This window comes from Tasmannia lanceolata, unplaced genomic scaffold (assembly GCF_043159265.1).
Source record: "Tasmannia lanceolata isolate RefF3 unplaced genomic scaffold, GAP_Taslan_0.1 ptg000015l, whole genome shotgun sequence".
NCBI lineage: Eukaryota > Viridiplantae > Streptophyta > Magnoliopsida > Canellales > Winteraceae > Tasmannia > Tasmannia lanceolata.
In genome coordinates, this window is record NW_027518692.1 from 15,016,237 (window position 1) to 15,125,744 (window position 109,508).

Here is a 109,508-nt window from a genome sequence, read left to right on the forward strand (position 1 = left end):
TCCCGAAGTCCCTTCGTCCAAATAGCGTCGGTACTCTGCAAAATTTCGAAGAACGTGAGGCCCTATTTTCTAAATAGCGTCGTTGTTCTACCGAAATCTCAGCAAACCCGAAGCTCCCTCATCCAAGAAGCATCGTTGTTCTGCCGAAATCTCTGCAAACCCAGATTCCTTTTGTCTAATCAGCGTCATTACGCGGCTGGTTTTTCGACAATCTCTCCCTCCACCTGTAAATTTACATTTATTTCCCAACTTTCTACAATTTATATTATAAAACTCGGTGGAGGGTAGTTACGAGATTTAGACCTCTTTGGCCCTAGATTATGTAACGTAAACCCCTCATCTCTCTGTAAATAGGGCTACATTCCCTCTCCTTATCCTACCACTCTGTCTCCGGTCCTACCATAAACAAACGAGACAGTGCACAGTGTTGGACAAACGGAGGGAATCATAAACCTAGAGTTTTTTTTTTGTACTTTCTTTTCTGTTTGATTTAGTTAACCTGATTGTGATCATCTGCGAGATCTTTCGGGACTCATACCACAGCATACGATATCAATCAGGAAAACTACCTCTTATTTTCGTTCTTTTGTAAATTCATTTTATTTATATTCTGGAATTAAGCATAATCCAAATAAAGGATAAGTTATCCTAATTAAATTCTTCAAAAATGCCAAATCAAGTCAAGAGCCCAGGTTCATCCAGAGATGAGAGGTGCCTAAGACCTTCCCTGATTGTAACCATAACCCTTACCCAGATATATGTTAGGACCATGCCTTAACAAAGAGAGCAAAATTAACAGGTTCTAGGCCCAGAGCAAAAGAACCCCTTTGGTTACTGTTCCTCCAATGAAATTCGGATACATATCTCCTTTTCTTCAAAAGAATAGGCACGGGTCCTAGGCCCTAACCTAGGTGGCGACTCTGAGTTTCTCTTTCTTGCGGAGTCTGGATCACGGTCCCGAGTCCGTAAGAAACACAGATCAACAAACCCTCCCTGAGTACCCGATGTGGTGATCCCCAGCCGCCCCGGTGCACACGAAAAAGAACCGGCCCCCACACTACTAATGAAGGAAATTTTACAGTTATCGGGTTTAAAATATCATTGGGGGGCATCTAGATTTTCCCATTTATCTGTACTATAGATAAACATATATAAGGTAAAATGTTGGGCCCCACCCAATGGATGGGTTTGGGTGGATTGGTGGGACCTACCCAATCAAAATATGATGCAAAATGGTGGGCCCGACCCTATACATGGATTTGAGTGGAGGTGATGGGCCCACATCAAAACATGAAGTATAAAATGGTGGGCCCCACCCATGCAATGCATGTATGTAAAATTTGGGGGCCTCACCTTATCAAAACACATTTAGTTTATTACATACTTAAGGGAAACTTATATTAATGTTTTAAATAACCACATATAGTCACTCAAGTTTTCCCCTTAAATGTATAGTATATATACCTATACATACATATATATATATATATATATATATATATATATATATATATATATATATATATATATATATATAAATATATATACTTATATTAATGTTTTAAATAACCACAGATAGTCACTCAAGTTTTCCCCTTAAATGTATAGTGTGTGTGTGTGTGTTTGTGTATGTGTATGTGTGTGTGTGTGTGTGTGTGAGGAAAATGATTGTGAGCTTGAAGCTCATATAGCTTATATGAGCTTAAAGGCCCAAACACATGGGTCCCACATTTTTGTGGTCATCCAAACCATTCATTTGCAAGGCACCATCATAGATAGGGTGTGTACCAAAATCAGCTCCATTGGATCATCTTAACCCCTCCAAAAGCGGAGGGCAAAAATGAGCAGATTTGTGGCAAACAGTGTCTGTCCATTTTGCCCTCCACTTTTGGATGGGTTATGATGATCCTATGGAGCTGATTTTTTGTACACACCCTATCTATGTAAGGGCCTTTCAAAAGAATGCTTTGGATCATCCTAACAATGTGGGCCCACATGTGTTTGGGCCCTCAAGCTCATATAAGCTATATGAGCTTCAAGCTCATATAAGCTATATGAGCTTCAAGCTCATATATATATATGAGGAAAGTGTTTCTAGTCCGGCCGACTAGAGATCATTCTCTAGTCCGCCACCCAAAAACACATGGGTCCCACATATTTGGGTGATGCAAAGCATTCATTTGATGGGGCCTGACATAGAGACGGTGTTCACAAGAAATTAGCTTCATAGGATCATCCCAACCCTATGATTTGTGGAGCTTAAAATGGACGGCTATAAACCACCACAAATCTGTCCATTTTTTAACTCCACAAATCGAAGGGTTAAGAAGATCCTATGAAGCTGAATTTTTGTCGACATCCTATCTATGATGAGGCCTATCAAATGAATGCTTTAGATCACCACCAAATATGTGGGACCCATGTGTTTTTGGGTGGCGGACTAAAGAATGATCTCTAGTCGGCCGGACTAGAAACACTTTCCTCTATATATATATATATATATATATATGGGAAAGGTGTGCATACTCGGTCGAGTAGATAAGCTTATCTACTCGGTCGGGTTAAAAACAGTGGGGGCCCACATTTTTGGGGTGATCCAAACCATTCATTTGAAAGGCCCTTACCTAGATAGGGTGTCCACCAAAAATCAGCCCCATAGGATCATCCTAACCCATGCAACAATGGAGGGGAAAATGGAAAAAAATGGACAAACACAGCTTGTCTACAAATCTGCCAATTTTTCCCTCCACTGTTGGATGGGTTAGGATGATCCTATGGGGCTGATTTTTGGTGGACACCTTATCTAGGTAAGGGCCTTTCAAATGAATGGTTTGGATCACCCCAAAAATGTGGGCCCCCACTGTTTTTAACCCGACCGAGTAGATAAGCTTATCTACTCGACCGAGTACGCACACCTTTCCCTATATATATATATATATATATATATATATATATATATATATATATATATATATATATATATATATATACGTAGCAGCTTAAGAACCGTTGATTTCAAACGATCCAGCAGCGAGAAATCTATTCGACGCTCTCTCCCTCTCTCTTTCTCGACAAAAGCAGAGGGAAAACCAATTCGCTCACAAATTTCTAAGATCCAAGCAAGGATCCAAGCAAGGATTTTTCTACAAATCTATTCGACGCTCTCTCCCTCTCTCTTTCTCGACAGAAGTAGAGAGAAAACCATCGACGCGCCCAAAATCCGCCCTCCCCTTCCTTCTCGACAGTGAAATCTGCCATCTCTGCACGGTGATTTCTCCTCCAACGAACCAGACGTAGTTCTCCTCCCCAGGTAAGTCCTATTTTTTGTCTTTTTTTCCCTTTTCTAGGGTTTCAGTTAGGGTTTTTTGGTTTCTTGGGTTTTAAGGGTGATGTATTTGGGGAAAATCGTGAATCATTGATGGTTTTCACTAGTCTTTCAATGAATCATCGATGGTTTTCACTAGTTTTCAAAGAGAGAAAATAGGCCAATGCATCGAACGGGTTTTTGTTTTGTTTTTGTTTTCTAAAAAGAAAATCATGAATCATGGATGGTTTTCTGGTTTGTAGGGTTTTAACTGTTAGGGTTTTTTTTTAATAATTTTTCCTTTAAAAAATACTGGCTCTACGAGCAGCTTCAATGGCGATGAGGAATTTGTGGGATTTAGTGATTTAGTGATTTTTTTTGTGGGATTTAGGGTTTGTGGGATTTAGTGATTTAGGGATTTCGATGGAGACAGGAAATGACGTTTTTTTCTCCTGAATTTTTTTGATGGAGAAGGAGAGATTTAAGCTTCTGGTTGTCCCAAAATCAATCCTTTGGGAAAATAGGGATCAAGAATCAAAGGCGAAGGAGAGATTTCAGAGAAAAAAATGTCATTTCCTGTCTCCATTGAAAATCATAATTTTGTTTTGGTGAGAATGTAGAGAGATTAAAGCTCTAGACAGAGGGAAAATCATGAATCATTGATGGTTTTCTCTCTTTTAATGCTTTTATCCCTTGTCCCCTTTCATTTTCTAATCCAAAATCATGAATTCTTTATGGGTATCCATTCCTGTTAGCTTGTTGTGTTGAAGTTTTACAAAAAAAATTCATTTCTGTTAGAGTATGAACTGAGAGGATTAATGGAACATGCTCAAGTAGATGCTTACTGATGTGCCAAGAGCAAAATCTGTGACGCGTATTTGGAAAAACGGTTCTGATAGCATTTCGCATCGCCCCATCCATATCTGTGATGATACAACCAGGAGCTCTCCCGAACATGCAGTCCAACCACTGCTCAAATAGCCATGTAAATGTCTCTTCTATTTCATCTGCTATTAGCGCACATCCAAATAAGGTGCTCTGCTTGTGGTGATTTACGCCAATAAATGGTGCAAAAGGCATTCTAAACATGTTCGTCCTATACGTTACATCAAACACAATGACATCACTAAAGGTTAGATATGCATCTCTAGCTCGTGAATCAGCCCAAAACATTGATCGCAAGTTACCATTTATATCCAACTCCATTTTGAAAGAAAAGTTTGGGTCCTCTGATTGTTTCGCTTGGAATTTTTGTGCTACCAAAACGCCTTCTTGCCCCATATTATTCACCCTCTGTTTTCTCAAATGGCAAACCACCTGATTTGTCGTTATAGAACTACCTGATCCTTTATATGAAACATTAATGGCCTTCGCAATATTAGCAGGATGGATTGATGTTGTACTCAGGTCGTCCATCAAATTCTTAACCACCTGAGTCTTGATTAATTTGTTATGCGAATGATGCATTTGTCTTTTGAGTGGAGAAGTAAGCTCATGACAATGTACATCTTCAAAAGCTTTAACTTTCCACTTCTCATCAATTAATGAGATATCCATTTTCGCTTTACAACTCTCCCTGACAGTCCGACGTGGCTTCACAACTCTATCAACCACCACATTTTTAGCTTTACTGCTTTTTAACCCTGCTCTATCACAAACAAATCTCTTAAATATCACTTTCTGTGTTATCTTCGACTTATAAGTTGATGATTTCCGTACTCCAAAACCGGTGGCCAACCCATATATATTATAAAACTCGTATGCATCATTTTCACTATCAAATATCTTATCCAAAAAGGGTTTCTTACCCAGATTCCTCTCACCACCATCATCAATATCAACAAATTCTACACCTCCCTCCTCATTTGGGTCTCCCTCCTCATTTGGGTCTACCTCCTCATCAACAGATATATATCCCACCTCACTTTCATCATTTCCTAACATATCGCCAACCATAATCAGTCTATTAGCGTCAATATCATCAATTGATAAATCAAAATCTATACAGTCTCTATCATCCATTAACTCGAGTACACTTCTTAAATCCCTTCACTTCAAGACAATCAAATAAAACAAAAAACATGTAAGCCAAATCAATGTCAATTACATAATAATAAACCAAAGCATAAACATAAACACAAATCTATAGAAATGCTTGGTCTATCCAAATCACCAAATAACCAACAGGAACAGCAGAAAAACCCATGAACTCCAATTCTTTTTAAATACATAAAATCACCACATCCAAATACATTACTCTATCATAGCATCGACATCCAAGTCACCAACAAAAGCCATTAAAACACAAAAAAACCCTCCAAATAAGTTAAAAACCCCACCAAAAAATCCCACCAAAACTATGTTAAAATCAAACAGATATTTTCCCAGACCATGAAAAACAGATACATCAGTTATTTTTCTAGAGCAATCTACACAAACTTGCAACTAAATTTTATGAAATTGCAACAACAATGACTTAGAGGCAAAAATCACAAAGAAAACAGGGAAATAAAACTACAAATACCCTAGAAAAATCAATGATTCACGATTTTTCCTAGAAAGCCTAGAAACAAATAGAGGAAACCATCAATGATTCACGATTTTCCCCAAATACATCACCCTTAAATCCCAAGAAACCAAAAAAGCCTAACTGAAACCCTAGAAAAGGGGAAAATAGGACAAAAAATGAAATATATAACTTACCTAGGGAGGAGAATGGCATCTGGTTCGTTGGAGGAGAAACCCAGAAAGAGAAACCTAGAAAGAAAACCATCCATGATTCATGATTTTCTTTTTAGAAAACAAAAACAAAACAAAAACCCGTGCGATGCATGGGCCGATTTTCTCTCTTTGAAAACTAGTGAAAACCATCGATGATTCATTGAAAGACTAGTGAAAACCATCAATGATTCATGATTTCCCCAAATACATCACCCTTAAAGCCCAAGAAACCAAAAAACCCTAACTGATACCCTAGAAAAGGGGAAAAAGACAAAAAATGAAAAATGGGACTTACCTAGGGAGGAGAACGACGTCTGGTTCGTTAGAGGAGAAATCATCGTGCGGAGATGGCAGATTTCACCATCGAGAAGGAAGGGGAGGGCGGATTTTGGGCGCATCGATGGTTTTCCCTCTACTTCTGTCGAGAAAGAGAGAGGGAGAGAGCGTCGAATAGATTTGTAGAAAAATCCTTGCTTGGATCCTTGCTTGGATCTTAGATCCTTGCTTGGATCTTAGAAATTTGTGAGCGAATTGGTTTTCCCTCTGCTTCTGTCGAGAAAGAGAGAGCGAGCGTCGAATAGATTTCTCGCTGCTGGATCGTTTGAAATCAACGGTTCTTAAGCTGCTGCGCATATAAGCTTATATGAGCGACCGCTCATAGTCACTTTCCCCATATATATATATATATGTGTGTGTGTGTGTGTGTGTGTGTGTGTGTGTGTGAGAGTTAAGTGAAGCTACACTGACGGCTTAAAATACAGTGGGCCCACATTATTTGGGTGATCCAAACCATTCATTTGATAGGACCTCACATTGATAGGGTGTGCCAAAAAAATCAGCTCCATTGGATGATCTCAACCCTTCATACTGTGGAGGCAAAAATGGACAGATTTGTGAAGGTTTTTACACGTCCATTTTTGCCTCCACAAATCGTAGGGTTGGGATGATCCTATGGAGCTGATTTTTTAGGCACAACCTATCTATGTGAGGGCCCATCAAATGAATGGTTTGCATCACCCAAACAACGTGGGGCCCACTGTATTTTAAGCCGTCAGTGTAGCTAAGTTAGCTACACTTTTCTCTCTCTCTCTCTCTCTCTATATATATATATATATATATATATATATATATATATATATAATAATAATGTTTTAAATAACCACATGTAGACACTAAAGTTTTCCCATTAAATATAGTCTATATGTACACACACATAAAGCAAAATTATATGGTGCAAATGACCCAGAGCATACAGGTGGATGGATGAATCATGGATTTGGACGATCCATCAAGTGGGCCCGTCGTACATTTGGATTCCATTCTTATCTGAATTAAATATTCTTCAATTTCCATTTCCGATACCACTTACATGGAGTCAGGGGTAAAGATTGTGTACGTTGTCCACATAAAGATCATTCTACGAACATTAGAGAGCCACATGAAACATATCCCACTAACACTATGCTACGAGTTTTGTTTAGGAACCTAATTAATGACCTCTGTGTAAACATGAAGATCATTTCACTAATACTATGCTAAACACATTCTAATTAAGCATCTTCCTGTGAAAACTGTCGAGATAAGGATCGATTTGAACACAGCAAACACAGAAAGTAGACATAAAAATACAAATTAATGGGTATTTATGTGCAAGTTAATCTTAATTGAAAATGGGACATCAAGGCCCGTTGAGAAAGCATCAACATAGTTGCCGCCCTTGGCATTTGATGTTTGATCCAATGACAAACTCTTATAAATTAAGTCGGCCGTTGTAATGGCGGTTCCCTGAACACACCATATAAAAACTTATATATATATATATATATATATATATATATATATATATATATATATATATATATATACACACACACATATAGTTATATATGCATACATATATGAGAAAACGGTTCCTACACATATGTGTAGAGAGTTCTCTACACACTAGCTTAAAATACAGTGGGAGCCCACATTGTTTGGGTGATCCAAGCCATCCATTTTAAAGGCCCTCACATAGATAGGGTGTCTACAAAAAATCAGATCCATAGGATCATCCCAACCCTACGATTTGTGGAGGTAAAATGGATGTCTTTAAACTTTCACAAATTAGTCCATTTTTTGCCTCCACAGTTCGAATGGTTAGGATGATCCTATGGATCTGATTTTTTGTGGACACCCTATCTATGTGAGGGGCTTAAATAAGAATGGTTTGGATCACCCAAATAATGTGGCCCCCACTGTATTTTAAACTAGTGTGTAGATAACTTCTCTACACATATGTGTTGGAACCATTTTCTCTACATATATATTATACACACACACACACACACACACACATATATATATATATATATATATATATATATATATATATATATATATATATATATAAGAAAACTGTTGGTGAGCTTAAGCGCACCAAACCTATGGTGCGCTTAAGCTCCCCAATCACATGGGGGCCCACTTTGTTAGGTGATCCAAAGCATTCATTTTAAAGGCCTTATGATAGATAGGGGGTGTACCAAAAATCAGCTCCATAGGATCATTCTAACCCATTCATTTGTGGAGGACAAAAATGGGCATATTTGTGTCTGTCCATTTTTGTCCTCCACAAATGGAGGGGTTAGGATGATCCTATGGAGCTGATTTTTGGTACACCCCCTATCCATGTAAGGGACTTTAAAATGAATGCTTTAGATCACCTAACAAAGTGGGCCCCCATGTGATTGGGGCACTTAAGCTCACCAAAAGTTTGGTCAGCTTAAGCGCACCAACAGTTTCCTCTATATATATATATATATATATATATATATATATATATATGAGGAAAAGGATTGTGAGCTTGAGCGTTGGAACCTTATGGTGAGCTTGAGCTCTCAAACCAATGAGGCCCACATTGTTAGGATGATCCAAAGCATTCACTAGAAAGAGCCTTACATAGATATGGTGTGTACAAAAAATCAGCTCCATAGGATCATCCTAACCCATCCATTTGTGGAGGTCAAAATGGACAGACCACAAATCTGCCCATTTTTGCCCTCCACTTTTGGAGGGGTTAGGATGATTCAATGGAGCTGATTTTTGGTACACACCCTATCTATGATAGGGCCTTGCAAATGAATGGTTTGGATCCTCACAGAAATTGTGGGACCCATGTGAATGGTGCACTCAAGCGCACCATTTGGTTCCAACGCTCAAGCGCACGAACATATTCCTCTATATATATATATATAGGGAAAGGTGTGCGTACTCGGTCGAGTAGATAAGCTTATCTACTCGGTCGGGTTAAAAACAGTGGGGGCCCACATTTTTGGGGTGATCCAAACCATTCATTTGAAAGGCCCTTACCTAGATAAGGTGTCCACAAAAAATCAGCCCCATAGGATCATCCTAACCCATCCAACAGTGGAGGGAAAAATTGGCAGATTTGTGGACAAGCTATGCATATATACACACACACACACATATATATATATATATATATATATATATATATATATATATATGTGTGTGTATATAATATATATGTATGCATATATATACATGCAAGTATAAGGTTTTAGATAACCATGGGTGGCCACTCAGGTTTTTCCATCATAGATGGTATCGGTTTATTTCTCTACTTTCCCAATAAATGAGACCACTGTTTGGTGTTACCCGTTATCCTAATTATAACTAATTTTAGGAATCATATACCCTTTTCCCACCTCTACTCTCCCAAGTTCTCCAAAGCCCTTGTGACTTCTGAATAGGATGTGCACTCTAGCTTGTGCCATGAACAAATTTTATTAAAGCTTTGTGGAAGGATTTGCTGATGCTTTACTTTGATTGGATTATGGATATAATTTAATATTACCTTAATTAACCAACAACATATATCTCAACGAGGAGAGGCGACAAAAGCTTCGATGCTTAATAGGTGTTCATTGCCTCTGTATTTTATGGGTTCCTCGCTCCTTCCGTTTTTGCGGATGAGTCTTTTTATATTGATCTGTCCTTAAAATATCATTATCTTCAATTATTTAGTTTCCATTGACTCTACATGTCTTAATCATTCTATAATATAAGATTAAGTTAAATAAAACTCTTTAATATAAGATTAAGTTAAATAAAAACTCTTAGGGAAACATGTATGGTCTTCCGTATATGAGAAAGACCATCTAAAAGTTCTTTTATATTTAATTCCAGTCATTTTCAATACTCACGTCACAAAACATATAAAAGGAGAAGAAGTCCAAACCCTTTCTCTGACCATTTACCTTCTCCCTTTGTCCACTTTTCTTCTCCCTTTATTTTAAATGGAAGAAAAGGAGAGTCCTTTGAAGAAAGGACATGCGTTGGACTCCATTTTCTAACCCCCTCTCTCTATCTCTAGCTATTGATTGAGAGTACAATTAGGAAAAGAAAACCTTTTTTTAGGGCAAATCTTGTAATATAATGAGCTAGAAGTCAAATTATACAGAAATCCACCTTGTCCATTTCCTAAAAGAAACCCTACCCCACCCTTCGATAAGGCCCCGTTTAGATTGCAGGAATTTTCTGGAAAAAGTTTTAAAAAGGAAAATATTTCTAAATTTTCCTACATTTTTAACACATGAAAAACGATAACCACTCCGGATTGTTGATTCATCGTCAGCTTAGAACTAAAGCATCTTTCAGTTCCAATACTCCATCCGAGAGTTATCAGTATTTATCAGATATGTTCTTATACAAGCTCACGAGATTTCCTTCCTCGTCGAATTTTCCAAGAGAAAATTTTCCCTTCAAAATGGCTTAACTTGCGAGATTCAATCTAGCTACAAAAACTCCCCAAATTTTCTATTCTAAAATCAAAGTCTAATTACAAGTGAGAAAGAAATTAGCTTTTATAGCCCATTACACCCTATAATTTTTTTATAATATCCGTCTAAATTAACCATAATCGTATTGTTTCTCTCTAATCCTCTAATTGTGTAAAGAGAAAATTTTCCTGAAAAAAAAAATTCCATAAAGATTGTTTTTTCTTGCAATCCAGAGAGGGCCAAAAGGGATTTTGATTTTGGAAAATGATAGATGATGGGAGTAGAAAACGCCAAGTGGACCACAGAGAAGGACTTTTAGGTATGGGTGGTGGTCCCGTGCCAAGGCAACATGTCAATATGTCACGGTTCCCAGCATGGGGAGCCGATCAGGAGGGTTTTCCACGTCACACTCGTACAAGATGGGTTCAATGACAATGCAAGGGTGGCCCCGTGTGGACCCTAGGGCCCACATGGCTTGTTTGCTAATCTTTATCCCTTAGCTGATTCAAAGGTAATAGAATGAAAGTGATCAATTCAAAGCCCCTCATGTACCAATCCACATTTAAAGTAACCTTTTCCATTTTTCTCAATCCATGTGATGAGCTTGTTTCACGTCAACATCTTGAAGGCCACAGAGAGAGAGAGAGAGAGAGAGAGAGAGAGAGAGAGAGAGAGAGAGAGAGAGAGAGAGAGAGAGAGAGAGAGAGAGAGACCGGGCCCACCTTTTAAATAGAAGAAACAGAGTACCCATAAACCAAAGGATTGGATGATTGAGAAGATCGAAAGCAAGACCCATCAAATGTACGGTTTAGATCATTCAAGGTGGGACCCACCATGCTCTAGTGAGTGCACCTCACTATGTTACAATGAGGTCTTACCAATATTTGAAAGGGTTGCCCATCAAAAAAATATTTGAAAGGGTTTGGCCCACACTCACTCACTCTCTCTCTCTCTCTCTCTCTCTCTCTCTCTCTCAGGCATTAAAAAAAGATTGCTTTTGAGAAAGGCGGAGAAAATTGCCGAAAACAAAACAAGGAAAAGGTCGGACTAGGGAGGCGCCTTTTATTTTCTGTAATTCTTTCTCTTTCCCCACTTTTTTAAGTTTTTCTTTCTCTCTCCTTTACTTTCTTTGTTTCTTTTTATTTAGGTTTTCTTTCTTTCATTTATTTAGGTGGGCCCGAGAAAAATTAGATTCAAAGAACTCAATCAGCTGTATCTTACATTCACACTGTGGTATCTTCACCATATCAGCTTCTTCTTCAAAATAATACACTTAACTTTAGTGTATAAGCCAGCACTAGGGTTAGCTGGTCGTAGTGGGTCTCAATTGATCTGAACCATCCAATTTGTTAGATGGGCATCACGGATCTCCATTGATCTGAACCATCCAATTCGTCTTACAATTTATCAACGGTTAGATGTGGAGGGGGTGACAATCTTGAAAAGTAGGCTAGTTTTTTATTGACTAGATAGTAAGGTGTAATTCCATCATTTCATTTTGATTTATTCGTTAATTCTCAAGGGAATTATTTCTAGGCTGGGGAACCACCTTTCAATGCCTCAACTAAATTTAGATTTGAGATCTTGACCCTTGATTGTAAGGGAATCTTGACCGTTGAATATTCTATTGGTAGATTAGGTGATTGATTGGCTTAGCTGACATGGTAATTAGGTTATATTAGGATGTTTCCATCTTTGTCTCATTCCAAAATCGTTCTATACTACCATTCTTGGCTCATGCTATGCATTGGTGTAAAATGTTGGGCTTTACCCTATCAAAACATGAGGTACAGAAGAATGGGGACATGAGAGCCCTGTATTAGTCATTTAGTACTTGCCTATTTGCTTCAGTCAGCGGCTGAGGTCTTGTGGATGAGATTTCCTGTATACTGCAACTATTTTAATCTGAAATGATTATTTTTAAACCAGATTATTAAGACTAATGAAAACCGAATTAGTGGCGGTATTTCCCGCAACTATTTTAATTTTAGACTTATCCTAAAACCGGATTAGTAGGGATATGTTAGTGGAAAACCGATTTAGTTAAAGAGAACTGATTGTTAGGGGCAGGGAGAATTGATGTTAGTGGCATAGACATTTGATGTTTCAAGGGGTTTTAATTATTCTAATGATGAATTAAAGGCCCGTTTGGATACCTCATGCATTTGTATTTTGATTTGGATACAAAACACATCAATCATCTTCATGATCATGTTTTAAGAGAGGGAGAGAGAGGAGAGTGAGGGAGGGATATCTCGCTACTGCCAGAGCAATGTCGAGGAGCAGTGATTGTGACGGAAGTTGCCACAAACGTTGATTTCCAAATAATGTCTCGCAGAAAAGATTTGAAAATCGGAATTTTTTGCACTGTTGTAACTGATTTGGAAATTCTAAGGATCTGATCTAGTTCAAAATATCAACTAAATCCAAATCTAAATCTTGCTGGTATCCAAACGTGGCCTAATAGTAGGGCAAAATCAAATTAGTTGTGGGGAATAAAAGATAGCGAAAGAAGGGGAAAATACTTTGGAATATATGGGTGGCCTGGTTCGTGTGGAAGGATCATACATATCTTACCACCATGTTAGAAGGTCGACTAACTAGGATACTGATACTCTTGCTAGGTTAGAGGTTGTCAAGGGGTCCTTTGAGTTGTTTGACTTTCTTCCTCCCTAAGGTGGTGTTCTTATATCTATTTCTCTTTTCTGTTGGTTGTCGCTTTGGTGACCATCTCAGTCTTGGGTTTGGTCCCTTTGTTTCACCTTTTTCTCATTAAAGATATTTTTTAACATTCAAAAAAAAAAAGTTAGCAGAAAGGAAATCTTAATTAAAAATGATAAAACCGAATTAGTAGGAAGCAAAATCAAATTTTACGGCAATTTTGTTGGGGGCAATAAATTGGCATAACCAATTTCGTGTAAAGGGGTAGGGGAGAACCAAATTAGTAGGAGGCCAAGGGTGATTTTGCCAGGGCCAAATTAGTAGGATAAATTTGAAAGAGGGGGAAGGGGGGGTCGGCAAAACAGATTTCGTAAAAGCATAGGGGAGATTTTGTAGGGGCGTGTAAATCAACAAAACCAGTTTTGCAAAGGAGCGACAAAACCCAAGTAATGGAAAACCAATTTTTTAGGAGAAAATTTTTTCCAAATAATATTTTCTAGATAATAGGTGAATGACAATGGAAAGAAACATGTTTAGTAAATATTATAGATAGATTATAGATTATAGATAAACAATCATTAAGCACTAGATTAGATTAGTAGTTATGTTAGAATACATTGTTCTATTCTTATCTCTTTCCATAGTTTTCTTGATTATATTTTATGTTTATCATGTAAGTGCTCTATATAAGCATTGGCCGACTCTTTATAATTTACACAAGATTAATAGAAAATCTCTTAATTTTATCATGGTATTAGAGCAACCAATCCAGCGCTGACCACAACGCTAGCAATGTTGTTTCGCAACAGATGACCGATGTAGCCGTCTTTCTGGCCACCGTTGAGAATATCAATCCTCCCGCGCCATCAACCGTTCTCTCCACACCACTATTCGGGGTAGTTTTGGAGAGATCCACGTCTCTACCCGCATTCTCTCTCACCTCTTTGTTCTCGTCACAGGCACCACCAGCTTTGTCGGCACTCATGTCTCCACAGACTCCACTGCCCTACCACCTTCATTGTGTGTTTCCCATCACGATCGAATCCCCCATGCCTTCTCACATCATACAACCCTCCCCATATTTGACATTTGCACTCTCTTTGTTTCATGTCTTGTCCAAAAGTTTAAAAGATTGGTACTATCGTTGATATTTATCCTCATGGTCCTAGCTGTAGGGTGACGCTTTTTCTCATATTCCTTCATTCTTTTCAAAACATATCCTTCTTCTTTGATATTGTTGAGAAAATCCGCTGGGCAAAACGATTCGATCGTACACAAATTAAACCAAAAAGTAAAATCAACAAAAGCAAGCCACAATATGAACACCAAGATTTTACGTGGTTCGGCCAAGCCTACTCCACGGGCGAGAAAACACGATCTTCCACTATGAGAAAAACAATATACAAGAGAGTGACCCTTTCCTTGCTTCTCAAACCCAAAACCCGCAACCTTTTCCTTGCTTCTCAAACCCAAGACCATACAAGAGAGTGACCTAAGAGAAAATCACAAGAGAACCCAAGAAGAAACCCCGAGGAAGAAACCCACTTCTCTTCTTCTTCTCCCTTTCTCTCTCTCTTACCTTCTCTTTTTTTTTCTCTTTCTCTAGCACGCTTGCCTCCCACACAATTACCGTATAAGTCATCCCACTTTTATATTTAGGTTTTCCCAAACCTAAATTGAAAGCAATTTCTAATTTTTACCTCACCGCCTTCCCACCGAGTGGTGAGAAATAAGGCAACTTTCCCAACAATCTCCACCTTGGCTTATTTCCCAGCCACCTGAAAATTTTCCGTTGATGTCGCCACCAGTCTGCTATTGCTGCAAACCACCATTGGCTTTTCAAAGTACCAGCTACACACCCCTCGAATCATCCTTGGTTCTGATTCCTCCCGATTCGATCAACACAACCAATGCACATGTGTAGCTGCCAACCCGTTGACTCACTCAGTCAATCCTGGAGAGGGATCTCGATCAATCCTCCCCAACGCAGGTACTGCCATCCTCACACCATCGTCTGCAATCTGAAAACTCGTCTCTGCACCAACTGCGAAAGAGACCCTACGCGTGCACATGCCACTCCGTTTCCAACTAACCATCGAGATCTTGGGAACACTAGTCATTGTGTCCCCGACCAGACGATACAACCCACCATATTTCTCTCCTTTCATCAGAACCATGCAGTCTTGTGTGATTTTCATGGCTCCACCTGCAGCTGAAATCCTGCAATCTCCGGAGTCCAACCGGCCAAGAGACACTAGATTCCTTCACATCTTTGGGATATACACCACACCACCCAAAGTACGAACCACTCCATTGAACATCTTAATCTTCACCATTCCAACTCCCGTGACATCACCAGTAGACCTGTCACCTAAGGACACTACACCCGCCCTTGTCTCATGGAACATATCAAAATATTCCCTCTTGGAGCATAAATGAACAAAGCAGCCTGAATATAAAATCCACTCATCATGAGGTGAAGCGTGATTACTTTTGGAGACTGTGAGAACGTCTCCAAACTCTTCGCTATGCTCATCCGTTACCTTCACTGCAGTATTCATAGCACTATTGTCCACCTGGTCAGCTCGCTTTGGACAATTCCGCTTAATGTGGCTATCTTCCTTGCAACGGTAACATTGCACACCCTTTCCGCCGACCCTGGATCTTGACCTGCATTTTCCCGATCCCCTATCAGATGACCTTCCTCTTTGATTCCCATCATGAACAACCATGAGGCGAAGCGTGATTACCAATGGAGACTGTGAGAACGTCTCCAAACTCTTCGCTCAGCTCATCCGTTACCTCCACCACAGTATTCATAGCACTATTGTCCACCTGGTCAGCTCGCTTTGGACAATTCCGCTTAATGTGGCTATATTTCTTGCAACGATAACATTGCACACCCTTTTCGCCGACCTTGGATCTTGACCTGCCTTTTCCTGATCTCCTGTCAGACGACCTTCCTCTTTGATTTCCACCATGAACAACCAACCCATGTTCTTCACTTCCACCAAGAACATATTTCTTTCGTATCTCATTCGATAAGAGCGACGTTGTGACTTTCTCTAACTTTATTGTATCCTTACCATACAATAAAGTTGTCACCAGGCTGTCATACCAATCAGGAACATAAGTAAAAAGCAAAAGGGCCTTGTCTTCTTCCTTCAACTTTTCGTCAACCTTGTGGAGTTGATCTATAAGCCCGTTGAACACGGTGATGTGTTCCAGAAGATCTCCGCCTTCCTGCATCTTCAGCCCATACAATTGTCACTTCAGATACAACCGGTTAGCCAAGTTTTTTGACATATAAAGCTTTTCTAACTTCTTCCAAAATTTAGGAGCATATTCTTCTTCCATAACATTAAACATAACGATGTCTGCCAGACATAGTCGAATCATGCTAACTGCCTTCGACTCAATGTCTTCCCACTTGGCTCCCGTCATCTTCTCTAGCTTCTTCCCATCATTTCACTTCAAAGCCTTAGCCAAGCCCTGTTGAACTAGGATGTCCTTACCCTCATCTGCCATAGGGTGAACTGCCCTTTCTGTCAAATCTATCGATGTTGAAGTGAGTAGAACTTGATTTTACCACCATCTAAGATTACTCCGCACTTCACGGTGTAATGCTCCACCTCGAACGAGAATCTTTCTTGGACAATCTTTCCACTCCCAAAGATCGTTGTAACCACGATCCAACCACAACACCCACGATCACTGCACCCGGCCTCGACGATCGCTCCACCTGAGCTCTAATACCACTTGTTGAGAAAAATGCCGGGTAAAACGATCCGATCATGCACAAATTAAACAGAAAAGTAAAATCAACAAAGCAAGCCACAAGATGAACACCAAGATTTTACGTGGTTCGGCCAAGCCTACTCCACGGGCGAGAAAACACGATGTTCTACTATGAGAAAAACAATATACAACAATGATTACAATTGATTAATCTCAAACCCAAAACGCACAACCCTTTCCTTGCTTCTCAAACCCAAGACCATACAAGAGAGTGACCCAAGAGAGTACCCAAGAAGAAACCCCGAGGAAGGTACCCACTTCTCTTCTTCTTCTCCCTTTCTCTCTCTTACCTTCTCTCTTTTTCTCTCTTTCTTTAGCCGTCACGCTTGCCTCCCACACAATTACTGAATGAGTCATCCCACTTTTATATTTAGGTTTCCCCAAACCTAAATTAAAAGCAATTTCTAATTTTTACCTCACTGCCTTCCCACCGAGTGGTGGGAAATAAGAGAACTTTCCCAACAGATATATTTCACTCGAGGTATCTCATTCCAAGTGCGTGCCCAAAATAGTTACTATATTGAGTTAAGGTGCTTCAATTCTTTGGAGGTACCTACCTGATAGAGTATTTTCATTTTCATGAGGTTCAATATCTAAAATCAACTCATGATGAGCAGGCTTTCTTTTGCCCATTTAGGCATTTGTCCGTATTGACCCACTTTTAGAGACATAGTCTTTAGCAACATGCATCAATTGATATCTTTATCAGAGACATCGGTCATCAATATTCAATCTTGTGCATCAAATAGATGGAATTTTATCATTAATTTTTTGGGATACTACATTATAATCAAACATATGTAGATTTTCAATCGCATACGCTTGAGGGGGCATATTAGAATAATCTAATAGATGAGATTTTGACCCTTGATTTGTAAGGGAATCTTGACCGTTAATTGTTGCGGTAGTAGATTAGGTAATTGGTTGGATTAGGTAACTAAGCCAAACATGGTAATTAGTTTAGATTAGGATATTTCTATCTTTATCTCATTCAAAATTAGTTCTATAAACACTCATTAGGCCATTGGATTAGATTAGAAGTTGTGTTAGAATAAGTCAATAAGATATTCTATTCCTATCTCTTTCCATAATTTTCTCATGTAAGTGCTCCACATAAGCACCGATCATCTCTTTGTAATTTATCCAAGATTAATATAAATTCTCTTAATTTTAGCATGGAGGGCGTTTGTCGTATGCGGTAGCTATCGGAGGTCATTAGGTTTTACTTCGAAATTTAATTCCTAAATAGAGGCATTTTTTGTCATTTTGGTGCAAACTCAAAAATTTTCTACATATTGAGCATTCTTTTTAGAGTTTTCTACACGTTGAGTGCGAGTGAAGTTCGGTGTTTTTCACAAAGTATAGTGGGCCCACTTTGTTGGATGATCCAAATCATTCATTTGTTTGGCCACAACGTAAATAGTTTTACATGATAATCAATATTACAGGATTCACTGTGATTTACAGGAGCAACTTTCGATCTATATTGCTTGAAGTGCATGCTGTAGAGATTTCAAGAATGGTAAGAAAGATTTTTGGGATGACTAATATTCCAATTGTCCAGGCAACAATCCATGTTTGGTTTGACTGATTAAGCTCCAAAGATGGCAGTTAATGAAACTATAATCTGCCAATAAAATTGTTGGAATATCTCGCATGATTTTATGCTTTAACACCCTCAGCCTGATTGTGAGGACCACATTGGGTTTGCCGCGAAACCAAACAAATCGGCGTGTTGAGAGCCCTTTGGTATGGCCATCGGCAAGCTGATCAAGGCTGGGAATAAATTGGATTTCTACGAGTCCGTGAGCAACTCATTCACGAACAAAGTAGTAGTCGACTTCATTGCGCTTAGTATGTGCATGACAGACTAGGTTTGCAACGAGATACATGGCACTAACATTGTCATAGTGAAGTATAGGACAACTATGGCACGAGACCCATAGCTCAGAAAGAATATCCTAGACCCAACAAATGTCGGTTGCTGTAGTGGCTCGGCTTCAGTGCTAGAGTGTGCTACAATGGATTGCTTCTTGAAACACTATAGAATGACTCGGTCCTAGAAAGACGCTCCCACCAGTGGTAGAGCGCCGATCTAGGTCACAACAAATTTACGTTGTGGCCCAACAAATGAACGGTTTGGATCATCCTACGAGGTGGCCCCAGCAAATTTGTTTTTGTTCACTTGTGTACATGATCTACAGAAGAACTTTTTGCATAACCAAAATGGGCCCTTTTTGCTTGCAATTCTCTAGAAATAAGAGAGCTACACGTGAAAATGAATTCTGGTTAAAGAAAAACAAAGGGTTTCTACTTGAGGTTAACAAAAGGGTTCTCTTCCACCCCTTTACGAGGTCGGCAAATGAAGACGCGGATTGTCTAGCTTGCCAAGGAGTGTCCTGAGGTTTTTGATTTCCTCCCTCCTTGACAAGGGTTTATGTCCTTCTACCCATCCCATGGGTGTCTCTGTCGTGGTTTATCCTTATTAATAAATTTGAACCATTTAAAAATAATAATAATAAGGGTTCTTTTTTTCTCGGTTGCCCAAAAATGACCAAAATACCTCTATCCCAAGCCTTAGCTTGAACCCAACCCGCTTCAAAAACTCTAAACCCTATCCGAACCTCTCTCTAACCCAGTTTTCAAAATGAGACAGGATTAGGATGGGTTGCATACCTAAAATCACCATCGCATAAGGCATTTCACGGACGGGCCGTTTGCATGAGCGAGCAGCCACATAGGCTCACTTTATTAGGGGTGCAACCATGATACTTCTTGGGTCGGGTTTTTTCACATTGACACGTTGTAAAAAAAAAAAAAATATCTTCACACCAAAAATCTCTAAATTTATATAATCAAGTGTATAAATTTAAAAATGAAACTATATTTCCACATCACAAACATGATGACCTCAATGAAAACAATTATATCAATATATTGAAAAATAATTTGCAATGTTATTCAAGAGATAATTAAAAATGTCACAGTACACCTACAAAAGTCGGGTCGGATCGGGTTTCGGGTATCCTACCCAAGATTCAGCCGGGTTTTTAATCTAAAACCTGACCCTACCCAAGACCAATGATTTCTAAACCTGACCCATGCTATTTTTGGGTCAGGTCGATGCGGGTTGGGTAAGTTGCACCCCTAGTTTTACATAGGACCGAGACATTTATTGCCATTCTGAAGGGTAATCCAGTAACTCCATGACCTAAATAAACGACAAAGAGATTTAAAAGCGTCGGAAATTTCGAGAACTGAAAGAGAAAAAACATCTGTTTATTTATTTATCTTCTCTTTTAGTCAATGAGGCGGCCATCATTCTTTATTTCTTTTCCAAATTTTCTTGGCTTTTAATATTTTAAGGCTGATGATAAATTCGCACTCCCTGTAGGATAATTCGCACCGTAGAACGTCAAAAAGTAAAGTCTGCCACGTATCCTACTTTACAGTGGTGTGAATTATCCTGCAGAGGGTGCGAATTTATCATCGCCCAATATTTTTAATAAAAAAAATTCGTTGGTGCTCCATGCCTTTTCCCTCGATTTGACTCAACAATTAACCAAATTTGACTCCTGCTTGGAATCCGAACAGAGCCTTATTCGCGGACGCGAGCCCGGATTCCAATCCAACACAATCTCCCTCTAGCCGGTAACCTAAGCTGACTAACCGGTGGAAAACAAGGCCTTTTTCCCTACTCGTCCAGTTTCCTTCCATTTGAATTCCAAACCGCATGTAGAGTGAATTTAGGGTGAATTTCCACAGCATTTCATTACCAGTCTCTCCGACTAAGATAGAAAGGTGAGTTTGATTTCGTTTCATTTCATTTCGTTTTAATTTGGTGTGTGTTTCGTTCTTCGTGTCTCTCTTTGATTTATCGAGTTTTTACAAGCTATATTTTCTGTTTCTCTGTAACGCTAAACAGAGATAGTGAAACCCTAACGATCAGATCTGAAGATGGAGTCTCATCTTGATTTTTAGCTACTTTTTGCCTCGGCTTCTGCAAATCGGTGAGTTTTTCTTGTTCAGTAAACATAGCTATGTTGTTTTCTCCTCAAATCTCTGTATTTGTATGTCTTTTGTACTTTATTTCATGAGAAAATCTAAGATTTGTCTACTTTGTTGTGAGATCTTAAGTAGAAAATTCGTTTTTTGCTCTACTTTTGCTGTTTCAATCCCCTTTTCGATGATTTTGCATGTGCATGTTGCGAATCTGTAGGTAAATCCACTTGCAGTCTTACTTTTGAAGATCTGAAATCAAAAAAATTTATATGTCGGTTCTATTTCTTGAGAGTTAGGGTTTTGACCTAGGAGATTTGTTCCTTTTTCATAAGATTTCTCCTTTTTATTTTTCTTTCATAGATCTACCTTAATAGGTTTTGATATTTGTCTCATTTGTCTATTACTTTGATCGATCTTCCGATTTGTGTACCTATCCAGCCAAAAAACCTAGAAAAAACCTAGATTTTGAGGATGTGTGACCTTTAACAGCTTTTCAATGGACTGTTTATCTTTTCCTGAAGTCAAATTAATCAGGTTTTTATCTTGATTTCTGTCCGAAACCGTTCTTTGTAGATCATTTTGTTCTTTATTTTTCCAGAAAAATTTCTTTTCTATCATCGTTTACTTCACTTCGCAGTGAGATCTGCATGTATTGTTTCTGAATTTTAGTTCCTAATTTTTTCCTTCGAGATGCAGTCATTTTTTTTCTGTTTAAGATTGTTGTTTTCTCTCATCATGTGAAATCCCCTTTCCGGCGAACTTCTCTGTTTAAAAACGACCTCCGTTTCCTTTGTCAACCTTTAATGAAGGTTCATTGTTTTATATTCCATATCTGTTTCTTATTTTCTTAATTTACACCCAGTTGCCTGCAATTTCTCTTCCTTGCGTACTTATTGCTAGGTCATGTTTGTTTTGGATTTTGAGAACAGATTGTTAGTCCAAAGCTGGTTATTGGACTCCTATGTACCTTTACCCCTTATTTGTTTTGGATTTTGAGAACCGATTGTGATTTGTGAGTCCCATATTGATTGCTTAACTCAAAATTAGGTTTTTTTTAAGTCCAATGACCAGTTTTGGACTCACAATCTGTACTCAAAATCCATAACAAACAGGGCATTAATTTAGAGTCCAATTATCAGTTTTGTACTCACAGTCGGTTCTGACAAGCCAAAAGAAACAGGGTCTTTAGAATCTAACACCATTTGTTTGTTTTTTTTCTTTGAATGGCATGCCATTATTTTGTTTTCATCTCTAGGAATTCTTTTTTCCAATTTCTCAGGGAACCGAAGTATGTGTGGTGGGCCGGAGCGCTTAAAACCTTCGTCAGACTCGGCTAATTCTCCTGAAGAAAGCAAACCCTCCACCAAAAGCATGAACCATTTGTCTGTAGAAACTGAAGATTCTTTCTCAAGCTTGCTAGAACTTGCTGCCAACAACGACCTTGATGGGTTCAAGCGCTCAATTGAGCGTGATCCCTCTGCTGTTGATAATGTTGAACTCTGGTATGGTCGCAAGAAGGGCTCTAACCAGATGGTGCTCGAGCATAGGACTCCAATGATGGTGGCAGCAACCTATGGAAGTATTGAAGTCTTGAAGCTAATCCTTTCCCTCTCCTCTACTGATGTAAATCGATCTTGTGGACCTGACAAGAGCACTGCCCTTCACTGCGCTGCATCCGGGGGATCTGTAAATGCGGTTGATGCCGTTAAGCTACTCTTACTTGCAGGTGCAGACCCAAATGTCATTGATGCCAATGAACATCGCCCTTCTGATGTTATCGTGGTCTCCCCTAAGCTCCCCACTGTGAAAATTACACTTGAAGAACTGTTAAGGAGCCCCAATGGTGAACATCATCTTAGGGTTTTGACTGCTACATCAAATTCCAAGTCCCCAAACTCCCCTCCCCTATCTTCTTCACCGGAGAATGGATCTCCTTCATCTGCTTCTGATTCAATGTCTTCTCCGAGAGTGAAGTTGGATGAGCTCCGTGTAGTAACAGAGAAGAAAGAATACCCAATTGACCCATCATTGCCCGACATCAAGAACAGCATCTATTCCACTGATGAGTTTCGTATGTTCTCATTCAAGGTCCGACCATGCTCGAGGGCCTATTCTCACGACTGGACGGAGTGCCCTTTCGTTCACCCTGGTGAGAATGCCCGGAGAAGGGATCCAAAGAAATTTCATTACAGCTGTGTGCCATGCCCCGATTTTCGAAAGGGTGCTTGTCGAAGGGGTGACTTGTGTGAGTATGCCCATGGAGTGTTTGAGTGCTGGCTTCACCCCGCACAATATCGGACGAGGCTCTGCAAGGATGGCACAAGCTGCACGAGACGGGTCTGTTTCTTTGCTCACACTTCTGATGAGCTCCGCCCACTCTATGTTTCCACAGGCTCTGCTGTCCCATCTCCACGTTCTTCTGCACAATCTGCCATGGAGTTGGCAGCAGCCATGAGCCTCTTACCGGGTTCACCTTCTTCAGTCTCAGTCATGTCTCCTTTTACATCTCCCATGTCACCATCTGCTAATGGAATGTCTCATTCTTCTCTGGTTTGGCCTCAGCCAAATGTGCCCACTTTGCACCTTCCTGGTAGCAATCTCCAATCGAGTCGGTTAAGATCATCCCTTAATGCTAGAGATATTCCAGCAGATGATTTCTCAATGCTGTCAGATTTCGAAGCCCATCAGCTCATGAATGATGTCTCATGCTTCTCACAAAACCGCCTTAGCTCTGGGAATCAGCTTGGTCGATCAAAAACCCTAACTCCATCGAACCTCGAGGACCTCTTCTTATCTGAGATCTCCTCATCGCCTAGATATTCTGATCAAGGCGCCGCAGCATCTGTTTTTTCCCCTACTCACAAATCAGCAGTTTTCAGCCAATTCCAGCAACAGCAACAGAGTATGTTATCCCCCATCAATACCAATATGTTTTCTCCCAAAAACATTGACCAGCAGCTCTCAGGGCATCCACTTTTACAACCCTCTTTCGGACTATCTTCTTCTCCGGGGCGAATGTCCCCTCGAGGCATTGAGCAAATCTCTCCAATGACTTCTAGGGTAGCTGCATTCGCTCAACGAGAAAAGCTTCAGCCCCACCAGCTTCGCAGTCTCAGCTCCCGCGATCTCGGTTCTGGAAATGTGGGAATTGTTGGTTCCCCTATAAATTCCATGTCAAAATGGGGCTCACCGAATGGGAAATTAGATTGGGGTGTTCAAGGAGATGAACTGGGTAAGCTACGCAGATCATCGTCTTTTGAGCTTGGGGCCAACAGCGAGGAACCAGACCTTTCATGGGTGCAGTCATTGGTGAAGGAATCCCCGCCCGAACTCAAGGGCAAAACAGCAGCAGTCCCAACAACAGCACCATCTGTGGGCACAGCGTCCTCTGGCGAGGGTTCCAATTCGAATTCTCAGCTGGAGGCCGTTGATCATTCGGTTTTGGGAGCTTGGCTGGAGCAGATGCAACTCGATCAGCTCGTTGCTTAGTAAAAATTTCAAAAAAATTGAAGTTTTTACTAGTTCTATAAGGTAGTAGAAATAATTTTAGTAGACTATATCTTTATTATTATATTTTTTTTTGTTGGGATGGTGGTGAGCAGGGGGAGGAAAAGAGAGGGGGGAAGAAAAAAAAAAAAAAAAACTTTTAACAAAAAGGTGGAGGTACAAATGGGGGGGAAAATTTTTCAGAATTCATTTTCAGAATTTGTTTTTACATCTGGACAAGTGAAGAAGGGGGCAAAATGCCTGACCAACGCATGTCAGGTAAGTCTCCCAATATTTCTCATTAGTTTTGTTTTTGGGTTTTCAAACAGCTATATGTTTCATTGGAATGAGACAGGAGCTGGTTTGCAAGCTTCTCCCGTCTCTACTATCTAATTACTATTTACCCTTATTTTATCATCATGTTAAAAAGAATGTGACTAGTTGAAATAGAAATGGAGAGGTAGAAGAGATAAAATTTTCTCGAAGTTTTTCCTGTGCTTTGATGCTTTCCTGATCAATGAAGAAGAGGACATGAAAAGGTAAACAAATAACACGTTGGGGTGTTTTTTGGTGAAGTGTTACATTCCATCTTGCTGCATTTGTGGTGAGTCTGTAGGTGGAAAAGAACAGTTGGTCCTCTGGATGTAACATCATGTTAGAAGAAAACTTTATTTATTATTCTATTTCAATACCTTTATTTTTTTTTTTCATCTTCTCAAATTTCTTGCCTTTTGTTATGGAGTTTGTCCTGATTCTTGTATTTTAAGAAAGCTTGGGAATCTACGCAATGGTGGTGGATCCCAACGTGTGTATTGTTTGAGTTTTTTATACGATTTATTGTCTCGTCAGTGGGATTTTTTTGGATGTTCCTAGGTGCTGTGAGGATAAGGGGTATCCTTTATGGGGCATGAATCTATAGAGAGATTAGGGTTTTCTAGGGTATCTATCAAAGTGATGTGGTCATGAATTGAAGAATGTGGCCTTTTTAGTGCAAGTAATGGCTTGGTTTGTGTGGTGGAATATAGTGTTTTTTGTATGGTAGGAGCTAAAAAACCTTTATTGGGATTTAAAGATTTAGGTATAGTCAGGGGGGTATCATCTGGGATATCAGTGTTTCTAGGGCAATCCTTGTGGGACTATGAATCTGTAAATTAGCTTTTCTAGGGTATCTAGATGGGGTTCTCTAGGGTGTCAAGGGGTCAATTATTGGGAAATGGCAACCGTGAAAGATTATACTATGGAATACTTGTGGGCCCAATTTTAAAAGGTGGAGCAGGTGGGTGAGGGTGGGAGTTGGGTTGGCAGCAGTGGGGCAGGGGCAGAGCCTAAAACATCCCTAAAAAGTAGTGGGAGAGACGCTCTCATGTCTCTCCCACTCTTCCCACACAACTAACCCATCAAATATTCCATAGAATATTTTTATGGTTGCCGAATTAGGGTAGATTTATGTATTGTTCGGGCATCATCAATGAGGATATTGGCATTATATTCATATTCGAAAGATGATCAAAATTATGCTTGGTTGGGTTTTGTCTCTTCTTTTTTTTCCTCTGGGAGACTCAGTGGGTGGGTGACTTGGAGAATCATGTCTTTTGTTGGGAAGCATCCCATTCCCATTCCCATTCCCATTCCCATTTCCTGTAAACAAAATTTTTAATTTTTAATTCAAATAATTATTTTAAATATTTCGTTCTGACCATGACGGAATCAGACTAACCACCTCTTTGGGCAGTAAACTGATTTCGACATTTTCCCTGTTTTTAATTCTCCCCCTGTGCTAATTCCGCCCTCCTGATTCTGTTTATTCTTTTAACCAAAGGCGGGAATGGGGAATGGGAATGGGAATGGGAATATCAAATCCAGTGCTTGATTCTGGCAATTCAAAACCTTAATATTGCATCAATTATGGTATTGATAGGTTTTAGAAGACCATTAAAGTAACTAAGGTTTGAAATCCAAAATTCATTACTCATAAGCAAAGGATTGAAGCAATGGAGGGATTAATTTGGGGAGGCAAATTGTTGGGTAAAATGGGGAAGAATTAAATTAGGAAAAGATGTATTTTTTCCATTTACTTCACATGTATATAAAATGGGATTTATTAAGGGTTTTGTTGAGGGAGAGTAAGTAGCTTTCATTTGTTGTGATATGAGAATAGATTAATAAGGGAAAAGGACTACGCCCAGGGAAATGATATATTTGCCCATTTTTTCTTCCTTGGACCACCCCTTGTAGTGTAAAAGGGTAGCCATAAATACAGTAGAGGACACTAAAGAGGGGGCTGGCCTAGGGAAGAAAAGGGGGCGAATAGATCACTTCCCCTAAAGTGCTAAAAAAACAGCAAGAGATACAGAGAGAATGCCAATATTAGGGGGATGTGAAAGTAGATGGAATGGAGTTGATGCAAAAATGCATACGTTTGTGAGGTATGATGTGTTGGTTATAAAGGAAAAGTGGTTGCCTTTGGTCTCCTCTTTTGGTTTTGAAGGGGTTGTTGAACAGTGACGAGAGGGAGGATAAGCTAAGATATGCCCTTACTTTTGATCGACCTTTTGAAAGTTTGTTCAACAAAGTATACGAATATGACACCCATATAAATGTGCATTTATTTTAGGCAAGGTAACAATGGCTAAAGCTTGCTATAGTTTCTGTGAATGCATGCATTGGCAGAATCCTTTAGAAGTAAATTGGCAGTGTACATTTATTTTAGCTAGGGGTGCAACTTGGGTCGGAACGGGTCGAGCTTTTGCTAAAAAATGAATAGGAATCAATCCGACCCGATTTTAAGGTAAAAGCTCAACCCGAATTCCCAAAATTCGGCCCGAGATGCATCCCTAGTATACATTGACAGAATCCTTTAGAAGCAAAGGAGGAATGCATACATAGTGGGTCCTACCAATGATTGATCTGATCCATCTATTTGTCAGGCCTTGCCTCGGATCTCCTATGGTTCCAAAATCAGGGAAATCATCCAAATCTAGCTTCTAATAATGGAGATTTTACATGTTGTAAGGCCTTATAGTCCCGTATTTTTCAAAAAGTATTGTACGGACCACATCGGATGATCCAAACCGTCCATGTGATGGAACACAATGTAAATAGGTTGTTCTCTAAAAATCATTTCCATAGGATGATCCTAGCCCTCAGATCTATAGAGGTTTCCATAATATGCAGTTCCTCAATAGATCGGAGGGTTAGGATCATCCTATAGAAATGACTTTTTGGGCACAACCTATTTACATTGTGTTCGATCACATGGACAGTTTGGATCATCCTATGATATGGTCCGTACAGTACTTGATGAAAAATACGGGATTATAAGGGTTTACACCATGTAAAATTATGTTTTCTTTTTCTTTTCTTTTTTATGAGTGAGCTGGGGTTAGGCAGGACCCCGACCAGATTCATTAGAAAAAAAAGATATTACAGCTAGGGGGGCTCAAAAGCCAATTGCTTGGGAATAATAACCCAGCAGCCACAAAGAAGAAGCAAAATACAAAAGTTTCTCATGGGACACGCAATAAGCCGAAACAGTCTATAATCTGGTGTATAAATGGCCAATCTGAGAAGATCTTCATATATGTGAGCGAAAGGGATGTTGTCTCCTTTGATTGGGAATGATCTCTTGGCTCCACGAGTGACTAAGCTTCCAGGATATGAAGCCATCCAAGGCTGCTCTGATAGCTCTGATTCTATTCGTTTACTTCCAGGGATATTTAGTTTCCCCTGCTACTGATAAATTATTATTATTTTTTGTCATTGAACATATTGAACATCGAAAATCATCAAAAAAATTGAACATCGACGGGCCAAAACTACATACAAGCAATGGTTCAACGGTTCACATTCAATGGCAAAAAAGTACTCTCAATAAGAAGATCCAAAGCAAGGACGATTAAATACAGGCTTTCCTCGAATGTGGCCCTCACATGTCACTATAAATATTTGTTACATTGACAAGAAACAAACACAGAAAGTTAGAAAGCCTATCCAGAGTTTTTACTCGAGAAGACCCTATGATGCTTAAGTTAGTGACTAGCAACAGATAATAAAGTTTTTATAGTTGAATAGTAGGTTTTAGGGAATTGCTCCCTTACCTTTGAGACTTCAAAGACTATTTATAGATGGAGGGCCTTGGTGTACATTAGGGCTTCCAGGGATGGAATTACCCTAATGCCCTTATGCGCATGTCAGCCAGCGATTGGGCTATTATTTTTACCACCATCAAGAACATTAAACCGTAAATGAACAACAGCCTACGGCAGAAGTTAATGCTAAGTGAGATAGAAGTTATTGCTACAAGAAAATTTGCCTTCTAAGGAGAAGAATTAGATGTAAACAAAAGTATCTTAATTATATGTTTGATAATTTAAGGCAGGGATTTGCTAGGGTCATTGCAAAAGGCATTTCTCGAAACGTCTGTTGCATGAGAGAGCAGCCACAGTCACTTTTCAAAAGATTTTGTCATTATTCATGACGTGGCTAGTCTCTCATGCAACAGAATAACAGATGTTCCGCGAAATGCCTTACGCAATGGACGCTAGCAAGGTAAATCTGCTGAATTGGACCAATACTGACCCACTTGTGTTAGTGGCAAGTAAGCCACATGATACTACCAATCCTCTTTCTCTACAAGCAGGCATGCATATTGAAGTTCCATAATCGGATTTCCATTAGAAGATATCCACTTTCTTTTGGTAGAAATCTAGTGCATGTTCAAAAGAAGCATGATAATAACGGTTATAATGGAATCCTTCAAAATGATACATTTGCATTGTGGATCAATTTACAAACAAGCCCATTTATGACCCATTTGCAAAGTCGATTTACTTCCCATAGAGATTCACGAGAGCTATGTACTCCCCAATCCCCTTTACATCAGTGGCACTCCTCACAAGTGGTGTGATGAATAAGAACATGCTTGTGCCAACCATAAAGCCCACCGTCAATGGCACACAAACTACAGGATGCAGTTCAAACCTACCCCTGATCGCTTTCTTCACAACTCTTTCAAGAGAAGTGCAAACCCCATGTAACACAAAATAGCATGTAACTTCCCAAGTGGGTTCTTCTCCATCCGTTACATAGTAAATAACAAGCTCGTGCATGAGGCCAGACACTAAGAATGTCACGACCAACGCCGCCTCTTTTGCCACCGATTCTTTTGTATATTGCCCGAATGTCTTTACAAGTGGATTGTATACGGTCAACCGTAGAACATTCGATGAGATTAGATTCCATCTTCTTCCCCAAAAATCCTGTAGAGATGTAGATATGTAGGGCTTCTTGAATTGGTGCTCAAGGTCTAACCCGATCACGGTCCGAACCAGCGCTGCATTGCTCGCCATAGTGACATCTAGTAGTAAGAAGAAGTGCATGAGGTAGAAAAATAAGAAGAGGGTGTGATGGTACTTTTCCTTGTTTGAGCAAAGGATGGCTAGAATGGCTGAGAGTAGTCCTTTAAGTGCTATATTGAGCGGCATTTCAAGCTTTTCAAATGAGTTTGAATGTGAATTTGGGTGTTTGGTAGATGGGTCTTCTTTAATTAGGATGGGGAATGCAGCTGCAGAGATAAAAACGATGAGGGAAGTTTGGTGAGTTGAAAGAGGACCTCTGTTGAAACAGAAAAAGATGAGCTTGAAGTTTGAGAGCCATGTGAAATTGTAGCCAGAGTATGCTCTTAGATTGACAGATGAAAAAATCCAAGGTAGGGTGTAGAAGAGATAGAATATGGGGAGGAGAGAGAACAACCTAGCTTTTCCTATGGGAACTTTGATGACTAGGTAGTAGCAATAGCTCAAAGATATCCCCACTAAAAACCATACCTTCAAAAGGCTCTTAATTTCTTCCTGCATTTTTTTTTTCCTTTTGGTTTCCCTCTCTATCTGCTGGGAATAAATAGATGAAGAGGCCTGGTCCTTCAGAACTACGGATAGCCAAAGATTTGCAAAAGGGAAATGTTATCGGCACTATTGTATTTTGATGAGGGCACTCCTCACTTTATTAAAATTAAGGTATGGCCCACACCATAGGATGATCCAAACCGTCCATTAGATGGGCCACAGCCTAAATAGGTTGTGCCCCAAAAATTATTTCCATAGGTTGATCCTAACCCTCTAACCCTCTAACATTCAAATCGGAGGGTTAGGATCAACCTATGGAAATAATTTTTGGGGCACAACCTATTTAGGCTGTGGCCTATCTAATGGACGGTTTAGATCAATCTTATGGTGCGGGCTGTGGCCCATTGTTAACTTTAAAACATATACTCTCCCATAGAATTTTAAAAAATCTCAATTTTATCGGTAATTTATTGCTATAAAATAGGAATTTAATTAAAGGAAAGTGATACGAATAAAATCCCATTCCCCCTAACGTTTCTGTGAGAACCCTTGATGTAAAATGGGATTTATTAAGGTTTGGAACAATTACCAATGGGGGACAAACAATAGGCGAAATTATCAACAGGACCCATGCTTTTTAGAAATTATCAACGAGGGACAAAAGAGGTCTTGTCAGTAAAAGCTGGACGAAAATACCCTTTGGCATTTACAACACGTTTTGACCTTGTTTTTTCCTTCTTCCCTCTTCTTTTACTTTTCCATTATCACATTTTTTTATTTTTTACCCTACAAGTCATCTTCCTCCTTGTTCAACCACCATTGTTGCTGGCAAATCTTGAAACTTGAATGTTGAGTTCTTACCATCTATCTTTTTTTTTGGTAGGTTTCTTACCATCTATCTCTCTGTTTCTAGGTTTTGTTTTTCTTTTTTTTTAGGGTTTTGCACTATTTTTCATTCCTGATTTATCTTGTTTAGGGTTTAAGCAGTTTGTATTTTAGGGTGTGTTCTGGAGATAATGCATGGATGGCTTCACTCACTTTTTGGAAGACATGTGGTTGTATAAGAAAAGGTTGATGTAATACATGAATGGATGGCTATACATTTTTTGATTTACTTAAATTTTTTTTTTAATACATGAAGCACATTTAATGAAAACAACATCCATTTCTTTTGTTATTTCTATCATGAGCAGAATTGTAATGCCATTAGAAGAGTTGCTATAGGCAGGGGGTTTTGTAGTAGAAGGGGTTTATCAACTCTCTGGAAGGGTTTATCAACTCTTAAAAGTAGGGTTACCGATTTTCGAATGGGCTTATCAAGTACCTAAAAAATGGCCGAGGGTACTATAGTTTTGGAAGGGGGTTTTCAAGTCGCTAGGATTGAGGTTATCTAGTATAAAAATGGGGTTACCAATTTCCGAATGGGGTTATCAAGTCCTTGAAAATTGGCCAAGGGTACTAGAGTTTTGGAAGAGGGTTTTCAAGTCTCTAGGATTGGGGTTATCTATTATAAAAAATGGGGTTACCAATTTCCAAATGGGCTTATCAAGTCCTTGAAAATTGGCCAAGGGAACTGGAGTTTTGGAAGGGGGTTTTCAAGTCTCTGGGATTGGGGTTATTTAATATATATCAAAATGGGGTTACCAATTTCCGAATGGGCTTATCAAGTCCCTGAAAATTGGCCTAGGGTACTAGAGTTTTGGAAGGGGGTTTTCAAGTATTTGGGATTGGGGTTATCTAGCATGAAAATGGGGTTACCAATTTACGAATGGGCTTATCAAGTCCCTTAAAATTGGTCGAGGGTACTAGAGTTTTGGAAGGGGGTTTTCAAGTCTCTGGGGTTGGGGTTATCCAGTATCAAAATGGGGTTACCAAATTCCAAATGGGCTTATCAAGTCCCCTTGTAAACACGTTTTTACTTCCTGTTTTTTTCACTCGTTCATTGTCACCGTTTTTTTTTCTTTCTACCCTACCATTCATCTTCCTCATCCTCTATTGAAAGGGACAAGGAGAAATGCAAAACCCTAAAACAAATGAAAATCAAAACCTAGATATAGAGAGATAGATGGGAATGAACTCACGTTTCAAGTTTTCGAGCTTTTCCGCCTCCAATGGTGGCTAAATGATGAAGAAGATAACTGGTAGGGCAAAAAAATCAAAGTTGAAAATGGAAAAGTAAAAGAAAAGAGGGAAAGAAGAGAGAAGAGGGAAAAGTGGAAAAGCAAAACGTGTTGCTTAAGAAAATGGCATTTTCGTCCAGCTTTTACTAACAAGACATTTTTTGTCCCTCGTTGATAATTTCTGAAAAGCATGGGTCCTGTTGATAATTCTGCCTAATTTTTGTCCCCCATAGGTAATTGTTCCTTAAGGTTTTTAGTGAGGGAGGGTAAGTAGCTTTCATATGTTCTGATGTGTGGTTAGAATTTTTTTGATGATGAGAATATATTTAAAAAGGAAAAGGACTACGCCCGGGGAAATAATATATTCGCCCCTTTTTTCTTCCTTGGGCCACCCCTTGTAGTGTAAAAGAGTAGTCATGAATACACTAGAGGGGGGCTGGCCCAGGGAATAAAAGGGGGCGAGTAGATCACTTTCCCCAAAGTGCTAAAAAAACAGCAAAAAAATACAAAGAGAATGCCAATATTAGGGGGATGTGAAGGTGGATAGAATGGATTTGATGCAACATTACGTTTGTGAGGTATGATGTGTTGGTTATAAAGGAAAAGAGGTTGCCTGTGGTCTCCTCTTTTGATTCTGAAGGGGTTGTTGAACAGTGACGAGAGGGAGGATAAGTAAAGATATGCCCTCACTCTTTGGTCTGACCTTTTGAAAGTTTGCTCAACAAAGTACACGTATATGACACCCATATAAATGTGCATTTATTTTAGGCAACGTAACAATAGCTAAAGCTTGGTATGGTTTCGGTAAATGCATGGAGTGTACATTGGCAGAATCCTATAGAAGTAAATAGACAGTGTACACTAATTTTAGCCATGTAAATTGGCAGTTTCCGTGAATGCATGATGCCAAGTAAATACATTGGCAGAATCCTTTAGAAGTAAAGGCGGAATGCATACATAGTGGGTCCTACCTATGATTGATATGAACCGTCTATTTGACAGGCCTTGCCTTGGATCTCCTATGGTCCCAAAATCAGGTAAATCATCCAAACCTAGCTTCTAATAATGGAGATTTTATATGGTGTAAGGCCTTATAGTAAGTACTGTACGGACCACATCATAGGATGATCTTAACCATCCATAGGGGTGACGCCTCTATAGATCGGAGGGCTAGGATCATCCTATGGAAATGATTTTTGGGGAACAACCTATTTACGTTGTGTTCCGTCACCCCTATAGACGGTTTGGATCATCCTATGACGTGGTCCGTAATGTACTTTATGAGAAATACAGGGCTATAAGGGCTTACACCATATAAAATTATGTTTTCTTTTTGTAATTAAACATACTAAACATCGACGTGCCAAAACTACATCATGGTTTTAAATTTCGGATTTCGGTGGGGACCAAAACCGAAATTTGGTGAAATTTCAAAATTTTGAGAAAATACAAATTTTTCTAAAAAAGAAACGTTATAAAATTTCAGCCGAAATTTTGAAATTTCAGGGGTCCGAAACCGGTACCGAAACCAAACCAAAATTTTAAACCGTGAACGAAATTCCGAAATTTCAGGGGTTCGAAAACCGGTGCCGAAACCAAACCGAAATTTTAAACCATGAACTACATACAATCATGGTTCAACGGTTCACATTGAATGGCAAAAAAGTAGTCTAAATAAGTAAGAGGTCCAAAGCAAGGACGATTAAATACAGGCTTTCCTCGATTGTGTACCTCACATGTCACTATAAATATCTGTTCACGTGTCACATGATTATTGGGTGTTTGGACTAATATTATCCCATTTTTTAGATTTTCAAAGGAAAAGATATCAGAAAGAATTTTCTAGAAGGATTCGGGAAATCCCACTTTTCCTTTGTGAGGGTTAGGCTTTTCGTTCTCTTTAAAAACTCTTCCAAATCCCCATTCTCTCTTGAAACTCATAGTCCTAGTATTCCAAATCCTTGAATCTGTAGCTATATTTCCAAATTCCTGATATGAGTTCTTGTATGGTTTTCTAACAAGTCCTGTGTGTTTGATTAGACTAAAGAGGTGGGAAAATTCATCATCTCTCTCCCTTCCTTTTTTGTTTCCTTCTGTGTTTTCTATTACTGTTAGTTCTTATAGCTATTTCTGTCTAGGCCTTTGCAGGTGTAACATGGGAATTACCATGTCATGTTACGTTGAATTTAGGCCTATAGTAAGATTTCTGCTCCGTCTCTTTGGTAACCCACTGAAATGGAGGACATGATCTTGAACGTTCATCTGGTGGATGTGATTAGGGAGATATTATTGTGTTTCAATAGGCAGCTAGTTCATTATAATACGGTGAGACACATCCACTAGTAGTGAGTGAGTGAGTGAGCCCCACCTCGGGTTGATCTCGACCGTCCATCTGATAGGCCAATTATGCTTGTCAGGTAGGCCTGGTATCAAAGGCGAGTTAGGCAACCATTTATAAAATTCAATTTTGAGGTGTTCTTAATCCTCTGTTCAAACTCTTTCTCTCTCCACCATCTCCAAACCATATACAACTTGAAGTTCCCAGATATGGAATTCCTGTTGGGCTTTTACCCTATAATTGGGTCGGGGTTCGGGTTGATTTCAAGTCAGTTTTTAGCATTAGCTCAATCCAACCCGACCCATGTTGCACCCGGAAATCTCATTTTGAAAGTGTTTTGTTCTTCTTCAATACCTTACACTACTAACTTCAAAACATTTACATATAAGATTAGAGATTGTTTCAACTCCTCACAACTAAGCGAATCATCCAAAAATCAGCCTTTGAAAATCATCCTTTGGTTCAAGTAATGTTTTTTCACTGACACTAGATAAATTAATGGTAAAATCTATAATTTCATCTTCCTTGTGAGGCATGGAAACTGAAATATCAGAGCTTTGCAAGTCTGATAATCAAACCGTTGATCATGTTACAGTCACAACAGGACTATTGTTGATTCTCAGGCGGCAAGAACCCTCCATCTTTTCCCTAAGGCCCTGTTTGTTTTGGGTTGTGGCAACCGATTGTGAGCCCCAAACCGATTACTGGACTCAAAATTAATGCATTCTTGAGTCCAGTAATCAGTCTGGGGCTCACAATCGGTTGTCACACTCTAAAACGAACATGGCCTGAGCATAGCTATAGATGATTATAGTAAGTTTTTAGGTCATTCTCCAACAAATGAACAATAGTTCAAAGGGCACATTCTAAGCTACTTTCCAATGTACAACGGATGATAAAATTTGGCAGGTTGGTTCAGAAAATATGATAGAGCAGTTCTTTTTAAACTTCAACTTCTGTCATCACTATAGTTTCTTCGTCAATTGTTTTCTTATCAGTGGCGTAATCATCTTCTCCTGTTAGATCTTTTTGTGACAGCTCTTCTTTCAACCTATTCAGCTCAAAATCCTTATCTACCAGTCTTTGTTGCAAAATAAGCACCTGAAATAGAATAAATTTTCATTAGATTTTCATGTTTGAAATTGAGGTGAAGAATACAATCCAATGATAGGTTTAAAAGAAAACAATATAACTCCAATAATAACAAATAGCAAGTAAAAAATATTATTTGTTATTGCTACTAAAAAAATCTATTTAAAAGAAAAACAATTTTTTCAGTGAGGCACAAGATTCAAAGGAAGAGAGAGATTTGCTTGCATTATCACAGGTTCTCAACCCTAGAGGCTATTAAAGGTGGTCTCCCCCACTATAAGAAGAAACCGGTAGGGCGCTCTCTCAACAGAAGAGAGAAGAAAAAGAAATACTTTCTCGCCATAATCCTAACGATGTTGGAGAAATTCGAGTAGAGTGGGGATTCTTCCTCCTCAGATGGAGGAGGCAAAATCGATTATAAGGGGAAGGGTAAAGCCGCTAGAGATGATGGGTTGGGAGTGGGGGGGAAAAAGAATTTCAAGAAGAGTGGATATGACAAAGATAGGGCAAATCTTGGGTCAACAACTAAAAGCGAGATTACCATGGAATACCTGGAACTTCAGTGGAAAAAGTTTGAAGAGGAGGCAAAAGGCAAGGAGGAGTTATTTCAACTCACAGGAAAGAGATCATTCGAGGAGGTATATGTACCGGTCTATAAATTACCGTTCTTTCAGAAGCGGTGGAAGAGGAGCGTAATGCGCTTAAGGAGGAGGGTTTAGATGGAGAGGACCTTCAGAAGGAGGTGGGTTCTGCTATCCCGGACATGGAGTCTCTTATGTCGAGGGACTCGATGGGTATGGATCTTAGTGGAAAAGTCAAGGACTCTTCAAAGGGCTGAGCAGATTCCCGAAGAGGAAGAGAAGGGAGTCTCAGACTCTCAGGAGACGTAGAAAAAACCATACAGGAAGAAGAAGAGCAAACCCAGTCGGAATCGCAAGAGGGGAAGGTCACCTTATAAGAAGAAGAGCAAGCTTATTCTAAAGAGTTTGAGGAGATGGCTAAAATGGGGGATATATTGGGTATAGATTACAAGGGAGATGTGGAAGAAACAAAAAGAAAGGTTTTTGATATCGAGAAAAGAGATGTGGATGAGAAGAAAGGGAAAACCCCCTAGTCGTGGGAGTCGAGAGCTCAAAGCTCTCAGGAAATGCAGGGAGTTTTGTATAAATATGCTTGTTGAACGCTTTTTGGGATGGTAGGGAGTTCTCAGAATTTTGTGTTGATTGTGGTAGGATATGGTAGTCTCTAGTTGTTGCAAGGGTAGGTAATGTTGTGTGGGGCTGGAAGCCCATGTTAAAAAAAAATTCTGAAGAATTAAGGGAGGGTAATTTGGTCTGTCTGAGCGTGCTTGAGGGACACTGTCCTTCGCTGCTCAGGGGCGATTTTCTCCTCTGGATAACCATTCTTACCCATGATGGTTGTTGTGTTATTTACCAAGGTGGGTGAAAAAATGCTTTAGGTCCTTTATGCATTTCAAGGCATATTAACTCCTTGGTTTTCTTCAGTTATATGCATGATGTGTGGGCTCTACGGTGTTTCTGTCGTTGGATGTTTTTGGAAGACACAGCAGAAGGTTGTTGATAAGGGTCGATACGGAAGGAAGTCTGGATGATGGTGGATTTCTATTAGGTGTTGGAGGAAGTCTATATATAGCTTATGCTTTTTCTTTTTTTGTCCTGGAGTACGCTCCTGGACCATCATACTATGTAATTTCTGGGGGGACTACTGGTCCCCATGTATATTTCATGGTATGAATATAATAGTCATCTTTCAAAAAAGATTTGCCTTGATATAAGTCCGGCTAGAACGGTGCTATTTCATTGAACTCATTTTAAGGCATACCTAATGGAGATCTCAAGACAGTTTACCAAATCCAAAATCTAATAAATAATGTGATCTAACCACCATAACTGAACTCTTCATTGCCCAATGTATGATATTAAACACTCTTGCCATTACTAGAGTCAGATCGGATAATAGATAGAGATCATTAGGATCCTTGAATCTTATAAAGCCTCAAAAGGAAAATATTTCAAATTTTGTGCTGCCCTCTATTCAGAGCCTTTTCTTTGGCTGATATAATTCCCAATGAGTTATATGACCTAATGAAAAAGTTCAAATTACGAGAGGGTGCGCGATGTGTCACCCTGCATGTTTGTCAACTAAGCCATCAAAATACCATTTTGCCCCAGGCCGCCACTTGAATTTTATTTACTTCCTTTTTAATGGTTTTCTTCCACATTATTATAAATCTACTTTCTTTTCAACTTCACCAAATTGGTAAGATGTGTAAGGGTCATGGGTTGGAGAATGCAAAGAATACTTGTAATGGATATACAAGAGCCTTAGTGTTTGAATCCATGATAAGATCCGCATGCTGATCAAGAAGAATGAATGAGGATGTGTAAGGCAATAAAAATCTACAAGTATATTTGTCGGTACGTAAGTCGATGCATCAACAGAAGGTGATATCAGATAAATGCATGTGATGCATGTGATGGTGGCGATCATGGGAAACCTAGTGATTTCCAATACACTCCCCATACCTGCCCCGTGAAGAAGATGAAGAGCCTGTAATAAAGTCCAAGATCGAGTCTTGGAAAGTGTGATGCCTTTCTCACCCACATCAAAGAACTCTTACTTAGGCATCCCTCTCCAACGTCCCCACGTACTTTCTGATGCAAGTGCATCCCAGCTGTTCAAAGGTCGAGATCTTCAAATCAATGATCGGACTATTCAGGACCCTCGGATCAACCATTAGATGACGCAGATCAACAATCAAGCACAAAAAGATGCCAGATTATATTTTACTCGAAGGCCAATCGTCCCTAGATCATCCAGATATCGGACGGCGTCACAGTCAACGGTCCTTGTTCCACAACAATCCAAAATTATTAATTTGTTTAGTTAGTTTGAGTTGGAATTTTTCCATTGGCTAAAAATAGCCCTTGTTTCAGTTGAATTAGGAATTTGAATTGCTTTATCGAGTTGGACGAATTTAGTAAGAGAAATTTTAGGAATTTAGAAAATTTTTAAGAATTACAATTGAAAGAGTTGGTCGTCCAAAGGTAGGAGAGAGTTTAGGGTATTTTTGTCTTTTTCCTTTTCTTTGTTTTAGTAGCATTAGGGAGGCTTGTTTAGGTAGGAAACGTCCAATGAAAATCTGTAAATATGCATGCCCGTAAACGGTTTTACATGGCTGATTTATTATGAAATAAGATTGATTTTTTTTTTTTTGGAATTTTATTCCCTATACCTTCATCTTCTTCCTTGGAATTGAAGATTGAAAACAAAACCAGATCTGTGTTTCAATACTTTCTTCCTCAAATAGTTTCTGCTTGACTAGTTTCCAGCAGTAAATTCCCATTGAAACTAGCCCTTCCTGGTTTCCAAGACCTTCTGCCAAGCTTCATCACCACGATCAGCTGCTTGGACCAGGCATGAGAACAAGGCCAACCGACTCGCCATAAGGTGCCTGCTGATTCTCAGTTCAGATCACCAAATATCTAGTCATTCTCTGGAGCTTTTACTGTAGAGTTTCCTGCAGAGTTTCAGCCACGACCAGCCCAGAACATCTGATAGTTACAGCCGCATAAGACCTCAAGTTTGCGCGAAACCCAGCAGCCATAAAACCTGATAACAAGATCACTCCTAGCAACACAGTCGTAAGCACTTAATCACTGGATTCTCACCCAGATTTCTGGGTCGTCTTCACACGAATTCCCCTTACTTGTAGGCGTTCCTACACCTTCCTGCACCACATTTCTTGATTTCCAACAGCCGTCAGCCGCCAACCCGCTCAGCTTTATACGTCCATAAAACCAGCCTCCATCATCACCCGATGCACTCCTTTTCACCACTTTTACCAGCCGATTTAACCCACCTTTTCCCCACAATTAGCGGCCCCAAACCCCTTATTTCAGCCACCAGTGGCAGCAACGATTTCTACGCAAAGCCCCCATGATTTAGCTTCAACTGCAACCCTGTTTTCCCTAGCTGACCATCTTTAGGCTATAGGTGTTTAAAATGGGCTCTACATGTTTATTACGAAAATCTTAAGTGATAGGGGCATTTAAATCATTTTTAACTAATCATTGAAGTCGTTAAAGGGGCAGAAGGGCCCACATTACAATATAAGAGAGTCCTTGTATTTGTGAAAATTGAAGTGGGTTACTCCCATGATGAATTAGGAGGGCCAATGGGTTTGGAGAATCCTAGTTTACTTGCAGTAGGGAGAGTCTATGTAATAATTTTATTTCAATGAGGAGTTGGTAGTTTAAGTATATAATAGGAGTCCTAATTAGACTAGGAGTTGTTTTGACATATTAGTCATGAAAACGGTTGAATATGAATGAAATTATGCTTTCTTAAATTGATTGGGTGTGATATCCAGCATATTGGCCATGAAAATAATTGAATGTGAATTAAATTTGATACTTTCATACTATGATTTGGTGGACACTTTGAATTTATTGCCGACACACGTGTCGTGTCGTGTCCGACACGACACCCGTGTCTGCACGTGTCGACACTCCTTTAGACACTTCTAAGTGTACTGCTAGAAGTGTCAGTAACTTTGTATGTATGTACGTGTATGAGTGTGCCACTATTTCTAGATTTTTAGGGGATTCCATGTCAGATACCTCATATCCTTATCGAAACCAGGCACACAAATCTATATCCACAAAACATGATTATATGTACTTTCTATTTTAGCCATGTCCCCGTTTCTAAATTTTGAGAGTTTGCCGTGTCCGACACTTTGTGTCCGTGTCCACAGATCATAGCTTTCGTAAATTGATTGGTTGTGATATCCTTTCTGAAGTGTGATGCTTCATATTGGATCACTTTCTATCCCTCAACTCTTATCTTTCATTTGCTTTCCACACCCTTCTCCATATCCTCTCCCTTCTAACATCATTTTATCCTTCTTCACTCTTCCCGATTAGGTTTACTGGTTTACGAACCACTCTCCTTTCACCCCTATCTTTTCTCTTCTCTTGATCTTGATTCTCTATTCATTTTCTCTATCTTTATCTTTGTTCTGAATAACCCTTCTTTCCCCTTTTCTCTTGGTCTTTCTTTCTCCATCCTTTCCCCTCTTCCTTTTCTTCTTTGGTTGGATTCACATCAATTCAATATAAAAGCTTGATTCACATCAATTTAACAACCCCTTTAATAAAAGCACATCAATTTGACAAACTCTTTAATTAAAGCATCTACCAGTTGATCCCTGGTCTTCACAAATGGAAAACAAATCTCCTTAGAAAATAGATCCCTGGTCTTCACAAATGGAAAATAGCTCTCCTTAGAAGAAACTATCTCAAAATACGATTGGGCACTAAAATACAACACTGGTGACAAAGAGGAGGTCGTCGAAATCAAGTTCCAATAGTCTTGTGATTTGATTATTCAGCGGAGTGCTTCATATTTGCATCTAGGTAGAGTTTTTTTAAAGAAACTTTTGCTTATTTACACAAATGAGAAGACAAAAAGCCCTTTCTTATACAAAAAAAATCTTGGGCAGTGAATTAATATTAAAGATAAACTTGAATGCAAAGAAAAAAATATATAAAGCACTACCCTACGACTCTTCTTTCGAAAATATAGCAGGTCTACTACTTTTAGATTTTCCAGGCATGGATGATTTACACAAGGATGACTTTTTCATTACACGGGCAATTTTGTAAATATATATTTCCTTGTATGATGGTCAACATCACTTCGTTGTTTCAGTAAACAAATCATGTACCCTCAAAATTCCTTTCCATTTCCTATGAAACTTTATAGTAACCTAGATGCACCAAACCAATATATTTCTACCCATTTGATGTTAGTAAATGCCTTTTTTCTTGGTTTTGATGCATTTATTTAAGAGCATCAATCTATTTATTCATTCTAGGTAAACCAGGTGAACTATACTAGTTGAAAAGAAGTCAAGAGATATGTGAGGTTACCATTTCATTTGATTTTTCCACATCATTTGCCATTTCTTCCATATTTTTACATAATCCTGTAAAGTACAAAAACAAAAAGAACAAAATGAGAAGAACCAAAGAGGTAAATTCAGTAACTATCAAACATAAACGAAGGTGCAAAGACATTTAGTCCAACGTGGAAAAGCATGTGCTTCAGAGTTGAGACACATGCCTTTGAGTACCTCCAACTTGCAGGGCCCCCCTCTAACCGCTCCACAAGTTACTTAACTTCTCTACTTCATTCAATAAATTTAGGGGTTTGGAAGGGGTATAATTAACTTCCTCATTGGGGCAGTAATGAATGAAACCTCTAAACCCTTCGAGCAGGCCTTCTATTTGGTGAGTAACACCGATGAAGTTACCACGAAGGCTATGAAGTTAGATGTAGAGAGCAAATTGTTACTTCTCATCTTTTCCCTTTCGTTAAGAGTGATTGCTTAATTCCTCAAGCTTCTTTTTGTTTCTTCTTTCTTTTGTCAATAATGCTTGTCTTTTACTAAGTTAGAAATAGATTTGACTAGATATCTACATTTCATGAATGTTATATCTTTTTCGGGAAAAGTGAATTTTAGTTATACCTCTTCTAATTAATTAGAAATTTATTGCTTACTTCTCATCTTTTCCCTTTCGCTGAAAGTGATTGCTTAATTCCTCAAGCTTCTTTTTGTTTCTTCTTTCTTTTGTCAATAATGCTTGTCATTTACTGGGCTAGAAATAGAATTGGCTAGATGCCCCCAGATCATGAATGTTATATCTTTATTGGGGTAAGTTTACTTAGAAATCTATTCCATATAGTTAGGAACGTGTTTTTAAAGACTTCTTACGCATGGGTCCTATGCCCTAGCTTTTTTTTCGAAAAATTGGAAACCACATAACTAATGCCAAGTGGGCATTAAGGAAATAGTCCAAGCAACATGAGGTTTACAAATTTATGAAAACAATAAAGATACAAGTGATATAATACTGACCTTCAAATTGAGTTCTGAGTTCTGCATTCTGAGATTTTTGCAAAGCAAGTTTCATCGACAACTCATGGATCTACAAATTCAACAATGTTCGCAGCAAGAAGTAATCAGAAACTGACCACATGAAGCAGTAAATTGTGGTCCTGTAACCTTTTAATTTTAGTATCAGAGGAGAGTGGAAATACTAAAATATTTAACGGGAGCGAAATATAAAAAAATCGAATAACCAAAATGTACATGAGAGTCACATACAAAATCAGTTCTCATAAAGCTCAAAGCCTGTCAATGAACACAAAAATCTTTAGCATTAAAAAACTGCATGCTGGTGTTATCCAATTAAAATCATTTCGCTAGTTGAGAGATATCCACATGATAATGACCATTGGTATCTGGCTAATAGCTCCACCAGCAAGAAGATAATACAACACCCTAACTACCATTATAAGGACCAAGGTTTCTTGTACTCTCTCGTGTCAATCAGTTTGGCACGGAACCAAGCTAGAAATATTGACCACATCACTAGTCAACTAGATCCGCTTATTAACAATCAGCCTACTCTGTACATTCCTTTCTATCTTTCTTTCTTGTTTCTCATTCAATGGGAGTGCCTAAGGAACTTTTAAGATTCCTTTCTCACCCTCTTTTCCATTCATCCAATCTCGTACAGAAGGTCTACAAGATATAATTTACCTTTGCCACTTTTATCCTTTTCCCTAGACTAAACCCGCAGCAATCCCATCTCTATCCCTTTGCAGCATCCAGACTCTTGAGATCGACGGTGATAGGAGTGTGGACCTATTAGCCCAAGGGTTCTCATGGGTTCAACTATTCACCTTTACCTTCTTGTTTTGATGCTAGCAAACCCAAATTGATTAGTCTTTATGGAATAATGTGTTGCTTTGGAGTGTTGTGCCTTAGACAGGGAATGTATATGTTATATCGTCATTACACAACACAACTCAACACATGGCTTGCGGATCAACATGCAAATGAACCAAAGAGCTTGTACACACAGTAAAGACATCATCCTTGGAAGATGTTCAAGTCAAGAGCTCAAGTCAAAGATCCCACAAGCATGCCTAGCAAGTGCAAGTAGAAGCTTGGAGATGAATTAGCATTGGTGACCACCTCATGGACCACTCAACATGTTCAAGAATGGAGGAAGTCACATGACCTAAAGAAAGTCGAAGAGTTCACTCTCAAGTTGGAGGTGTCCAAGAAAGTGCTGAGGAGCCAAGCAATCCAAGAAGACTCAAGGTTTTATACTTTTTAGATTGTATTGGAGTCCTCTTGTTTAAATATATTTGCACTTTCAAAAGGTTTTCAAAATGGTTTTCATAAACAAATTTAACATCTTTAAAAACCATCTACACTCCCCAAAATGTGTTTGAAAACCTTGGACAAAAGCCCAAAGACCATGGCCCAAAGCCCTAGAGTTTCAATACTTAAAACAAGATTTCAAAGCAGGGCTAGTCGACAGGGGTTCCCCGGGCGACCGCAGTAAGGTGACTGGAAAACCAGCACCTACCAAAACTTAGCGGGCCGGTCGACCGGGTCCTCCCGGGTTACCGCAGATATGATTCTGAAAAGTCAGAAACAATCCAGCATGGTTGGGCCTGTCGACCGCCATAGGGTCGGACGACCGCAGATAGGGTTCTGGACAAAAATAAAAAGTACAGATTGCTCTTGCCGGGTGACCGCGATAGGCTCGGTCGACCGCGGCGGTAAGAAATTTGAAAATAAAAAAGAGCACCCGGTAGGGGCGAGCGACCGCGACGGTCTGGAAAACTAGCCGTTGGGGATTGCGCAGATTGACTTTTTCAACCCAGTTTTTTACCATATTGCCCCCAAACGGTCATATTTTCAAATGGGCTATATTTACCCTATCCAAGACTATCTAAAGAACCTTTTGACAAATCATTTCACATCTATTTGAGCCTAAAATTTCATATTCAAGGTTTCTCCTCTTCTATGCTTTGATTTGTGCATTTTTCATTTATCAAGAGGATCTCCATACGGCTTTCACTTGCTTATTTTCTTGGAGAGTTTTTGTGAGCTTCAATCATTGTAAAATCAGCCTATAAAAAAGCATTGACAGTTTTTCTTTATTTGTTGTTCTTCATTGTACTCGAGGGTCTCCAATTCAGCCCGATAAGAAAGGTAAATCTCGTTGTTGTATTGAAGGTCTTCGATTCGGCCCGTTAAGAAAGGCAAATCTTGAAGTTGTAAGAGGGTCTCCGATTCGGCCCGTTAAGAAAGGAGAATCCGGAGCAAAGAGGGTTTGTTCCTTCGGAGGCGGAGAAGGTATTTGTAAAGCTTGGAGATTCGGTGTGAAGAATCTCACTATTAGTGGAGTACCCAAGAAGACAAACTTGGAAGAGTGGCGTAGGTCTTGTTGATAGATCGAACCACTATAAATCTTGGTGTCTCTTCTTCTCTTGCTTTGCCCTCTACACTTGGTGATTGGTAATATCAAAACCTTAACTTCGTTGTCTTGCTTAATTGAACAAGGGTTAGATATAATTGCTTAAATTTGTAAATTGATTTTAATCTTCCATTTAATTAAGACAAAAAATTTTAATTAACCAATTCCCCCCCCCCCCCCTCTCGGGTTGCCCTACTTGTATTTCAGGACCTGACCTCTATCTCCAGGGCTACTGTTGCTTTCTCTGCGACATAGGATGATCTATGGGAAGGAAGTTTTGACAGGAAATTTCAAGAACTAAATTTAGACATAAAACTAGTCATGCGCATTGTTTTAAATTTCGGTTGGGACCGAAATCCGAAATTTCGGTCTAAAGTTTTGACAGACAATTGCAAGAACTCAATTCAACTCAACTAAGCCTTTGTCCCAAACTAGTTGGGGTCGAGCCGGTCAGCTAATGAATCCTTTAGAAAATTTTCATGAAGAAGGTGAAAGGATCTGCCCGGCTCAAATTGACTAAGTATAAACACTACATCCGGGCACCGGTGCAACGCGTCGCTAATAGGGTTACGCCCCAACGAATTTTCTATAGGATTCATTTCATAGAAAATTGCAAGAACTGAATTTAGAAATAAAACTAGTCATGTGCATGGTTTTAAATTTCAGCGGAAATCCGAAATTTTGGTTGGGACTGAAACCGAAATTTCCCGAAATCTTAAATTTCGGGTTTCCCAAATTTCGGTCTTAATTTCGACAATTTCAATTTGAGATTTTATTTTCAAAATTATTTTTCCGAAATTTTGGCCAAAATTACCAAAATAATAAATTAATACTTTTTTTACCGGATTTCGGCCGAAATTTCGGTAAAAGCCAACGCCCTAACCGAAACCGGTAAGGTTTGGATAAAGATAGGCTCAGTTCTGCAAGGGGTCAGAATAGGGTTGAATCAGGACTGGTTGGGTACATTAAAGACACTTCAAGAATCTTGGAAACACATAGTAACATCTAACTCCACGATTTCACTTTTTCCCTCTTCTCTTTCTTCTCTCCCATATTCTTTCATCTTTCTCCGTACGAACCTTATTGTGGCCATCCATCATCAGCTTTTACATATTCAGTGCGGCCCAAGAGCAAGAAAATATCTTGTTGATGGGATATTGTATACGAGTGGTCTCTCTCACTCACTCACTCTGTCTATAAATCCACACACAGACACATCTATATTACTATATATACACGTGTGTAAGATACATAAATGTGCCTTATTTGCTTACTAGAAACACCTACTTTCAGCGCTTTTATGACTAAAGACAATTGTTCACTTATCTCAAATTAGTGCTTTATCTTCCTCATAAGTTTGATTCCATTACCAACTCTTAACAAATTCAGGCAAGTCAAATTTGATAACAGCAGATCAACTTGTGACACAAGCTTTCAAACATTGATTAGAAGTTTAGGTCCCAAACAACCAGTATTACCAACCAATAGTTCTTCAGCTTTGGATGCTCTGAAATTAACTGCAAGTCAATGATGAAAAGTACTCACGTTGAAGACTGAAAACGCCACTTATTTTGTCTTTTGATAGGAGAAAGAATGTAAAGTACTGAAATCTGAAACTAATTAGGCCAAGAGAAAATAAGGCATGAGATACATGCTAAGAACAATACCTTTCCCTCAGAATGCAATTGTCCAACCTCCTCATTTTCTTCTTGCAATGTCCTACATTTGGCCATCAGCATTTTGCCCATCTTGCTTTGTGCAGTAAAATTGACAGCAGCAATGCTGTCTTGCAACTCTTTTATCTTTTTGTCTCTCTCCTCAACCAAATTCTAGAAGACGTCACAAAAGGTAAACATGAAGAATGGAAACAACCACATGTTTGGAAACTATTACCACTACAACCCCATCAAATAGTAAATAATAAACTAAAGCTAGCAAATCCTTAAAAAATGCTAAATCACATTACAGATCACGCAAACAAGATAGTAATACTGCACTTCACATATTTGCTTTGGGATGGGAAGGACACAACTGCCAAGGTTAAGGGCTAGTTCCGTAGAGGGACCATTAGAGGATCGAATGCCAAAATATCACGGCATACTTATGAGAAGACGGTTGAAGGGGATTTCAAAGTGGTTGAAAAAGGGGTTGCTAACAAACTAGATTTTATTTTATTTTTAAAAGGTGGTTTAAAAGGTTGTATGCTACAGCCGAGAAGGCTGGGTCTTGCGGGTCTCGATAGTTTCAGAATACTTGGGCATCAGTATCGTATAATTCTCCATCTCCTTCAGTATGTAGAAATTATCATGCTCTGATACCAATTAAAGTAAAAATCATTCAAATATGATAGCAACTAAAAGAAAAAATCAAATTTGCCATAATGCCAAGTTGCAATGCTATGTGCCATGCATATCCAAATCTTTATAGTTAGCAATCGAAAGAGGTAAGAGCATTAAAGTTTCAAAAATAGGTAGGTACTAGGTAGGGTTGTGCAGGATTTAGTTAGGTAGGGTTGTGTAGGATTTGGTGTTTAGAAAGGAACTTAAAAGAGGAGGGGGAGATTGTCAGGTCCTTGCTTATTGAGTTGTAGTCTGTCTCAGTTTGCTCATTTGAAAATGGTAAGAGTGCTTGGGATCATAATAGGGTACTCACTGTCAAGTTATTTTATGGGGTGCATCAAAACCTCCTAGAGTGGAGGATTATTTGTTGGACAACAGCACGCATTAATAGCAATGGTGTTCTTCAGAAAAAGAAATCTCAACTTGCAGATATGTGCAATCGTTGTAGGGAAGTGGAATTAGTTGGCGAATATCCATTCATTCATTGGGAGGTAGCAGAAATGGTGCGGTCACACCTTCTCAAGTGCTCTGATTTATCTTGGGTGCTTCCAACATTAATACTAGAGTTTTTTTAGGGGTGAGTCATAGACCTTTTGGGACAAAAAATTAAGTGCTTAGAAACATTACCCAATATGTGATTGTAATGGGTCATCAGTCATGCAATGTCAAGTCTTTCTTCCATCAACCGGTACCCAGCCCTCAACCTTCATTTCTTGCCAGAGTGTGGGGCATTCTAGCGCCCCCAAGGATCTGTGCATTTGGATGGACAGCCATCCTCGACAGAATCCTAACAGTAGAGCATTTGAGCAATCGGCACATGTTGATTGTGGATCACTGTGCCCTTTGCGTGAAGTAAGGCGAATCGATGGACCACATGTTTCTTCATTGCAAGCTGGCTAGGGAAGTGTGGAGTAAGATTATGATCAGATTTGGTATGACTTGGGTCTTCCCGTCAAGGCTGATTGACCTTTTGAAGGGCTAGTTCTACGTCCCCTGGCGATCAAAAGGGCGGCCCAGTGCACGAGGCTCCCGCCATTGTGGGGTCTGGGGAGGGCTAGATGTATGCAGCCTTCCCCCTGGCAGTCAAAAGGAAAGATTTTTTGGAATGTGGTCATGTTGGTCACATTGTGGATCCTTTGGAAGGAAAGGAACACTCACATATTTAAGGGCTTTGTTAAGTCTTCGTATTGTGTCTATACTTTGGTGATCACCTTAACCAATGCTTGGGTTTAAGACCCTCCCAAGCTTCAGTTTTTGCATTAGCCTATGATTTGTGGCAGGGATGGAGAGAGATATGCAATGAACAGGTGACGACTCCATCTCCTGGATGGGAACCGCCGGACCCTATGATAAAATTCAACTTGATGAATCTAGCCTTGGCAACACTCAGCCAGCAGGAGTAGGACGAGTATTGAGATATGAGCAGGGAGTGACAAGGTGGACCTTTTTAGGTCCTATCGGTATTGTGGATTCTAATGTAGCAAAGGTGAGATCCTTCCCAGGGCATGAGGATCATATGGAGTACCATCTTGGATAGCCCGATTGTTGATGGAGATTCCCTCGATGTTATTAGGTGGTTGAAAGGGAGTCATACTCCTCCATGGAGATTTGCGCATTGGTTTGATGAGATCCACGAGCGAGTGTAGGGTGCATTCATTTCCGATAGGCATGTAAAGAGATCGGCCAATGACAAGGCCGGTAGGTTAGCCAAAGCCAGTGTTGCAAGGGAAGGTTTGGATATGTTTGATTTTCTCCTTCCTTGAGAGCACACAATTTTGTGCATTCTCCCTCATGTTTTTTATTTTTCTCCTTGTACTAACCATCTCAGTCGCCAGGGTGATTTCCCTCCTTTTTCTATTAATGAAATGCTTCACCATTAAAAAATATGTGGTTGTAAGAGGTCCAATGTTAAAAACTCGGACTTGAACAAGAACACCAAGGTAAAATAGAGTCAACTTGGAAAAGTAAATGATTGATTCAAGCAATTTTTCATCTAATCTGGCGAGACAAAGGATTCTTGATTGGCTTCGTACTCGAACTTGGACAAGCAAGTGGCCAAGATAAACCGAGTCAACTCGGGCTATTTGATGATTGACTAGGGGATAACATTGGAGGGATGTAGCTTAGAGTCACTCGAGTAGATCCAAAGTGATGGCTAGGTGGGTGCCTAAGTTACCTAAAGTTTCAAGCAAAACTTTGATGGTAGTTCCATGAGGAATTACGGACCCAGTGGGCGTTGGTGTTTTTAAGAACCAACATCCAGAACTCATAATGGCATTACAGATTTCATTAATCAAAAGTGTAAGCTCTGCTCAACTGACATAAAATTTTCATAGTGGATTTTGCTGGAGTTCTTAGAATCGAAGGTGACTCGTTAATGACATTTCTTCAAGATCATCATGGAGCTCGAGTCCTTGGAGATCAGCAAACTAAATCAATGTGATTAGAGATCTCTCTAAAGTCTAAAGACATCAATTGAACCTTTAAACTTATCCCTACGAGTGTGAACGAGTTGCTAGGAAGGAGTTGGGAGACCTTTTTATGTATTAGTTGCTCTTTACCTAGCTAATCTTGTATTTTTCTCGTTGTTCGTTGTATATTGTAGGCCGGTCTCAGCCCTCTCTTGGATTTTTTCCATTAATGGATTTCTCATTAATGTTCAGGAAGAAGAAAAACCCAGCAACACCCAAATTGATGTGATGTACGAAAAATCATTTAGAAACTAACGTATTAATCAAGTAGAAATTAGAACGAATTTCAAATTTTCAACAGCATCATATCCAAGAGAATCTTATTCTAAAAGCATCATATCCAAGAGAAAGGTCAATCACTAATTTGGTAGCACCACTAGCATTGAACTATATGAGCCATGTAGAATCACTCCACACACAAAATCTTAGGAAACTCACCCAAAGAAGAAGAAACTCAAATCCGGTATTAAAATGATATTAAAATTCCCAGCAGAAGATGTACATATAACTCTCTTTGCTTCATTTTCCCTTTTGTAATTGTTTGAACTTGTGGTGTATGAGGAACTCAATCCAAGGAGTCCTATAGTAACTTCTTCGGAATGCTAAAAAAAATGACTCGGAATCAACACAAATAGATGTAGCGAAGAAATGGAAATTGGAGTTCTATTTATATGTACATATATCTAATTTTTGGGTGGTCGAATACTTTATGAAATGGGCGGAGTCTCAGAAATTGTAGCCAGAGCAGCAATCCTTTTTTTTGGGAAGGGTAAGGAACTCTAGAATCATTAACAGTGTTTTATGTATTTTGTCCTTGTCCAAGCTGTAAAAGATGGGAGACTGAAGAAAGTTTCTATTTGTCCACACTCTTACCAAGATGTCAACTCCTTTTATGTCAAATGCAGTGATGGGAGACCGAAGAAAATTTCTATTTGTCCGCACTCTTAACTAGATGTCAACTCCTTTTATGTCAAATTGCACGGGGGTTGAAGTGATTAATCCCCAAGTCAAAGGCTTCCTGTCAGCGGGGATCTACCCTGTTAGGTTATATCAGGTTTAATTTTTACGTATATGCTAAATGTAGTGTTTCTAGACTTTGGGCCTCTTTGGATGGCTGACCTTAGTTTGTTCATTTTCCATGGGCCAGTTCTGTTGGGGCTTTGCATGTCTCCCTCGCAAGCTTTTTTCCTTTTGGTTCTTATTAAAATTATCACCCATTCAAAAAGAAAAACTAGTTGGGTCAATCTTCGAGTAACATGTTTTGGAGGGATATGTCAAAGTTTCATGACCATAAGGGGTGGAATGATTCTATTTTGCGGGTCTGCTACTCGTTACTGACTCCATAATTGTCACGCCTAAGGTTTCTTGTCATAGCATACAGTGACCACAAGTCACTTGAGACTTCCTGAGATTTTTGCGGATATTTTGGACAGTGTTGAACTGGTAACTGGTAAGTATGCCCAAATCTTGTACACCTTCAAAGATGAAAGCTCTATGGTGCGTTCTTCCGTAAACTAGATTCAGCCAAGCATTCATGAAATTAAAAATATTTCAAACATTCTTGCAACAAAAACTATCAGTGATTCAAACAAGATTAAAGAAACAAAAGTTTCCTCCAACAGAAAGTTCTCTCATTAGGATAATTAGTTTTCATGAAAATATTACCCCTAGAGTGCAAGTTTTGTTCTGGGAAAATAAAAAAGAATGCATAAAACAAGTCATATGACACCTTCCCAGAAATTAAGCTGTACTTGGGAGTATCAGGTATGCATGCACCTTTAAGCGCGTAAACTCTTCATGTATGGCTGGATCAAGTAATAGCCTTCTTGCCTGTTAATGTTGACCAAAACAACAAATTGAGCCATTTTGCAAACAGGTCATGCAGCTGAAACTGGAACTTTCAAACAAATAGGAATTACTAAAGTAAGGTAATAATGGACTACGGAGCTATAGCAATCTTTAAGCAATGGCAAACCATAATAGAAAAAGATTCAGACATTACAGACGCAATCAGAATTAAAAACAAACAAACAAACAACTCAGCATGAACTCCAAGTAATGAAAAACACAAGTTTTTGCCCGGGTTCCAAAAAAAATGTCAAATCTGAAGTCTGAACTCAATTCTTGTCTTGAGTGCGGCAATTTAAAGTCTGATTTTCTCATCTAGTTTCTAAGAATGTTTTAAAAACCAATCTGAAGCCAGTTAAACCATTACTTTAAATGCCTAAACCGTGATAGAAGATTTCATAAAAGAGTCAAAAAAAATAAAAACAGAGCTAGATTCTTTGCAGCCGTCTTCCTATCCACTATCTTATTCAACCCATTCTCCATCTTTCTGGATAATTTATATCATCACGGTGCTCACTCCTCTTTTCCTTCTTGCTCATCCTCTATCTTTTTGCATCTAAATTGTCTACAAGTTTTGTGCTGTTGGAAACCCTCTTCTAATAGAGGACTTTCGATGTAGAAGAACATCGAGAGAGGGGAGGTAATCGAAGAATGAGTGATCAGATGAATCGAAGAATGAGTGAGTGATCAGATAACATGGTGGTGAAGGACCATCCCAGATGACAAGAAGAATAAAGGAGCTAAGAAGATGGGTCCCATCATTAGTGTTAAAAGAGTTTTATTTATTTTTTTAGAGTGTTATTTGAGTCTTTTTAAGTCAAAAGGGTATTAGAGTCTTTGTACATCAAAATAGTGTACTTTGAGTAATGGCTGTTTTAAATAGGCGCCACACATGTATTACGAGAATTTAAGCATGAGCAAGTCTTTTTTTTTAATGGTAAGTATGAGCAAGTCTTTAAGTGCTTAGAACGGGGTGGGCGTTTTTTTGTTTTTTTTTTGAGATGGAAAACGGGGTTAGTTTAGTCCTTGGGATTTTTTATTTGTTTGATATAAATACTTTACGTTGGGTTTGGGAGGAAAAAGACTACATTCATTTGCTATTTGATATTGAGAGCTTCTTGGATAAAAGGTTCCATCTTCATCTTCTTCTTTGGAGAGATGCTAAAGAAACTCATGGTGTAAAGCCTTGAGATAAGTAGAATATTTCTTATTATTTGTCATTTATTGTTTTGATTATTCTTCTCTCTTCTTTTTTTGTTTCCCCCATAAATCACCTTCTTGGGAACCCCCAAAACTCCATTAATCTCACCTAAACAACTCTTGCATTATTTTGTTCACCTATCTTCTACCCAAAACCCCTAAATATCATCATTCAAATCCATCCTATCATGCCTCTCTCGTTTTACCCCAACACCCATTTCACCTTCCCAGCATCATTCGACAGCTTCTTGGCATATGTCTGCACCACTCTAGATCCATTTATTCTTGCATAACATGCAACACATCAGATTATTATGGCTTCAAAAATAAATAAAAAAGTAAAATTGGAAAAAAAAACGAGCAATTGTTTCATAATGGTTTTAACTAGACTCCTACCTAAACAAATTATGTTCCATTGCGACTTTAAACCAAAGAGCAGAAGACTAAGGCAACCTTACAAGCTGGCTTGCAACCTCACTTACAGTTAAGACACTATTATAAAATACTAAATTAAAAACTAATGTAATTAAAACTAAATATTTATCTATTTATCTTTTTTGTTAGATTATATAATGTTTCATGACTGTGTTCTTTATTATTACTAACTATGTTTTTTAATAGGTAATATTATGGTTATGTTACGCATGCCTGATTAGATGAATTCAAGACTGCTCATTAGCTTTTATTAGCTTTTCTATTATATTGATGGATTAAACTTTGAAATGAGCAATGACAATTATTTCGCTAATATAGTATTAGAAATATATCTCAATACCCTATGCAACGAAAGCAAGTCAGACCCTAGCAGTACCCTATCCTAAGACTGAGATTTCGGGGTATCCGTTTACCATCCTTTTTGTATCAGATACATATATTTGTATCCAGGTAACATAACTGATGCAATTCAAAGCTATCTGGATACAAATAACTAGAACTTGGGTAAAAAAAAATACCAAAGAAGAAAGGGACTGAGGGAGATAAAGAGAATCACAATGTTAAAGATGAAACAACTTTTAAAATTACGCCAAAGTTGAATGGAAGAACGGATGGAAATCCACTCAATATTCCTTACTAAGAATCACAATGTTAAAGATGAAACGACTTCTTAACATTACCCAAAAGTTGAATGGAAGATCGGATGGATGTCTCCTCTATATTCCTTCAAAGAACAAGCTTCAAAGCTTACAAGTATAAAATGTCATCTAAATCAATGGTAGCCTTACATGAACCAGCCCCCTTAGCTTACATAGGCAAGCATAAAAGATTTGGGATAAGTTAACAAACGTAGAAAGAGATGAAAAATAAAGGGGTGCAACCTAGGAACAACCTCCAATGCATGGAGAATTAAAATATTATATGCATTCAATCTCGAAATATTCTAGAATGCATCGATAAAAGTAAAACATGTTACAATGTAGTCAACCTTTGGAAAAATGCAAATCTCATAAATATCCATTAGGGCTCCCAATGTGTGGTCAAAGTGTATCAAGCATCATTCTCTTATTCACCAAAAATACCCTTCTTTATGTTAATTTTCCTTCTTGCCCTTTCTTTTGTCATGTACCATTATGTCCCTCTTTAGCATGGTAAACAGCAAAAAAGTCCTCCATGTTAAGTTGTGAACCTTCTTTGTTGACTTCTATGTTAAAGACTGCATCAATAGCACAGAGCACAACTGGCTACAGCCATGGCTACTGAGAAAGGCTAGTTTTTTTTACTGAAAAATTGAAGTCTCAAGCTCTGTGGGAACCATATGTTGTGATGGTTTGCCAACAAAACCTTTTTTTCTGAATGGTAAACCAACAAAACCATTTAATTACTTAAACCAATTGTTCATATGGATTTTGAGAAGGGCTCGTTCAGATCAAAACAGTTATACCAGCCAGTACCGTCCGGCTTCTAGAAAATTGGTTCCCGGACTATGAGCTGGAGGATCTATAGCAGTTTAAGAACTCAGCTCATAAATAGCAAAATAATGTAGTAAAACAATAAACGAGCAGTTCAATAAGTGAGAAAACGTTAGTCAATGCAATCAATCAAGAATGTAATACTTAAAAAATCTTTACACAACCAATCCAAGGCTATTGGCACAAAAGAAAAAGTGAAATCAGACCAAAAAGCTAGTCACTTAAGGTTCAATGAGCACCATAAATATTTTTTGCACACATAGCGTACAAAACTGAAGTCAAGTACCTGCATTGATGGTGGTTTCAGTTGCACCTTTAGATCCCGAACTGCAGACTAAAAATTCACCAGGCAAACCCTAGGGTTAGACAGAGACTAGAAAATCGTAATGTTAGATAATGAGTCATTCAGTTTCTCAAAAAAAAGAAGATAATGAGTCATTGAGAGGGCCAAAGAGATCAAAAGATTTCTTCAACTAGACAAGCAAATCTAAATAAAGATTATAAAATATTAAATTACGCATCCACGCAAAGTTTGAATGCCACTTGCAAACTTCAGAAATGTGTAGAGAGTAGAATTACAGTTAGAACTAGAAGTATCAAATGGTAGAGAAGGATAATGTCCACTCCAAAATTAAAATTAATTTAGCCCTTTCAAAAGATCAGCTTAAAAAGATATGCAAAATAAAGTAGATACAAACCAACGTTCTTGAGAGTTTCGACTTGGACATGTACAACTCGATGCAGATAAGTTCAATGATTAACTCTGCTGAGTCAAATAAGTTTTTCGCTAAGCATGCAGAGTTTTTCATTGACTTCATTGAGTTTTTGGAGTTTACGACTGACTGACTAAGGCCACAAAAGGCCAAATCTGAGTGAGTGATTCACCAGGGAAGTTTTTAAACATTGATATAAGCACAGAAAATAACTTTGATAAGATGAAACACACAAGAACCTAGTAGTGTTACCTTCAATTCTGCAATCTCCTGATCTCTTTTTGCAAATGTAACAATGAATGCGGCTTCTTTCTTCCTTGCTTTATCAAGCTGGAGATAAACAATCAACATGAATACATCAATCCTGCAAATAGAAGATATCTTTACTGCCTACCCAGATTGAAAATCTAACAAGCAACAAACCTGTTCCCTCAGTGATTCCTCAGACGATTTGAGATTTTGAAGGTACTGTACAGCTAGCCCAGGTTCTTTATTGACAGGAACACTCAATCAATAATTTTGATAAGATGACAATAATTTTGATAAGATGATAAAAGAGTTTTAAGAAGGCAGAACATCAGAAGATAATAAACTTTACGGATCATCATAACAAAATAAAACATCTTAAGCCAAACAAAGAGAATAAGTTCATGCAATCAAAGAGAACTGTTGACCTGGAGTTGTGCCAAAAGGTATGGCTGATTCATTCTGAAATGCAGAACGCCACTTTTGAACCTCTGATTTTGCTGCTTCAAGCTCCGTCTGAAATAAATGGCAGATTATCACTCAAAATTCTGCTTCCCAATCAAAGGCGTGAGACAAAAGGGACATCGATCATGTGAAAAATATAATCTGTTCACATACAAATTCATTGAATATGCCATAATGGACAAGGAGAGTGATTAGAGGGAATTAAAAATGCAGTTACAATCACGATAGAGAAAACTGTCAAGCATGTCACGTGTATTTTCAAATAGGTGGCATGTGAACTCTCCACATGGAAACATGGAGGATAGTGCCCATGCTTCTGATGATATCATGAAGAAGAACTGTGATGTATTTCCTTTGAGTCATTGTCACTTCTTGGTGTGGTTGATCTCTACATCTAGGAATTAGCGCAACTCTCCAGGGTCTTTCTCATATTGAAGTCTAATTCAAGCTCTCATGCACCCTTTTATTTATTCGACATCACTCTCGACGACAACAATATCATCAGCATACACTAAGATGAGTGCCATATCTGACAAGGTGTGTCTAATGAATAAGGAATTATCTTATTCGTTTCATGCTGACTGTTAGTTCTCACATGGTACATGGCATTCAAGAGATGAAGAAGAAGTGAGGTAGAAGAAGAGAGTCCCTCTTGGGGAGCTCTCATGTAATATGAAATACGTGTGTGTGTGCGCGCGCGCGCGTGCAAGGGTTACATGTACAATGTCCAAAATACCCTTCTAACACTCCCCCATCAAGCTAAAGTGTATATATAATACAACCCCAGCTTGTTACAAATATCTCTCAATTTAGACTTAGCCAACGGTTTAGTAAACACATCGGCCAACTGATCTCCTGATCAAGTGAAGGTGGTCCTAATCTCTCTCCACTCTGAAGTTTCTCATAAATGAAGCAGCGCATAACTTCAATATGCTTCGTCCTCTCATAAAACATTGGATTAGAAGTGATAAAAAGCACCGCCCTATTGTCACAATGCAGAGATGCTGGAGATGAAGAGGGAATACAAATCATAGTTTTAAATTTCGGCCTACACACCGGTCCGAACCAACACCGAAAGTACCAATTTCGGTGTCGGTCCAGATTTCGGCAGAAATTTCGGAATTTCAAATATCGGTGTGTTGGCCGAAATTTTTGAAATTTCGGCATTATTGCAACAACTCTTAGTAAATATCACAAATACGGGTCATATTGTTGACAACAGAATAAAGGGTTTCAGCCCGCTGCCAGATGTCCTTAGAGGACTTGAGATACATCATCGAACCAGCCACTTTTGGCTCCATGCTATTCCATAGAAGAGGATCGTGCTCTTGTCTCCGCTTGGCAAGACTTATCATCAGTGGATGGAGGATCGTGCTCAATAAATTCAACCTTCCCACAGGCAACAAGGAAGGTTTCAACAGCCAAACACTAGGGCGGATAGTTCGACCCATCTAGTTTAATAGAAGTCACCTGGATATTTGGGACATCCATAGGAGACAGAACCGTGGAGAGAGCAATAAACACAAACTGCTCAATCAATCACCAACACAACAAACAAGACCACAGCACCGCCGACCACAACATACAGCTGATGAGAAGAAACACAAACTGAAAGAGGCAAACCACAAAGTCATAGGTTGCATAGTATACATCGGCACACACACAAAAGTCAATGGAGAGTCATGAACTGATAGAGATCACTCACGCATTGCGGGTGCAAGACGAAGCAGAATGGAACCTAAAAGACTGCAAGGGAGAGTGGGTGGCAACAAAAACCCAAAGAGGGTGGGGCACGGTAAGCAAACAAGAGAGAGAGGGGGGGGCGGGTGTCGCGGCAATCAGAAACCCAAAAAAGGGTTTCGGTTGGGGAGGGGGGTGCGACTGCACAAAAAAAGAGGGGGTTCGCAGCAATCAGAAACCCCAAATGGGTTTAAGTTCTTGTGTGTGTGTGGGTGTGTGTGTGTGTGGGGGGGGGGGGGGGGGGGGGCCAACGGCTCCAAGGAAAAACCCAAAAAAGGATCTTCAGTTTTTTTTTTTTTGGGTTGCTTCACTGCTACGGCAGTACCTAGGGCCCTATAAATCAGAACCTAGGGCTCTGATACCATGTTCGATGTATTCTAAGTCCCTTGGGAGAAAGAGAAAGATGAGAAGTGGGAGAAGAATCTTCTCCCTCTCACCTAATGTATTATAATATTATATGTATGTCATTAGGGTTATATGAAAGGACAAGATCAAGAATACCCTTAGTTGGGTATGTAAATTACACCGCTCTTCTAACAACTACATTTGAAGCCAACTTCTTTATTTAGGACACATCATATTTACAACCAACAATAATGTTTACCAAACATGCAATCCAAATACGGTGTGGTTCATCCATGTGATCAAAATAAGTAAACCAAGTAAAGATAGAAAGAGATTATATCCCTAATTTAAGTAATTAGATACCTGGCATGTGGCAAGGGTATCCTTAAAGTTTTGAAGGCTGAAACAATAAAGTCACAAATAAAATGTAAGGCGCACATTAGATACAAGTAATAGGGTTTTTCCAAAATAGTTTCCCATAAGAACTTAAAAGAATCTGAAATTACTTATACCTCTCACGAAGAGACAAAATCATTCCAGTGGCAACACCAGGTACACTTTCTTCCACCTTTTGATTTCCCTTCATTATGATGAATAGAATTAGCCTCCAAAATGCATTAACTCCCCCAACTAATTATCATTTAACAATGTATCTTTTTCTTAAGGAAAATAATCAACATTTGTTGGCTTGATTAGCCAAATGACTGCATGACATCATTTCAATGGAAGTTAATAACATCTATCTATGTGATCTATTGAAACAGAAAAATAAAATAAAATGACGTAATATGTTTAGAATAATCCTCAAGCAAACAAATTTATTAGAAATCTATGAACGGCCTCACACCAATGGATGAAGGTATTACTTCAGACTTTTCAAATCCAAAGCAAATGGAATGTTACTACAAATTTCGTTTGTTGTTACCTCTAAAAGAAACCTGTGGTTATGTTTAAAGCTCAACAGCGAATATTATTCAACTATGGAACATGTGTTTCCACCATATTCAATAAAAAGAGTTGTATCTGATGTTCTGCCACTGGCCCTCTCATTTTCTTCTTGGTTAATAAATTTATTTGTTATTTGACATGGAACATTTTGATGATCCATATAAGAATAAAAAAGATCATTTCCCTCTCTTCTCCATACATTCACTAATTTATGCAAAAGATGGTCATCAATACCATGGCTTTAAAATTCCACTGGCATGTGTTGACTTCTGCGGAGATCGAAGTCCAAAGTTCGATTCCTTGTGCATCAACATAACAAAAAAATCTCATACATCTAGAAATATTAATGACACCCTATTAATAAGATCAGTAAATTGAAAAGTGAAAGAAATGGCACAATCATCAATTTTCAAAATACACGAAATATCTTTGTTTATAATGAACCTTACTACGCGCATGTCACTAGGTGTTTGATCTTGTTAAACCATTATGGATGGTTGTCTTACTTATGTGGCGGGTTTTAGGTGTGTATTTGTGCTTATTCTAACATTACCTAAGTTTCATCTTAAATTTCAATTGCTTACATGTACTTCCATAAACTTTCATGATTTTTAAAAGATTTCCATGGACTTCCATAAACTTCCACGAATTATGTAGGGACTGAATTCCATACCGAAGCCGATATTTGTGACCTTGATCAAAACATCTCAAGACAAACAGTGAAAAATGTAAACCACCAAGCTTAAAGCACAGCCAATATCATCACTCTCTCCCCAGAATCTTATATCCTACCTCACTAATCCCTTCGCCACAATTATACCAAGAACACTTTGTTCAAAGTTAGGGCGGTTTCAACTTTTCATATCCTGTTCCATATAACACCATGGATCAGATAAATATTCTTACCAATTCCCACTAACCGAAGTAAAAAATAAAAATTATAGTCGTTAATTCCACATAATCTCAATATTACTAGATTGGAACGATATTATCTTCATAGACTGAATTAAAATGATAAACACAAACATTTTTACTATTGTTTTGTGTGAAACACTGTGGGGACCCAGGTAGGCAACCCAAGAAGTTCACTAACCTGTTTTCGATTGCGACTGAACGGGACTGCACTGTTAAAGATTCCTTCCTTAGAGAGAATCTTAGGGTGAGCTTGATGGTTCATTTCCGCGGGAATTTCTTTGACTGAGAGATTGAGAAGGTGTCCAGTTTTATAGAAATGTTGGAATTATCTATATTAAGGGAAACAGTGCTGATAGAAGAGTTTGAATCCGGGCCGATAGAGAATTTACTTTTCATTCTTTCTACCAGCACCTCATGCCGGTCTTGTCTTTTTCACCTGCAATCAAGGATTGGAAAAGCCCTGCGCCTCACAGAGTATTTGTGTTTGCCTGGACAGCTTGCTTAAACAAGATCATGAAAGTAGATCATCTTTGTGAACGTAGAATGTTGATTGTTGGTCACTGCTCCTTGTGTCTTCAGGCAGGCGAGTCCATATAATTTCATTCACTGTAAGATTGCCAGAGAGATCTGATCATTTGTTGCGTATCTAGTCGGAGTTTCCTGGGTTTTCGCAAATCACATTGATGATCTCTTTGTGGAGTGGTCCTTTGCCCCCTGGAATAGAAGGGGTGAAGGGTTGTATTTTGATCTATGGCTCTCCTAGCCTTTCTCTGGGCCATATGGAAGGAAAGGAATGGTCGATCTTCAAAGGTGAGGCTAGAAGTAGCTACGCTATTCAGCAGTAGATTTTCTCCTGGATTGTGCAGTGGTATAGTGTCCTGGATTTTAGGGGAGTTTTTTAGTCTTCTTTGAGAATATCTTGGGATGAGGTTCGTTTGAGTAAGATTATCATAGACAAGCATTGTCCCGAGTCCTCCCAAATCTGTGAAATTGAATTTTGACGGTTCTAGCTTTGGGAACCCTGGGCTGGCTGGCGTGAGAGGCCTCCTCCGTCATCTATTCTGATCCGCAGGGTCAGATGGATGTGACTAGTGCAAAAGTTCAGGCCATGCTGATTGGGATTACCTTGGTTGAATCTAGGGACACAGACGCTTTAATTGTATGAGAGGATTTGCCTAATGTGATTCGTTGGATGAATTAGAGGGTGGCCTATCTCTGGAGGCTTGTTGATGCAGTTGAAAAGATCCTTGATCAGGGTGAGGGTCATCCCATTATTTTCCAGTATATCTGGCGCTCCACCAACAGCGAAGCGGGTCGTCTTACTCTCTCTGAAGTTGTCAGATATGATCTAGAAGTTTTTTTTGTCCCTGCCTTCTTGACTCCTTTTGGCTATATTTTGCTTTTCATTTTTGTATGACTCATCTCTGACCATCTCAGTCCTCTGGCACTGCCCATTTCTTTCTATTAATAATAGTGTTTCCATTCAAAAGTTATAAATAGAATTTGAACAAATTTGTATGACTCATCTCTGGCCATCTCAGTCCTATGGCACTGCCCATTTCTTTCTATTAATAATAGTGTTGCCATTCAAAAAAATATAAATAGATTTTGAACAAAAAACTTTGATGTGAAGGATTTAAGTAAAGTTGATGTAATTTTAGGAATTAAAGTTCATAGATATCAAACAGAGATTGTCTTCATAAAATTCACTCAACTCAAGTACTCAACTCAATTCAACTAAGCCTTTGTCCCAAACTAGCTGGGATCGGCTAACGAATACTCAACTTTTCATTGTTTGGTGTTTTATAATGACTTTTTCAACTTTTCATTGTTTGGTGTTTTATAATGACTAACAAAGTTTAGTCCAACATCAATTTGGGAGAGTAAAGTTCATGAGCTTATAAGTGGGTGTCAATTCCTTCTGGATGAGAACCCACGAGAGAGAGAGAGAGAGAGAGAGAGAGAGAGAGAGAGGCGACCCCTTGTTGGGTGAATCTTTACACACTGCAAGTGCATTGAACTGAGCCGAGACGTGGACTTGGGAGTGGCATGTGTGTTGCTGTGTTTGGGCTCCAGTTTGGGATGGTACCTCTTTTATTTTAGCTTCTACTATTGTATCATAATGTTAATTTACTATTTTATCAGTAATTAACTGTTTAAATTTGTTGTTAATGGCTCAGGTGAATAACTTCTTTTAGTAGATGTCCCATTTACTATAAATGTTTTAAAAGTTTTCTGAACCCATAATAGTGGAGTTGGTTATGTACAAGAACTAGTTTTTCCTCAAGAGTCTGTATGACTCCTTTGCAGAAAAGTGTGAGATAAAATATCTTTTTTCTCTGGAACAATAACTCCTTTCCCTGAAATTAAATTTCCAATGATTTCTTTCAAAGTGAGCAGATCATGTGGGGGGGTGTATTCATTCCATAATGGATTACTGAGTGCGCAATTTCACCATAGCAGAATGATTTATCCCGGAGGTAGACTCTACGAAGCCTTTTTGCACTAAGATTTCAATCTATAGAGGGTAAAATCTACCTTAACACTAGTGAATTGATCTGATAAGGTAATCTCTTCATTTGATTTAATCATCCATGGTCGGAGTTAGGTGATTTAATAGTGTTTATAGGACATACTAAGGTAGTACAGTAACAACATTACATTCTTGTCATTCTATACACTATTTATACACCCGAAACAACACATTACAATTCTATTTATTTTGCAATTAAAAAAAAACGCATTACAATTCAAACGAAATCAACAGATTTAATCATAATTAAAGAACTACTATGGTCGTACAGTAACAACCAAGGTTGCCAGAGCGGGAATCGAAGGCTCCCAGGAAGAATCCTGCTTCCTTGGTAACAACATTACATTCTCATCATTCTATACACTATTTATACATCCGAAACAATGCATAATTATCTATGGTTAATCATGAAAAAATAGAAGAAGAAATAAAATGGAATGCTTTTCTCATGGATTAAAAACGAGAAGCCAATATTACCTTCTTCGAACCAAATAAATCTTCTTCTTCGTCCTCGATATCTCCAAAGCTTCTTTTATTACCTGAAATTACACGGAAATTATCAAAAAAAAAAAAAAACAAAACAAATGAAATGTTGCAACTAACAGAGATCTCGCTCTGAACAAAAAATTAAAAAAAATTAAAAAAAAACAGATATCTCACACTTACCAGCTCGTATGGTGCTATGGCTTTCAGGATAATCACCACCGAAATCATCATCCTAAATATCATTAAAAAAAATCGCAACAAAAATAGATAGAAAAAATATAGAAATTTTCATTTTCAGATAAACAAAGAGAAGGGGAGCTCACGTCTTCGTGAGGGGAATGAGAAGCCATGGAAGTTTGAAACCCTGATAAATTGTTTTTCTGCTCCGCTTTTGCTTATTCTCGGAACTTCACAACTCCTTTGCTCCGAGTCTATCAATATGCTAATTCCGGGCCCATGCTATGATGCATTGGTGTGTAAAGTGATGGCCCCACACCATCAAAACATGAGGTGTAAAATAGTGGGGCCCGCCCTAATGCATAGGTTTGGATAACGGGGGACGCACTTCTGAAAATTTGTTAAAGAGAGTTGATAACCCCTTTTGAGAGTTTGATAACCCCATTTAGAGGGTTGATAACCCCTTTTTAGAAACTTGATGAGCCCATTTCTTCCCTCTCTAACAATTTTTCAAAATTGTGTCCTCGTTGGCAATTCTCACCAAGACTTAAGGTGTAAAATGTCAGGTCTCATTGCATAAAAAACATGGGGATTTGCTAGCGTCCATCGCAGAAGGCATTTCGTGGATGGTCTGTTGCATCTAACAGCAGCCACAGAGGTTCACTTTTCAACAGATTTTGTCTTCATTCACGAGGCGAGCCTCTATGACTGTTGTCAGATGCAATAGACCATTTGCGAAATGCCTTCTGCGATGGACGCTAGCAAATCCCAAAACATGAGGTGTAAAACATGGCCTCATCCCGTCAATGACATGAGATGTAAAATGATAGGCCCCACCCTATCAAAACAAAGGGAATTGCTAGCATCCATCGCAAAAGGGCATTTAGTGGCTGGTCTGTCATGTCAGACCAGCCACCTCGTGAATGGAAACAAAACAAAACAAAACAAAACATGAGGTTTAAAGAAAAGTTTTTCCAGGAAAAAATTTTATTGTGAGAAAGCCAATGCAAATGAAGATAAACACACTTAGTATATATTATAGGGGATTTGCTAGGGACCATCGCAAAAGGCATTTTACGGACTGTCTGTTGCATGAGAAAACAGCAACATCAACATCAGATTAATTAATGAGAAAACAGCAACATCAACATCAGATTAATTAAATGAATAAGACATATCAGTTGAAAATCGGGCTTATGTGGCTATTCTCTCATGCAACTGCTGGTCTACGAAATGCCTTCTGCGATGGTCCTTAGGAAATCACATATCATAGGTAGATCATAGATAGGGTAATGATAAATGCGTCCTTTTTCATCACTTGAGACACCCAACCGCAGTGTACGTGGCAATCAAATCAGTTGAATCCTTATGACGTGAAGTACATCAACCCCATGCATTCATTGATATGCTGCTGTTGGGTGTCCCAAGCGAAGAAAAGGGGCACATTTATCATTTCCCTATATATAGGAGAAATTATATGGTGTAAGGGCTTACAACAATAAGGCCTTTGTACGGTGGACATACCACCCTTGACATTTGATCCAACAGCAGCTCCTCAAAAAGCTCAAAAAGTGAGCTGTTGTTGGATCAAATATCAAGGGCGGTACCCCTACCGTATTGTTGTAAGCCCTTACACCATATAAAATCTCAGATAAATAGATAGATTATAGATAGATGTTATTGAAAATCCAAGGGTGGTCCCGAGTACGGCAACTTATGAGGAGTGAAAATTAATTAGGTTTCTAACAAGTTTTAATCTTTTGAAAACTCAAACCTAAATTGGAAATTAAGAGATCAAAAAGAAATTCAAGCACACAAGTTAAATCTAGAGGTGCAATTGCAAAATAAAGAGCAAGAGATAAGAGAGAGTGCACCCGAGATTTAAAGTGGTTCGGTCCTCAAAACGCGAGGCCTACTCCACTCCACCAACAAAAAACCCGTTGATGGCTTCACTATGTGATCTTCTTAACTTCGGCGAAGATCGGTGCCGATTACAAATTCTGATTACCTTTAACCTTGGTGGCAATCTTCACCACGGAGAGTGGGCTACGCTTCTCCGAACACTCGCCCGAATACAATTTCTTGAATAAGAAAGAAAGAACAAAAATCCCTCATAAGGGTTTACAACTTTGCAGAAGATGTACAAATATAGCCTAAAGATCCAAATCCTAATCTTTAGATGATGAGAGGCATAAACAAGTTTGATTCACTCTATGGATGTTCAAGTAGGTTTTTAGAGTGTTAGGATTGATGATTGGGAAGTTTGGAATGCCCATATTTATAGGAAAAACCAAATATGACCGTTCAATGGCATTATTGTAATTCCAGGAAAAATCGCAACGGCTAAAAATCCGACCGTTGTAGTGTTCTCGGAGTTCCGAGAAAAAATCTCGGAGTTCCGGGAATACTAACAGAAGATGAAAAAATGTCTACTGGACCATTTCTCGGAGTTCCGAGAATAAATCTCGGAGTTCTGAGAAGCCTATGTCTGAGCAGATTTTCATTTCTGGCTTTAGGCTTCCAACTTAACACCAAGTCGAGATTGCTATGAGGGTTCCAAGGTGTTGGAACTCCACAAATACAATCACTTATATATTTAGTGTGTGTGTTTAATTACTTAATTATGTCTTTCAAAATCCTAAACTAGGATTGGATCTTAATACAATTAATATAACTTGATCTTCAATGGATTCTTCAAGTCTTCATTTGTCTTGGACTTCGTTGTCTTTGGCCTTCATGATGTGGTCCAATGAGTGCTTCTTGGCCTCAATCCAAGCAATGTTGTCTTAGCACCAATGTGATCTACAACTTAGACAATCAAACACATTAGTGATCATAAATCACTTGTGTATTGGAATCATCAAAATAAGATGGGAATGCCAAGGTGGAAACCATTGGGCTTACAGTTATGCACCTGTGCTGTCATACGCCCCCTTGCTCCGTTTTCTTACTTGGTTATTAAAGACAGACATGCCCATTAGCTCTCTATGGAGTTAATTGTGGAATTAAGAAAGGAGGCCTAATCGAAACCTTAAAGCAGTTAAGCTAGGTCTGCATATGCCATTAGCATTACTCATTGTTTTATTTTTTTAACTTTAGGCCCTGTTTGGAGAGAAATTATATGATGAGTGGACGGACATGCGGCGGCAACAGTGCAGGCATGCCCACTCATCACATAAAATCTTCTATTTGGATTATATAAATTTTCTAAAAAAAGTTTGGAAGGGAAAATTATATGAACAATTTCCTATTTTTTAAGGCACCAATTAAGATGACCAATCCTATTAAATTTTTATTTAGAAGGACCTTCAATTTAAGAGAAATTATACAGTGAATGAGAGGAAATGCTAGTACACATTGTACTATGGAAGTATTGCCCTTGATATTTGATCCCACAATAGCATCTTAAAAATTGCGGTGCTATCGGATCAAATATCAAGGGCAGGATGATTAATACGAGCATGTCTGCTCGTTCATCATATAATTTCTCATAATTTACAATGATATCCCTCCAACTTAACCATGATTACATTATTTCCCTCAAATTGTGAAAAGAAAAAAATTGTTCCAATCAAAAAGGAAATGATATCAGCACAGCAATGTTTTACAGTTGCACAGTTCTAGCTTGTGTTTTATTTTTCGAGACCGTTTTGGGAACTTTAATAACATTATGAGAACCCTTTAAACATGATTTCAAATTCAATTTCGGAATGCGTTTCGGTCCTCACCGAAACTAAAATTTGGCCGAAATTTCAATTGAAATTGAACAAAATCAGATAAAGTAATATTGTATCTCATACAAAATTTCGGCCGAAATTTCAGGATAATATTAAATAATCAATGAAATCAATAAAATCGAGATTTTTACGTGAAATTCCAATTTTGTAACGTTTTAGGTATACCCAATTTCGATTTCGGTATCCACCGAAACCCGAAATTTAGAAGAAAAGAAACTTTAGGGGAAATATCAAAATATTGGTATAGCTGAGCTGATATTACTTTCCTTAAAAAATCCCCACAAGAAATGTTTTTATTGCAATCCAAACATTTTTATGTTTGTCCAATCCAAGTTGCATTTCGGTCCTCTAAAGATCTAACCAAAGATTTTTAGATGGGCGGCTAAGATCAACCGTAGACGGGACCCAGCTATATGCATCAGCTGTGTGTCTCATTACATTACAATAATCCGCGCACAATGTTAACATTTCATCTGTTTTCTAGGGTTTGATATTCTATTCCTTCCTCTTCCCCCATCTATTTGAGTTACAGACCTCCTCGTTCTGAAACCATTTGATCCAAAAATGGGGAAAAAATCCAAAGAAGAGAATGCTCCCTCCGATATTTTCAAATCCCTATTCGGAGATTCCCCCCAAAACGCTGGTCTTTCCCTCTTCACTGACAATCCCTTTAGACGAAAACCCCAATCCGATTCTGAAAAAGATCAGAGTTCGAAGCAAGACTCTTTAGGGTTAGGGTTAGGATCAGGTTTTGAAGAAACTGAAAGCCCTAAAAATGGGGATTTTGCTAACCCTAGTGATGATTCTCTGATGAAAGAGGAGATTGATTTGGTTGAACCGAAGAAGAACAGAAAGAGGGAAAGAGAAAGAAACCCTAATTCGAGTTCTGAATCGATAGGAAAAGAGTGGGTTATCGGCAAGAAGCAAAAGAAGGTTACAGAGGCTGAAATTGGTAAACCTAATTCTGCTAACCCTAATTCGAATGCGGAGACTATGGATGAAGGGAAAGAAATTCGTAAGAAAAAGAAGAGGAAGAGAGATGAGATTGAGGCTGAATATGAAGCTAGGAAGTATGGGCCTATTGAGGAGATTGAGGATGGAGAGGCGGAAATTGGAAGGAAAATTGTTGGGGAGAAACGGAAAGCGGCTGATGATTCAAAGGAAATGGTTGTTTCTAAGGAAGCTTATGATGATGAAAGTAAGCTTCAGAGGACTGTATTTGTTGGGAATTTGCCGTTGAAGATGAAGAGGAAGGCATTGTTGAAAGAATTTGGACAATTTGGAGAGGTTGAATCTGTTAGGATTCGGTCAGTGCCCATCTTGGATGTGAGTATTGGATATCAATTTTTTTGAATTTATGGTTCACTTGGTTTTAAGTATGTCGATTTTATTTTTCATCAATGTGAAATGATGTTTTTTTTGTCATTACTTTTATCAGACCAAGATGCCGAGAAAGAGTGCAATATTCAAGGGCAAGATCAATGATTCTGTTGATAGGTTTGTGTTTTTCAAATCTCATGTTGAATTTTGATCTAATAAATTTCCATTTGTTAGTGACATAGCATTTGATTTAGAATTCCTTTAGCATTGCTTGCTTATACATTTTTTTTGTTCTGCTCTTCATCTAAATGTAATAGTTTTTAATTCTGAATCACATGTTACAGAAGGGAAAAGTAGAATATTAGGTTTCATGGTTGTTATTTTTCAGTTGTAGGTGGACATTGAAACTCGTGTATCTTCCATCCTTCTGTACATTGTTTTTTTATTGCTTTGCTAATGTGATCTGTTGCTCTGAATATGAGATCCAATTAGCAGCATTTACACCTCAGTTATTGTGGGAGAAACAACTATGTACACGAATTTGTGCAGCTCTTTTTTTTTTCTGCACATAATAAGGCTTCATGACTTCCTTCCTCCTTAAGAATTGTATTGTTTTTGTTTTTCGTTGTATTGTTCTCTTGTATTTTTAGTTGGGGTCCATCTTGGCCCTCTTCCTTTCTTAATGAAATCATCCTGCCATTTCAAAAAAAAAAAAAAAAACATAATAAGGCTTCATTTTATGCGATTTAAGTGGTTGGGTTATTGCATAAATCTAATGTGCTGATATTACACTAGGTTTCTGCATCAATCAAACTTCATGAGAAGAACAACAACAAGAAAGTCTTATAGAAACTGAGTTTTCATCATAGAAAGACACAAAATTGACCTTATTTAAGCTTCAAATGTAACAACTTTTCATCATTGGCACCATTACAATGTTCAAACTGTATTATGATTATTCCCCCCTTATTTTGTAATCAAATAAGCACTTTCTTTTCTAGTCTTCCTGATGCATCTCAAAAATTTGCTTTGATGGGTATAAGCTGTCATCTTTATCACATAGCCAATAATTTATGTATTTGCAGTCCTATGCGACCTACACACAGACAATTGTATGTGTCAGTGGGTCAGGCACAGACATTTGGATCCAGACACAATGATCCTGAGAGCCTTCTACATCCCTATAGTTATGGCAATGTGGAAAGATATGTTATTACATCAACACTGGTCTGTAGAAGTGCAAGAGAGAAAAGTATATCTAGAGTTCTAGAAAAATAAATGCACAAAAAATATAAATGCAATGTAATTGTGAAAAGAAAAAGATGAAATAAGGTCCCTTTTACTGCAAAGAAAAGATGAATTAAGGTACTTGTCAGTGCAAAGGAAAAAATGAATAAAGGCCTTCTTTCGTTTCCTGTATGTAACTATGCATGTTTGTGTACCTATCTAAATTTGTATAATTAATTGTCAATCTTGCATTTTTTTTTAATGGCAATTATCAATCTTGCACTAAACCTGTCCTTGTCAATGATGATAAGTTATTTCCTTGGCAGTGTCCATGCTTACATTGTCTTTAAAGATGAACAATCAGCCCAATCTGCTTTATCGCATAACATGACAGAGGTACGTTCCTTCTCCAATCAACTAGTCTATTAGTTAATGATAATCTATGTGAATGTTATGCTCTCATTCATGTTTTATTTTTCTTTCCATAATCTGGATGTTAACGATTTTAGTATTTGCTAAATTAAAAATATCCTTGCTTAGTTGTTTCATTGTTCATGCGTTCAGTTTGGAGGAAATCACATCCGTGTTGACAGGGCGTGCCCGCCTCGCAAGAAATTGAAAGAAGAAAATGCTCCACTTTATGATAATAAAAGGACTGTTTTTGTCGGTAACCTCCCATTTGATGTGAAGGTGATTAGTTCTTGTCCAATATTTAGCAATAAGCCTCTCTATCAAATATTACATATGACTCTTGTATTTTCTGGTTGCTGATCTCTGAAATCATTGTTTTGAGTTTGTTTTCCATTGTCACTACAGGATGAGGAAGTGTATCAGTTGTTTTGTGGGCTTAGCCAATTGGAATCTAGCATAGAGGCTATTCGTGTTATTAGAGATTCCAATACAAGCATGGGGAAGGGTATTGCGTATGTCATGTTTAAAACAAGGGTAAGACATGACTTTCCATGGCTGTTTCTCACTATTTATCAATTTTCTGTGTGCTTGCTTTGGATATCTGAATGTCAAATTCATTGTAGGGTTCAGGTGTTGGTATTAGTTCGTAATATTATGCTATTGCAGATTAGTGTACCAAGTGACATATTGTTGGTATACCATTTATATTCATGAATTTAGCATGAGTTGGACAAGTTAGTTACAGAACATCACTTGATCTATGCTTCTTACTTTTTATCATCCAAAGAAAATGAAAATCATGTTGATGTTAATATCTTGGCCCCTTTTCACAATTGCTTCAAGGGTCTACCATTCAAAAGTCTATTGTATATCCAGTTCACCCTTGAATGAATTTCGCACCTCAACCCTCCTTTGATAGTCAATAGCTTGTGATGCAATACCTCAAGAAGACTTTTTTCCTTCAATTCCTTTCTTTTTAGGATAATAAGGATTATATAGCCAGCACTTTTTTTGAAGATAACAAATAATATATTAAAGAAAAGGATTAGAAATGCACATCAATGAGCAGGGACCGCCCAGATACAAAGAGCCTCTCATGGCACCTGATTGATTAGGCCAGCTGATTTGCCAAATTGTTGGCACTTCTGGGAATATGAAAAAAAGTGAAATTCTTACCTTTTTGCGTATCTTTACTCTCACCCATAAATTGGGCTATTCTCCATGGGCCATCCTTGTTGCCTTTGGCTCACAATATGACATTAGAGGAGTCACCTTCCACCTCATGATTACATGCCATTTGGTTACGGAAGATATTCATGCCCAAGTGGAGGGCACGCACACCGGCCTCAGACGAGTCTGTTAAGCCAATTGGGCCAGAAAAAGAATGGAAGATGTCATCGTTACAATCCCTAAAAACACCTTCAAGACCAACTTTGCCCAGGTACAATAGACAATTATTGACATTGAGCTTGAGGCCATTTTTTGTTTGTTTGTTTTGTGTGTGAGTGGGTTGGGGGGGGATTTCAATTTAGCTGTCACTTATGTCTTAGGAAATCTACCCATCATGATCGTCTTCGGGTTCTTGAGAATGCTATTCACAGGGTATCCCCGAAAAGCTTTGTGCTGCAACACCCAACTTACTACATTGAATTTGATTTTCCACATCAACCGATGCATATGAGAACACCATGCCTCAAAAGTTTATAAATTCCTCTATCAAAATCTCCCACATCACCGCAAAAGGGATGGGGTCCCAAAGAATCTTCCCCATAGATCCAAGGCTTGTAGTGCGCCAATTCAATATTAAGGCCTTAATCAAATTAAAAGCCACTCATTGAATTCCAAACCAGTCAGAAACCTTGGTCGTAATGAAATAAGATTCGCTGCGATGGAGAAAAAGATAATCGATGGGATCTTCCTCCATTGACCAAAGAATGCATTTGTTCACCATATTGAAGTCGTGTCTTTTCAGTCTTGTTAAAGTATAAAAGATAAATAGCGCCTCTCTCGAACAGTTTAAGCTTTTGGAGAAGTTGGTAAGTTAACATTGTATCAGAGCCAAAGGTATTGAGTTCAAACCTCGCGGATAGCAAAAATCCACATGCGATGGTCGGCCCAAAGTGGGATCACATGTGCCATGTGTTTGCCAAGTGGGCCACACGTGCGGGGGAGTGTTAAAGTATAAAAGATAAATAACACCTCTCTCCAACATCTTAAGCTTTTGGAGAAGTTGGTAAGTTAACAGAGCCTATCCAATGTACTGATCTTATTAACCATCCAGCAAAAAGCTTGAATTTTGGTGGCACCATGGATTTGTAGATCTTATGCTAGAGAAAGAAGTGAGCTGAAAGGTGAACAAGGAATTTGAAGAGCGATTCAACCTAGAAGGAACCTCTCCAATCAGGGTTCCAAATCCGACGGTCCATCCGTGCTTGAGAAATAAAATAATCTTACAAAACACAAGGAAGATTAACAAGACCGTCAATTTTGGGTTCTTTAGATTCCTATAAAAGACTACATCCCGAACTACTCTATGCCTCACCATTTTGTAATACTCAAAGATTATTTGTGGTAATCCTATAGAGGCTCAGGAAAGCATGGGATTATGGATAAACATCTAACCAAATATCACTCTAGAAAACCATTCTCTTCTCACCCCCATCCTAAACCTAATCCCTTGGCTAAAGCTATCGCCTATCGCAAATAGGATAAAAATGGACCTCCATGCTCTTGAGCCTTGACCTCTATCTAGTATGCCCACAGCCCACACATCTCTAGATTCTCATATTTGCTTTTGATAATCTTTCTCCACAGTCCACACAACTTTCTTCTCCTCACCAAAATGCCACTGCTATTTCCCTAATAGATCCTTGTTTTTCCTTACCAAATCGCCAATCCCCAACCCTTCTTCCATTTTAGGAAGACACTCCATTTCCCAATAAACCAGATGCTGTAATTTCTTTTTTTTATCTTTCTCTTCCTAAAGAAAGTTTCTTTCAATTTTCTCTAACTTTTTAGCCACTGCTACGAGGAATTTGAATAGGGACATGAAATGCGCAGCGTTGCTGGACAAAGTAGCTTTGATGAGAATGACACTACCTCCCAATAACAGGAAAGATTTCTTCCAACCAACAAGTTTTCTCTCCATCCTTTCGGTGATGGGATTCCAAATTGAACTTGATTGAATGTCCAATCCTAACGGAATACCCATGTAGGACATTGATACGGAAACAAGTGAACAACCCATCTCCTCAGCCAAACTCTAAAGATAAGAAAATTTCACATTACATCCCGCCAAAAAGCTTGCACCCAGAAACCACCTCAAACCATCTCAAAATCACATGCAAAGTGGAAACTTGTTCGTTAATGGTTTTGCAGAAAATTAGAGTATCGTACATAAATTGGACACGAGTTGATGGGAGACCATCTTTTTCTCTTGGCTCTCATGGATTCACATCAGTGATAAATCCCACGTCCCTAATGTTCATCCCCCTCAATCGAACCAGCTCGTTCAGCATTGACCAATAATAGACTCAGAGCTGCCCCACATAGATTTAAATTTCCATTGAAATCGACATGAAGCAACCAAAATGTTTCCATTCGCATCCTCATTGACATGCATACTGAAACTGAAATGCATACTGAAACCAAAACCGTAAGTATATTGGTGCTATACTATATCAGTATGTGTTACATAATTATATTTATATGAAGGGAAGTGATATTTACGCCCCTTTTGATTTCTAGGGACACCCAGCGTCAGTATATCAATGACTAAAAAGGGGCTAATGTACTTGACGTCAGAACAATCCAGCGGGTTTGATTGCCACGTACACTGGCGCTGGGTGTCCCTGGTAATCAAAAGGGGTGTAAATATCACTTCCCTTATATGAATTGTAGGTGAAATGTGGTGTATATGTACTGTGTAAATAATTATGTGAATTGCATGTGAAATGTGGCATGCACTGAATTATCAGACATGAGAGACTGCGTGTTCCTAGGTGTATTAAGGATAGTTGTCTTGCTTATGTGATGATTTCCAAGTTCGAATTGTTGCTTATTCTATCAATCTTGAATTTTCATCTTAAAATTCTTTCATTTGCATATGTTTCAACCACAACCGAAACGTTTCCGTTATTGTGGCGACCGAAACCAAAATTAGAACCAAAATTTAAAACCTTGCTTTCCTTGTAAAGATAAAAGGAGATAGCGGATCTCCTTGCTGCAATCCCCTAGAGCCTCCAAAGAAACCTTTTGGACTCTTGTTGATTACTATTGAGAAGGTAGGATCAGAATGCACTCCATCTAGTTTCTCCACGCTAACCCAAATCCCATCTTACTATTGAGAAGGTAGGATCAGAATGCACTCCATCCAGTTTCTTCACGCTAACCCAAATCCCATCTTACTAACGTTATAGTCCATGAAATCCCATTCGATATGGTCATAAGCCTTTTCGACATTGATTTTGCAATTCACACCAATGACTCATCTGTCCCACGATTCTAGGCATTCATTGGCTATGAGGATCCCGTCCAATGACTCATCTTGCTGGTGAATCGTCGACAATCACAGTACCACATAAGAGAACTTGAAGAGCAACTGAGTTATATGAAGGGTCCCACGGTCTTTTCCCACTAATATCACTTGGTTTCTTTGAGTTATGAGGATTTTAAATAGGCTCAGACATGTATTACAGGAATTTCAAGCAAAGAGTAAGTTTTAAAGTCATTATAGGGTATTTTACTTCAAAAGTGTTAGATTTTCTGTTTGGGGTTTTAGAACTTTTTAGTTCTCCATTTTTTCTTATATATTGTAAGCCTCATGACACTTTTCTTTTTTTATATATAATGGATGATAAAATAACTGATGGATGTGATTGAGCAAAGATTTTGAAAGCTTCTTCTCTTGTGTGGATGTGATGTCTACTCCTTGCCAAGGTGTGATCCCTAGGAACCCCCTGGTACAATGCCTTGGGTTTTGGTTTTTCAGATTCCATCCTTACTATCTATCTCTTTTATGTTTCTTCGTTTTTTCTTTTTCCCCTCTACAAAACAATCTGCCTGGGAACAAAAAATATTCCATTCCCTTGCTTGAAACCTCAAAACCTTAGTTTTTTCTTCTTGTTTTACCCATGGAAGCAGGATTCTTCCCTGGGAGCCTTCGATTCCCGTTTCGATTCCCGCTCTGGCAACCTTGAGTAGGATTTTTTTCTGGGAGCCTTCGATTCCCGCTTTTGATTCCCGTTTTGTTCCCGCTTTCGATTCCCGCTCTGGCAACCTTGGTTTTACCCATCCCATCTCACCTTGAACCACGTATCCCCTAATCTTTCCCAATATACGTCTGCAGCTTCTTGGCATATGTCTGTACCCTTTTAAACCTAAGCGAGACTTAGTGACGTAGGATCGGGAAGAGAAATAGAAGAAAGAGGAGAAGAGAGAAGAAGAAGAGATGAGAAGGACAAGAATAGGGGAAGAAGAAGATTAAGAGAAGGATAGAGGAAGAAGAATAGGAGAATCTCAATCAATCAATAATCATCAAAACTGAAAATCTCTAATACATGAGGCCTATATATAGGCAACTGAAATAAAATTCCATAGAAAACATAAAAATTCCCTAATTCTAAATGTCATAGAAAATAAAAGCCCAAAAACCTAAAAACATGGAAATATAAATCCTAGAAACTAAATACCATGGAAATAAATCCTGAAAAATCCTAATGGACAAATGTGCCACTTATTGGGCCTACAATCCACATCATTCTCCCCTCTTGAAAAGAACTCGCCCTTGAGTTCTAGTCCGCCTGGATCAAATATGTAGCCAACTCACGCAAGCAGTAGGAGTCGTAATCCGTCGGAAGCAATCCTGATGTCTAAAGCTCGTGACAACCGTGAGTAGTCGAAAATGGCCGTAGTGCAATAGGGATGGAATCGCCTATGTAGAATCATACGAACACAAACCACTTCGAAGAAGTAGTGACTGGGAAAATAATAATGTACATCTCCTGGATCGGTGGGATCAGCATGCAACTATGGGCAATACTAATCCATGAGCAACCTCAATAAGGTCATCATCCGCTTGGCTCAATGAAATCAACAATAAAGTCATCCGCTGGAACCATATCTAGCTCAGTGATGTCAGGCTGACAATCCTCCTGATGATCGTCATGTGCACTAAAATCCTCTGTCTCAACCTCTACAATCATCTCGATAGGTACATCTACCGTAGAATCAATCCTGTCATTGTGCTCAGGTACTGATATGGAATCGGCATCCTCATTGAACTGCCCGTGCTCTGCATGATCTGCCAATGCCTCATCATTCACTGGACTCTCTGGCTCTATCTTCCATCTCTGATTATGTATCTGTTAGCATGGACTCTGTATCTGACATAATCTTTGGCTCAACAACTATAATGGTCTCATCCACAATGTCAGTTGGATCATCATGCGGCTCCTCAACAATATTAGCAAATTCCTTCTCATGCATGTGACGCTTGAGATATCTATTTGCTGCTTCAATTTTGGCTTCTCGTTCATGTCGAGCGACTTCTTTACGCATCAATCTTTGTTTATACGTTGCTCGCTCACGTATTAACCTCTGCTGATACTGATATGCATAAATTTTCATATACTCAGAAGTCAGAACGAACTTCTTCCCATAGACGGAATGGTGGCTTGCCTACGTCAGTGCGCTCTAGCACCAAGGTTTTAAATTTCGGTTTCGGTACCGATTTCGGACCCCACCGAAATCCGAAATTTCGGGCCGAAATTTGGTATTTTGGCTCGAAATATGGGACTGAGTTTCCAAAATTCGGCTGAAATTTTGTAACAAATTTTTAAAATAAAAAATGGCACTTAATCGAAATTTCAGACCGAAATTCCGAAATTCTAGCCGAAATTTGGAAATGTCGCGAAATTTTGGTTTCGGTCGGATTTCGGTCGAAATTTAAAACCATGTCTAGCACGAATAATCTCCATTTTGACCTGGCATCGCAGTAGGATACTCGACGAATGGTTATATGATGATCATAACCATAGCACTTATGGTATTCATCAAGTGCCTTGATCTATTTTAGAAATGCATCATCAAAATCTCCATAGGGGATAGCAGTCATCGTAACCATAGAAATATGGAACCCGTGTTGCAGAAAAATATCGATCCTCATTCCCATCAAAATATGGAACATCTGGTGGAGCCATTGGGATCGGTGTCGAAAAATAAAATCAATCGCCTGATCTGTTTGTCATGTCAAATGGAACACAATGCTTTTCGCGGATCTCAGATCGGATTCTGGATTGCTCGGATCAGCGGTCGGACCAAAATGGACGGACGACGGAAGTTGCTCGAAATAGTGCTTGCGCCCACTGTTGGCTGCTAAGAGTGGGCTAGGTAGACACTAAAAGTAGTCACGAACAACTCTCGCGTTGAAAAGACCCGGTGAAGAGAGTGAAGAACTAAATGACAGAGTGAGTCTAGAGAGGGAATGAAGAGAGAAAACATAGGGGTGTTTTTCTCTTTCTTTTTTTATTTCTTCACTCGGACAGAATTAGAAAGAGAGAGAGGTTTGTGGGTTTTATAGGTTTCTCCCCACCCACAAGAGTGTTCTCTGGTTTGCGCCTGAGGAGATGGCGATGGCGGCAGATGGTCATGTGGCGGCAGCGGATGCAGGGGAAGCTCTGGCGAAGAGGGTTAGAGTTAGGGTTTGGGTTGGCAGATTAAGAGGGGTTTGTTAGGATCTTTTTTTTTTTTGGTGCTGAAATTAAGGAAACAAAGGGTGTTCTTGGTGGCTGTTTGAGGCAACAAAAGGGAGGCTATAATTGGGTTTAGGTGTGGAGGGGAGGGTTTTGGAAGATGGTTTTCAAGGGATTTGAAGGTGCTGTTGGGCTGAGAAAGTTGGATTAGGTTTTAGGATTAATATGGGGCTGTTGTATGGGCTGGAAAAGAAGGCTGCGGTAACAAGGTTTGGGTATGATGAAATGGCTAAGGAGAGGCAAGAACTAGGGAAGGAAGATAGGTTCTTGGGGCAAGGATATTAGGGAGCTTCGGGTGTGGTAGCTTCAGTCGTGACCTTTCCAAAAACCATTCCATTGATAATCATTCCCAATACTCCTATTCTTCTTCCTCTTCCTCTATCCTTCTCCTGATCTTCTTCTTCCCTTATTTTTCTATTCTTCTTCTTCTCATCTCTTCTTCTCTCTTCTCCTCTTTCTTCTATTTCTCTTCCCGCTCCTACATCACCTAGTAGATTTTTTTTTCCAATTTAATCACACATTTTAGGACTTGAAATCCTAATTTTTACCCATCCTTTTGACCCCAAACGTTCCTTCTATTTTTTTTAAAGGCGACATAAATTCATTAATAATAAAAGGGGCATTCGGGACCAGTAGTCCCAGCCTGCTGGCACAACATAATATAATATTGGGCTCGGGCATACCCATGACCTAACCACACCTCATCCGGGTACAAAATATTACAAAACCAAGAGCAACTTCCCCGATCCGTTCTCCTAATTGGAAGTAATCAAAGAAATAATCTACGAAACGTTTCCTTATTGACAAGATCCACATCCCAATCTTCTGAACTTACTAGATCCCTTACCTCTTGTCAGAACTGACCTCAAGAGGAAACCCAAGAAGAGAAACACAAGAACAACAAAAAGCCCCATACAACAAACCAGAGCAGAATGTAACCCAAAATAAAACGGACAATACCTCCAAACCTTGCTATCATACCAAAAGCCCCAAAGAAGAGGACCGATCATCATCCATAATCCATTCAAAACCAAACCTCAAAAAAGTATATAAGAAAACCCCAAATCAATCGGCTTTAAGGATCAGACTCGACCGACCCCTGCCAATGGACAACCAGTCAAAATAAGGTCAACTTTCCAGTGCCCCTAGGAATAGCTAGGAAATTTGAAATTTGAAATTTGAAATCAGGCGGGGTGTCAGGAGGGCAAACTAGCCGAAACTCGGCTGCCTGACCGGAAACGATTCCAAGGCCAAACTAGGAAAAAGATAAGGCTCCGGGGAAGATAACTTAAGTGAGGATCCGCTCTCCGGAAAGTCAAATGTTTCAACACTAATTCTATAGATCTGATTCAGTAGGTTAATGGTAACACAAGACCCTGAGATGATCTTTCGGGGAGCCAAGATTTTTGCCAAAACAAAGCTCATGCATTGCTGATGGTTTCCTTCCATCTTAGTTTCAAGGACTCTGCCAAATAGACTTCCCAATGCTTCCACCATTGATATGGCCCAGGTATGCAAAGGGACTCCATAGAATTTAACCCACAAACTTTTCTCACCTTGGATAAACTCCTTACTCCAGGGTGCAAGAGAACACAGATGAGGATCCAAAACCTCAGGGCATCTGGATAAAATCTTTGAAGCCTGCGCCTCAGATTCAAAACTAAAGATCAGCTCCTCTTCTGACAATATGCCTTCTGACAATATGCAAGGACTATGCAAGGACATTGTAAAGATGGAACATTCCAAGCCTTTTGCGCCCAAGCCCAGATATCCTCAATCGATTCGTTAGGGTACTTCCTTTTCCCAATTAAACAGGATTTTGGGGATTCCATACGGACATCCACCTCCCTACCCGAGATGACTAAATCTTCTCTATTCCTGTAAGATATAGAGCCAGAATCGGGCCATTGACCATCCTCTTCTCTAGTCAAGTTCAGGCAAGGCTGAGATGAAGACAAACAAGGAACCCATCTGGATGGCACTTTGCTCTGCCGACACGAACGACAGTTTTCTCGCCAAGTGACGTTAGAATATTGACATGCGGTGCAAAACCAATTTCCATACCTTGATTTTTGAAAGGGCTTCTTAAGGGATAAGACCCCCTTTTTCTTCTCACCCCGATTTTCTATTTTTCGATTACAAATTCTACATTTCCACCTCCAACTAAAGTTCTGGTAAGAATAATGGTGACATTGCCAATCCGCCGCTCTTTTCTGGGCACATCGTTGTTTCCTTGCAATCAATCTTCAACGCCCTCCAAACGTTCCTTCTATAGATACATTAGATTTGGTATTAGGGCAAAGTATCGGTGTTTCCTTCGATCGACCTGCATCACAGTGTCATCCATCAAGGCGCAGGTTATTGCATGCTTATCTTTTGGTCTGACCATGTTTCTGAATGATAGAATCATAGAAATAGTGTTTGTCCTGACAAACATTATGGGCAGTTCGACTTTTTAGATTTGGAGCAGGACTGATTTATGCATGAGGGTTTGATGTCTCAACCAATCATTTGGAGGTTCTTGTAAAATTGCATTTAATGAACAAGTTGTGTCGGAAAAAGCCATGCAGAGTAAAGCTACCATGGAGTTCTGAACTTTATTGTATCAAAGATGTTTATATGTTGGAATTTCAGCATTTGTATCCAGCTGGTAGTTTAAGCCTCATATGATTTCGTGCCTGTTTTCCATACTGTCTAGTAGATTGTTTGTTGCCTCTTATGTAGATGCCCTGTTTTCCTTTACCTGGGCTGATATTTTTGATTGACCCGTGTTTTGTTGTTTTAACTCTTATAAATGAAAATTCCGTTGCTATTTAAAAAAAAAATGATTAGAGAGACCACAAGCCAGGGCAGCTCGGCTTGGGACACATGAGCTACACTCCCATGCTGTGTTAACCCTATAACAAGCGACATTATTTGCCTACCAGTTTTCTACCGTCCTATTAATATGATTTTACCTGTCCATAGTTATTCACAAATTCAACCAGTTGTTGTCGCTAAGGATGATTTTCTGAAGCGTTAGTTCTCTTGTATTAGTGACTGTTTGTTGGTTACTCATTTGAATGATTATCGATTAAAGACATGGGCCATGGAAATATTGGGTTTCTTCTGAGTCCGAAACTAAAGTGTAGTTACACGTCTAAAAATATTCAGATCATTGAATTCTGGCTACCGACTATTCTGCATGACCAAAAATATTCAGATAATGGAATTCTTGCTACTGACTATACTGCATGACCTTTCTATGCATTTCTAACTCTGCTGACAGTTCCCCAATTATGCTACCATACCATATAAAAAATTCAATTAGTTTTTCCAAGACATCATCTGGTTATTGGGGAGAGGCATTTGTGTATACAATTTTACCTTTGTTGTTATATGTATTTTTAATTTTTGTGAATAAACATGTTTATACTTTCAATAAAAATCTACTTGGATTAAATCTTCTACAGGATGCTGCCAACTTGGTCGTCAACAAAATGCACTTGAAGCTCCGGGACCGAGATCTTAGGCTCTACCATGCTAGACCAGATTCCAGACCACCAAAAAGAAAAAACCCAACTCATTCATGGGCAGATAATTCGCCGAAAAAGAGGCAATCAGTGACTTATACTGGAATGCCATCAAACCAGAATGACAAACCCAAGATGAAGGCTGCTTCTCTCTCATATCAAGGCATACGGGCGAGCAAATCTGGTGTCCAAAAGAAGGTGAGCATCCGCCCAAGAACCAATGAGCATGGTAAGTTTGAATCCAAGAGAAGGGGAGAGGCAGAAACAAAGGATCGCAGGACTAAACGACCCGCAGTAGCTGCCAGGAAGGCCACTGGGAAAAGACCCACAGTTGCGGCTAGGAAGGTGGGTGTTATGAAGGGTGGAGATGGGTCCGTGAGACAGACTGGAAAAAAGCGGAAGTTGGAAAGTAGGACACCGGAGGATTCTCGCCGGGATAAAAGAGCTAGAAAATTCAAGTGAGGTTGCTCTGACTAGGGATTGAGACTCTAGCTCAATACTTTTTTGTCAGTTGGTTCCATCATCTCAAAGCTACTTCAATTGTAGGAGCCATCCTAACATGTTTATGTAATGCTTTAGGATTTTCTTCCCTCGTTAATTTTATAAGTATCTCCATCTGTGCTTTAGGTGTTCTCTCTTCTTTTTTTTTTGGCTTACATCACTCTACCCCACTTGTTTGTACTTTCCTCAAGGTCCTGTTTGGAAACCATGAAAAATTATTCCATGGAATATTAGTGGGCGAAGAGGGAGAGACTAGAGAGGGTGGGAGCGAGGGGAGTATAAAAAGGAGCTTATTTCAACTCTATTGTGAGTCTTGTGACTAAGTGCGTTGCCCAGAAATCAGCCCTACACCTTAATGTGAAGGGCTGAGATTAAATCTCATTAAAAACATGTATTTTTATTGCTGGCCCTTTCTGGACACGGAAGTGAAACAACCTTGGATAAAAAGCCCCTAAAATGCAGTAAAAAACAGACCCTAAAATGCAGTAAAAAACACAATTTGAAGTAGAGTATTTTTCCAACTGTTTTAGTGGGATTTCTCATGCTCTATCCATGTCCTAAGTAGAGTATTTTTTCCACTGTTTGAATATTCCATTGAATAATTTCACTTGGTTGCCAAAAATGGCTTAAATAGTTGGACCTAAATTATGCTAATCACACAATCTTACCTGTAAACAAATCCAATTCAAAGTTTTCAAGGGGATTGATTCTTACTTGGATTCAAGGAAAATACTAGTGGAAATAGTTTCTGCTATCACAAGGATATTACAGTTGTCAAAAAGTTCTTAAAAGCCAATTAAAAAAGGAAAAGACAAGCTAGGACTGTGCATCTATTAAAACAGTGTAGTGCTGATATCATTTCCCTTTATGAAGCAGCAAGTTGATGGAGATGATAATGATACATGTGTATGGTGGGCTCCATTGGGTAGAGCATGGATTGATTTTTGTGTCATTGCTTTTGGCAAAGCTATTTGTCGGTAATCTCCATATGAATGGCTGCAATTGAACTTAAAGTTTATATATTTAAAGAGCTCTAGCATCCGTCAGAGTCGCTTTGGCCGAGTGGTTAAGGCGTGTGCCTGCTAAGTACATGGGGTTTCCCCGCGAGAGTTCGAATCTCTCAGGCGACGGATATTTTTTTTTATCTTTTTTTGTACTATTCGGTGCATAACGTGCATTAATATACAATAGATAGAGTACCTAAATCCTCACTGCCATATTTTGATAATGGCACTCCTCATCCTCACTGTTTTCACCTTCTGTGATCCGTGCATGATGTGATCGAGTCCGTTGCTTGGTCCCCCTTTTAGCCCCTTCATAAGGTCTTGCCAAGAAATAAACTGTATAGGTACAATCATATCACAAAAGAAGTATACCAAAGATGGAGCTTGTGAATCCTACCTACTGCAAATGGGTAATCTTAAATGTTTGACTTGAGGGGTAATAGGATTGATCTTCTATTCTTATTATGAGATCGTGATTTGATCGGCATATTTTTAGTAAAAAGAATAATCTTTGACTTGATATTGATAGAGAAAGATCTCTTGTTCTTTTTGTAAGCGTAATTTGATCCAGCATATTTTAGTAAAGAGAATAATCTTCTCCTTTGATCGTAATCAAAAAATTTGGATTGGTTTTGTTTGTTTAGAGAATGAGGTTCGAGGAACTATATATGGAGCAATCAGGCATAAATTGATATGGACTAATCGGTCTGATTTTCATATAATAATCGGACAAGTGAGTGGAGAAGCAAAAGAACATTCCTGATTACGCATTTCATCTCGGATTGGAAATTCTTTTTTGGTCATCTACAAAGCATGGCGGTTGCACTTTCGATGGGTTGGGAAGAAGATAATGAATTGTAGCTACCAATGTGCAATTCAAGCGTGCAAGTATACTTAGGCCCTATTTGTTTTGGATTTTGAAAGCCGATGAGTCGAAAACTTATTATTGGACTAAAAAATAAACATCTCAATCAGTTCTCAAAATCCAAAACAAACAGGGCTTTAGTGGTTTGAATCACAAAAAAGATGTAGCGGAGATGATCATATCCGACAACTTTGTGATCATGTTGTTGAAGGGCCCAAAATTTCTTGAAAGAAACAAGCATATTGAAAAGATATCAAGTGTCAATTAAGGGTGTCAATTTTGGCTCGGGCTCGGCTCGAATCCTTAACGAGCCGAGCCCGAGCTAGGCCAGGCTTGGCTCTGCTCGTTAAGGCTCGTTAAGAATTTAATATATTTAAATATATATATTATATATTAATATATACACTAAAAGGGTTGTCCAAGGAGTGAAAGGGGGAGGCAAAATATGTCACTTCTTTTTTGGAACGCCATTTGTTACTTGGACCACCTCCCGTAGTGTAAAAAGAGTAGTCAAATTACACTAGATAGGGCTGTCTAGGAAAGATGAGGGGTGTGAACTTAATATAACCCGAGCTCGATAAGGCCCGCGAGCCTGACCGAGCCGAGCTGAGCTTTTGAGCTTAACGAGCCGAGCCTAGTGTCAGTCCATCCATAAATTAGTGCAAGAGAGCAGATCGCGGTCATTTCGAAGATCAAGTTGCAAACATCTTCACAAAACCACTAAAAATGATACAGTTTTCAAGCTGAAGAAGATAATTATGGGAATTGGGGAATAGTTTTTTTTTTTTTTCCATAAGTTAGATGGGATCGTGACCTCAAGGTTACATAGAGGAACTTTGTTCACAGTAGGAATGATATAAAATAAAAACTCGTATTTAAAGCAAGCCTTCTTTTCTTGGGCTTTGAATTGAGAAATAGTTTCTTTAGTTGCAAAAGTTTCGTTTTAATTATATTAGTCTTGTTATTAGAAATAGTTGTTTATTTGAAACCTTATATTCCTAGTCATAGTTTTCATTGGAAACTAAGATTGCTTAAGAAGTTAGAAAGAAAAGTGGAGCCCCTATTTATTGACCTCTATAAGCGGGCCCACCGCTAAGTAAACAAACCAGCAAAAGCTGTGCGGATGGAGCCCATCAGCATGATATCTTACAGGCAGGTACAGTTGTTTATTGTATGGTGTTGCTCCCTACACATCTCTTTCTGATATTATAGAGAGAATTAAAAAAAGGAAATGATATCAGCACTCCCTTGTTTTGATAATCGCACTCCATACTTCATTAACTGCAATTCTGATAGGTTTCTGAGAGCATCTTGATAATTCTAACAGCCTTCAAAAGCTGGAGTTTTAAATGGTGGCCGATCAAGCATGCTCGTGCAAGAGGCACCACAACATGATATTTGATCCAATAGCAGTCCCCATTTTCATCTTCTTTAAGAGGCTGCTGTTGGATCAAATATCAAGGGCAGCACTCTTTTACACGAGCATGTCCGATCGGGCACCATATAATTTCTATCACAAGCTAACTAGAAAAGTACAAAATAGAGGCTGGGTTGCTATAATTGAAACAAGGCAGTGTGGACATCAGTTTCCTAAGAATATAACTAGATCCTTGCTTGTCTTAATTTCTACGTAGGATAGGCAAATCATGAATCTTTGTTTCATTCAATTACTTGATGATGTTGGAAAGGACTTGAGTCTATGGACCATGCATTCTCTTCCTCTATTTCATAATAACTAAGACGGGTTGTTATCTCTTTAATATTAACTTATTCTGACAAGATGGTAAGGGTATTATTACCCTTCTAGAATCTAAGCTTTGAGCCTAACAACCACTATTATTATGAGAAATAGATGTCACAACAAGACAACAAAGACTTGAAGGATATTTAAGTGCTTCCAACTGGATATTCCATCTCTGTATTTCAACTTGAAGAAAACAAAATTTTCCACAAACACATGGTTCCATTTTTTAGTACGAAAAGACTTAAAAAAAAAAGCCATTATTATGTGTGCAATATTACAAGAGAGAGAGAGAGAGAGTTCTTCCATGTCTCTTTAATAAGGTGTAGTAAATCCTACTTTCTTTCCAACTAATAACAATTTGACAACTATCACCCCTATATTCTCCTTTCTGTACATGCCATAATAACTAAAACTTCCCACCAGTGTGATGGCCTTCAGCACTCCTTTGAACATGACTATTCACATTTCTATTCAAGTATTTTTATTGCTCCATAAGTTTCAAATACCTCCAACCCCATATATTTTCATAATGCTACATAAAACAAAACCCTCACTTCAAGGACTAGGAAGTTAAAAAATCTTTCTTATCACCAAAACACCTTTTATTGAGATTCCATCCCACATTGTCTAAGTTTTTGTGAATGGATTTTATTGTGTAGAAGGCCTAAAGGTTAGGGAGAACATAAAAAAGAGACATAGCAAACCAGTGGTTTCTGGTATTCTGGTGATTTAGAAATCATATTTCCTCTCCCTTGCTTTTCTTTGACAAGTGGGATCTGTCTACTTTTATGAAAAATGGAAGAAATGGGTTTTGAGCATATTCATATTCCCAAGGAAGTTCGAAAACCATAGAAGAAAAAGGAAAAGAAAAACTATGGCACCCTACATCATTGGGAAAGAGTAGCCACTCATTCAACTTGGAAATCAAGAAAAGGGAAAGAGGAGATATCTTCCATCAATTGCTCCAAATCCCACTCCCCCATTCTTAAGTTTTCTCCTTGCCAATAATTCCCACTCCCAACAACATTATCCCCTTTATTGTTGTTGTTGTTGATGATGATGTTATTAGTGTTGTTATAATGATGGTTTTTAGGGTTTTCACCATTAGTGTAATTAGTAGTAGTGTTTTCTTCTAAGCTCATACTCTCTAAGGAAGGAACAAACAAATCCCCTCCTCCCACCATTTGACCACCACCTAGGAACCCATGTTCCCCATATAAACCATCCTCAATTCCAACTTGTGTCGAGCATGTGGGTATAGGGAAGTAGCCAGAGGAAAATCCGGTCGCATCGTAACTGTTCTCTGGCCGAGGGAAAGGGAGAGTCATGGGTTGCATGGACGAGGATGAAGAAGAAGATGACGAGTCCATGTACATAGTCATGATGTCATGGTCATGCATGGAAGTGAGCCCCACCATGGCTTCTCTTAGCTCTGAAGAATCACTATGGTTTGGTGAGGATGATGATGAATTTCTCAGCCTCTTCTTTATTGTGGAATTCCAAAAATTCTTTATTTCATTGTCCGTCCGCCCCGGCAGACGTGCTGCAATCTGAGACCATCTGTAATAATGGAAAAAAAAAAAAAAAAAAATTTAGCAACAATAGAAGTATACATGGAATGAGAATAGATGGTTTAATGGATTTTAAAATCCAAAACTGAATTGGGTTTTGTAAGTAAGCTTTAGCCTATAAGATAATAAAGTGTATACTAAACACTTAAATGGTAATTTTAACTTTTAACATACACCAAATTATGGATGTATATATGCATGTGCATGCATGCCTGTGTATGTGTAAGATAAGACTGCAAGTAGTGTTTTTAACTCAAAAGGAAGATATAAAACAAACCAAATGTCCCTTTCAATTTTCATCTGTATATGAGTTGAAGTTTAAGTAACAAACTAACAATCAATAAAATATCAAAGTTGTCACTATTTTTCCAATAACTGAAATATCCCATACGTGCATGCAACTGATCTAAGGGCAAAACCTGAAAATTTATGCCTAATCTACAAAACCCCAATATTTGCAATATGAGTAACAAACAGGTGAATCGCTCTTTTCATTATACAAGGCGTGGGAATGATCTTTTGAAAATGATTGAATCACCACTCCTTTTGTTTGACCTTTTAAGAAAAACACAAACAAGAGGGTTGGAAATATCATTTCCACACGCTCGCGCATGTGTGTGGGATTTGCTAGACCATCTCAAAAGGCATTTCGCACCTGGACTTTTGCACTTGAGAGCAGCGACAAGCTCATATTTTGAGAGCAGCCACAGCCCAGGCGCGAAATGCCTTCTGCCATGGTGGCGCAGGGGCACATAGAGGAAGCGGTTGATACCAAACACAAGGATGGGCTTGATCGACGATCTGGATTGTTGGATGGGTGACCAGAGGGTCCCAGATAGCCTGATTGAGGGTCAGACAATCTTGACCATTGATCTTCGTGATCATGCGAAATGCATCTGCATCAGATGGTCCCTAGCAAATCCACACACACACACACACACACACACACATATATATATATATATATATATATATATATATATATAGAGAGAGAGAGAGAGAGAGAGAGAGAGAGAGAGAGAGAGAACCTGTTGCCAAGGATGGAATGCAAGTGGATGATGAGGTCTTCTTCTTGAGAAGAGAAGGCACCTCGCTTGAGATCAGGTCTCAAGTAATTGATCCAACGGAGCCTACAACTCTTACCACATCTTTGCAATCCTGCATTCCTCGCAACATCGCTCCAACACCCTTGTCCATTGCTAACCATGTACTTCATCAGCTTCTCATCTTCTTCTGGGGACCACAATCCCTTCCTAAGCTTATTATTATTGCCATTGTTGGCCGGCGTATCCGGCTTCCTCATTGCAAACTCTGAGTCCTCACAGAGATTTGTCTTTCAAACTGGTTTGATGGAGAGAAGAGAGGGAGTTATAATGAGGAGGGCTTCATAGAGTGGGGATGGTTATAATGATGATTTTGATGGTTGTGGGGTTTGCTTAGAATATGGAGAAGAGAGAGAGAGAGAGAGAGAGGGAGGGAGGGAGGTGTTTGTTGTTGGGTCGAGTGGGAACGGTTTGGACGGGGACCTTAGAAAGTGAGAGAAATAGTGGTCTTCTTGTCTTTGACTCCAGTTCTCGTCTTTTTCGATGCATTTTTCTTCACTCACAAGGTAATCATCATGTAGGGAGGGAGGGAGGGAGGGAGAAACTGAGATTATGTGAAGCCCAAGCAAAAACATTTAGCTTCATTATCAAACAACCTCTCTCTCTCTCTACTATATTTATAACATGGGATTTGCTAGGGACAATTGCAGAAGGCATTTCGCAGGCCGGCTAGCTGTTGCATGAGAGCATCCACATCATGAATAAGACAAAATCTGTTAAAAAGTGAGCAAAATTAACCTCTCTCCGATATTTTTAGATTTGCTAGGGAGCAAAAATAGGCATTTCGCGGGCCGGCTGTTGCATGAGAGAGCAGCCACCTCATGAATAAAACAAAATCTGTTGAAAAGCGAGCCTATGTAGCCGCTCTCGCATATGCAACAGCCGGCCCGCAATATGCCTTCTGCGATATATGGTCCCTAGGAAATCCCTTATAGCATAGTATATATATGTATGTCTAAACTTATACAAGGGAAAAATCTTGGCCATTGATGTTGGCACTACAATGTTTTCATAATTGCACTAACACACCACATCTTTGATTATTTAATGAGCTGTCAAAGGTAATTACAATTCCCAAAAAGCTCTCTAAAGCCATTTTATAAAAAAAAAAGAAAAAAAGAAAGAAAAGACGAGGTGAGTTAGTGCAATTATAAAAACAAGATAGTGCTAATATCAGTGCGTAAAATCCTTTCTGACAATTATTGTTCTCATTAATTCAAACAATTCATTCTTTGGATGACTCATTGCCAGCTGCCTGGCATTTGGCTCCACTCTAATCTAATGATTATAAACCTTTGATCAAGCAAGTTGATTTAGACTTCCTTTAAGATGTCTTTAAGCCCTTGATTATTATTTTTTCCCTATTTCTCGATCTTGTCAATGAGATCTTCGTTTTCAAAGTATGAGAAGTGATATTTCCACACCTTTTTTATGTGTTGAAAATAAATAAAAAGAAAGCAAAAAAAGTAGGTGGAAAAGGTAAAGAAGAGGGGATGTAAATATCATTTCCAACTCACGTCAATTTTTCAACATTTACACCCACTTTTGTTTGAAAATAAATGTAGCCATTTTAAAGAAAAGACAAAAGACGAAGGGATGAACAGATCTCACGTGCAATTGCACGTTGAAAATGGAAAGGAGTAACACATACATGATACATGATACATGAATTACGTTTTAAGGAAATCTTTACGTGAATATTTGTAGGGTCTCATCATATTATATAACTTTCCCTTTAATGTTACCGAAAGGAGAATCTAGAGAAACAAACAGAAACAGCATGAGGAATATCTTTGAAATGTATTCAGTAGTTGTGACTCGTGGATTAAAAAAGAAAAAAAGAAAAAGAGAGAGGCTTTGACGTGGTGCTTCTAGGCTCATCTTAGCCGTCCGAGGTTTGGGTCCCACCCTGGATTATTTATATACCAGAGTGACATTGATGGGATCAACCTAACCCATTGATCGATGCAGTTTTACGCATCGAGTGACGACTGCTCAGTTTTACCATTACCCATAATAAGGGAGATGATGAATTCGCACCCCCTGTAGGATAATTCGCACCCCTTTCAGCGGGTGGATCTATCACCATCCCATAATAATTGCTAGCCGTGGGATCGAATGGTTAGGATTGTGTTAGATTTCTTTTGTTATTATCTTTTATTATTTGCCATTATTATTTACTTTTTATCTTATCTTTTACTTGGTGGTAGAGTCTGTTAGAACAGCTGATATGTTTATTAAGAGTTTTGAGTCCTCTAAGAGTCAGACTATTTAGTTGTATTAGCAGAAATGAGATGAGATTGATATTTTTTTAGAGAATTTCCTCTCTAAAAGGAAGTTTTTTCTGATTTCTTTTGTGAAGTTCCTCACAGAATGTCCTTGTCCTGTTCAAGGGGCAGTTGCGATCACACACTTTTCAGGGCCCATGGCCTATCAAAGCTAACCCAATGACTTGTCTAGATTGACGCTCATGTTTGCTACGTTGAAAACAGAGATGGTTTATACATCAAGTTTATATCCATGTTGCTCAAAATAGTACACCAGAGATTCAGTGTATATGTTAGCTATTAATGGTGTGACTTCTTCTGTAGGGAAATTGAGGGAAAGATAATCCTTCAAATGTTTATGAACAGCAGGAAAGTCTTTCCTTTGTTTTGAGGGCAAGACATACACCAGCTGCTGCTAACAGACCCATCCCAACATGTCCCAAGGCATTGCGTATACAGCACCCTGGATAAAAGAGTTGACAGAGTAGAGAGGAAAAAACGAACCCAAGTTACCAAAGGCTCTGTTATTGAACTGGATTTGAAATCTTAGGAATGGAAGTAGCAACTGGGAGAAGTTTAATATAAAGAGGGGTGTCTGTAATAAAACAGAGCAGTGCAAATAAAAAATGGAAATCTCAGAAGGTTTATCCAACAAAAGACTATTCAGGAACCAGAAAGCATTCACAAAAGTGAGGAAAAGGGAGTGTCCTTTGCATATATGGCTTTTATTTTAAGATGGAGACCCCATCAACCAACATTAAAAGGAGAAACCAAACCTATAAAGAAACTCTCTCTTTCCAACATCAAGGGGAAATGCAGCAAAAAACATCCAAAACAAGAGTTGTAGCAGGGTTCATACTACACCGATTTTAGGCTTCTAGATGCTATCAAAGTTGACTGGGTCCCTCAGGAACTTCTCCATCTGCCTTGCCCTTGTCTTAATCGACATATCAAAGACCTTTTGTGAGAATTCAACCACCAAACCACCGAGAATGCTCTGATCAATCTGTGGACAATTTTAGGAGGGATATACTTTTGTTAAAACCATTGAAGTTATTAAGTACTACTTGGGAATTCTATGTTATATTAAGTACTACTTGGAAGTAATTGCAGCAGTTAAACAAAAAAGTGTTTGGAACTGAGTTAAAATCATAACCAAGATGAAACCATTTGTCAATAGGAAAACCAAATTGCAGCAGAAAAGCAATTAGAGAATACCTTCTGTTCAAGCTTCACCTTCTTCCCATGTCCAATAATATCTTGCAAGGTCTCCTTCAGCTGCTTTTCCTCTTCCCCGGGCAGCGGCTGGTCAAATTAACCAAGAGAAAGTACTTGAGAAATGGCAGGAGTATAAAGTGCCCCCACAAATAATAGAAGGGTAATAAATATGAAACAGTTGGGAAGAAAGGAGGTTTTGACTAATGGCTACATAAGTTAGTTGAGAAGGGCCTCACCATTACAGAAATATAGCACTACAGTAATAATTAATATTACAGAGAGAAATATTGAAGAGAAAATATTGAAATTTGTTCAAACTTCATTCTTGCATGTGTGCTCTTCCAAAAGCACAAACCATAATAATAGGCAGAGATCCAGTGGTAAGCGTGGTTGATCAATCGGGTGATTTTCTCGCCTATGACAGATCCCATACACCCCCCCCCCCCCCCGAAAAAAAAAATGTTTGTCACGTTTTCCCATTTCTTACCATGATCAAAGAGAAAATTATGCTTTTTACCAAGGTATCACATAATTACTTCGTTTAGGTACCTTATGAGTAGACTAGGCAAAACCCCTGTACGGCTTCGTCTTTTTCTCGATAAAGGCTATGATTTGTGGACACGGACACGAATGTCGCGTGTTGACATGGACACGGACACGGCAAACTCCCAAACCTTAGAAACGGGGACACGGCTAAACTAGAAAGTATATGTAATCATGATTTGTGGATACGGATTTGTGTGTCCAGATTCGACATGAATACGAGTTGTTTAAATGAGGTAAACACAATATTCAATAGAAAAACAGAATGTCACACTTGACACGGTACAAAAACATGTCCACACACGCACATAAAGTCTAACACTTTCACCAATACAAGTGTCCAAAGGAGTGTCGACACGTGTGTCGTGTCGGACACGTGAGTCGGCAATAAATCTGTAGTGTCGGCCAAATCATAGATAAAAAGACATATGACCAACAGTGGTTCGAACGTATATACAAAGGATTTCTTTTTTACACTTTTTTTTTTCGTAGGTAAGCTGGGGTTAGGCAGACCCCGACCAGATATATTAAATAAAAGAGAACTTACAGCCTTTCATAGACAGTTCAAAAAGCATCAGAAACAAGGGGAAGGCTTATTAATTATCATAAAAGAGAAATTTCTTTTTTTACACTTATTACTAGTAGAGAGGGCCCAAATTGAAGTGCTGCTGTGCTCCAAGGGGAAGGCTTGATGAAATAGTAGAGAGAATGATGGCTCATTTAAATAAGTTCAAACTGGTGAATCTTGTTTCCAAGGTCAGAAGAGGACCAAATGGGCAAAACAGCATGCAAACCAAAACCTTTCCTAAAAACAACCCTTTTGGCGAAAGACATGCCCGTAAAATCTTCTTCCATGGCCAATAAAGAAGATGTCCAATGGGTATTCCTGGATCTCCAAAATCATCTCGTTGTTTGTGAACTCATTCGAAGCCTTCTTGGCAAATTTTTAACCCAAATCTGAGAATTGAAGCATTAACCAAATATATGACTTCAATTTTGGAAGTAAGGGTGTCCTCTCTTCCGGTGAAATATTTGGGCCTCCGTTTGATGGAAGTCTTAGCGTCCATGATTGGGATCCAGTAAACGAATTGAAAAGATAGGGAGTAGTATATTTTTTTTCCGAATGGTAAGATCGGGTGTAGGATTTGAAAAGATAACTTCCTTGTCCAAGCTTCCCCATAATCTTAACCCCATGACTGAAAAGATTGAATGGATTTAGATGATTGTTTTCATCAAAAGATGATCCTTACTTTAGGCAGGTCAATTGGAACCGAGCATGCCTCCACAAAAGATGGTGGTCTGGGTATTAGGGTTGTCAGAAATCAAAATATGGCCTTGACAGTGACGTGGTGGTGGAGACCTCTCCCTAACATCGATGATATTTGGGCTAAATTTACTCATACCTTGCCTTCATCTTGAGGAATGGAAACATGATAGATTCTTGTTATGGATTTCGTGCAACCCATTTTCACCTCCTCCATCAAAGAAATTAGATTTGAAATAGGAAATTGTGCTTGCATTTCTCATGACTAGATAAATGGTGTGGATATTTCGCTCTAGTTGAGGATTCCCAATCTTGATAAACAATGCTCTAAACCCAGGGGCTTTAGTTATGGATTACATAGAAAGTAAACTAAGCCGAAATATCAACCTCCCCAGTCCATCCAAACCCCAATGACAAGGGATTTAGAGAAATTAATCTGTTGCCCTGAGAAAGCTTTGTAGCATCTAGACATCCCTAGATTCCCACCACCTCCTCTTAAGTACTGGAAAATATTTCACATCATTAACACTACCAACAATAATGTTTGGCAGCCGTTTTGCTTTATGAAAGAAATTTCCTTCATAACAGGTACAAAAGCAATAAACTAAGATGACATAAAAATCCATGTAATATAGCTGATACCTGTTGGCCCTAGCTAGGAGGAAACATTGTTAATTGTAAGCACATTTTACTGGAAGCAAATATGACAGGCACCCTGCTCAGAAACCAAATCATTCACATGCTCTTTTTTATTTTTGAATGGCCATTCACATGCTTTATTGATCATTCTAATTTGGCCTAAACCAAGAACGTCCTAACAACATTCGAAAGTTCGGACGTAACCAAGTTTACTAACGTGCAACTGTCTAACAAAAAGAATTCAGCAATGCAAGAGGCAAACACTTAAGGAGAAGCTAGAACTTACAATGACAGTCGTCACAACGGCTTTCACCTCCCCCCTATGCGCCATGGTCAATTCAGTAAAACTTTTTGCAATACTCTCGATGTGCCTCAGCCTCCCATTCTCAGCCAAAATAGCTTATGAAAACAAAGAAAATCAACAAAAAGGAATACATGCATAGAAAAACTTTCTATGGATATAGAAGACCAGGTAAAGTAAACAATATAGTCAGTATGGGACTAACATACTTATAAACCTTTGAAATACACAGAACTAACATTTAGCGTTCACATGGATGTACATTTAGTGCCTTCGTCAAAAAGTTAGTGGGTACAGAACAAGCACAAAAAAGTAAACACGACAAGAAATGATACTAGTGGTTGATGATACAAATAAAGAAGAATGCATGTATGAAAGAGGGGAATTACTCAACAATTTCTATCACATAATCAATTCGACAGTAGCCAGGAATGCAAACATGTAGCATATAAAATACAATTGGAATATCCAAGTGGTATCCTTGACATTAATAAAAATCTAACAACACAAAGTTCTCAAGTTTGTAAAAAAATTATCTCATATCCATGAGAAGTTAGACAAATGGGGTTCACTAACTGCAACCTGAGCTCTTCTGATAGCAATTGCATCAGCATACAACCTAGTCTATGTAGATCTTAGACTCTTAGTTAATCATAGAGAATCACATATTTGATCAATTTAAATCTCGTTACATAAAACATAAGAAAACTATGAAAACCTGAGACGCTCTTTGTACACAGAAATACCATCCACCCAGAGTCACAGCGCACTAAATAACCAAGTTCATCAAATTGGAGCAGAATTTATATAAAGATCCAATTAAACCAAACCACAGCTCACTCCAACAGGAGAAGTTGCACAATGTTCGCGGGTACTTCTCGATGGATCATACATCCTGACACAGTTATGTCAAATCTTGAAAGCAAATGAAAATTTTGCATGACAAATACGAATTCAATCTACTTCTTGTGTAGGAGTTCTAAGTATAACAGATGAGAAAATGCTTCATGAACAGCATTGCTAATCCCAATAACTTCCTAGCTCCATAATCTTTTTTTTTGTAGGCAAGCTAGGATCGAACCTGCAACCTCGAGGTTGAGATACAAAGCCTCAACCATTTAGCTACAGGTCCAACCCAATAACTTCCTAGCTCCATCATCGTTGCCAAGAAAAAAAAGAAGGAGAATAACATCTATTATTAAAAAAGAAAAGTTGGATTCGCTTGAGGATATCAGAGAATACGAAGACTTCAAGAATCTAAGACTCCTTATCGAGGAGGAAAGTAGAAAGGCCCAGGCAAAAGCAAGTATAATCAAATAGTGCTTCAGGAAGAAATAAAGTGGAGCCAAAGCTCACGTGTCTGATGGCTAAAAGAGGGGGACAAAAACACCGCATATTTTCACGGTATCGCTAGCGCCAGGAGATGTAACTGGCTCCAAGACCTAGAGATTGACAGTGAGAGGATTGAGTCCAAGACGGAAATCGCAATGCTTTACACATGTACTCTTCTGAGGGTAGTGGAAAATTAGCAGGGACAATCTATGATGTCATCTCAGATAAAAGCCAAGGTACTTTGAGATGCATGACAATCTATGATGTTAAGATAGGGGAAATTAGTAGGGATACAAATGAATATAAGGTTGACAGATGTATGCTATAGATTTGTTTTCTTAATATTAACGAAGTTATGCCCTATGATTTATGAATCAATAAACATTCTCATGCACACACCCTTGGAAAATATATGTATCTAGGAGTTATCCAAAAGTCACATATCTTATCTAACACTTGTAGCACAAGGCCGATACGAATACAGTATCCATGTGAACTATTACTACTTTCAATGTGCACAATCCATAACATAGATTCTCAATAGGCAACAAGAATGTCTATCTACAACAATAAGGCTCCAAGTACATCATCTCCGACAATGATCCAGTCCTACAGAGTTTATAGACAAAATGTAAAGTTCCCATAGCTACACAAGTCATACCCATGAAGTTCTTTGTGATATCTAAGAATCCAGCTTCAGAAAATATCTCTAGTACAGCCTTAACTCTGGTCTCCCCAGGCACTGATAAATCCTTTATGAATTGTGAAAACACAGGACTTCTCTTGGAAGCCTCAATGATGTCAAGAAGCTCGGATTCAACTTTGTCCAACATATTAGCCTTTGACGCTGCAAGGAACAAAGCAGTGGCATAGTTTCCCGATACTCCATACAAAGACAAAGGTACCTGCAATGTTATGGAAAAACCCCAAGCTAAACTCAACTTAGTAGGAACACATACCAATCAGAACATTTTGTGCACTAACAGAATATTAGCTTTCCGGAAAGTACGAAACAAGTCAACAACTAGTATCTAATTATGCATAGACTAGTCAGGGTTATTATCAACCTAATGTATCTCCAAGAAAAGATGGAACCGTATGAGCAGAACTTTCCGAAATATGACCTCAAAAGTGAGAAATGCAACCCAGAGCTTTATGTTGAGTTTCACATAGAGCTCCGGGCAATAGGAGCAAATGGTTTTATGTGCTCTATTGAGCTGCCAGTGTATGCAATAGGATATTTTTCCATATGCATGGCAGGAGATATTGGTCCTGTGAGGAATAAGGCCCGTTATGATGAACTTCGATTAGTGGGGAGGATAACTGAACTTCATGTGCCAGGTAGGAGTTTTCCATATTCCTTGTTGGAAAAAACCTCCGAAGTCTAAAGATTGGTTAAGTTGGAACCTTTCACGGCCAAGTTAAGGGGATTTGTCTATACGTGTGAGGGTAAAAAAAGACCAAAATTTATCCACCAGTGTTTCAGTTTCCAGTCACGTTCAACAGAAGAGATTCAAATCAATATCCTAGCTGTTGTCTCAGGTACAGGAGTAATGTGGAACAGCAAAGTGTCAAAATGCTGAACATATACTTGCATTCAAGATCCTAACTCATCCATGGTGACCTCCGGTCTATACGAGCAAATACCTTTGGGCTAAAAATTAGGTTTCTGCATTATAAACAAATATACTAGAAATTTTAAACTAATATGAAAAGATTTACTGTCGCATCTTTTTAATGGTTCATTAGGTGCAAATAAACTGGCCATAAATAATTAAGATCTAAACGATATTCATTTCATTACAGAAGACAATTTAACAATGCATGTACCACGAGACCTAAGAATCCTCCAATCGCTGTCCGTTTTGTTTTCCTTTTGATGATTTAAAAAGATGAAGCATAGGAAAGGAAGATAAAGACGTACATAAAGGAGCTAATGACTCCCTCCCAAGCAAGTGAGTGCATCGTGTCATTAGTGCCTCTAGGAACATGGGAGAAGTAGGGTGAAAGTTCTCCATTGAATCCCAACACTTCAATAATGATGTTCACAAACTGTTATGATCCCAAGCTGGATCTAGAAGCCCAAGCAATTAGATTTGATGAATAACCCTCCAACCATGACCCTCCATGTCCACATTGAAGATATGAAGTCCAGCAAGAAGAGCTCATACTTCCACTTCATTCAAACTTGTAACACCGATCAGGATCTCAAACATAGAGTTACAAAAAATGCAACCAATGCCAGTCATTCCAAGGTTGACTATGCCATAGGTGGAAGTGATTGTCCAACCAATATCCTAATCTCATCTAAATCTCAAGACTAAAAGAGGCGACTCTTCCAATTTCTAAAAATGCATCTTCGCAATAGGCAGCAAAATCCATTCCTTGCAAGTGCCAATTGGATGCTTCATCAACATATCGTAAGCTTTACACCTTCCAGCTACCACTGTCCAACAAAACCCCACTCTTGAGGGTGGTGGTTCATCAGCCCATACAACAGATCCCAAGAACGACAATTCCGAGGAAGCAGAAGAAAGGGAAAGAGATTACGAAGAAACAACCTTAAAGATTTGTAAACTAAATTCTCTCATCACTCTCAAAGGGGAAGATGCAATACTAACACTCCAAGCAAGGATAAGAGACAATCAAATTTTACGTTTTGATGTTTCTCTTAAAACCTCATCCCTACCCCCATGCATTTATGACACTCCTTGATGGGATGTCACAAAAGCAAAGATCCTCAAAATCTAGCACCCTCCCTCCCACTCTAAACCTAAACCCCTCATAAAATATTTTGCAATACATACAATACTGCTTGCTAGAAACCTAGGCTACAACCCACCACCACCACCACTACTACCACCACCACGACCCCGCATTTTTCAATTATAATATAGCTATAAAGCACCTCTCTCTCCACCATAGCCATTTGCTAAAAAATATTGTTACTTAGTTTTAAATTTCCAATGCTAACACTGCCTTGCCCTTAGGGTTCATGCGCCTTCTTCCACTTGATTAGATGTTTAACTTTTTCCTTTTCCTCCTTCCTATCCAATAAAAAAAAGTCTAACTAAATATTTTTCAATCTTGAGGCTACGGCACAAGGAAACTTGAACAATGATATATAATAAACAGGAAGGTTTGCAAGTGATGGGTTAATGAGGGTTATTCTCACACAGAAAGAAAGATAACATTTTCTTTTATTAAGTTAGCTTCTTCACTCCTTCCACTCAAAGATTCTTTGAAAACATATCAACCCAAAGACTCTTTGAAAACATATCAACTCAAGGTGAAGGCTAAGGACTAGCTTCCTATTGCTAGTCGCCAAAGATAAATATACTGGATGAAATGAGCTTTATAGTGTGTGTGTGTGTGTGTGTGTGTGTGTGTGTGTGTGTGTTAGAGAGAGAGAGAGAGAGAGAGAGAGAGAGAGAGAGAGAGAGAGAGAGAGAGAGACTACAATACATAATACTCAAAATATAACATGTGCAACATTACATAATAATAAGATTTAGTGTGTACAGTATATGAAATGTAGCAACTACTACATAAGATCTTAAACTATTTATATGATAAACAAAGCTTGCTGGAATTACTTGACTAAGCTCAAGTCAATCAAAAAATTATGATGACTTTTTAATTAAAAGGAAAAATGAGTTTGTGGAATCAGGGCAGTTCAGATGAGGCGGATCAGGGAAACAAGTCTGGATGAGATCCACCTACAAGAAGCTGAATTTCGTATTTGATGGTTACACTACGAGTACTGTAAGGGAATTTGTGATCTAGGGAAAACATTTTATGGAATTTTTTCCCACAAAAAAATCCAGGGTATAGTAGGAAAATCATAGGAAATGAGTTAGCCAAATGCTGGAAAAGTCATTTCCATTGACAAAAATCCAAGGTAAATTTTCACTGCTTTGTCAAAAAAAAAGGTGATAGCATCTCTAATGATGAATTGTGTCAAACTACAGATCGAAAAAATGATGCAATATCTAATAATGATTAGATTGACAAGTGTCGAAATGGTTTACAAATGAACAATATATAGATATAAAGAAAACTAACAATATTGGGTTACCCAAATTCTTATTATACAAAATACTTCATTTACCAGATTTTCCCTCTGGAAAAAGGTCCCAATTTATCTTTTACCTTAATATTTGTTTCCTTAGAGTTTGGTGTGCTTGCAAAGTTCCTCAAACCCTGCAAGAAAAACTTCAATGGTCAGATTATTGCCAGACAAAAAAAAAGGCATATGCTCGTTAAGCTGGCAATTGGAGAACACTTGTTATGATAAATAGCCAACAGAAAAATAAATTATGGCACGACATATTAATATTACGGCATCCAGATAGAAGGAAATGACTTAGAAATAGAGAATTTAGAAGTTCAATACATTTAAACTGTCACCATTCAAAAAATGTAAACTGTAAATATAAGATGAGATTCATAAAAGAAAAGCCTTTCATTCTTTTAAGTTTTAACTGACCAATTTAAGTTTTTAACTACAATTATCACTCTGGGTTTCAAACTAAATACATTAATCAATATCCAGACCGCGAAAGGATAATGGTGAGGTCTCATCAGATAGAAATCATATATTTCATAAAAAATAGTGCTGCTAGTTTTTAGGTTTGCCTCTCAGAATATTTTAGCCTACTGATATTGGCACTACCATATTTTGATAATCGCACTGACTCATCTTGTCTTTTGTTATTTAAACAACTGACAAATGTTATTACAGTTCCCAAAAAGCTCTCAGAATCCAATTGAAGAAGAAGAAAAAACAAGATGAGTTTGTGCAATTATTAAAACATGGTAGTGCCAATATCAGTAGCCTAAAATTAGGGTTTGTCTTTGAATAAACATTAGCATTTTTCTTCTCAACTACGACCACATGAAGGGAAGAGATAATAAAAAAATAGGAGAAAATTTCATCGAAATTCAATGGTACTCGTCATTTCAGAAAATCAAACATCCACAAACAAACAAACACATTGAAGAAATTATAACAAGTAATCTCAACACAATATCGAAACTAATCGAATCCAAACCACAATAGTTTTACCTCTGAAATCGTGAAATTAGGGTTTACAGTGCTTCGTTGGGCGAAGGATCTCTGCGTACAAACCGATTGGGTTCTCAGTATCCTGTTGATTAGATAGAGATTAGGTCTAAGACGCCCGCCCAAAGCCATCAAGGAAAAAAGGAGAAGAAAACCCTAGATTTTTCGAAGGTAGAAGAAAATGCTGGAAATAGGGGAGAGATTCGATTCTAGATGATGAGAGCGAAAAAAAGGGGGCTTTTTGTCTTGAAAATTTTTGTGAAGACGAAGGGTTCTCAATTATGTATATGCCCTTGATGGTGGGGAAAATTACGAAAAGAGAGGTTAACACTGGTGTTCATTATTCAGTTAAAATCGAATAACCGAACCGAGTCGGTTCGATTCGGTTTCGGTTATCTCAAAAAAATTTCGGTTATGATAAAAACCATTATTTTTTTAAAAAAAAAGTGTGATATGGGCACTCCAAAGGATGATCAAAACCGTCCATTTGATTGATCACAACTTAATTAGGTTGTGCTCAAAAAATCATTTCGATTGGATGATCCTAGCCCTCCGATCAAAACCAAGATTTTGCTTTTTTCCCTCTTTTTCTCCCACTATTCGGTTATAATTTTTAATCGGTTCGGTTTCGGTTACCGAAATTTGAGAACCGAAATTATTTCGGTTATCAAATTTCGGTTATTTAGGTTATAACCGAATAACCACCCCTAGTTAACAGGCTAACAATTCAACACCCTCTTATTTTGATAATAACAGCCCGCACTATGAAGTCCCTTGGAAATATTAAGGGTGCAACTCAGGCGGGTCGGGTTCAGGTTGAGGCCAACCCGAACCCGATCCAACCCGAGATTTTAAGCTTAAAAACTAAAAAATTATTAAAATTTTCGGGTTGAACTCGGGTCGGGTTGCCCAAGCCCTCTACCCAAACCCGACCCAAACTGAACCCAGGTTGAGAAAACACAGCCAGAACCATGGTTTAAATTTTTGGTTTCGAACATTCGGAAAACCCAAATTTCGGTCGAAATTTGGAACTCCCGTTCGAAATTCCGGACCGAAATTCCGAAATTTCGGCTGAAATTTTGTAACGTTTTTTTTTTAAAGTAAAAATTGCATTTTCTCAAAATTTCGGACCGAAATTAATGGCGAAATATTTAATTTCGCCAAATACCGGTTTCGGTCGAAATTTAAAACCATGACCAGAACCCAAACCCGACTTGAACTCAACCCAACCCGAGTTTTTTCCGGGTTGAACCCGCCGGGTTCAGGTTGAGCCTGCCCGAGTTGCACACCTACTTGGAATGAATAAGTAGGGCGCGACTTCGTTGTGGGTCCCATATTTGGTTGATCTGAACCATTCACTTGCTTTTTACCCTAATTGCGGATATATCTGGATCTTCAAACCTCGATTGATCATAATATCTAAGGATGTATATTTTTAGTCACTTGAAAACTATGGGATTTGCTAGGGACCATCTCAGAAGTCATTTCATGGTGTGGCTGCTCTCACATGCAACAGCCCATCCGTGAAATGCCTTCTGCGATGATCCCTAGCAAATCCCTAAAACTATATATAGGCAATAGTTCACTTGGAGTAACAAACAACATACATATTAGTAGGGGTGCTTATTCGGTTAAAACCGAACCGAAATAACTGAGAAGGTGGAACCGAAAATATTTCGGTTACTGAGATTTTGGAACCGAAACCGAAACCGAATTTGTGAAAACCGAACCGAAACCAAAAACCGATTTCGGTTATTCGGTTTTAACTGAATAACCGAAATTACTGAAATTTTTTTTTTTTCGGTTTCGGTTTCGGTTCGGCTTTCATGGGTTTCGGCATCTATTGAAGAAAACTATATTTGTACCTGTACAAAAATGCAATCTGGGTTTTACTTGTTTTTTACCTGTACAAAACAAATGAAGCTCAAACCAATGAACCATATGACATATGACTGATATGAGCAAAAAAACAATGTGAGCAACGAAGCCCAAACCATTCAAGTTTCTAAGAATCAAAGTAAGTATCTTGTTGACAAGTTTTCAAATGCCATGCCCATAGGCCATAGGCAGCCATACGCCCATTCTTGCAAGCCTACAACAACAATTGGCAAGCAAAATAAACAGGATAAGAACCGGTATTCTCTTTTTCTGTGTTCGCCATGAGATGACTGATGAGGAAAAAAACAAATATAGTATATAGTATAGATAACAAAAGCCAAAAAGTACAAAACGCCTAGTCCAAATTCCAAAACACCAAACATCCTGGTAGAGAGTACTAGTAAAGTAGTAGTAGAGACTGCGCGGCTGCGCCAATGCGCCATATCATATGTCTTCACTCTTCACAAATCTTCCCTGAATATCATCCAGCTATGCAAAAGGGATTCAACCTGCATATAAAAAACAAGAAGAGAATATTAAGAATGGATTATTTGAATGGTAGGGCAAATGGTATATTGGTATTTGTTGTTGTTGGTCCAACTTCCAGGCATTAAGTTCCAAGTCAAAGAAGATACATATTATGGGCAGAACTTCTAAGCAACAAAGGTAAAATAAATACTATGGCCTGTTTTGATTGTCAGGTTGCAAATGAACAGGTTGCAACTTGCAACCTGTTCTATTAGAAATAATTAGAAGTTTAGAACATGTTGCAAATGAACAGGTTGCAACCTGTTCTATTAGACATAATTAGAACAGGTTGCAAATAGAAGAGGTTACAAATGAATTGCAAATGAACAGGTTGCAAATAGCCAAATAGAACAGGTTACAAATGAATACCAAATGAACATGTTGCAAATTATAGAACAGGTTGCAAGTTGCAGCCTGTTCTATTAGACATAATTAGAACGGGTTGCAAATGAACATGTTGCAAATGAACAGGTTGCAAATGAACAGGTTACAAATGAATTGCAATTTGTAAATGAACTTATAAATATGTTGCAATTAGAACAAGATTACACTAAATCATTCAAAGCGAAGAAGGAATCACAATTCACAAGATATGAAGAGTAGGAACTCCACAGTAAAAAACTTGAATCCGTCTTCCACTCTCCCATGCTTCAAAGATCAATATTTGAGGAAACATCCCCAACATTTGAAAAACCTGAAAATTGGAGTACAAATAGTTAAATATAACAAACATCAAGTTCCAAGTCAAAAGCAATATATAGAAACACACTAAAAAATGAAAAATAAAATAACTACAAATTTACCATTTTCAAAATTTTCAAGATCCTCCAATGCTTCTTCGACATTAACCGGCATTGACGATGATCAAAGAAAATCTTGTCCACATATAAGAGCTTCTGCTATCTGTGGACCCCGATCCGAGATAGGCGGCGCGGGAACTGGTCCCTAACACCATCTGGATCATCCACGTGTGAAGGAGAGCTCTACCAAGGAACTCTCGAAACGGATGCCACCCTCATAGCATAGCACGAGTGGCGATGTAAAAAGAAAGAGATATGTCTCGATCCGAAACCGAGGCTCGAAACCAAGACATACCTGAAATAAACTCAGAGTCGCCATCCATGGATATGCCATGGAACCCTAAAATCAAATCCTCTGTGCAATGGATAACCAGAAATATATATGGGTTCGTGCCTGGTTACGAATGGGGAAGGTCTGAGAGCACCCCCAATTCGTCCGAGTGCAAGCACTTGGTCTCTTATGCCATTTTTAGTAACTCCAAAGAAGTTTGAATAAAAATCATGTGAAATGGGAACAATCATCAGGACTCGTCTACCTAAGCATGCATTTCCTGAGGATAAAAATAATAAACACATATAAAATAAAATGAAAGATGTGCCACCTAAGCATAGCTAGGTTATGAGTGACAAGCCTAATGGGTGTCTAAGTTCTGATGTGCAAACACATGCAAGCTATAGCTAAAGGTATGAGATCAGTACAAAAAAATGAGAAAACATATCAAATCATACAATAACTACACAACAAATCCTAAGACTCTAAATTATTAGCCTGAGTCCTCGGATGGTCTGGTATTCATCCAAAGAAGCCTACGTATCCCCGCCTCCACGAGAATCAAGGCAACGTAGTTCTTCGCGCCTATTCTAAGCTATGATGCCTAAGACACCTGGACCTCTATCCTAGACTCGATCTAAAAGACCGGACTAGTTATTAAAGTTTATTATATGATTATTTAAATTCCAGTGAATTGTGGATTTTAGGACACCCTATATGCCCTAACTAAATGCAGATTAGCCCTAGGCTAATGCAGGTGGTTCCTACAACCTATGTGTAACTAGGCTGTATTTCCTAAGAAAAACCAAAGGTGGACTAGCGTATCCTACTCTAGTCATCACTTGGCGATGTGGATCGCCGACTGACCGGACGGAGGCGCTCCTATAACTCTAGGACAGACCCCTAACTCTAAAACAAGCACACGGCAAACAAACAATCAAACAACCTATCAAAAGAAAAACCCTAACTCTAAAACTCTCTATCTAGGAGAAACTTCTAACTCTAGAGGAAGATCTTTTGAAAACAAGATTTTAAAGGTTTTTGAAGAAGGTTTAAAACGTTTATTTACAAAAAAGTTTGGCTGGACTTGGGATGTAAATCCCAAGCTGCACTACGTACCTCATGGAAGAGGATCAAGCCAACGTAGTTCGAAACGAACTCTCTAACTACTAATTCTAAAACACTCAACACTTTAGGCTTTTTAAGGTTTTTCATATGTTTTTTCGTATTTTTAAAGTTTTCAAAAGTTTTTGAAGTAAAGAGTTTTCACCCTTTTGGTCAAAGACCTAAGAAAAAATACAAAGCAAAACCTTAGGGCCAAACCCTAGGGCAAATAGGGGAAACCCCTAAACAAGGCAAACTAAGCTATCGATGACAACAAAAAGATCTACGATCTCAAAAGGCAAAGCTATAATGAGACTGGGCTAGTCTTCAAAGAAGAAGGAATGACAACAAGACTAAGGAGAAACTCCTTACTAACAGTATCAAAGAAGACAAATGAGCCACAGACTCTCTAATACTACAACTTAGAGGAGGAATGAGTCAAAGACTCCCAAATAACGCCAACGGAAGAACCAATGAGTCAAAGACTCCCTAGTAATACCACAAAAGAACGAATGAGTCAAAGACTCTCTAATAATACCAACTAAGAAAACGAAGTGAGTCAAAGACTCTCTAAAAGAAATGGAAATATGAGTCAAAGACTCCAATAATACCAACTAAAGGATAAATGAGTCAAAGACTCTCTAAAAGAGAATGAAACACGAGTCAAAGACTCTACTAACACCAACTAAAAGATAGATGAGTCAAAGACTCTCTAAAAGAAAAGGAAACATGAGTCAAAGACTCCACTAACACCAACTAAAGGATAGATGAATCAAAGACTCTCTAAAAGAAAAGGAAACACGAGTCAAAGACTCCACTAACACCAACTAAAGGATAGATGAGTCAAAGACTCTCTAGAAAAAACCAATAAGAGAAAGATTGAGTCAGAACTCTTTAATAATACCACCTGAAAGACAAATGAGTCAAAGACTCTCCTATAACACCACCGAAAAGGCAAATGAGTCAAAGACTCTCCTATAACACCACCTAAAAGGCAAATGAGTCAAAGACTCTCCTATAACACCACCTAAAAGGCGAATGAGTCAAAGACTCTCTAATAACACTATCTAAAGGATGAATGAGTCAAAGACTCTCTAATCAAGGCTGACTCCTATGCGAATGGACTATCGACTAAGGAGAAGCTTACAAGCAAAAGGAATAAGAGACCTTGTGCATATTTGGCAAAGGTAAAACACCCAGCCGGGCCGGACAGCTACCTAGCCCTAGGGTGCAACAAATGTGCAACCCAATACCCATAAGGGTAGGGGTATGAAGCCAAGCCGAGTAGGGTGTTCTTCCAAAACCAAACGAAGCACAAAGAGGAGAACTAGCGAGAGAATGAGACCGGGCGGGTCTCCAAACACACACAAAGATTGGCTCTAAGCAACCTTATCATTGCCCTTGCAAGGGGGAAGCAAGGCTAAGACAACTAATTGACCAAATTGGTCTCTAATTAACAGAGGCATAAATTGAGGTGCAACCTCAGAGAGGATTCTACAAATGAGGCAAAGCAGACCTTCTAAAGGCTAATTACTTACATAGCCAAGACAGATGACTCCCTAATAACAACAAAAAAGATCAAATGAGTCAAAGACTCCCCCGATAACATCACCACACAAACGAATGATTCAAAGGCTCTCTAAATGAGGCAAGGCATGCCTCCTATGGGTACACCATTTATCAAAATCAAAACAACCTCCCTGAGGTTAGGCTACAAAAGAGGCGTGCCTCCAAAGGAGGATCGCCTAACGAGACAAAGTATGTCTTCTAGTACAGGTTCTAGTATCTAAAGAAGTCTAAAAGAAATCTAGAAGACTGTGCTAGTCTAACCAAAGAGAGAGGAAAAAGGATACCAGATAATCTCAAATTTTCAATCAATTATTATAAAAACAAATCAAATATCAGCAAAATATGATCTACAACTAAAGAGTGCACAACCTGTAGCAATCATAAAATGATAAACACTCATTAATTAGTCCAGACCAGCCGCTGGATAGCCTAATAAAGCAAAAACAATATCAAACACTTCTATGCCCAAACACAAACACCACCCCAATATGGGGATGAAATCAGATGATGCTAAAGTAATAATCTGATATCATAATACACATGATAATATTTCTAATCCCGCCTTGAAATCAGACAGTACTCATGTCGATAATATCGAATAGAGCAGTCATCTGATCTCCTTCTTCCCTAAACAATTTAAAATAAAAAGGAAGGAATATAATAAACTTCTAGATAGTCTCACCTGAATAATTCATTTATCACCATCTTCCAACCTAACTCAAATGCTTAATATAAGAAGAATATTAGATTTTCAATATATTCAATGATATTCCCCATTTGTAAAAAAATTTAGTGCATAACAAGGGGCATGAAACAGGAACTTATGCTATGTCAAACAAACACTTGTGTTGTGCCACAATACACTTCTTTAATGTTCTACCTGATTCATTTATTTAACACAATAGCATCCTAAACTAGTGAAAGATCGAACCAGTGAACAATCAAATAGATCAGTGAAAATGAATCAGTGAAGTGTATATTAACCAGTGAAACTGAACCAGTAGAAATGAACTAGTGAAAATGAACTAGATTCTGTGCTAAACAGTGAGGGTGAAATGTGGACAAATCTGTGCAAAAGAGTGGAGCTGAAAATAGACAGATTTTAGTGCATAAAAGGGGCCAACATATGCGCAGGTTTTAATGCCAACAGGGGCTGATACAGGAACATACAATTCAACCATGGTCATTTCATTTCAGCACAATGCTCATATGATTAATCAACTATGGCTATTCTCAGACCTTTATAATTACATCTACTCACTTTGTCCTTAAATTGCTTAGAATTTTCACAAAGTTATTGAAAATACAAGGCAAGCTTATGACTTTGACCCATGCTATGACATTCTGATGAAAAGATACTTGAAGAATATTTACATCAAAACTATATATATCATTTACATAAGCCATAAGACTTAAGAAAATCCGATGGATAATATTATCAGTATCAACAACCATGTCACCTAACTAGAATATCCAAGCTTCTGCCTTAACTTAGCTCAAATATGCATATCCAGAATCAAAATGATAAAAGAAATAACACTAAACACTTCATCTGAGGTCTGCAATGTTTGGGTAAACACATCAAAATCATAAAATTAGAACAGGCCGGGGGGGTGAAGAATCAACCTAGTTGAAGCTTCATATAAACAAATAAGTGAACTACCACCAAAATGAGTATCCATATTCTGACACTGTATGCTCTAAATACAACTACAAATAAGACCCTGAATACTAAAAAAAAATTAGCTATAAGCCAGATACTCATATTCACATTAGCAAGGTTAATATACCAAGATTAGGACAAAATCTTAAAACGAGTCATCTCTAGGCAGACATCAAGAACCAAAGAAAAATCAAGATGTAATAATAATCAAATGCTATAACCCGATGAGCGAGATGAACAAGGAATTTTAAGAAATTAGAAGCCATGACAACATTTTCAAAACCATAAGAAGCATTAATCAAAAGAAAAGTACCTGCAAAAATGGATCCACTTATCTGAACACCAAGTAGATTCGAGCTTCTTCTTTTCTTACTCTAATCCCATTCTTCACTGCACCTTAGAATCAACAAATCTCAAGTTTCGGTGATATCAGAGCTTGAGAAAGCCAGTGGAAAAAGCTGATCTCTTCAATT

At 38.6% G+C, this 109,508-nt stretch overlaps 6 protein-coding genes, 1 non-coding gene and 1 pseudogene across 7 annotated transcripts; 3 read left to right on the forward strand and 5 right to left on the reverse strand.

Moving 5' to 3' along the window:
- Window positions 1–4,036: 4,036 nt before the first annotated feature.
- Window positions 4,037–5,326, reverse strand: LOC143891757 (protein FAR1-RELATED SEQUENCE 5-like). The gene has a single exon (XM_077396291.1). The coding sequence runs from the start codon at window positions 5,324–5,326 to the stop codon at window positions 4,037–4,039; it is 1,290 nt and encodes a 429-aa protein (XP_077252406.1).
- Window positions 5,327–21,000: 15,674 nt separating this feature from the next.
- LOC143893085 (zinc finger CCCH domain-containing protein 30-like) lies at window positions 21,001–25,460 on the forward strand. Its single transcript, XM_077398041.1, has 3 exons — window positions 21,001–21,066; window positions 21,191–21,275; window positions 22,547–25,460. Exon 3 carries the CDS (start codon window positions 22,558–22,560, stop codon window positions 24,754–24,756), a length of 2,199 nt encoding a protein of 732 aa, XP_077254156.1. The 5' UTR covers window positions 21,001–21,066; window positions 21,191–21,275; window positions 22,547–22,557; the 3' UTR covers window positions 24,757–25,460.
- A 4,023-nt stretch (window positions 25,461–29,483) lies between these two features.
- LOC143846821 (long-chain-alcohol O-fatty-acyltransferase pseudogene) lies at window positions 29,484–30,669 on the reverse strand (annotated as a pseudogene).
- Window positions 30,670–35,862: 5,193 nt separating this feature from the next.
- LOC143893078 (FKBP12-interacting protein of 37 kDa-like) lies at window positions 35,863–64,144 on the reverse strand. The gene is made up of 14 exons (XM_077398031.1): window positions 63,994–64,144; window positions 63,851–63,902; window positions 63,662–63,723; window positions 59,301–59,368; window positions 59,152–59,188; window positions 56,667–56,754; window positions 56,416–56,480; window positions 56,245–56,322; window positions 55,566–55,613; window positions 52,101–52,154; window positions 47,182–47,343; window positions 43,093–43,162; window positions 42,104–42,159; window positions 35,863–36,155 (listed from the first exon to the last, which is right to left on the reverse strand). Exons 1-14 carry the CDS (start codon window positions 64,018–64,020, stop codon window positions 35,997–35,999), a joined length of 1,026 nt encoding a protein of 341 aa, XP_077254146.1. The 5' UTR covers window positions 64,021–64,144; the 3' UTR covers window positions 35,863–35,996.
- A 3,894-nt stretch (window positions 64,145–68,038) lies between these two features.
- Window positions 68,039–82,438, forward strand: LOC143893146 (RNA-binding (RRM/RBD/RNP motifs) family protein). The gene is made up of 6 exons (XM_077398138.1): window positions 68,039–68,910; window positions 69,023–69,081; window positions 70,458–70,527; window positions 70,696–70,821; window positions 70,948–71,076; window positions 81,746–82,438. Exons 1-6 carry the CDS (start codon window positions 68,149–68,151, stop codon window positions 82,265–82,267), a joined length of 1,668 nt encoding a protein of 555 aa, XP_077254253.1. The 5' UTR covers window positions 68,039–68,148; the 3' UTR covers window positions 82,268–82,438.
- A 916-nt stretch (window positions 82,439–83,354) lies between these two features.
- TRNAS-GCU (transfer RNA serine (anticodon GCU)) lies at window positions 83,355–83,436 on the forward strand. The gene has a single exon. It is a non-coding gene; the product is annotated as a tRNA-Ser (tRNA).
- A 2,637-nt stretch (window positions 83,437–86,073) lies between these two features.
- MYB83 (myb domain protein 83) lies at window positions 86,074–88,954 on the reverse strand. Its single transcript, XM_077398015.1, has 2 exons — window positions 88,519–88,954; window positions 86,074–87,479 (listed from the first exon to the last, which is right to left on the reverse strand). Exons 1-2 carry the CDS (start codon window positions 88,791–88,793, stop codon window positions 86,828–86,830), a joined length of 927 nt encoding a protein of 308 aa, XP_077254130.1. The 5' UTR covers window positions 88,794–88,954; the 3' UTR covers window positions 86,074–86,827.
- Window positions 88,955–91,550: 2,596 nt separating this feature from the next.
- Window positions 91,551–101,477, reverse strand: LOC143893072 (ATP synthase subunit O, mitochondrial-like). The gene is made up of 6 exons (XM_077398016.1): window positions 101,226–101,477; window positions 100,310–100,360; window positions 96,819–97,062; window positions 94,811–94,923; window positions 92,079–92,165; window positions 91,551–91,866 (listed from the first exon to the last, which is right to left on the reverse strand). Exons 1-6 carry the CDS (start codon window positions 101,352–101,354, stop codon window positions 91,738–91,740), a joined length of 753 nt encoding a protein of 250 aa, XP_077254131.1. The 5' UTR covers window positions 101,355–101,477; the 3' UTR covers window positions 91,551–91,737.
- Between the last annotated feature and the right edge of the window lie 8,031 nt (window positions 101,478–109,508).

Bases quoted from the DNA above. Each gene is read 5' to 3' on its own strand.
- LOC143891757 (XM_077396291.1), bottom strand. From the start codon at position 5,326: ATGGATGATAGAGACTGTATAGATTTTGATTTATCAATTGATGATATT.
- LOC143893085 (XM_077398041.1), top strand. From the start codon at position 22,558: ATGTGTGGTGGGCCGGAGCGCTTAAAACCTTCGTCAGACTCGGCTAAT.
- LOC143893078 (XM_077398031.1), bottom strand. From the start codon at position 64,020: ATGGCTTCTCATTCCCCTCACGAAGAC. The intron at 59,369-63,661 runs GTAATATTGGCT...ATCATAATGAAG, and splicing joins ATTTATTTGGTTCGAAGAAG to GGAAATCAAAAGGTGGAAGA. The intron at 47,344-52,100 runs GTGCATGCATAC...GACGTCTTCTAG, and splicing joins AAGAGTTTACGCGCTTAAAG to AATTTGGTTGAGGAGAGAGA.
- LOC143893146 (XM_077398138.1), top strand. From the start codon at position 68,149: ATGGGGAAAAAATCCAAAGAAGAGAATGCTCCCTCCGATATTTTCAAA. The intron at 68,911-69,022 runs GTGAGTATTGGA...TACTTTTATCAG, and splicing joins GGTCAGTGCCCATCTTGGAT to ACCAAGATGCCGAGAAAGAG. The intron at 70,528-70,695 runs GTACGTTCCTTC...TCATGCGTTCAG, and splicing joins TATCGCATAACATGACAGAG to TTTGGAGGAAATCACATCCG.
- MYB83 (XM_077398015.1), bottom strand. From the start codon at position 88,793: ATGAGGAAGCCGGATACGCCGGCCAACAATGGCAATAATAATAAGCTT. The intron at 87,480-88,518 runs GTTCTCTCTCTC...CCATTATTACAG, and splicing joins CATTCCATCCTTGGCAACAG to ATGGTCTCAGATTGCAGCAC.
- LOC143893072 (XM_077398016.1), bottom strand. From the start codon at position 101,354: ATGGCTTTGGGCGGGCGTCTTAGACCTAATCTCTATCTAATCAACAGG. The intron at 100,361-101,225 runs GTAAAACTATTG...TTTTTCTTGCAG, and splicing joins CTAATTTCACGATTTCAGAG to GGTTTGAGGAACTTTGCAAG. The intron at 97,063-100,309 runs GTAAAAGATAAA...ATAACATTGCAG, and splicing joins CTAAGGAAACAAATATTAAG to GTACCTTTGTCTTTGTATGG.